The sequence below is a fragment of the Coregonus lavaretus genome (genome assembly GCF_964263955.1).
Source record: "Coregonus lavaretus genome assembly, chromosome: 9".
NCBI classification, from domain to species: domain Eukaryota; kingdom Metazoa; phylum Chordata; class Actinopteri; order Salmoniformes; family Salmonidae; genus Coregonus; species Coregonus lavaretus.
Genome location: NC_139996.1, coordinates 37,736,870 through 37,856,765, shown reverse-complemented (window position 1 = coordinate 37,856,765; position 119,896 = coordinate 37,736,870). Strand labels below are relative to the sequence as shown.

The following is a 119,896-nucleotide window of genomic DNA, read 5'->3' as shown; positions in this document are numbered from 1 at the left end:
ATATGGAGTTGGTCCCCCATTTGCTGCTATAACAGCCTCCACTCTTCTGGGAAGGCTTTCCACTACATGTTGGAACATTGCTGCGGGGACTTGCTTCCATTCAGCCATAAGAGCATTAGTGAGGTCGGGCACTGATGTTGGGCGATTAGGCCTGGTTCGCAGTCTGCATTCCAATTCATCCCAAAGGTGATGGGGTTGAGGTCAGGGCTCTGTGCAGGCCAGTCAAGTTCTTCCACACTGATTTCGACAAACCATTTCTGTATGGACCTCGCTTTCCCCAAACTGTTGCCACAAAGTTGGAAGCACAGAATTGTCTAGTATGTCATTGTATGCTGTAGCGTTAATATTTCCATTCCCTGGAACTAAGGGGCCTAGCCCGAACCATGAAAAACAGCCCCAGACCATTATTTCTCCTCCACCAAACTTTACAGTTGGCAATATGCATTGGGACAGGTAGTGTGGTCCTGGCATCCGCCAAACCCAGATTAGTCCGTAGGATTGCCAGAGGGTGAAGCGTGATTCACCACTGCTCCAGAGTCCAATGGCGGCGAGCTTTACACCACTCCAGGAAATGCTTAGCATTGCGCATGGTGATCTTAGGCTTGTGTGCGGCTGCTCGGCCATGGAAAACCATTTCATGAAGCTCCCAACAAATAGTTATTGTGCTGATATCGCTTTCAGAGGCAGTGTGGAACTCGGTAGTGAGTCTTGCAACCGAGGACAGACGATTTTTACGCGTTACGCGTTTCAGCACTCAGCGGTCACGTTCTGTGAGCTTGTGTGGCCTACCACTTCGCGGCTGAGCCGTTGTTGCTCCTAGACGTTTCCACTTCACAATAACAGCACTTACAGTTTGCCCGGGACAGCTCTAGAAGGGCAGAAATTTTACGAACTGACTTGTTGGAAAGGTGGTATCCTATGACGGTGCCACGTTGAAAGTCACTGAGCTCTTCAGTAAGGCCATTCTACTGCCAATGTTTGTCTATGGAGATTGCATGGCGGTGTGCTCGCTTTTATACACCTGTCAGCAACGGTTGAGGCTGAAATAGCCGAATCCACTAATTTGAAGGGGTGTCCACATACTTTTGTATATATAGTGTATATTATTGCAAACATATTTCTAATGTGTGCAATGCATTCATATATTGTTAAAAGATGCACTTGTTTGACATTTGAGTATTCTCTAATGGAATGTCTTTCCTTGACCACATAGCAGATTGACATTTATTGTCATGAGTCCTGTCCTGAAGGCAGGACTGGCCCACTGGGCAAAAACTTATTGAATCGACATTGTTTCCACGTCATTTTAACCCAAAATCAATGTGATGATGTTGAATCAACTGGAAAACTCATTGGATTTACAACCCGTCATCATCGTAAGGGCATTTAGTCTTTTTTTCATCTAACTTTTAACCTAAATCCAATGACATGGTGAAATTTTTTGTTGATTTCACGTTGAATTCACAATTATTGAAAACAACGCAATGTAAATCAAAACTAGAAGTTGAACAGTTGACAGTACAGGTGCATCAAAGATGGGACCGAGAGACTGAAAAACAGCTTCTATCTAAATAGTCACCACTAGCCGGCCTCCGCCCAGTACCCTGCCCTGAACTTTAGTCATGGTTACTAGCCGGCTACCACCCGGTACTCAACCCTGCACCTTAGAAACTGCTACCCTATTTACATAGTCATTGAACACTGGTCACTGTTTTACCCACTTCATATGTATATACTGTATCCTAGTGAAGACTCATCCTATATAACTACTGCTGTACAAATGTTTTCTATTCATATACTATCCATAATGTCTATACACACCATTATATACATATACAATGCAATCAGAAAGTATTCAGAGTTTACGGTCTAACCAGACACCTAGGTATTTGTAGTTGTCCACATATTCTAAGTCAGACCCGCCGAGAGTAGTGATTCTAGTCGGGCGGGCGGGTGCAAGCAGCGTTCGATTGAAGAGCATGCATTTAGTTTTACTAGCGTTTAAGAGCAGTTGGAGGCCACGGAAGGAGTGTTGTATGGCATTGAAGCTCGTTTGGAGGTTTGTAAACACAGTGTCCAATGAAGGGCCAGATGTATACAAAATGGTGTCGTCTGCGTAGAGGTGGATCTGAGAGTCACCAGCAGCAAGAGCGACATCATTGATATACACAGAGAATAGAGTCGGCCCGAGAATTGAACCCTGTGGCACCCCCATAGAGACTGCCAGAGGTCCAGACAACAGGCCCTCTGATTTGACACATTGAACTCTATCTGAGAAGTAGTTGGTGAACCAGGCGAGGCAGTCATTTGAGAAACCAAGGCTATTTAGTCTGCCAATAAGAATGCGGTGATTGACAGAGTCAAATGCCTTGGCCAGGTCGATGAAGACGGCTGCACAGTACTGTCTTTTATCGATCGCGGTTATTATATCGTTTAGGACCTTGAGCGTGGCTGAGGTGCACCCATGACCAGCTCGGAAACCAGATTGCATAGCGGAGAAGGTACGGTGGGATTCGAAATGGTCGGTGATCTTTTTGTTAACTTGGCTTTCAAATACTTTCGAAAGGCAGGGCAGGATGGATAAAGGTCTGTAACAGTTTGGATCTAGAGTGTCACCCCCTTTGAAGAGGGGGATGACCGCGGCAGCTTTCCAATCTCTGGGGATCTCAGACGATACGAAAGAGAGGTTGAACAGGCTAGTAATAGGGGTTGCGACAATTCTGCCAGCTAATTTTAGAAAGAAAGAGTCCAGATTGTCTAGCCCAGCTGATTTGTAGGTGTCCAGATTTAGCAGCTCTTTCAGGACATCAGCTATCTGAATTTGGATGAAGGAGAAGCGGGAGGGGCATGGGCAAGTTGCAGCGGAGGGTGCAGAGCTGGTGGCCGGGGTAGGGGTAGCCAGGTGGAAAGCATGGCCAGCCGTAGCAAAATGCTTATTGAAATTCTCGATTATCGTAGATTTATCGGTGGTGACAGTGTTTCCTAGCCTCAGTGCAGTGGGTAGCTGGGAGGAGGTGCTCTTATTCTCCATGGACTTTACAGTGTCCCAAACCTTTTTGGAGTTAGTGCTACAGGATGCACATTTCTGTTTGAAAAAGCTAGCCTTTGCTTTCCTAACTGCTTGTGTATATTGGTTCCTGACTTCCCTGAAAAGTTGCATATCGCGGGGGCTGTTCGATGCTAATGCAGTACGCCACAGGATGTTTTTGTGCTGGTCAAGGGAAGTCAAGTCTGGGGTAAACCAGGGGCTATATCTGTTCTTAGTTCTGTTCTTAGTTGATGGAGAGGAAAGCACTTTTGAAGAACATCCAGGCATCCTCTACTGATGGAATGAGGTCAATATCCATCCAGGATACCCGGGCCAGGTCAATTAGAAAGGCCTGCTCACTGAAGTGTTTTAGGGAGCGTTTGACAGTGATGAGGGGTGGTCGTTTGACCGCGGACCCATTACGGACGCAGGCAATGAGGCAGTGATCGCTGAGATCCTGGTTGAAGACAGCGAAGGTGTATTTAGAGGGTAAATTAGTCAGGATGATATCTATGAGGGTGCCCATGTTTACGGATTCAGGGTTGTACCTGGTAGGTTCCTTGATGATTTGTGTGAGATTGAGGGCATCTAGTTTAGATTGTAGGACGGCCGGGGTGTTAAGCATATCCCAGTTTAGGTCACCAAGCAGTACGAACTCTGAGGATAGATGGGGGGCAAGCAATTCACATATGGTGTCCAGGGCACAACTGGGGGCTGAGGGGAGTCTGTAGCAAGCGGCAACAGTGAGAGACTTATTTCTGGAAAGGTGGATTTTTAGAAGTAGAAGCTCAAACTGTTTGGGCACAGACCTGGATAGTATGATAGAGCTCTGCAGGCTATCTCTACAGTAGATTGCAACTCCGCCTCCTTTGGCAGTTCTATCTAGACGGAAAATGTTGTAGTTCGGAATGGACATTTCTGAATTTTTGGTGGCCTTCCTAAGCCAAGATTCAGACACTACTAGAACATCAGGGTTGGCAGAGTGCGCTAACGTAGTGAATAACTCAAACTTAGGGAGTAGACTTCTGATGTTAACATGCAAGAAACCAAGGCTTTTAAGGTTACAGAAGTCAACAAATGATAGCGCCTGGGGGGTAGGAGTGATACTGGGGGCTACAGGGCCTGGGTTAACCTCTACATCACCAGAGGAACAGAGTAGGAATGGAATAAGGATATACCTAAAGGCTTTAAGAACTGGTCTTCTAGTGCGTTGGGTACAGAGAAGAGGGGCAGATTTCCGGGCATTGTAGAATTGATTCAGGGCATTATGTACAGACAAGGATATGGAAGGATATGAGTACAGTGGAGGTACACCTAAGCATTGGGTAACTATGAAAGAGATAGCATCACTGGAGGTACCGATTGAGCCGGTCTCCGCGTGTATGGGGGTGGGACAAAGGTGCTCTCTGAGGGTGGTTGAGCTGAACTTGGAGCTCTACAGTGAAATTGTATAATAAGAACTAACCCAAACAGCAAATGGCTAGGCATATTGACATGGGAAAGAGGCATAACGCAATTATTCGAGAGGGCTAAGACAACAACTGGTAATGGCGATGAAAGTTTGGGCTGAGGCTAAACAGATAAACAGGATGAGGTACAGTGTAAAGTAACAGTCCAACAGGCATTAGCTGTGTAGCTGAGTGATCATAAGGTCCAGTGAACAGCACTAAGTAAGTCCGGGAGCAGATTGTAGGCTGCTAAAGCACAGGCGAGCAGGAGGCACGGCTGTTGATTGCGCGTGCTAGCGGGCCGGGGCTAGCAGATGGATCTTCGTGGTCGCCGCAACGGGAAGCCTGTTGAAACCACATCAGACGATTACGTCGGCAGACCAGTCGTGATGGATCGGTGAGGCTCTGTGTCAACACCAGGAGGTCTCGTCCGGTTGACAGAGAGGTAGATAGCCGGGAGATGGGCCTGGCTCGAGGCTAGCTCAAGGCTAACTGGGGCTAGCTTCGGACAGTGGTGATTAGCCAACAACAACAACAGCCATTCGGGTGCAGCTAGATAGTTGCGATGATCCGGTGTTAAGGTCCAGTGATTCAGGCAGAAAATCCGATATGCTCTGGCTCGATAGCGCGATGTGCAGACTGGCCGATAATTGCCCAGGCTAGAGCTGGCTGGTAGGTAGTGCAGGCCACAGACAATGGTGAAGCCCACTAACGGTGGCTAATAGCAAGTAGCTAGTTAGCTGGCTAGCTGGCTAGTTTCAGCCAGAGGTTCTGGATAAAAATAAATAATATAATCTGTTCCACATTGGGTGAGGCGGGTTGAAGGAAAGTATATTTAGTTAACAGATGGAAAGTGAGATTGAGAAATATATTGTGTGTAGATTGATGAGGAAAAACATTTATTTAATCAATTTTAGAATAAGGCTGTAAAATAACAAAATGTGGAAAAGAGGAAGGGGTCTGAATACTTTCCAAATGCACTGTATTTATATTCAGGACTCTGACATTGCTCGCTTTAATATTTCTATATTTCTTAATTCCTTAGCCTACTTTTTATTTTTTGGATTTGCGTGTATTGTTATTACTGCACTGTTGGAGCTAGGAACATAAGCATTTCGCTACAACCGCGATAACATCTGAAAAATATGTGTATGGGACCAATCAAATTTGATTTGATTTAAACTTACGTCTGTGCCCAGTGGGGAGTGATTTCCTCTTAGTTAGGTAAGCTGCAAAGTCTAAATTGGCTATATTGTAAAAATGCATTAAAACAAACATTAATTTAAGGTTGGGATTAGGCATTAGGTTTAGCAGTGTGGTTAAGGTTAAGGTTAGGGTTAACAGTGTGGTTAGGGTTAAATTTAATGGTTAAGGTTAGGGTTAGATTTAAAAATGTTATGACTTTGTGGCTGTGCCAGCTAGTGACCACTCTGCAGAGCTGCCTCCAGAACAAGATTCACAACTAAAAACCCTAAGCTGCTACCTCATACAGGCTGTAATCATAAACATTAAGGGCTATTTGCATATGGTAATCTTGAATTTCACCTAATGAGAATTTGAAGTTTTCTGAGCTTGTCATAAGGCCTTTTCCCCTCTTATACATGACCATGCACTTTCCATAAACGACCAGTAGATGTCACCATTAGTTAATGCTTTGTTGCACTGTAGTCCAAAAGCCTGATTGGTCAGCACACACACACACACACACACTCTGGTTAATAAAAAAGTATTCCCAAATATTGCGTTTTCAAAATGATGAGCACATCACACAAGGCTTTTCCAACTCCATTATACTCCTAACTCCAAATGTTATAATATGAAAGCACTACATATTATTAAAGTTAATAGACTGAATAAAACTATGGAAGTAAATGCAAAAAAGGCCTCCAAAAGTACAAGGTCTGCATAACTGTTATGATATGATATGATATGTGGGAAGTGTAAATTGTGACTGTGTATTAACAATACCAGAGGTCACATATCAGTGCACTCTAATGACCAGTAGATAGAGCAGCACAACCCATCTCCCCTGATCGATCATGCTGATTCTGTTCTGCTGCCAACCCTCTAGTATCCGAATTCCAACACACATTCACTTAGATCAGACACATTCACAAATATACATTTATTTGTTTGGTTACAACTAAGATGTGCACTTGATGATCCTTTTAAACAGATGGCAGGTCAAGAGAGTAGGTTTCTGTTTAATGCTGGTCTATATCTCCTTGCTGTTATTTCACTTGACAACAACACAGGAAAACCCTTCTTTGCTGTTGAATGTTTTTGTAAAGCTCCACAGATACGTTTCAGAGAGGATCCATTATATAATGTTTGGTGATGATGATGATGATGATGAGTATGAATCAGCGTGGCCTGTTTTCCCTAACATGGATGGTGACTGTCATTCTGTCATTGAGAGTAGCTATCAGCTGTGTGGCCACCCGGGGATCCCCTTGGGGATTAATAAAGTTGTATTGTATTGTATGCTTTTGACAAATTGCTCAAATTCCTTCACAGCCCCATGGCAGGCACACACACACATTTGGCATCTGTTAACCCGATTTGGCGTACTGCACAACAGAAAGTACTTGACAATAACTTTGAGTGCTGGATTGTAACTTGAGTGTATTTGTGTTTCAGGGCTCCAAGGACAAAGGTGTTGGGACATAAGGATTCCAATGGGCCCTAGAAGCCATTGTGAGATGATATCTGCCCTTATCCTAACCCTAAACTTAACCTTTACCCTAACCCTAACCTTAATCCTTACCCTTATTCTAAACCAAACCCTAACCGTAACCTTAGCAAGCAGTTGCTTATCAACAGATAGTTTGTTGATAGTATGACCATCTGCAGAGCATCTACAGATGGACTTTCTGGACTATCCAAATACAGTGTGATCGAGTCACCCAATGAAAAGGAGAAGCGGAGATAGAAGGTGAGATAGAGAGTTCACAATTGATTTGATGAGGCCTACAGTACAGAAACACTCTTATTCCAAGGAGGCACCAATCGTGACTCAAACACTCCCTACACTGCCTATCTCTGCCACGATCCCCCCCTCCTCTCCCCCCTCCCTCTCTAATGCTAATCAGTTGACAGTAGGCTGAACCAAAGGAGCTACATCAGCTAAACCAGCAAAAGGAAAAGCAGTTGTGTAATCAATATTGACAACCCTGCCATAACACTGTCCTGGCTCCAGAGGATAGACTACAGCAGTTCTTCTGAACCAGGGGTAGTGCACTCCTGGGGGTACTTGGGCTATTCACAGGGGGTACTTGAAAAAATGCATGTCACCAAAGGCCAGGGATGGGCAACTCTCGGATCAATAAAAAAAAAGAAGAAGAAGAAGAAGAAGAAGAAGAAGAAGAAGAAGAAATAAATACGTACAGTCGTGGTCAAAAGTTTTGAGAATGACACAAGTATTGGTCTTCACAAAGTTTGCTGCTTCAGTGTTTTTAGATATTTTTGTCAGATGTTACTATGGTATACTGAAGTATAATTACAAGCATTCCATAAGTGTCAATTACATTAAGTTTATGCAAAGAGTCAATATTTGCAGTGTTAACCCTTCTTTTTCAAGACCTCTGCAATCCGCCCTGGCATGCTGTCAATTAACTTTTGGGCCACATCCTGACTGATGGCAGCCCATTCTTGCATAATCAATGCTTGGAGTTTGTCAGAATTTGTGGGTTTTTGTTTGTCCACCCGCCTCTTGAGGATTGACCACAAGTTCTCAAACGGATTAAGTTCTGGGGAGTTTCCTGGCCATGGACCCAAAATGTCGATGTTTTGTTCCCCGAGCCACTTAGTTATCACTTTTGCCTTATGGCAAGGTGCTCCATCATGCTGGAAAAGGCATTGTTCGTCAGCAAACTGTTCTTGGATGGTTGGGAGAAGTTGCTCTCGGAGGATGTGTAGGTACCATTCTTAATTCATGGCTGTGTTCTTAGGCAAAATTGTGAGTGAGCCCACTCCCTTGGCTTTACTGTTGGCATGACACAGGACTGGTGGTAGCGCTCACCTTGTCTTCTCCGGACAAGCTTTTTTCCGGATGCCCCAAACAATCAGAAAGGGGATTCATCAGAGAGAATGACTTTACACCAGTCCTCAGCAGTCCAATCCCTGTACATTTTGCAGAATATCAGTCTGTCCCTGATGTTTTTCCTGGAGAGAAGTGGCTTCCTCGCTGCCCTTCTTGACACCAGGCCATCCTCCAAAGGTCTTCGCCTCACTGTGCGTGCAGATGCACTCACACCTGCCTGCTGACATTCCTGAGCAAGCTCTGCACTGGTGGTACCCCGATCCCGCAGCTGAATCAACTTTAGGAGACGGTCTTGGCGCTTGCTGGACTTTCTTGGGCGCCCTGAAGCCTTCTTCACAACAATTGAACCTCTCTCCTTGAAGTTCTTGATGATCCGATAAATGGTTGATTTAGGTGCAATCTTACTAGCAGAAATATCCTTGCCTGTGAAGCCCTTTTTGTGCAAAGCAATGATGACGGCACGTGTTTCCTTGCATGTAACCATGGTTAACAGAGGAAGAACAATGATTTCAAGCACCACCCTCCTTTTAAAGCATCCAGTCTGTTATTCTAATTCAATCAGCATGACAGAGTGATCTCCAGCCTTGTCCTCGTCAACACTCTCACCTGTGTTAACGAGAGAATCACTGACATGATGTCAGCTGGTCCTTTTGTGGCAGGGCTGAAATGCAGTGGAAATGTTTTTTGGGGATTAAGTTCATTTTCATGGCAAAGAGGGACTTTGCAATTAATTGCAATTCATCTGATCACTCTTCATAACATTCTGGAGTAAATGCAAATTGCCATCATAAAAACTGAGGCAGCAGACTTTGTGAAAAAAATATTTGTGTCATTCTCAAAACTTTTGACCACGACTGTATATACAGTTGAAGTCGGAGTTTACATACACCTTAGCCAAATACATTTAAACTCAGTTTTTCACAATTCCTGACATTTAATCCTAGTAAGAATTCCCTGTTTTAGGTCAGTTAGGGTCACCACTTTATTTTAAGAATGTGAAATGTCAGAATAATAGTAGAGAGAATGATTTCTTTCATCTTTTATTTCTTTCATCACATTCCCAGTGGGTCAGAAGTTTACATAAACTCAATTAGTATTTGGTAGCATTGCCTTTAAATTGTTTAACTTGGGTCAAACGTTTCGGGTAGCCTTTCACAAGCTTCCCACATTAAGTTGGGTGAAATCTGGCCCATTCCTCCTGACAGAGCTGGTGTAACTGAGTCAGGTTTGTAGGCCTCCTTGCTCGCACACGCTGTTTCAGTTCTGCCCACACATTTTCTATAGGATTGAGATCAGGGCTTTGTGATGGCCACTCTAATACCTTGACTTTGTTGTCCTTAAGCCATTTTGCCACAACTTTGAAAGTATGCTTGGGGTCATTGTCCATTTGGAAGACCCATTTTCTACTCTCGGCGGGTCTGACTTAGAATATGTGGACAACTACACATACCTAGGTGTCTGGTTAGACCGTAAACTCTCCTTCCAGACTCACATTAAGCATCTCCAATCCAAAGTTAAATCTAGAATCGGCTTCCTATTACGCAACAAAGCCTCCTTCACTCATGCTGCTAAACATGCCCTTGTAAAACTGACTATCCTAACAATCCTTGACTTCGGCGATGTCATTTACAAAATAGCTTCCAACACTCTACTCAGCAAATTAGATGTAGTCTATCACAGTGCCATCCGTTTTGTCACCAAAGCCTCATATACTACCAACCATTGTGACCAGTACGCTCTCGTTGGCTGGCCCTCACTATATATTCATCGCCAAACACACTGGCTCCAGGTCAACTATAAATCACTTCTAGGCAAATCCCCGCCTTATCTTAAATCATTGGTCACCATAGCAACACCCACCCGTAGTATGTGTTCCAGCAGGTACAGTGGGGAGAACAAGGTTTTCCTACTTACAAAGCATGTAGAGGTCTGTCATTTTTATCATAGGTACACTTCAACTGTGAGAGACGGAATCTAAAACGAAAATCCAGAAAATCACATTGTATGATTTTTAAGTAATTAATTTGCATTTTATTGCATGACATAAGTATTTGATCACCTACCAACCAGTAAGAATTCCGGCTCTCACAGACCTGTTAGTTTTTCTTTAAGAAGCCCTCCTGTTCTCCACTCATTACCTGTATTAACTGCATCTGTTTGAACTCGTTACCTGTATAAAAGACACCTGTCCACACACTCAATCAAACAGACTCCAACCTCTCCACAATGGCCAAGACCAGAGAGCTGTGTAAGGACATCAGGGATACAATTGTAGACCTGCACAAGGCTGGGATGGGCTACAGGACAATAGGCAAGCAGCTTGGTGAGAAGGCAACAACTGTTGGCGCAATTATTAGAAAATGGAAGAAATTCAAGATGACGGTCAATCACCCTCGGTCTGGGGCTCCATGCAAGATCTCACCTCGTGGGGAATCAATGATCATGAGGAAGGTGAGGGATCAGCCCAGAACTACACGGCAGGACCTGGTCAATGACCTGAAGATAGCTGGGACCAGAGTCTCAAAGAACACCATTAGTAACACACTACACCGTCATGGATTAAAATCCTGCAGCGCACGCAAGGTCCCCCTGCTCAAGCCAGCGCATGTCCAGGCCCGTCTGAAGTTTGCCAATGACCATCTGGATGATCCAGAGGAGGAATGGGAGAAGGTCATGTGGTCTGATGAGACAAAAATAGAGCTTTTTGGTCTAAACTCCTCTCGCCGTGTTTGGAGGAAGAAGAAGGATGAGTACAACACCAAGAACACCATCCCAACCGTGAAGCATGGAGGTGGAAACATCATTCTTTGGGGATGCTTTTCTGCAAAGGGGACAGGACGACTGCACCGTATTGAGGGGAGGATGGATGGGGCCATGTATCGCAAGATCTTGACCAACAACCTCCTTCTCTCAGTAAGAGCATTGAAGATGGGTCGTGGCTGGGTCTTCCAGCATGACAACGACCCAAAACACACAGCCAGGGCAACTAAGGAGTGGCTCCGTAAGAAGCATCTCAAGGTCCTGGAGTGGCCTAGCCAGTCTCCAGACCTGAACCCAATAGAAAATCTTTGGAGGGAGCTGAAAGTCCGTATTGCCCAGCGACAGCCCCGAAACCTGAAGGATCTGGAGAAGGTCTGTGTGGAGGAGTGGGCCAAAATCCCTGCTGCAGTGTGTGCAAACCTGGTCAAGACCTACAGGAAACGTATGATCTCTGTAATTGCAAACAAAGGTTTCTGTACCAAATATTAAGTTCTGCTTTTCTGATGTATCAAATACTTATGTCATGCAATAAAATGCAAATTAATTACTTAAAAATCATACAATGTGATTTTCTGGATTTTTGTTTTAGATTCCATCTCTCACGGTTGAAGTGTACCTATGATAAAAATTACAGACCTCTACATGCTTTGTAAGTAGGAAAACCTGCAAAATCGGCAGTGTATCAAATACTTGTTCTCCCCACTGTATACAGTGGGGGAAAAAAGTATTTAGTCAGCCACCAATTGTGCAAGTTCTCCCACTTAAAAAGATGAGAGAGTCCTGTAATTTTCATCATAGGTACACGTCAACTATGACAGACAAATTGAGATTTTTTTCCCCCAGAAAATCACATTGTAGGATTTTTAATGAATTTATTTGCAAATTATGGTGGAAAATAAGTATTTGGTCACCTACAAACAAGCAAGATTTCTGGCTCTCACAGACCTGTAACTTCTTCTTTAAGAGGCTCCTCTGTCCTCCACTCGTTACCTGTATTAATGGCACCTGTTTGAACTTGTTATCAGTATAAAAGACACCTGTCCACAACCTCAAACAGTCACACTCCAAACTTCACTATGGCCAAGACCAAAGAGCTGTCAAAGGACACCAGAAACAAAATTGTAGACCTGCACCAGGCTGGGAAGACTGAATCTGCAATAGGTAAGCAGCTTGGTTTGAAGAAATCAACTGTGGGAGCAATTATTAGGAAATGGAAGACATACAAGACCACTGATAATCTCCCTCGATCTGGGGCTCCACGCAAGATCTCACCCCGTGGGGTCAAAATGATCACAAGAACGGTGAGCAAAAATCCCAGAACCACACGGGGGGACCTAGTGAATGACCTGCAGAGAGCTGGGACCAAAGTAACAAAGCCTACCATCAGTAACACACTACGCCGCCAGGGACTCAAATCCTGCAGTGCCAGACGTGTCCCCCTGCTTAAGCCAGTACATGTCCAGGCCCGTCTGAAGTTTGCTAGAGTGCCCATTGGATGATCCAGAAGAGGATTGGGAGAATGTCATATGGTCAGATGAAACCAAAATAGAACTTTTTGGTAAAAACTCAACTCGTCGTGTTTGGAGGACAAAGAATGCTGAGTTGCATCCAAAGAACACCATACCTACTGTGAAGCATGGGGGTGGAAACATCATGCTTTGGGGCTGTTTTTCTGCAAAGGGACCAGGACGACTGATCCGTGTAAAGGAAAGAATGAATGGGGCCATGTATCGTGAGATTTTGAGTGAAAACCTCCTTCCATCAGCAAGATGGAGCATTGAAGATGAAATGTGGCTGGGTCTTTCAGCATGACAATGATCCCAAACACACCGCCCGGGCAACGAAGGAGTGGCTTCGTAAGAAGCATTTCAATGTCCTGGAGTGGCCTAGCCAGTCTCCAGATCTCAACCCCATAGAAAATCTTTGGAGGGAGTTGAAAGTCCGTGTTGCCCAGCGACAGGCCCAAAACATCACTGCTCTAGAGGAGATCTGCATGGAGGAATGGGCCAAAATACCGGCAACAGTGTGTGAAAACCTTGTGAAGACTTACAGAAAACGTTTGACCTGTGTCATTGCCAACAAAGGGTATATAACGAAGTATTGAGAAACTTTTGTTATTGACCAAATACTTATTTTCCCTTTGTTGGCAATGACACAGGTCAAACGTTTTCATCTTTTTAAGTGGGAGAACTTGCACAATTGGTGGCTGACTAAATACTTTTTTCCTCCACTGTATATATATACACATACATACATATCCTTTAAAAATATATATATTTCCCTTTATTACTTTCCAACCCCACCATCCCCTCCCTAATTGGAGTAAACTAGTGAACAACAATGCTTAGGCCTCTACTTCATGCTTATACATACTATATACATTTTATGGACACAGTCACTAATTATATTTGGTTTGTTTTTACTCCTGAACATCCTCCGATCATTTTCATGATGTCCATCTGGTATGCTTCTATATGCCATATCGTTCTAACTGTGCTCTTTCACAAAAGCTCACAATATATAACCTATATACCCGGAGCTCTACGGACAATTCCTTCGACCTCTTGGCTTGGATTTTGCTCTGACATGCACTGTCAACTGTGGGACCTTATACAGACAGGTGTGTGCCTTTCCAAATCCTGTCCAATCAATTGAATTTACCACAGGTGGACTCCAATCAAGTTGTAGAAACATCTCAAGGATGATCAATGGAAACAGGATTCACCTGAGCTCAATTTCGAGTCTCATAGCAACGGGTCTGAATACTTATGTAAATAAGGGATTTCTGTTTTTTATTTTGTAGAAATTAGCAACATTTTCAAAAATACTGTTTTCACTATGTCATTATGGGGTATTGTGTGTAGATTGCTGAGCACATTTTTTTTATTTAATCCATTTTAGAATAAGGCTGTAACGTAACAAAATGTGGAAAACGTAAAGGGGTCTGAATACTTTCCGAAGGCTCTGTATATATTTATTTTTTAACTCAGTCGGGGTCTCAACTTACGGTTGCAAGTTGGAATAGTACACACTTAGAAAAAAAGGTGCTATCTCAAACCTAAAAGGGTTATTTGGCTGTCCCCATAGGAGAATCCTTTGAAGAACCCTTTTTGGTTCCAGGTAGAATCCATTAGGTTCCAGGTAGAACCCTTTTGGGTTCCATGTAGAACCCTTTCCAAAAAGGGTTCTACCTGGAACCAAAAAGGGTTATCCTATGGGGACAGCAGAACAACCCTTTTGGAACCCTTTTTTCTAAGAGTGTAGAATACACAAGGTGCAATTTCAATTAGCCCATGTCAGCTATTTTTTTTAGATTGGCAAGTTAGTCTAGCGGCCAGCTATCTAAATTTAGTAATCATGGTTGAATTACTGGCCAGGGGGCACCCGTTGATTTTGTTAGTCAGTCTCACTCAGACGTCACATTATAAACTGCAAATATTTCACTGCACCCTATGGCAAAATGTGTAGAAATGCGGGAAACTTCCTGTAAAACAGCTAATTTTCCTCTCCGCTCCATGGCAAAATGAGTAGAAATGCATGAAATTTGTAAAATAGCTAAATCTTCTCTCATATGCAAAATGTGTAGAATTGCTGCAAACTTGCTTTAAAACTGCAACATTTTCTCTACGCCCCATGGCAAAATGTGTAGAATTGCACGAAATGAACTCTAAAACGTATTTTTGTAAATCTCTGCTGTCAAGAGGGGGGCTGCTAAAATGTCCTCTGTCTATTTATACCCAGCTCAGCTCAGTCTGATCTCATCCCAGGTAATTGACTGGATAAACACATCGCCAACATGCCAGCTGAGTGTGTGATAGGAAGAGATATGGCGATTGGATAAGCGGGAGGGCGGAGTCTGCGAAACACTGGGCGCAACTGAAGAGAGACTAAAGGAGGACAATGTGTAAGGCATTTCACCTTCACCTTGTCACAACACAGAGATGTTTAACTTAGCATCCTGTCTATCTGTATCTTTCAATAAAGTCCCAACTTCAAAATGTAAATCATGTCCTGACATTAAACATATTTAAGTATCTTATGTCAATGTTATTAATCTGATGTCATGTCAAATCAATGTGCATATATTATTATTATTATTATTATTATTATTATTATTATTATTACAGTATTATGTGTGTTTACTGAAGATTTTTTATTTTTTTATTTTATTTGTCACATGCTTCGTAAACAACAGGTGTAGACTAAGAGTAAAATGCTTACTTACGGATCCATCCCAACAATGCAGACAGAAAAATATAAAAATAATAGAAAGATAATAACACAATTAATAAATACACAATGAGTAACGATAACTTGGCTATATACACGTGGTACCAGTACTGAGTCGATGTGCAGGAGTATGAGGTAATTGAGGTAGATACAGTACATATAGGTAGCGGTAAAGTGACTAGGCAACAAGATAGGTAATAAGCAGCAGCATACACTACCAGTCAAAAGTTTGGACACACCTACCAAGGGTTTTTCTTTATTTTTACTATTTTTTACATTGTAGAATAATAGTGAAGACATCAAAACTATGAAATAATACATATGGAATCATGTTGTAACCAAAAAAGTGTTAAACAAATCAAAATATATGTTATATTCTTCAAATAGCCACCCTTTGCCTTGATGACAGCTTTGCACACTATTGGCATTCTCTCAACCAGCTTCATGAGGTAGTCACCTGGAACGCATTTCAATTAACAGGTGTGCCTTCTTATAAGTTAATTTGTAGAATTTATTTCCTTCTTAATGCATTTGAGCCAATCAGTTGTGTTGTGAACATGGCCCTATTTGGTAAAATACCAAGTCCATATTATGGCAAGAACAGCTCAAATAAGCAAAGAGAAACGACAGTCCATCATTACTTTAAGACATGAAGGTTGGTCAATACGGAAAAAATCAAGTGCAGTCACAAAAACCATCAAGCGCTATGATGAAACTGGCACTCATGAGGACTGCCACAGGAATGGAAGACCCAGAGTTACATCTGCTGCAGAGGATACGTTCATTAGAGTTACCAGCCTCAGAAATTGCAGCCCAAATAAATGCTTCACAGAGTTCAAGTCACAGACACATCTCAACATCAACTGTTCAGAGGGGACTGTGTGAATCAGGCCTTCGTGGTCGAATTGCTGCAAAGAAACCACTACTAAAGGACACAAATAAGAAGAAGATACCTGATGGCGCCCAACCCAATTGAGATGGTTTGGGATGAGTCGGATGGCAGAGTGAAGGAAAAGCAGCCAACAAGTGCTAAGCATATGTGGGAACTATAAAATATATTTTGATTTGTTTAACACTTTTTTGGTTACTACATGATTCCATATGTGTTATTTCATAGTTTTGATGTCTTCACTATTATTCTACAATGTAGAAAATTTTAAAAATAACGGAAAAACCCTTGAATTAGTAGGTGTCCAAACTTTTGACTGGTACTGTATGTGATGAGTCAAAGGAGTAAGGGTCAATGCATATAGTCCGGGTAGCTATTTGGGTAGCCCTTTCCGGCAGTCAAATGACCAAATCACCCTCATGTGGCCTAATGGGTGGAATGTTATTAATATGTTTCATGTGTTTAATAAACATTATTGAAAAAAACAGCCCAAAATCCGGTGTTTCTATGTCAAACGGTTTTGTTATATTTCAGTATTTTGTGATGTACACTATATATACAAAAGTATGTGGACACCCCTTCAAATTAGTGGATTTGGCTATTTCAGCCACACATATTGCTGACAGGTGTATAAAATTGAGTACACCGCCATGCAATCTCCATAGACAAACATTGGCAGTAGAATGGCCCGTACTGAAGAGCTCAGTGACTTCTATTTTGGGAATGAATTAGAACGCCAACTGCGAGCCAGGCCTAATCGCCCAACATCAGTGTCCGACCTCACTAATGCTCTTGTGGCTGAATGGAAGCAAGTCCCTGCAGCCATGTACCAACATCTAGTGGAAAGCCTTCCCAGAAGAGTGGAGGCTGTTATAGCAGCAAAAGGGGGACCAACTCCATATTAATGTCCATGATTTTGGAATGAGATGTTTGACGAGCAGGTGTCCACATAGTTTTGGTCATGCAGTGTATATAAAGTGTAATATTGCGGTGCAAACTCAAACATGTATACATTTCTTGTAAGCCCATAACCATGTGTGTGAGGTGTATACTTTTGTTTCAAAGTAGATTTGTTTAAGACTACCAAGAAACATTCTGTGTGACCCTGATTTAGCCCACTGCAGTAAAAGGTTAACTATTTAGCAGTATTATGGTTTGAGGATAGAAGCTGTTCAGGGTCCTGTTGGCTCCAGACTTGGTGCATCGGTACCGCTTGCCGTGCGGTAGCAGAGAGAGCAGTCAACGACTTGGGTGGCTGGAGTCTTTGACAATTTTTAGGGCCTTCCTCTGACACCGTCTGGTATAGAGGTCCTGGATGGCAGGCAACACGGCCCCAGTGATGTACTGGGCCGTACGCATACCGTCTGTAGCGCCTTGATGTCGGATGCCAAGCAGTTGCCATACCAAACGGCTATGCAACCAGTCAAGATGCTTTCAATGGTGCAGCTGTATAACTTTTTGAGGATCTATGAGCCCATGTCAAAACTTTTCAGCCTCATGGGGGAAGAGCTGCTGTTGTCGTGCCTTCTTCACGACTGTGTTGGTGTGTGTCGACCAGTGGAGGCTCCTCAGAGGAGGAAGGGGAGGACCATCCTCCTCAGTGAATTTCATTTTTTTTAAATAGTGAAACATTAAAAAGTTATCCTTTTTAGATAAAACTATACTAAATATATTCACATCACCAAATAATTGATAAAAACACACTGTTTTGCAATGAAAGTCTACAGTAGCCTCAACAGCACTCTGTAGGGTAGCACCATGGTATAGCCGGAGGACAGCTAGTTTCCGTCCTGCTCTGGGTATATTGACTTCAACACAAAACCTAGGAGGCTCGTGGTTCTCATCCCCTTCCATTGACTTACATAGTAATTAAGACAACTTCTGGAGGACGTCCTCCAACCTATCAGATCTCTTGCAGCATGAACTGACATGTTGTCCACCCAATCAAAGGATCAGAGAATGAATTTAGTACTGAAAGCACAAGCTACAGCTAGCTAGCACTGCAGTGCATAAAATGTAGTGAGTAGTTGACTCAAAGAGAGAGAAGACAATAGTTGAACAGTTTTAACAAATTAAAGCAAGAGAGAGAGATAGCTATATACTGTATATATAATTGTTTTGCACTTTCACTTACTTAGCTAGCAAATGCAGCTAGCTAGTTTAGCCTACTCAAACACCCGGCTCAAACACAGAGGGATGCTATGTTAGCTAGCTGGCTATGGCTATCCAACACTGGAACTCTTCCAAGTCAAGGTAAGCTTTTGGTTTTCTTAATTTATTTCCACCGGGGCCCGTCGGTGTAACTTCTAAACTGCTTGCTGCTGTCTGTACAGCTTGATTGTAGGGGGTTTACTAATGCGTTAGTTCTAGTAGCTATGTTGACTATGGTGACAACAATGTAGGCTGTGTGTAGCAGTTAGCGGTTATGATATGAAGGTTTGGCTTGGAAAGGTTTTTTCGCCTGATCATAGAAAGCTGATGTGTGGTGCACTGAAGTCCACCAGTGAAGGGAAAAGGTGAGAGGAGGAGAGCGCGTAGATGCGAGAAGGAATACAAATATCAAAGGGATCATGCTGTTATGTGGCTGCTATGAAAGTGAACTGTGTTTGCATGTGATCAGGGGTGTATTCATTCAACCGATTCTGTAGAAAAATGTTTCTTAAACGGAAGTAAACGGAACGAAATGGTGATAAACATACCTGAATTTGTCCAATAGAAACTCTCGTTTGCAACTGTAGAACTAATGATTACACCCTAGATCAGCTAAATGCAGGTAAGAGTGTGCAAGGCGGTATTGAATGTGTCAATGTCTGTCACAATGATTATTCAAATGTCTCTCGACATGTGCTCTAACTTTAATTCATAGGCTAGGTTGTAGCAACCTCATGATGGGTATAGGGAAAATTAGTGTATCATGTAGTAGCCTAAACCTATCGATGTTATGTTGAGCTGGGTGAATGGAATATGAATGATAGTCCCGCCACTGTTGTGGACCATGTTAATTTCTTAGTGATGTGGACACAGAGGAACTTGAAGATCTGGACCCTCTCCACTACAGCCCCTTCGATGTGGATGGGGGCGTGCTCGGCTGTCCATTTCCTGTAGTCCACGAATCTCATGATGAAACAGAATTGTGGTGAATACTATCTTACCACAAATACAAATGCTATCTTATAAGCTATCATATAAACAGATTTAACCATCTCTATCTATTACCATATAATTTGCTTAATCATGTTGATTTATCATGTTTTTATGCACAGACCAGAGATAGAGAGGTTAAAATGGCTAAAGGCTTAAGAAAGCATAGCATGCAAATAAAAAAGCCATCTCTGCTCTTCAGGGCAGCAAAAGAGAGAGAAGAGAGGCTTGGATTTTATCCTGCCTATGTCTCTTTAAAAACAGGAGCATGCAATCTCTGCTCTTCAGGGCAGCAAAAGAGAGAGGAGAAAGGCTTGGATTTTATGCTGCCTCTGTCTCTTTAAAAACAGGAGCACGCATGTGAGGGGGAGGGGGTGTTGGCTGGTTGGAACAGTCCTCCTCTAATGAGGAGATTTGAGAGACACCGGAGAGAGAGAGAGAGAGAGAGAGAGAGAGAAAGAGAGAGAGAGAGAGAGAGAGAGAGAGAGAGAGAGACCGAGACCCAACCATAAGGAGAAAAGGGAGAAATGAGATGACAACAGAAAATGCACGCAGTGATACATAAAAGAGCATGATGTGTTGAAGCAGAGGAAAAGGAGAGATACATCTGGATTTCTCACCGGCAAGGGAACAAGAGTAAAAGCATCAGTATCGCTAAACCACTTAAGGACGTGGATTAAAAAAAGAGAGAGGGAAAGGGAAAAGAGAGGAGGAAAATAATCTGATCACTTGTTTATTTTCATGGTCTGTGTGCGCATATGGGAAGAGACTGCATTGCTGTTCACTAGCAGAGGCGTCAGGAGAGAACCAAGCTTAATTCCTCTTTTTTCTTTCTCTCTCTGTTTCTGTGTTGCACTGTGTGGCAGGAGCATGTTAGGTGGGTTGGGGGACAAACGACAAGCTGAGCCAGCCAAAAGAGATGGATCCGTAAAGCTGTAAATGGTGTTGGATCTGGCCAGTGGCTGACTGTTAGCTGTTTGGGATCCCAGGTTTCTAGGTGGAGCCTGGTGGTCCTCGGCTGCTAGGGAGAGCTAAAGCAAAAAGCCCCGGAGAGGAGGAGGCACAAGCAGCTGGGAGCGTGCCAGCGGTGGGGCCCTGCGTGGAGGGAGGGGGCCAGAACCCAAACCCCAAAGAAAAGGAGTTTGCTGCGTTTGTGTTGGCAGGTAAAACACATGGCTGTTGTGGGCCTTCTCCCGTCTGTGAGCTGCAGCTGTAGGAGATTGGACCTGGAGTGACAGTGAACCAAAGCTCCAGGATAATGGTTTGAAGAGGTTCCCACTGCTCCTCCCTGGCCTCACAGGAGGGACCCTACACACTGGGGGGCTATTTTGCTTTTTCCTCTTTTTATTTTTCTCTTTAAGTCAACCCGGGGGATTTGTTTGGGTGTCTTCCTCCCCCCCACACCTCATCATTATCACTAACCCCGCCCCCAACTCAGTTTTTAATTTGTTTTCTTTTTTTGAGATTTGGGGGATTTGCCAAAACCTATTTCATGCATGTCCACTGGGGGCAGGTTCAACTTTGATGATGGGGGGTCATACTGTGGGGGGTGGGAGGAAGGCAAAGCCCACGGCCATGGCATCTGTACTGGGCCGAAGGGCCAAGGCGAGTACTCAGGGTCCTGGAGCCATGGCTTTGAGGTGGTGGGGGTGTACACATGGCCCAGTGGGAACACCTACCAGGGCACCTGGGCGCAGGGCAAGCGCCATGGGATTGGAGTGGAGAACAAGGGCAAGTGGGTGTATAAGGGGGAGTGGACAAGTGGATTTAAAGGACGCTACGGCCTCAGGGAGAGCACCGGCACCAGCGGGAAGTACGAGGGGACCTGGAACAACGGTCTTCAGGACGGATACGGCACTGAGACCTACTCTGATGGAGGTAAGACCCAGACCCACACTGAGCCATGTTTAATGGATGAGTACCCTCTGTGTAAAGCATCAACAAATGGATATTGAGATACAGACCAGCAGGCCCATTCTTCATAGTGAGTTGACAGTAATCAGGGAAACCTAGGTGCTAGGTGTTCCATGAGGTCATCCCACTCCATTACTATGGTTCACCCCCCCCCCCACCACCACACACACAATCTAACTGTCTCCTGCTTCATTAGTCTCCTATCTCTCAGACACTCTCTAATCTATCTTTCTCCGTCCATCTGTCAATTGGGTAAGCAGTTCCCTCTCCCCTGCTCGTGCTGCAGTGGGAGATACATTTGGAGGCCCAAGTTAAGGCCATCCGGACTCCCCATGCAGCCTGAGAGAGAGAGATTCCAGGTCAACTGCAAAGTTAGGGTGCAGTTCCCATAACCAGACAGACTCATGGTAAACCTGGCTGGGAGAGACCCAGTTCTAAGGCCATAAATACGCACCTTGAAGATGACAGTGATGAGAGTCTGGAAGTCCTTACTCTACCCCAAATTCACACACACACACACACACTCTTTCTCTCTCTCTACTAATGTGGATTTCAGATCCATTCAGATATATTTATCAAAACACTTCATTTATCAAGGCAAAGGTGCTTAACAATCACACAGTCAAAGTGCATGACGGTCTGTAGAATATTTTGATTTCTTCTGGTGAAACCTCCTGGTGCAACATCATACTCTTAGAACAAAAGGTGTTATCTATAACCTAAAAGGGTTCTCCTATGGGGACAGCCCATAGAACCCTTTGAAGAACCCTTTTGGGTTCCATGTAGAAGCCAAAAAGGTTCTACATCAGTGGAGGCTGCTGAGGGGAGGACGGCTCATAATGATGGCTGGAACGGAGTGAATGGAATGGCATCAAACACATAGAAAGTGTTTGATACCATTCCACTAATTCTGCTCCAGCCATTACCACGAGCCCGTCCTCCCCAATTAAGGTGCAACCAACCTCCTGTGTTTTACATGGAAGGTTTTTTTTCTTCTCTAATTTGCTTTTGAATTCTCTTTTATTTTATATTTATAAATTGTACAATGTGTGAAATTGTAAAATGCAGGGCTCCCTTAAGAAACAGACCTGGGTCTCAATGGGTATCCTTGTTGAAAAAAATAGAACCATTTCCACAGAGGGTTCTAAAAAAGTGTTCTACCTGGAACCAAAAAGGGTTCTACCTGGAACCAAAAAGTGTTATTCTATGGAGAAGGCCGAGGTACCCTTTTGGAACCCTTTTTTCTAAGAGTGCATTGTTAAACTTATATAACTCTCTAGCACCAGAACCTTACACAACTATGCACCCAACCACCAGCCCAATGAACACTGGCTGAGTCAGGAAAGGAGGTTAATGAGGACAGAGTATGCAGAACAGATATGACACAGATGATATCCATAATGATAACAGTTACAGTATCCACTCTGAAATGAGCACCAGGCCTGCAAGGCTTTGTTATAATGAAATGAATATGAGGCATAAGATAAAGAAAGGGATTTGGAGAAGATTGGTAAATGAAGATGGAAAAGAATGAGGTATAGTAAAGAATAGTGTACTATTTTCATATGAGAGACACTCCAGAGAAACTTCAAATCTACAGTATTCATTATGTAACACTTCAATGTGTCCGTAAATCAGTCAGTGTCTTTAAAATACTCCAGTATACTCTTCCTGTCTGAAGGCTTCCGCATTTTATGCCCAACAACAATTGTTATCAGTTGATTACACCATCTAACATTGAGAATAAGAAATAGTATTGCATTCTACCTCCGACCTTTGCTCACACTCTGCACAACCTGCTTATCAAACCACAACTCAGTGGAGGAGAAAGATCTATGCTCTGAGCAATTGTTTTTCTCTATCTTTCTGTCTACCTCGTTCCACTGCATTACAGCAGTGGTGCCTCTGTCTCTGTACAGCAAGTTGCTGTGGAAACGCACACAGACATGCAGCAGGGCTGCGTGTCACAGGGGACTCAGTGTTGCTCACTCTGATTGGCTGGCTGACTCTGCTAATGTTGTTTACTTACTTGAGCAGTGAGCGCTTATCTGGCTGCTACACAATCACAGTAGACAGTGACAGAGGGGGGAGACAAAGATACAGAGGTTACAGTAGCATTGTCTTTCCATTAGCTTTCCTCTCAGATAGAGTTAGAAATACTATACTGTCAATGGCCATGGAATGAGGAACCCATCCAAGGAGCTGTCTAAGGAGAACACTTGAACAGTGTGTGTAAAAGATAAGTTAATAATTGTCACGTACTAAGGAGAACACTTGAACAGTGTGTGTAAAAGAGAAGTTAATAATTGTCACGTAGTGTTTCTGATGGTTGTTGACGCTCCACCTTGATTGCTGATTATCACATCTGTGATTGGGAGTAAAGCAAACTCACTGTACTGGGAGCTACAGGAAACTGTCCTGACAGTTGTTTCTGGATATGAGTCAATATTACAGTGCCTGTATGATTTGACCCCTGACCTACATACTGTACCAACATGGTTGTTTAGAAATGGTTTGTACCATGTAGAGATGTGGAGGGGCCTACTTTTGTAGATGCCCAGGCAATTTAGGTAATTGTATCCTTGTGCAAGGTGTGTTATATCAGTTATTGAGGTTATCTTTTTGCTGTTGAAAAAAGATTATGTTAATGAGACTGAAGAGATAGCAAGCGCAGTTACTCCAAATTATGAGCACGATGTGAACAAATGTTGTGATGTCCAGGGCAATTTTGGGGGAATTAACGTTCAAATGATAATTCAATTTTCATGATGTTTCTATGAGTTAAATAATCCTTAAATGGAAAATCTAAGACTGGGGCACATCATCGCCAAAAATCTAAAACCAAATCCCTTAACCGGATAACATCCGTAGTCGATTTAAGCTTACTGAGAGATTTAGCTTTTAACTGCAGCTCACTTTGAATGTTGCCGTTTCTGCAACAGCTTCGCTAGCAGTAGTCTCTCCTGGATTGCAGTCTGTCTGTGTCTGTTCTAGCGAGCTCTTCTATGGTTGGCTTGCAGGCAGAGTGGCATCAAACATTCACATAGCCACATGATGTGCCTATTTCACAAGAAGACACACACACACATTAGGAAAGCAGCACCTGCTTACAGTACAGACCTATCTTACAACACTGTTGTAGCATGTCTCTTGTTCTTTTCCATGCATATTACTCTCCCTGTCTGTCTCTGTCTCTCTCACACACACTCACACACAAACACACACAACTCTGAAGTGCAAGTGCTGACTTGGTGAAATATAAAAATATTAATAATTCATGAAAGAGTCAATCCAAACACACTTTCTACCATCCTTACTCCAGTCTCAATTTTCTCTGTTAGGAATTGAACTCACTATGCGGTCAAGGGCTTTGTGTTGCATATTGGGGAGGTCCAGGTCAATAGGTTCCAGGGTCAACACCCTGGGGGTCCAGGGGCAGACTTTGAGGTAGCCTACGGTTTGCTCTGTTTGGTGGGTGTGGCAGGGTGTGACTTGAAGCCATGAGTGATGTATTTGAAGGGCAGCGGTGCATTTGGAACCCACACCACAACCCCTCCCCGGTTTTTCAACTGGTTGTTCAGAACAGCACTGTTTCCGTTTAATTGAACGTTGCATTAAAACAATTTGTACTGGACACAGCTCTGGTGACTTTTCTACTCTAAAATTAAGGAAAATAAAATGATGTTGAGGCCATAAAAATATAATTTTCCCCTCCAAAAATGAGCCTAACAACATATTGGTCTATATTATCAGGCTGGTGTGTTATTTAACAATAAGCATGATCACCTGTAGCCCAACTGATGCAACATAGTGGCTATAAATAAATAGGCTGTGCTAACCTTTAGCTAGATCAGTGCTTCCCAAACTTTTTCTGTCATGGCCCCCTTTCATCATGGGGGGAACATCATATGCCTCCCCCCATGCCCTCAAACCTACCCATAAAAATATGGTATACATTTTACTCAAGAAACAGTACATACAAACACCAGTACCTGGTTTCCCTTCCATATTGAAATCAAGAAGAAAAAAATGATAGGAGAAATAAACCAGGTAACTGCTGTGCAATGTCACATGTATCCATATCAATGAAGACTACTAAGGGCCAATTTATTTTGTAGTTGAAATCAGGGGCGCAACTTTCACTGGGGACAGGGGGGACATATCCCCCCCACATTCTGAAATTGCATTCCAATAGAACCGTTACCAATTATCACTCATTTTGAGAAATACCGCTCATAACGTAGAGAGAGGAGAGCTTCTTTGGTTTATAATTAATCCATGAGGTGCTCTTTGATCATTGGATGAAATACTATAGAACAAAAATAAGTTGCTGCTGGATAGTAAACAATGCCGGAACAGCCTTTGTGCAAACAAACTTCTAGAAGTAATCAAGGCACTCTTATTTAAAAGCCTTTAATTTATTAAGGCTTATGCATGGCAAGAATAAGAAACCACCGATGCGTTGCGGCTAGAGCATGGCGCTTGTATCGATCCCCGGGACCACCCATACGTAAAAATGTATGCACACATGACTGTAAGTCGCTTTGGATAAAAGCGTCTGCTAAATGGCATATTAATATTAATTAATTAATATTAATTCATTAATTCATATTAATAATCAGGTTGAGAAACGTTCTCCATTTGAAGAATATCCTTTTCTATATCATTATTATTGGTGCTTATGAATTTACCATGTTAAATATGACTGTACTACTTTATTTGTTACAAGTTAGCTCACAGAATTAAGGGTTTGTTCTCCTGACATTTTCGGCTGTGTTTCTTTCAAAATCTTAGCTGTTTTCATGGCTGTGGGGAAATTAAATAATATGCTCACTGATTATTAACTCGACCGAGAGATGCCTCCACAATGCAGAATTTTCTACTACGCCCGAGTTAACTGATGAAACTACTGTAGCTTCAGTCTGAATTGAAATTGGCTTTCTGACTTCCTGATCAAGCTGTAAGGGCAAATACCCCGTGGGAAACTTTTCAGGCAAACCATGGATGAACGTGCATCCATCCACCCGACCCCACAGAGAGAACGTTTCAGCACCATGGAGTCTATAACGGCTACTTAAGGATGACACGATTCAAGTAGGCCTGCCTATAACATGTTTTGCTTGATGTGGAATGATTCATGGCATGTGTAATAACATGCTTTTTATGTCAATGTCAAATTTGAGCCAGAAGGAAAATGTCACTGACATTTCAGGGGCCCTTGATACTTTTAATTCTATTAACACACATTTGTTAAAAGTTTATACAGATACTGCATTTTTCTCTGCTAGTTGTGACATTGGATTTAATTTATGTCTATAATTCATGTTCATGTGTGTTGCACCAGGCATTATAGCCTAGCCTAGCTATGCTTGACTAATGACTAATGACTAATGAGATACATGTCCTAATGGGGAGATCATATTCCCATGGCCGTCAATGGATCCCCAAAGAATCAGAGTTTACACACGCTGCTCTCTCCTGAGAGAGAGAGAGACATCCCTTCCCTACTGTCTTTATGCTTGATTGACATCCTTCATTGAGAAATGTTCTGCTGTTGCAGGTCCGGGACACACCAGTCTTTCATTGCGGCCTGATTCTAGTTAATGTGTCTGCAAACTATAACAACATTATAATATGCTGTATGATGGACCTGATCAAACTTTCAAGAGAGGAGAAGTCACTTCTCTGTGTATGTGGACTTTTTCAGCTGTGACAGCAAAAGCTGTAGAAATACTCCATTTTCAGAGAAACACGGGAGAAGCTCTCATACTCACACACAGACACTCACACATTCTCAATCCCCCCCTCTATCTTTCTCACTCTCTCTCTCTGTATGTCTTTCTCTACCTCTGGAGTGTCTGTGCTGGAATTAGAGACAGTGGGTGAAGGTGAGGAGCAGAGAGCTGTAGAACAGGAAGTGATCCTGGATAGAAATACGAGATGTGCCAAAGGAGAGCTGGAAGGCTCTGGCTAATTTCACTCTGTCTGTCTCACTGTCACTGTCTTTCTGTCTGTGGGAACATCAGTTTAATCTTATCAGTTGAGGCCTGTGTTTGATCCATCATATGTCACACAGCTGTTGACTGATCAGGCGAGTGTGGCCAGATGTCGGCCAGCTGTCTGTGACACAGCAGAAGGCTAGACGTGTGTGTGGAGAGGGGAACGGGGGCGGGGGTCATAACAGATAGGACAAAAAACAAATACGTTTGTGACACCTCCAACATGAGAGTTAATGTTAGAACTTGGTCTCATTTTAGCTTGCTCTTTCCCTCTTTCTCTCTTCTCTTCTTTCTCTCTTCTCCTCTTTCTCTTTTCTCTCTTCTCTTCTTCCTCTCTTCTCCTCTTTCTCTTTTCTCTCTCCTCTTCCCCCCAACCCCCCCCCCCCCCCCCCCCCCCCCCACACACACACACACACACAAACACACATACATTTACAAAATACACAAAAAACACACACAGCCCAGAGAAGATAGAGCAGATGCCCACCCAGCTTCAGTCAGACTGCCAGGCCTGTTCTGAAGAGTAGGAGGTTTCAATAGGTTTCCATCCTAACTGTGGTGGCAGCAGTAGCAGAAGCACCTCTGCTGTTGCCTCATTGAGCCATCCAACCCTATGCATTTCACTGACATTCCAGCCCGCAGTAGCAGAAGCACCTCTAGCAGCAGTAGTAGAAGCACATCTAGCAGCAGTAGGATAATCACCTTTAGCAGCACCTCTAGCAGCAGTAGCAGAAGCATCTCTAGCAGCAGTAGCAGCAGCACCTCTAGCAGCAGTAGAAGCAGCACCTCTAGCAGCAGTAGAAGCAGCACCTCTAGCAGCAGTAGAAGCAGCACCTCTAGCAGCAGTAGAAGCAGCACCTCTAGCAGCAGTAGAGCAGTAGTAGCAGCAGCACCTCTAGCAGCAGTAGCAGTAGTAGCAGCAGCACCTCTAGCAGCAGTAGAAGTAGTAGCAGCAGCAGTGTGTTGCTGTGGGGGTGGGGATATCCAACACTTTCTCTGCTGTTGCCTCATTGAGCCATCCAACCCTATGCATTTCACTGACATACCAGCCCACAGAGATCAATAAAGGCAGAGAGGACAGGGGAGTGTGCGTGCGTGCGTGTGTGTGTTTTGTCTTTGCATGTGTGTGCGTGCGTGGGGTTAGGGGGGGTTGGAAAAGGAGCGATACAAACAGAGATACTGAGATTGGTTGGGATCCTTATATGGGCCTATATGTGCTGATTCCACACATAAGCAGCATATTATAGAACGCTTGGCACGATGAATCACAGAGCAGAGGGGCTGTTACATCAGAGGGTTTGCTCAGTCATTGGCAGCATGGACAGGCCAGAAAATAGATTAGATAGGCTGATACTGTACATAGATGGATCCCATAGATCTGTCAATCAGGAAATGTGTGTGTATGTGTGCGTGTAAGAGAGAAAGAGACAGAGAGACAGAGCGAGAGACAGAGAGCGAGACAGAGAGAGACAGAGAGCGAGACAGAGAGAAACAGAGAGAGAGACAGAGAGAGAGCAAGAGAGACAGAGAGAGAGAGAGAGAGAGAGAGAGAGAGAGAGAGAGAGAGAGAGAGAGAGAGAGAGAGAGAGAGAGAGACGGAGAGAGAGAGCGATGCAGTGAATTGTCCTAGATTTCAGCACCACGCAGTTGGACCTAAACTGTAATGGGAAATAAAGTAAATGAGAGTTAAAAAAAATCTAAAATACCAACTACTAAGCCAGTGTACAGAGGAAAAGTACTGGATTGTGCTTATTCACAGACAAAATAGACTCAGAGTGTAGTTCACATTATGAAACCTATCTCCAAAGAAAGGCCTGCAATGATAAAAAAATGTCAAAAAATCATGTAATGTATCGCATCATGCTGAAAATCTGTCACCTAAACTCTGACATAATAGTATAGCACTGAACTGATTTATGGAAGAGAGGGTCAATCTCAGAGTGAAGCATTATTGTTTTGGGATGACAAGTGGAACCCTAGCCAGTCAGGGTCAGTTTGCTACCTCTATATAGGACTATTCTGAGACGTGATCTATCAGAGGTGTTGGCAGACAACATGATAAACAGCTGCAATACTGGACATCTCAGGGAAAATAACATTTCCATTATTTTGTTGGCAAAATGACCCATAAATAACGGTGCTGACAGGTAATGGGATGGACATGGTGATAGATAACAGGATGGACATGGTTATTGATAACAGGATGGACATAGTGATAGATAACAGGATGGACATGGTGATAGATAACAGGATGGACATGGTGATAGATAACAGGATGGACATGGTTATTGATAACAGGATGGACATGGTGATAGATAACAGGATGGACATGGTGATAGATAACAGGATGGACATTGTGATAGATAACAGGATGGACATGGTGATAGATAACAGGATGGACATGGTGATAGATAACAGGATGGACATGGTTATTGATAACAGGATGGACATGGTGATAGATAACAGGATGGACATGGTGATAGATAACAGGATGGACATGGTGATAGATAACAGGATGGACATGGTGATAGATGTTATGAGTGCTCTTCACTTACTTGGTACCTCTCCACAGTTTCACTCATACATACACTGAGTGTATAAAACATTAAGAATACCTTCTCTTTCAATGACATACACTGACCAGGAGAATCCAGGTCAAAGCTATGATCCCTTATTGATGTCACTTGTTAAATCCACTTCAATTAGTGTAGATGAAGGGGAGGAGACAGGTTAAAGAAGGATTTTAAAGCCTTGAAACAATTGAGACATGGATTGTGTATGTGTGCCATTCAGAGGGTGAATGGGCAAGACAAAATATTTAAGTGCCTTTGAACAGGGTATGGTAGTAGGTGCAAGGCACACTGGTTTGTGCCAAGAACTGCAACGCTGCTGGGTTTTTCATGTTTCCCATGTGTATCAAGAATGGTCCACCACCCAAAGGACATCCAGCCAACTTGACACAACTGTGGGAAGCATTGGAGTCAACATGGGCCAGCATCCCTCTGGAATGCTTTCGACACCTTGTAGAGTCCATGCCCCGACGAATTGAGGCTGTTCTGAGGGCAAAAGGAGAACTCAATATTAGGAAGGTGTTCTTAATGTTTTGTACACTCAGTGTATATTGATAACTGGGATACAGTCTGGGATGTAGTATTATTACTCTATCTTTAGTATAGTAGTGTTGGTACTGGTAGTAGTAGCACATTTGGTTGTTGTTAATATGGTAATACTGAATGGTTTAATCCCTAATTGAAGCACTCATTGTCTCAGGTAAAATGCAGACAATACAGGAGGGGAAGAGTGTGTGTTCGAGCAGCGAGTATTACTGTAGTAGACTGTAGTTCCATCAGCTAAGTCCCGACACAGAGGGATTTACACATGGTAGACTCTTTGTTGAAATATGAAATGACTCCTCCCTCCCCAGTTCTCTCTCTCTCTCTCGCTCTCTCTCTCGCTCTCCCCCTCTCTCTCCCTCTCAATGGATGGAGTACATTAAAAGCGTGTCATCACATTTTACCCCAAATATGACATACAAGAAAGTGTGGGGGAAAATATTGAATGGTGTTGCATTAATGTAAGTGAACTATAAGTGAATTTGTCCCAATACCTTTGGTCCCCTAAAATGGGGGTGGGACTATGTACAGAAAGTACTGTCATTTCTAAACGGTTCACCTGATATGGATGAAAATACCCTCAAATTAAAGCTGACAGTCAGCACTTTAACATCATAGTCATTGTATCATTACAAATCCAAAGTGCTGGAGTACAGAGCCAAAACAACAACACATATTGTCACTGTCCCAATACTTTTGGAGCTCACTGTATGTGCTGTGTTCAGAGAAAGTGAAGGAAGAGCTTATTTGAAGTGGGTGCTAAAAAGATTGGAGGAGAAAAGGATTGATTGGTTTGTTCTATAAACAGGGAATGAAAGGGAGAGCAGACGTAGAGGGAGCTTTGGTATTGTTCTATAAAGCATTAAGTGAGTGGATGTAGTGTCTCCCAAGTGGCGCAGTGGTCTAAGGCACTGTATTGCAGTGCTAGCTGTGCCACTAGAGATCCTGGTTCGAATCCCACGGGGCCAGTAAAAAAAAGATATATATATACAAAAAGAATGATGTATGCACTCACTAACTGTAAGTCGCTCTGGATAAGAGTGTCTGCTAAAATGTAGTGTATTTTGTTGTCTGCTAGCAATGATACCATTCCCTTTTCAAGAACCTAAAGAGTGGGTATGAGTCTGAGGGGATAATAGCATTGCTCTCTGCCCAGGAGTTCAGCCCTACAGCTGAGCTGTTACTGGTGGTCTGGTGTCTCAAAGCTAACAATGTGATACAGGTCTGGCTGTGAGGGTGAAAAAACATAACATCTCGCAGGGACTCTGTGCAGTATGTTCATGACCCCCAGACACCTTAGGCCCATATCTCCCTCACTAGTGTTGTGGTTGTCCCTGAAATATATGAAAATGAATTATTTATTGATATGCTGTTATATCATATTGACATGCATTGTGACATTTGTCTCTGTGTCTTTCTGCAGGTACGTATCAAGGCCAGTGGGTGGGGGGGATGCGGCATGGATACGGCATGCGGCAGAGTGTGCCATACGGCATGGCAGCCATCATCCGCTCTCCGCTGCGTACCTCCATAAACTCCTTGCGCTCGGAGCACAGTAACGGGACGGCTCTGCTCGCGGACCGGGCCGGCGTGGGGAGTGGGGGCGGGACGGGCTCCACCGGCAGCCCGGCCGTGTCGCGGGGGGGTTTCGTGCTCACGGCACACAGCGAGGCAGAGCTGCTGAAGGGCAAGAAAAAGGGTCTGTTCCGAGGTCGCTCCATCCTCAGCGGACTCAAACTGAGGAAGTCTGAGTCCAAGAGCTCCCTGGCCAGCCAGCGCTCCAAGCAGAGCTCGTTCCGCAGCGAGGCAGGCATGAGCACAGTCAGCTCGGTCAACTCTGACATCAACTCCACTATCAGCCTGGGAGAGGGCGAAGCTGAGCTGGCCATCGCCGAGGATGACGTGGACGCCACAGCAACAGAGACCTACTGCGGAGATTGGAAGAACGACAAGCGCACGGGCTGTGGGGTGAGCCGGCGCTCGGACGGCCTGCACTATGAGGGGGAGTGGGTGGGAAACAAGCGGCACGGGTACGGCTGCACCACCTTCCCTGACGGGACCAAGGAGGAGGGCAAGTACAAGCAGAACGTCCTGGTGAGCGGCAAAAGGAAGAACCTGATCCCCCTCCGAGCCAGTAAGATCAGAGAGAAGGTGGACCGGTCTGTGGACGCGGCCAAAAAGGCTGCGGACATCGCCAAGCAGAAGGCTGAGATCGCCATGTCTAGGTAAGATTCAGTAGCAGTGCCATGTATAGGCCTTAAGCCTAATTTACACATTCCGCTTCCGCGCCGTCCACTAGGTCCACTCGAATGAAATGATCCAATTCGTACGTCCGGTCACGAAATCTCTGCGTCCACAGAACACTTCAAGGGACTTGCCCTGATGAGGATGTGGAAAACTGTGTGGAAAGGGGCGGACTTAAGTGGAAGGTGTAAATTAGACCTTACTAGTAGGCCTTACTAGCAGCACGTCCATGTGTAGGCCTTATTACAGTAGTCTGCGTTCAAGTTTCAAGTTTTATTTGACACATGCACAAGTACAGTGAAATGCTTAACTTGCAAGCCCTTCCCAACAGTGCAGTATTCAATATCAAGATAGTATAACTAAAAAAAACATGAGAAATAGGAAATAAGAGTGGAAGAACCACATTTACAATGTGCAGGGATACTGGAATAGTTGAGGTAGATACATGTAACTGCCAAAATAATGGAAATACTTGGGTAAATGAGGGATAAAAAGTATATTGAAAGCAGGTGCTTCCACACAGGTGTGGTTCCTGAGTAAATTAAGCAATAAACATCCCATCATGCTTAGTTTCATGTATAAAAATGCTGGGCAGGACATTATTTTGGCCATTATTCTGGCTACCATGGCTATGCCCCCATAGGATGACAATGCCCCCAATTACAAGGTGGTCACTGAATGTTTTGATGAGCATGAAAATTATTTAAACCATATGCCAGGGCAGTTTAAGTCACCAGATCTCAACTCAATTGAACACTTATGGGAGATTCTGAAGCGGCGCCTGAGACAGCATTTTGCACCACCATCAACAAAACACAAAATGATGGAATTTCTCGTGAAAGAATGGTTTCGCATCCCTCCGATAGAGTTCCAGACACACTGTTCTGGCTCATGGTGGCCCAACGCCCTATTAAGACACTTTACGTTGTTTCCTTTCATTGGGCAGTTACCTGTATGTACATGTAGACAGGGATTAGGAGAAAGTGACTGGTAGCAGGATAAATAATAATTATAGTAAACAATATGGCAGGAGGATAAGCGGTGGGTGGGTGTGTGCATGGTGGTATGTGTGTGGGTGTTAGTGTGAGTATATGAGTGTGCAAGAGTGTCAGTGTAGGCGTGTGTGAGGGTAGCTAGTGGGTAAGAGCGTTGTGCCAGTAACCGAAAGGTCGCTGGTTCTAATCCCCGAGCCGACTAGGTGAAAAATCTTTCGATGTGCCCTTAAGCAAGGCACTTAACCCTAATTGCTCCTGTAAGTCGCTCTGGATAAGAGCGTCTGCTAAATGACTAAAATGTAAATGTAAAATGTAAAAGTCTCATTGCTTGGGGTTGGAAGCTGTCTCGGAGCCTGTTGGTCCAAGACCTGATACTCTGGTACCGCCTGCCGGACGGAAGCAGAGAGAACAGTCTATGGCAGGGGTGGCTGGAGTCTTTGGCAATTTTTCGGGCCTTCCTCAGACACTGCTTGGTGTGTATGTCCTGAATGGCTGGGATCTCGCCCCCAGTGATGTGCTGAGCCGTCTGCACCACCATCTGTAGGGCATTGCGGACGAGGGCGTTGCAGTTGCCATACCAGGCAGTGATGTAGCCAGTCAAGATGCTCTCAATGGTGCATCTGTAGAAGTTCTTAAGGGTTTAAGGGGCCATGCCAAATCTCTTCAGCCTCCTGAGGGTGAAGAGGCGCTGTCCATGTTAAGTTATCAGTGATGAGGACGGCAAGAAACTTAAAGCTCTTGACCCTCTCCACTGTGGCCCCGTCAATGTGGATGGGGGTGTGCATCCCCCCCGCCCCCTTTTTCCTGTAGTCCACGATCAGTTCCTTGGTCTTGCTGACGTCGAGGTGGAGATTGTAGTCCTGGCACCACACTGCCAGGTCTCTAAATTTGGTTAGCATTTCTATGTCTCGTCGCCGTGATCAGTCCTACTACCGTTGTGTCGTCATCAAACGTGATGATGGAGTTTGAGCCGTGCGTGACCATACGGTCGTGGGTGAACAGGGAGTACAGGACAGGACTAAGTACACACCCCTGGGGGGCCCCGTGTTGAGGGTCAGCGTGGCAGCGGTGTTGTTGCCTACCCTCACCACCTGGGGGCAGCCCATCAAGAAGTCCAGGATCCATTGCAGAGGGAGGTGTTCAGTCCCAGGATCCCAAGCTTGGTGACGAGCTTGGAGGGGACTATGGTGCGTGTTGAACGCTGAGCTGTAGTCAATTAACAGCATTCTCACATACACAGTATACACACAGCATTCTCAGGAGGCTGGTAGAGGGTCAGCTTTGGGTTAAGCTGGATGAATGGAGAGCTTATAGTATCTCCAAACAGCATTTACTAGGGCTTAGTTTGTGGATGCATCCCCTACTGGATGAAGACTGGCTTTCACTTTCTGATTAGACTGAGGAACTACACTGAACAAAAATATAAACGCAACATGTAAAGTGTTTCCATGTTGCATGAGCTGAAATAAAAGATCCCAAAAATGTTCCATACGCACAAAAATCTTATTTCTCTCAAATTTTGTGCACAAATTTGTTTACATCCCTGTTGGTGAGCATTTCTCCTTTGCCAAGATAATCCATCCACCTGACAGGTGTGGTATATCCAGAAGCTGAATAAAGAGCATGATCATTACACAGGTGCACCTTGTTTTGACGGAGTGTGCAAATGGCATGATGACTGCAGGAATGTCCACCAGAGCTGTTGCCAGAGAATTAAATGTTAATTTCTCTACCATAAGCCACCTCCAACGTCATTTTAGAAAATTTGGCAGTGCGTCCAAACGGCCTCACAACCGCAGATCATGTGTATGGTGTTGTGTGGTCGAGCGGTTTGCTGATGTCAGCACTGTGAACAGAGTGCCCCATGGTGGCGGTGGGGTTATGGTATGGGCAGGCATAAGCTACGGACAACGAACACAATTGCATTTTATCGATGGCAATTTGAATGCACAGAGTTACTGTGACGAGATCCTGAGGCCCATTGTTGTGCCATTCAATCGCCGCCATCACCTCATGTTTCAGCATGATAATGCAGGCCCCTTGTTGAAAGGATCTATACACAATTCCTGGAAGCTGAAAATGTCCCAGTTCTTCCATGGACTGCATACTCACCAGACATGTCACCCATTGAGCATGTTTGTGAAACTCTGGATCGACATGTACGACAACGTGTTCCAGTTCCCGCCAATATTCAGCAACTAGCACAACATTGAAGAGGAGTGGGACAACATTCCACAGGCCACAATCAACAGCCTGATCAACTCTAAGCGATGGAGATGTGCCACGCTGCATGAGGCAAATGGCGGTCACACTAGATACAGACTGGTTTTCTGATCCACGCCCCTATCTTTTTTTAAAAAGGTATCTGTGACCAACAGATGCATATCTGTATTCCCAGTCATGTGAAATCCATAGATTAGGGCCTAATTAACTTATTTAAATTGACTGGTTTCCTTATATGAACCATTACTCAGTAAAATCTTAGAAATTGTTGCATGTTGCGTTTATATTTTTGTTCAGAATAGAAGACTATGGTAACATTGTGCTATATATCACATTGGGTTTCTTTGAACTAAATATCCTCAGGGAGTATTTATTTAGTGATAAACAAGGGTTGGACTACATAGAGGGCTGCTCTTGGATATCACACATGGATGTGGAAATCTGAATGGTGTCATGGCTATATAAACTATCACATCCCTCTTTCAAACCGCATGTGCATTTGTTTGTATGTGCGTGTGTATGTCAAATCAAATCAAATTCTATTTGTCACATGCTTCGTAAACAACAGTGAGATACTTACATACAGGTCCTTCCTAACAATGCAGAGAGATAGATAAATAATGTGTGTGTGTGTGTGTGTGTGTGTGTGTGTGTAGGTGTGTGCTTGCCTGTGTGTTTGTCAGTGTTTGTGTGTGGTTGACAGAGAGGGATAAATAAAAAGTGTAATTAGGCCATAAGCTTTCATAACAGAATATTTGTGTGTGATCTGCCTGTTTATTCACTTAGTTCACTCCTGTGTTGGGCCATGGAGGCCTGGTCTACTCCTGGAGGGATGTGGGAGAAAGGCATTATGAGAAAAAGAGAGGGAGAGAAAGCAAGAGAGAGAGAGAGAGAGAAGAGGGAGGAAGCGATTTCCGCATTATGCCAACAGTGTTGGCAGACAGCCGGAAAGAGACCAGGAAGGCTGAACTGGAGGCTGGCCCACGCACGCACACACACAATTTGCTCATGCACAGGCAAACAAATGTTCAAACACCCATGCTTACAACATTCATACCCAGCACACTCCTCCAAGAACTCCAAAGTCTTAAAGGGCAATTCCACCACTTTTGTGTTTTTGTGTCTGTATACACACGTACAATGCCTTCCACATTTTGTTGTGTTACAGCGTGAATTTAAAATGTATTACATTTAGATTGTGTCACTACACACAATACCCCATAATGTCAAAGTGGAATTATGTTTTCAGAAATCTTTGCTAATAAATAAAAAATGAAATGCTGAAACATCTTGTGTTATGTTCCCTAGCAAGAAGCAAAAACGTGTCACTCAAACAGAAGGGGGAACTAACAGAGTCACTGACAACAATCAAAATGAAACAGGTGGGGTTTTAGGAGGGGTTCTGAAAGACACTCATGGGGGTGTCCACTGAAAGTTAACTAGCAACAACAACTGGAACCTAAAAGACACCAACCATAAGCGCCCACTAAATTTGCCCACTAAGAGGCAAACAAAAGAAAAACCCACACCAAACTTAATGACAGGAATCAAACCAAAAACGGTGGAGTAAAACAAAAACAGGGAAGATCCGATAAAGGATTGTCTTTCTAGAAATGTAATAAGGAGCGCCAACTAAAAGAGATAACCCTCCACATCTCGCACGACAACTGGAGAACTGGGCCATCCAATCTTAGATATCACCTGGGCCAGCACAGGTCAAACACCTTCCCACAAACGAGATGACAAACCAGCACAGGGGTAACACATACTGACTAACGAGGTGACACCAATCGGTGCGCCCCATGTGCTAATGACAACCTCGAAATATAAATGGAAAAACCAAAGCCTGAAACACTTGAGTAGTAGTCAATAAGTAGTCAACCCCTTTGTTATGGAAAGTCTAAATAAGTTCAGGAGTAAAAATGTGCCTAATAAGTTGCATGGAATCCATCTATGTGCAATAATAGTGTTTAACGTGATTTCTGAATGACTACCTCATCTCTCTACTCCACACACACAATTATCTGTAAGGTCCCTCAGTTGAGCAGAGAATTTCTGTCATACGTATTGTACCACAACCAGAAAGACCATGGAGGTTTTCCAATGCCTCGCAAAGAAGGGCACCTATTGGTAGATGTGTAAAAAAAAAAAATGCTGAAATTAAATATCCCTTTGAGCATGGTGAATTTATTAATTAACCTTTGGATGGTGTATCAATACACTCAGTCACTACAAAGATACAGGCGTCCTTCCTAACTCAGTTGCTGGAGAGGAAGGAAACCTCTCAGGGATTTCACCATGAGACCAATGGTGACTTTAAAACAGTTACAGAGTTTAATGGCTGTGATAGGGGAAAACTGTTTGCAGTAAGGCAATAAAGTAAAACTGCAAAATATGTGGCAAAGAAATTAACTTTATGTCCTGAATACAAAGTGTTATGTTTTGGTCAAATCCAACACAACACATCGCTGAGTACCACTCTTCATATTCTCAAGCATGGTGGTTGCATCATTTTATGGGTATGCTTGTCATCGGCAAGGACTAAGGAGTTTTTTAGGATACAAAATAAACGGAATAGACTTAAGCACAGGCCAAAAAATATCAATTTTATCAATTTTGAGGCTATAACACAACAAAATGTGGAATAAGTCAAGGGGTATGAATATTTTTCGAAGGCACTGCACATGCAAGGGTATGTACAGTGGGGGAAAAAAGTATTTAGTCAGCCACCAATTGTGCAAGTTCTCCCACTTAAAAAGATGAGAGAGGCCTGTAATTTTCATCATAGGTACACGTCAACTATGACAGACAAAATGAGAAAGAAAATCCAGAAAATCACATTGTAGGATTTTTAATGAATTTATTTGCAAATTATGGTGGAAAATAAGTATTTGGTCAATAACAAAAGTTTCTCAATACTTTGTTATATACCCTTTGTTGGCAATGACACAGGTCAAACGTTTTCTGTAAGTCTTCACAAGGTTTTCACACACTGTTGCTGGTATTTTGGCCCATTCCTCCATGCAGATCTCCTCTAGAGCAGTGATGTTTTGGGGCTGTCGCTGGGCAACACGGACTTTCAACTCCCTCCAAAGATTTTCTATGGGGTTGAGATCTGGAGACTGGCTAGGCCACTCCAGGACCTTGAAATGCTTCTTACGAAGCCACTCCTTCGTTGCCCGGGCGGTGTGTTTGGGATCATTGTCATGCTGAAAGACCCAGCCACGTTTCATCTTCAATGCCCTTGCTGATGGAAGGAGGTTTTCACTCAAAATCTCACGATACATGGCCCCATTCATTCTTTCCTTTACACGGATCAGTCGTCCTGGTCCCTTTGCAGAAAAACAGCCCAAAAGCATGATGTTTCCACCCCCATGCTTCACAGTAGGTATGGTGTTCTTTGGATGCAACTCAGCATTCTTTGTCCTCCAAACACGACAAGTTGAGTTTTTACCAAAAAGTTATATTTTGGTTTCATCTGACCATATGACATTCTCCCAATCCTCTTCTGTATCATCCAATGGGCACTCTAGCAAACTTCAGACGGCCTGGACATGTACTGGCTTAAGCAGGGGGACACGTCTGGCACTGCAGGATTTGAGTCCCTGGCGGCGTAGTGTGTTACTGATGGTAGGCTTTGTTACTTTGCTCACCGTTCTTGTGATCATTTTGACCCCACGGGGTGAGATCTTGCGTGGAGCCCCAGATCGAGGGAGATTATCAGTGGTCTTGTATGTCTTCCATTTCCTAATAATTGCTCCCACAGTTGATTTCTTCAAACCAAGCTGCTTACCTATTGCAGATTCAGTCTTCCCAGCCTGGTGCAGGTCTACAATTTTGTTTCTGGTGTCCTTTGACAGCTCTTTGGTCTTGGCCATAGTGGAGTTTGGAGTGTGACTGTTTGAGGTTGTTGACAGGTGTCTTTTATACTGATAACAAGTTCAAACAGGTGCCATTAATACAGGTAACGAGTGGAGGACAGAGGAGCCTCTTAAAGAAGAAGTTACAGGTCTGTGAGAGCCAGAAATCTTGCTTGTTTGTAGGTGACCAAATACTTATTTTGCACCATAATTTGCAAATAAATTCATTAAAAATCCTACAATGTGATTTTCTGGAAAGAAAAATTCTCAATTTGTCTGTCATAGTTGACGTGTACCTATGATGAAAATTACAGGCCTCTCTCATCTTTTTAAGTGGGAGAACTTGCACAATTGGTGGCTGACTAAATACTTTTTTCCCCCACTGTATTTGCTATATTTGGTCCCTCTCTAAAACTCAAATCCTATGTAAGCTCATCAAACTCTTCCAGACACACTCGCCACAGCTAAGTATCTACAGTGGCTTGCGAAAGTATTCACCCCCCTTGACATTTTTCCTATTTTGTTGCCTTACAACCTGGAATTAGAATGGATTTTGTGGGGGTTTGTATCATTTGATTTACACAACATGCCTACAACATTGAAGATGCAAAATATTTTTATTGTGAAACAAGCAAAAAAAAAAAAAAAAAATTGAGCGTGCATAACTATTCACCCCCCTCAAAGTCAATACTTTGTAGAGCCACCTTTTGCAACAATTACAGCTGCAAGTCTCTTGGGGTATGTCTCTATAAGCTAGGCACATCTAGCCACTGGGATTTTTGCCCATTCTTCAAGGCAAAACTGCTCCAGCTCCTTCAAGTTGGATGGGTTCCGCTGGTGTACAGCAATCTTTAAGTCATACCACAAATTCTCAATTGGATTGAGGTCGGTGCTTTGACTAGGCCATTCCAAGACATTTAAATGTTTCCCCTTAAACCACTCGAGTGTTGCTTTAGCAGTATGCTTAGGGTCATTGTCCTGCTGGAAGGTGAACCTCCATCCCAGTCTCAAATCTCTGGAAGACTGAAACAGGTTTCCCTCAAGAATTTCCCTGTATTTAGCGCCATCCATCAGTCCTTCAATTCTGACCAGTTTCCCAGTCCCTGCCGATGAAAAACATCCCCACAGCATGATGCTGCCACCACCATGCTTCACTGTGGGAATGGTGTTCTCAGGGTGATGAGAGGTGTTGGGTTTGCGCCAGACATAGCGTTTTCCTTGATGGCCAAAAAGCTCAATTTTAGTCTCATCTGACCAGAGTACCTTCTTCCATATGTTTGGGGAGTCTCCCACATGGCTTTTGGCGAACACCAAACTTGTTTGCTTATTTATTTTTTTAAGCAATGGCTTTTTTCTGGCCACTCTTCCATAAAGTCCAGCTCTGTGGAGTGTACGGCTTAAAGTGGTCCTATGGACAGATACTCCAATCTCCGCTGTGGAGCTTTACAGCTCCTTCAGGGTTATCTTTGGTCTCTTTGTTGCCTCTGATTAATGCCCTCCTTGTCTGATCCGTGAGTTTTGGTGGGCGGCCCTCTCTTGGCAGGTTTGTTGTGGTGCCATATTCTTTCAATTTTTTAATAATGGATTTAATGGTGCTCCGTGGGATGTTCAAAGTTTCTGATATTTTTTTATAACCGAACCCTGATCTGTACTTCTCCACAACTTTGTTCCTGACCTGTTTGGAGAGCTCCTTGGTCTTCATGGTATCGCTTGCTTGGTGGTGCCCCTTGCTTAGTGGTGTTGCAGACTCTGGGGCCATTCAGAACAGGTGTATATATACTGAGATCATGTGACAGATCATGTGACACTTAGATTGTACACAGGTGGACTTTATTTAACTAATTATGTGACTTCTGAAGGTAATTGCTTGCACCAGATCTTATTTAGGGGCTTCATAGCAACGGGTTGTGAATACATATGCACGCACCACTTTTCCGTTATTTATTTTTTAGAATTTTTTTAAACAAGTTATTTTTTTAATTTCACTTCACCAATTTGGACTATTTTGTGCATGTCATTACATGAAATCCAAATAAAAATCCATTTAAATCACAGGTTGTAATGCAACAAAATAGGAAAAATGTAATGGGGGATGAATACTTTTGCAAGGCACTGTACGCAAGGCACACTGGCTACAGCTAAGTATCTACACAGGGCACACACTAAGTACGTATCTACACCTCGCTACAGCAGGAGATGGCAACCCATGTCAGCTGACTCAGTGTGGCACTGTTGTAGAATGGAGGGAGAGGAGAGGAGAAGAACTGGGGTAAGATAATGAGGTCAGAGCTGTACGAAGGTTCAGTAGGAACCCCAAATAAGACACATATAGCCCAGCATTTACTGCAGTTGTCTGGGGGAAGGACAGAGATTTTTTTATTTTATATACAGGAACAATAGCAGTCACTGCTTTACTTTGCAGCTGTGCTAAAATACAGTGAGGAGAACATGGGTAGCATATGTCTGTCTGTCTGTGAGGAGCAGAGAGGACAGGGGAGCACATTTCGAGGAACACTGTGTGAGAAGAGAGATTGACCTCAACCATTCTGTGCTAGAAATTGGAATTGCCTCTAGAGCAGTTATCTGGTGCATACAGTACTCAGGTTAACCCATATATTATGAGAGGGAAGGTTTTTTCCTTGTAGAACACAAAGACAAAAGTTACTGTAAGAGGTAAGATACCAAGCACTAATGCATAGTCAAAGAATAATATAGACAACATATATTTTGGACAACAAACACTCTCTCACACATGCACACACTCACAAACAGGGGCAAAGGGAGACCAAAGTAACAGTAGACAGAAAGAGATGTTTGTGAGATGTCCTAAATAGGGTAAATAAGCTTTCAGAGTCCCTGTGTCATGTAGGTCATGTTTAAAACAGAATAATGTCCTCCACACATGTGCTGCTGATGAGGCACTGATACCGGAAACAAGCATGAATCATCTCCGGCTCCGCTCAACTCCATCTTGATGTAACTTATTAAAAAGAGGCAGCTTACATGTGTCATCCTGAGGATTAGTGAGACACCTTGTGTCCCAAATGGCACCCTATTCCCCATAGGGCTCTGGTGAAAACTAGTGCACTATATAGGGAATAGGGTGCCATTTGGGACTGAGCCTCTCTCTCATGCCTTGCCATGTCTTCGCTATGCCTTAGTCAGGCCATTCTAGGTTATTTAAGGTTGTAAGCATGGCCCCTTTTACAGTAACATAAGGTTAGCAGCTTTTCTCAAGACAAATACACTGAGTGTACAAAACATTATGAACACCTGCTCTTTCCATGACATCGACTGACCAAGTGAATCCAAGTAAAGGCTATGATCCCATATTGATGTCAATATCCACTTCAATCAGTGTAGATTAAGGGGAGGAGATAGGTTAAAGAAGGCCTTGAGACAATTGAGACAGGGATTGTATGTGTGTGCCATTCAGAGGGTGAATGGGCAAGACAAAAGTTTTAAATGCCCTTGAACGGGGTATGGTAATAGGTGCCAGGCGTTGGGCTTTTATGGTGACCATATTACCGCCACACCGGCAGTCTTGAGTCATGACGGCAGTCAAATTCCACGTGACCGTTTAGTCAAGGTAATTAGGCTTTTCCAAGCTCTGATGCTGCAAACTTGCTAACTGCCTAGTACTCAGCACTCTATTGTCCCTCTAATCACTCTGACATCAATGCAAATGTTATCCAAAATATAATCAAACACTTCATGAGTGCCCATGAGCTCATGTTGCGCAACATTTCTATAGGCTATGCAATTGCGTGAGAAAACAGAGTGATGGCCTCTATTAAAAAGAGAAGGATCCTATCAGCTAGGCCTACTATATTTATTTCTCAACTTTCCTAATATTAAGCACTGCTTCTCTTTACAACAGGTGTATAGCCTACCTGGCTGGCATGAAAATGAACCACGTGAAAAGCGTCCTCCATTCGCTATTTAAACGCATAGATGACGTATTTTTTTCCGCTGCCCCTGTTTCAAGGGCAGGTGCATGATAATGGTCAATTTTAAATCAAAACAAATTTCACACATAAATTATTTAGTATATGTAAAGACAAGATTAAATCAAGAATAGTGTGATGGGTGACAATATTAGCCTATCACTTGTGGATTATATATTATCACTTGTGAATGATGCCCAGCTTAAGGCAAACAGCGCATTAATTTTTTGGCGACTTCTTCAAATCATAGTCGCACACCTCATGTAGCCTAGCCCATAGGCCTATATTTTTTTATAAGGTTTGTATCACAACTAAAGTGGCCAATAACTTCTTAAAATAAAGCACATTAATCTGCTTTACAACTGGTATACATATGCAGCGCGTGAGTTTCAAGTTTGGGGAAGATAATTTTCACCATAAAAATGCACCTTTATAATAAAAGCAATACATGCATAATCGCATTTGTGGTCACGTTTGAGAATGGTGTTTTCCTGCTAATGGAACATTCGCGCTTATAGCCTACTGCCGTGTGTGCATTGCTGCGCTTATAACGTGAAGAAATAGCCTAATAGTTTAGCAACATTTTAAGCTAAACGTTCTCATATGTTGCGTCAGGCTCATTGCTTAAAACAGGGTTTTTTTATGCAAGTGGTTGTATTAATTTGGGATCTATCGCACCCCACAACTGTCCTAGACTATGATTGGAATATTTATTTCTCGCACAAAATAGAATAGGTCAACTTTCCTACTATGGGGGATAGTAGATGGACATAGGCTAGTGCTTTTGCTGTACGGCAGGCCTACTCATCTTGTTGGCTGACGAAAAGTAAATGTGGATAGTTCTTCCAATATCTTCAATATGCGCCTCGGAATTGGATAAGGACGTGTGCAGTTCCGTCCCCGATGTGTCTGTCTTCACTTGTAGCCTGTGAGAAAGACCAAATCACATGACAGAGAGCCATGTGAGTGAGAGGTGCTTCGGCATGCAGCCGGGAGAAGGGAATTATAATTATTATATTCAGCCCAAGGGCACAACGGCCACTGGCCATAAAAGGCATGGATTTTTTTAGGGGGCATTACGGCCACACAAAGGGGATGCAGCCGGGAAATTCGAGGTATTATCAAGTGCTTGTCAAATTGTGAACGAGAGACTGATGAAGTGTGAACAGCCTGCGCAAAAAAACAAAGCAGAGCGCATGCTTTTCATATGACTTTTTTCAAATCATCATTAGAGTCGCATCATGCAGCCTTAGAATGTATTAAAAAATCAAAAAATATAGCCCAACGTTTGTATCACAACTCAATTTACATAAATAACTGTAAATTAAGCATATAGGAGTATCTGTTTCTTTGTTATCCGCACATCACAGAATAGCTGCATGTGCGCATTGTTTGGAAAAAATATCCTTTCTATTTTATTCAGCTATCTTCAATTGTATTCTTCATACTATTAAATAATGCCACGGAATTCTAAGCAAATCTTGTCTGCTGAATGAACTAGTGTAGCCCACAGCCATATGGCATAGACAGATCTATCACGTTTCAGGAGAAGATTCAGATGCAGACAGTGTCGAAGTAACAAAAGTTTATTACAAAAACAGGGGGCAGGCAAATGACAGGTCAAGGGCAGGCAGAGGTCAGTAATCCAGATCAGAGTCCAAAAGGTACAGAACGGCAGGCAGGCTCAGGGTCAAGGCAGAATGGTCAAAACTAGAAAACAGGAACTTGAAAAAGACAGGAGCAAGGGGAAAAACACTGGTCGGCTTAACGAAACTAAACGAACTGGCAACAGACAAACAGAGAACACAGGTATAAATACACTGGGGATAATGGGGAAGATGGGCGACACTTGTAGGGGGGTGGAGACAATCACAAAGACAGGTGAAACGGATCAGGGTGTGACAGTACCCCCCCACTAGGGGCGCCACCTGGCGTCCTACCTGGGCGCATACCTGGTTGACCGGGGTGCCGGCGTTGAAAGTCAGCGATGAGGCCTGGGTCCAGGATGTCCCTAGCGGGGACCCAGCGCCTCTCCTCCGGGCCATAACCCTCCCAGTCAACCAGGTACTGGAATCCCCTGCCTCGAGGTCGAACCTTCAGGAGACGCCTCACCACGTACGCCGGTTGGCCGTCGATGACACGGGGGAGAGGGGTGGGCCTGGAAACAGGAGACAAAGGGCTGTGAGACATGGGTTTGATCCTAGACACATGAAAAGTGGGATGTATACGTACGGGGCAACAGAAGACGAACAGCAGAGGGGCTAATGATCTTGAAGATTGGGAAAGAGCCGATAAACTGGGGGGAAAGTTTGCGGGACTCCACCCGGAGGGGCAGATCTTGGGTGGACAGCCATACCTTCTGCCCGAGACGATACCGGGGAGCCGGGGTCCGGTGTCTTGTTGTCGATACCTGGAAGGTGGTCTTGAGAGAAGAGCCGACCGGGCTCTCCTCCAGGTACGACGACAGCGGCGGACAAACATCTGGGCCGAGGGTATGCCAACCTCTTCCTCTTGCTTTGGGAAGAGCGGGGGCTGATAACCCAGGGAACACTCAAAGGGTGAAAGACGTGTGGCAGAGCAGGGAAGGGTGTTGCCGGGCGTACTCGACCCACACTAGTTGCTGGCTCCAGGTGGTGGGGTTGGCGGAGACCAGGCAGCGCAGAGTCGTTTCCAGGTCTTGGTTAGCTCGCTCCGACTGGCGGTTGGACTGAGGGTGGAAACCGGAGGACAGGCTGGCCGACAACCCGATGAGTGTGCAGAACGCCTTCCATAACCAGGACGAGAACTGAGGACCCCGGTCGGAGACCATGTCCACTGGGAGTGCATGGATCCGGAAGACATGCTGCAGCATGAGCTGGGCCGTGTCTTTGGCAGAGGGTAGCGTAGGGAGAGGAATTAAGTGGGCGGCTTTGGAAAACCGGTACACAACTGTCAGGATGGCAGTGTTGCCATCAGATGGGGGAAGACCCGTGACAAAGTCCAGGGTTACGTGAGACCAGGGACGGTGAGGAACAGGCAGAGGTTGGAGGAGACCAGCCTAAGCTTGCCGATGAGTCTTGTTCTGTGCACAGATCGTGCAGGCGGCGACGAACGTGGAGACGTCAGGAACCATGGTAGGCCACCAAATGCGTTGTCGCACAAAGGCCAGGGTCCAATGGGACCCCGGATGGCAGGCAAGCCTGGAGGAGTGGGCCCTCTCCAGGACCGATGAGCGGACAGCGTCAGGAACAACGCTGGGACAGGACTGCCCCCACTCCGACATCCGAAGTGTCAGCCTCCACCACGAACTGGCGGGATGGGTCAGGATGAACCAAGATGGGAACAGTGTTGAAACGGTGTTTGAGGTCCCGGAACGCTGGGTCAGCAGCTGGGGACCATGTGAACGGAACCTTGGGAGAGGTGAGTGCAGACAGGGGGAAGCCACGGTGCTAGAACCCCGGATAAAGCAGCGTTAAAAGTTGGCAAACCCCAGGAAACGTTCCAGCTGCACTCTGGACGTTGGCTGGGGCCAATCCACCACCACTCTCACCTTCCCGGGATACATCTGTACACTCCCTGCAGCGATGATGTAGCCCAGGAAGGGGATGGTGGAGCGATGGAATTCGCATTTCTCCGCTTTCACAAAAAGCTGGTTCTCCAGGAGGCGTTGGAGTACCTGTTCGACGTGGAGCACTTGTTCTTGTGCAGAGCGGGAGAAGACGAGGATGTCGTCGAGGTAGACGAAGACGAACCGGTTCAACATGTCACGGATAACATCATTAACCAGGGCCTGGACCACAGCTGGAGCACTGTTAAGGCCAAATGGCGTGACCAGATACTCTTAGTGACCGCTGGCCGTGTTGAAGGCAGTCTTGCACTCGTCCCCCTCCCGTATCTGCACCAGGTGGAGGCGTTCTGTAGGTCCAGCTTGGAGAACACGTTGGTCCCCTGGAGTGCCTCGAATGCCGAAGAGATGGGTGGTAGGGGGTAGCGGTTCTTCACCGTGATGTCGTTGAGGCCCCGGTAGTCGATGCACGGGCGCAGGATTTTGTCCTTCTTCTCCATAAAGAAGAACTCTGCACCGGCGGGGGAGGCAGAAGGACGGGTGAACCCGGCAGCTAGGGAGTCCTCAATGTAGGTCTCAATAGCCTTGGTCTCCGGACCCGACAACGAGTACAGTCGTCCCCGGGGCGAAGTGGTGCCTTGGAGAAGGTCGATTCCGCAGTCGTAGGGTCGGTGCGGCAGAAGCGAAGTGGCCCGGGCCTTACTGAACACCTCCCGGATGTCCTGGTACTCCGCGGGAATGGTGGAGAGGTCCGAGGCAACTTCCAAGCCCCCAGGAAGACGTCCCGGGGCAGGCTGAGCTGACTTCAGGCAATGAACATGGCAGAACGGGCTCCAGCCCATGATGGCACCAGTAGACCAGTCAATAAAGGGGTTGTGTCGCTGGTGCCAAGAGAAACCCAATACCACGGGAACCTGAGGAGACTTAATTAGCAGGAATTGGATCGTCTCGCTGTGGTTCCCTGACACTCGTAGATTGATGGGGGTGGTATTGTGGTTGACCCGGCCTATAGAGCGACCGTCCAGCACTCTAACGTCCATAGGAAAGGAGAGGGGCTGAGTGGGGATAACCAGATCGGACACCAGGGTAGCGTCCATACAGCTCTCATCGGCCCCAGAGTCGATGAGTACCCAAAGAGATTTCGACTGGTTCCCCCACATCAAGATGGCATGAAAGGGGGTGCGAGTAAGGGGAAAGAAAAAGTTATCTGTATGGTCCACCAGAGTACTCGCTCCTACCGGTGAGCCTGGTCTTTTAGTGGACAGGTGGACACAAAATGACCAGTAGTCCCACAATACAGGCAACTCTTCGTGTGAAGCCTGTATTGCCGTTCGGCTGGAGACAGCCAAGCTCTGCCTAGTTGCATCGGCTCGGGAAGAGGTGAATCGGCAGACTTCGTAGACTCTTGGGGGAACTCGGTAGCCTCAGAGGCGAGGTGGAATCCTTCCTCTCAATCCTGTAGTCGCCCATCAATCCGAATGGTCAAGGCGATGAGCGAGTCGAGATCCGATGGTAGTTCCCGGGCTGCAAGCTCGTCCTTTACTTCCTCCGATACTCCGTGCTGGAACGTGTCGAACAGCGCCTCCGGGGGGCAGGCAAACGACAGGTCAAGGGCAGGCAGAGGTCAGTAATCCAGATCAGAGTCCAAAAGGTACAAAACGGCAGGCAGTCTCAGGGTCATGGCAGGGGCCAATAATCCAGGGTGGTGTGACAAGGTACAGAACGGCAGGCAGGCTCAGGGTCAGGGCAGGCAGAATGGTCAAAACCGGGAAAACTAGAAAACAGGAACTTGAAAAAGACAGGAGCAAGGGGAAAACCGCTGGTAGGCTTAACGAAACAAAACGAACTGGCAACAGACAAACAGAGAACACAGGTATAAATACACTGGAGATAATGGGGAAGATGAGCGACACCAGGAGGGGGGTGGAGACAATCACAAAGACAGGTGAAACAGATCAGGGTGTGACAAGATCAGGGCCTAACATAAGGACAACTCAGAGTATGCTATTCTGTTTACATTTTACATTCTGTTCTTCTGAAATAGATTACATTTACATCATATCATGTTTCTTTAGACCTGTCTAAAATAAATAATGGATTTATTGTGAAGGTGTAGGCTATATATCATGGATTTATTATACTTTTTTAAATGTAGATGTTCCGAAGGTCTGCATCAGTAGATTGTAGGCTATGTGTGGAAGTCAGGAGATGCTAAATGTGTTTATGTTAGTTAACAGTCAATTACCATGAGACCGGCAGTTATTTGCTTGACAATCACCGGCTGACAAAATGTCATGACCGCCACAGCCCTAGCCAGGCGCACCGGTTTGTGTCAAGAACTGCAACGCTGCTGGGTTTTTCATGCTCAACAGTTTCCCATGTGTATCAAGAATGGTCCACCACCCAAAGGAACTGTGGGAACCATTGGAGTCAACATGGGGAAGGTGTTCTTAATGTTTTGTACACTCAGTGTAAATTCAGTGTGAATAAATGTGTTGGATAGATAAAGGTGTGAGAGGAAGTTAGCTCCTGAATGTGTGCTAGAGAGGAAGTGGGTTACAAGGCGTTACAAGGTGAGTGCAGTTTGTGTGAGAAAACGTGTCTGTGTTTGCATTAGAAAGAGGGTTCAACAAGTATAGAGACAGTGTGCACGAGTTAGTGTGAGAGTCAGAGAGTGGTGAAATAACTTATTTGAATGTGTGTGTGCGTGTGCATGTGTGCGTGTAAGATGTTGTATTAAGAGGGAGGAGGGGTGCCGGCAGGAAGGCCTTTGTGTGTCTGATGTCATGGAATGATTAGTGTCTCTGTGAAATCAGAAGTGGTGTTCTTACTGCTGCGGCTCGGTGGGATATACAGTGCATTCGGAAAGTATTCAGACCCCTTGACTTTTCCCACATTTTGTTACGTTTCAGCCTTATTCTAAAATTGATTAAATAAAATAATTTCCTCATCAATCTACACACAATACCCCATAAAGCATGGTGGTGGCAGCATCATGTAGTGGGGATGTTTTTCAGCAGCAGGGACTGGGAGACTAGTCAGGATTGAGGGAAAGATGAATGGAGAAAAGTACAGAAAGATCCTTGATGAAAACCTGCTCCAGAGCTCTCAGGACCTCAAGACTGGGGCGAAGGTTCATCTTCAAACAGGACAATGACCCTAAGCACACAGCCAAGACAACGCAGGAGTGGCTTTATGGACAAGTCTCTGAAAGTCCTTGAGTGGCCCAGCCAGAGCCCGGACTTGAACCCGATCTAACGTCTCTGGAGAGAACTGAAAATAGCTGTGCAGCGACACTCCCCATACAACCTGACAGAGCTTGAGAGGATCTGCAGAGAAGAATGGGAGAAACTCCGCAAATACAGCTGTGCCAAGCTTGTAGCATCATACAAAAGAAGACTTGAGGCTATAATCGTTGCCAAAGGTGCTTCAACAAAGTACTGAGTAAAGGGTCTGAATACTTATGTAAATGTGATATTTCAGTTTTTTATTTTTAATACATGTGCAAACAAAGTCAAGGGGTCTGAATACTTTCCAAATGCACTGTAAATAGACAGAAAATCAGTACACCTCAACCCAGGACCACAGTACATATAGATCAGATCCATATTTGTCTTACACGCCAACCCTACTGTGCTACTGTGTGTGTGTGAGAGAGAGAGAGAGAGAGAGAGAGAGAGAGAGTATACTATACTGCTTTGGCAATATCTACAAATTGTAATTCATGCCAATAAAGCCATTTGAATTTGAGAGAGAGAGATGATCACTGCATTCGTTCTAAATTATGAAGCTCTAAATGAACTCATGCAGTGCTCTGGGTAACAGTAACACTGAATGGAAGAATCTTCCTATCCTCCCTCACGCTGCCTCGCTTCCCTTTCTCTCTCATTCTCTCTCTCTCTCCCTTTCCCCCTCTCTCTCTGTTTCTCAATCCTTCGTTCCTGCAGTTGCTAGGACAACGGTCCAGGAGAGGGCTAGTTCCCAGTGTAGAGCAGGATATGGAGCGCTATCTCCAACCCACCCCATCTCACCTCACCTGCCTCCTCACCCCCACCCTGACCACACCCCTCTCCAACACCCACTAATGTGTCCTACCAAACACACCAGGCCAGCCAACACTGTCGACACATGGCTAACTAAACCTAACAAACAGAAAAAACGTACAGACTATTACTCACACCATAACTCATACAATATCTCTCTTGCTCACACACATACACACAGACACAGTGCTGTGAGTTCTCTGACATGTCCGGCATGGCTCTAATGCCAGTGCGAAAAGAGCCAGAAGCAAAAAGAAACAGAGAGAGACAAAAACAAATCAATAACCATCGACATGCAATACTGCACCAAGACAGTTCCTGCACAAACAAGGAAGAGAGAGAGAGAGAGAGAGAGAGAGAGAGAGAGAGAGAGAGAGAGAGAGAGAGAGAGACTAGGAAGAATGGTAAAGGCAAAACGGCTTTATGTCGGCATTATGTCATGCGAGCTTAAACAGAAGTATCCATTGTCATCAGGCCTCTATTATTTTATGAGACCACAGTAGCATGACAGAGAAAGATGAAAGCATGGGGCTGTCTGTCTGTCGTCATATGTACTGTACAGTCAGTAGGCTACCTCACCAGACTGCAGAGAGGAATCTGAGTCTAACCTAGGATCGAAGATAGGTAAAGCATATGGCAGAGATCAATGAGAGAGCAGCCAGATGAAAACAGAGAGAGGAGACAGTGATTATGGCTGGGATACAGGGTGGGCTCATTGTTTCTGCAGGTGCATTATTTATTAGGCTATCCCAGCTTGCCAGACTCTTACTACTTAGAGGACCTGACCTCAAACAGAGTGGGTCTTAGGAAAAGGGAAATTGGCCATCTATTATATTTTAAGCACAACAAAAAAGCTCTACATTCCAATGCACGTACAGTACACTCACAAAGTCAGTCACATCAACTTCCGCCCTGCAGTTGCTTTCAGGAATTTATTTAGTTTTTTTATTATTATTATTATTATTATTATTATTATCTCCCCCCTACAGGACGGCCCATGCGCGGGGGAAGGCGGAGGCGGCCGTGGGAGCTGGCCAGAAGGCCCAGGAGGAGTGTCGCCTCGCCAGGGTCACCGCCAAAGGGTTCTCCCCCTCCTTCCAGCACCGTGAAAACGGTGAGTGTGCCACCACTTGCTGCCATGATCACCATCCCCATGGCAACCATCAATACAATACACCAGAAGCACCAGTTTTGAAGACACACAGTAGTCTTTTGATAACCACAAATGCCAATACACTAATGCTATTAGTCTATTTGACACTTACAGTGTGTCACTTTATGTAATCAACGTGAAATGCTGAGAGAAAATATTGTATCAAAGTGAGGCAACCACCCCATTGTCCCATACAGTGCCTTGCAAAAGTATTCATCCCCCTTGGCGTTTTTCGTATTTTGTTGCATTACAACCTTTAATTTAAATGGATTTTTATTTGGATTTCATGTAATGGACATAAACAAAATAGTCCAAATTGGTGAAATGAAATGAAAATTCACCCCCTTTGCTATGAAGCCCCTAAATAAGATCTGGTGCAACCAATTACCTTTAGAAGTCACATAATTAGTTAAATAAAGTCCACCTGTGTGCAATCTAAGTGTCACATGATCGGTCAAATGATCTCAGTATATATACACCTGTTCTGAAAGGACCCAGAGTCTGCAACACCACTAAGCAAGGGGCACCACCAAGCAAGCGGAACCATGAAGACCAAGGAGCTCTCCAAACAGGTCAGGGACAAAGTTGTGGAGAAGTACAGATCAGGGTTGGGTTATAAAAAAATATCTGAAACTTTGAACATCCCACGGAGCACCATTAAATCCATTATTAAAAAATTTAAAGAATATGGCACCACAACAAACCTGCCAAGAGAGGGCCACCCACCAAAACTCATGGACCAGGCAAGAAGGGCATTAATCAGAGAGGCAACAAAGAGACCAAAGATAACCCTGAAGGAGCTGCAAAGTTCCACAGCAGAGATTGGATTATCTGTCCATAGGACCACTTTAAGCCGTACACTCCACAGAGCTGGGCTTTACGGAAGAGTGGCCAGAAAAAAGCAATTGCTTAAAGAAAAAAATAAGCAAACACGTTTGGTGTTCGCCAAAAGCCATGTGGGAGACTCCCCAAACATATGGAAGAAGGTGCTCTGGTTAGATAATACTAAAATTGAGCTTTTTGGCCATCAAGGAAAACGCTATGTCTGGCGCAAACCCAACACCTCTCATCACCCTCAGAACACCACCCCCACAGTGAAGCATGGTGGTGGCATCATCATGCTGTGGGGATGTTTTTCATCGGCAGGGACTGGGAAACTGGTCAGAATTGAAGGAATGATGGATGGCGCTAAATACAGGGAAATTCTTGAGGGAAACCTGTTTCAGTCTTCCAGAGATTTGAGACTGGGACGGAGGTTCACCTTCCAGCAGGACAATGACCCTAAGCATACTGTTAAAGCAACACTCAAGTGGTTTAAGGGGAAACATTTAAATGTCTTGGAATGGCCTAGTCAAAGGCCAGACCTCAATCCAACTGAGAATCTGTGGTATGACTTAAAGATTGCTGTACACCAGCGGAACCCATCCAACTTGAAGGAGCTGGAGCAGTTTTGCCTTGAAGAATGGGCAAAAATCCCAGTGGCTAGATGTGCCAAGCTTATACAGACATACCCCAAGATACTTGCAGCTGTAATTGCTGCAAAAGGTGGCTCTACAAAGTATTGACTTTTGGGGGGTGAATAGTTATGCACGCTCAAGTTTTCTGTTTTTTGTCTTATTTCTAGTTTGTTTCACAACAACAACAAAAACGATTCTGCATCTTCAAAGTGGTAGGCATGTTGTGTAAATAAAATGATACAAACCCCCCAAAAATCAATTTTTAATTCCAGGTTGTGAGGCAACAAAATAGGAAAAATGCCAAGGGGGGTGAATACATTCGCAAGCCACTGTATGTCTCCTGAACATGTAACTAATGGAGAGAGATAGGAGAGAATGACAAAGTAAATCGGGTGTCAGTGTCAGGCGTGTGGTTTCTGTACAGTATGTGCTCGGGCCCCATGGGACCAGTTACCCACAGTGCAGTGCAAGCCATGAGTGATGGAGGCAGTAACAGGAAGCTGGAGGGAGGTCAACAATGACCTTTCCAACCAGCCCACGCAAGGCAGGCTGACTGACACACACACACAAACACATACACAAACACTTCCTGACATATACTGTCCCTAACTTGTTTTTTTTGTCCACGTACCTGACGATACCTTGATAGCTGGTTTTAATGTCATGACATTATAAAGAATCACAGTAACAGATTCCCTAGAAGGCTGGGTTTATCCTCAGAGCCATGGCAACAGAGTGTCCTAACCGCTCTTTAAAAAAGGGTTCATTTCAACAAGCTGCTATGGGCAGATAAAACATAAGGTTTCTGTACTTGCGTAACCCCGGTTCTCTGATATTATGAGTGAGATATCTCACATGATTCACCAGAATCTCAGAAGCTCAAAGAACCAATCACACACGTCTGTCGGAGACAGACAGGTCGAGTGGCAAAAGAGTTGAGTCCCTTCCCTGATCATAAAGTGACAGTAGGTGTGCTCTGCTCCACAGAATAATCCTGACGGATAGTCTGTGTAAGAGAGGGGACCAAATGCCACCCTGGCGGTTGATATAAGCTACCACAGTCGTATTGTCCGTTCTGATCAAGACGTGAAAATTCCGAAGGGAGGGTCAAAAGTGTCTCAGAGAGAGAAACACTGTCAGCAATTCAAGGTAATTTATGTGAGTAATGCAGAGTTGTGGGTTCCACACTCCATTTATTGCCTTCCCCTCATGACCTGCGCCCCAGCCTGTGAGTGACGAGTGTGTCGTCATCACTTTCCTCGTTGCCACTACCCCTAGGGGAGTGCCAGGAACGAAGATTGAGGGGCTCTTCCAGTGACGGAGAGCCAAGAGACATGTGGAGGTCACCTTTATCTGAAGACTGAGGTGACGCCGTGTACACGGAAGTCTCTCATCCTCAGTAGGCCAAGAGGTACCACTGAGATGGTGAACGCCATTAACCCAGTGTTCAGTTCGTCAACAATAACTATGATTAAAAATACTCGTCAACTATCTATTTTTCCTGAGGAAAACGAATTATGATAACAAGACCAGATGCACTGAGAAATACGATAACTATTACCAATTACTTTTCATTTTTGTTGACGAAAATGTAACGAGACTAGAATTCCACGTGAGACTAATGGATGTTCAATTTGACATGAAGCTCCTTTTCATCTGTTTTGTTCAATCATAAGCATGCATCTCTTTGCAGAATATATAATGCATTCCTCTCATTGGCCGATAATGTGTATCTGTTGCGCAGGCTGATTGAGTTGATCTGGATCGTGGGCTAGTAGCCTAGCTAGTTAGCACAATGTTAGCCAAAGAAAGCTAGCGCTTTGTTGGTCTTGCATCGAAGAAAACTGTGGCTCTCAACCGATAAGCAGTGAAACTAGGACAGTCGGTCTAGTCAACGTGGCACTGTAGTGGTTTGAGCTAAATGAGAGAGCGAGCTAGTAATTCTACCCTTCCAGGTAGAAAATCTAGTCGGCAGGATAGTTAGCCTTGCGGCAAGCTAGCCAGGTTAGCTAAGCCTTGCAGCTAAGCTAGCCAAGTCTCAGTAGCTAGCAATGTGATGCTAGCTACCACAGGAGACAAAAGGAAGAAAAAGCAGAAAGGCTAATTCTTTCCTGAAACGAAAACTCGTTTTGGTAAAGTCACCCAACACAGAAGACAGGAGCTGAAAAACCTGCGTTCGGCGGCGTAACCTCACGGCACACCTGCGAACAGTTGAACAGGAAAACAGGTCAAGTCGTGCCGAGGAAAGCTTAAAGTAGGACTCTTCTGTGAGGAAGAGATGTGAGAATGATCAGAGGGCGGGTGAGTGGCTCTTGATGATGAGGGGAGGGGCTAACCTCATTTGCCACTCAAACCTTTTGCATACATTATCTGTGCATTTGTACATGATAAATTAGCCCATTGAGCACTATGGAACCCTGGAGATCCTCAAGGAACCCTGGAGTTCTTCAAGTAACCATTGCAGTCAATGGGTTCATATTTGCACCTTTGGTTAGTTGAGGGGTTCTTGGAGGAACTTTAATGTTTCAATGTAGCACAGGGTTCCTATAGGAACTATTTTGCTGGCACATGCAGAGCACTTTGAATGTATTTATCTGTTGGATTTTGTTGTGCTGCCAGACTCAGAAGGTTTTCGGCGATGGCTTTATGGGATAGCTAGAAACTTGTAAACAATTACCCATTCCTTTATGAGTACTATTTCAATAGCAATGTTAAATAATACAACATTGGCTGTCAAGCCAATGATATTATATGACTGCTAATTCCAAAAAGTGATGGTAATGACGTTTGTTTATGAAGATTGATGATTGATGATTTGATTGGGTGTTGACTTAGGTCACTAGCTAGCTACAGTATCTTCAGCCTAGCTTTTAGCTAGCTGCTCTGTGTAAGAGTAACAGCAATAATATTGTAGCGGTGGCAGCCTATCAGAAGATTGGAGGCTTGGCTTATTGGAGGCATGGCTTTCAGATAGTTATTTTTGTCCACCCGTGATAGTAAATGTCATGCCTGTTCTGTTGTACTGTTATTAAAGGCCAAGCTTGTACACTATCAGTTCCAAAGCCTTGTAAAGGCTTACATAAGTGCATGTGATACTAAGAGACAAATAGTTGTATTGTCATTATAGGTTAAGGTTGTACACTGACAGTTCTGAAGTCTTGTTAAAATAGCAATCAATTTTTCAGATAGCCACCATTTTGTTACAATAGTGTCAGAAGAGGCATAACAGCGCACCCAAGCCTTGGTGACGAAATGGTGACTATCTGAACAATGGATTGCTATTTTAACAAGACTTCAGAACTGTCAGTGTACAACCTTAACCTATAATGACAATACAACAGAACACATGAACAGGTATGACATTTACTCTCACAGGTGGCCAAAAACAACTATTTGAACGCCACGCCAATACACCACGCCTCCCATCTTCTGATCACAAAAAGGTTAATGTTTGAAACTTTTCAGAGGGGTTCCTCGAGGAACCTTTTTCAAAGGGGTTCCTCTAAGAACCTTTTCAGAGAGGTTCCTCAAGGAACCTTTTTGAATTTAAAAGGTTCCCCCACAGTGGCAATCGTTTTGAACCCCAAAGGTTCTTCAAGGGTCCTTTTCTTCTATGAGTGTGCTGTGCTGTGTTGCACAGGATAAAGATTGTGTGAGTGCTGTGACTGTCTGGGTGCAGATGTCTAGGAGACAGCGAGGTAAGGTAGGCAATGCAGAGAAAGAGAGGGGTGATTAGCGTAACTGAGTAGAATGCTTAACCAGCTCCCGATCTCTCACAGGTTCTGCTGACTTTGTAAAACCTGAAAAAAGGCAGAGTCTAGTCTACAGACAGGACAAGGGTGGTCACGAATAGTCTGTCTACTTTAAAGAGGTATTCTGTGCTGTATGCATGATTGCATAATAGAATGGGGACGTCAACTACACGCATCTCAGGAAAGGAAATTAGGTCATTTAAAGTCAATGTGTGGGGTTATGGTTCCTTCCAGATGCACATCCCTTTGATTTCCTTAACATTATACTGACATCATCTGGTTGACGTTAGCAGTACAGTTGTTCATGTCATCATGGGGTCAGTTGGTTTCGCCCATAAAACAGAGGTTGGACTACATGCATACAAAACAGAGAGAATAGCTAAATCATTCTAAATCATTCACTTTGAAATGGAACTATGCCAATGTTTTGAAATGTGACTATCCCAAAGTTGTGTGTCATGCTGTCCTGACTCTTTATCTCTCTCCCTGTGTCTCAATCTCTGTGTCTCTCTCCCTGTGTCTCTCTCTCTCTGTGTCTCTCTCCCTGTGTCTCTCTCTCTCTGTGTCTCTCTCTCTCTGTGTCTCTCTCCCTGTGTCTCTCTCTATGTGTCTCTCTCCCTGTGTCTCTCTCTCTCTCTCTCTCTCTCTCTCTCTCTCTCTCTCTCTCTCTCTCTCTCTCTCTCTCTCTCTCTCTCTCTCTCTCTCTCTCTCTCTCTCTCTGTGTGTCTCTCTCTGTGTCTCTCTCTCTGTGTCTCTCTCTCTGTGTCTCTCTCCCTGTGTCTCTTTGCTGTTGGTCAGGAGTAGAGGTCCGAAGGCCAAAGCATCAGAACTCCAGTGAGAACGACATCGAGGTGATCTCCAGTGGCACGGGGCCAGACAGTCCTGAACTCTACATAAAGGGCACCACGCCCCCCAACCTGACCCCTGACCTTAGCCCTGAGGCCAGCCACCCATCCTCACCCCCCTGCAGCCCCACCACTGCCAAGCCACACCGCACCAAGAACGCACGCTTCCTGCGGCAGAGTGCTGTGGACGACACTGTGGGTGGCGGTGGGGGCAGTGGCGGTGGGGGAGGGGGCAGTGGCAGTGGAGGAGGGGGCAGTGGTGGCCAGGAGATCCAGGTGCTGATGGAGGGCCGTGGAGGGGGGGAGTACCTAAGGGCCAACAGCTGGAGCGAGGACAAGCGCTCTTCTAAAGGGGGCAGCAGGGGGGGCAGCAGGGGCAGCAGGGGCAGCAGTCGCTCCACCACCCCCTCTGTCCAGGACGAGGCCAGGGGCCGCACCAATGGCCACGGCCATAAGCACGCCTCCTCCAATCACAAGTCTCGAGAGCATGGCTCGTCCAATCACAAGGCCTCCAGGGACCGATGGTCGGACTGCCCGTCGGCATCGTGGAGGTCCCAGCAGACGCACAGCGGTGACACGCGGCTGCTGGAGCAGGATGAGGAGAAGCTGAGCAACTACGAGATGGAGATGAGGCCGCTGCAGCCCATGGACTCCAACTCCCAGAAGCCCTATGGGTTGGGAGAGGAGAGCCATGGTCACAGTTGTGAGGCCCGCTCCCACACGCTGCAGAGACAGCGGCCTTCTAAGAGCCGGGAGGCCAGGGAGGGCCGGGAAAGGGAGGCGGCACGGCCGTCAGGAGAGTGGGAGGGCATAGAGGGAAAGGATGGTCCGGCCCCAGACTCAATGCAAAAGCTGGACAGTCTGAGCAAGGGGGACAAGTTGGAGGCTCGGCCTCTGCGCAGGGACCTCACCCTCTCCCCCCCACAGAAATCCTCACCCATTGCACTAGAACACGACGATGACAAGAAACTAACCCAGCTCAAAGCAAACTCGGTAAGGACGCCTCCTCTCACCCACACACTCATAGTCACACTTAGTCATATAATTTGCTTGTTGTGTGCACACATGCTGAAAATCACACATGCGTGAGAAATCACTTGCATGCACATGTCAACTGCATTTACACAGCATTCAAACACAATTTTACTGTAATCAATGATAGAAGTACTATAAATGTATAATTACTGTGCTGTATACAGACATAATAACAGAATGAACTCATACTGTAGCTATGTACAGTAGTAAGTGGGAGCATCCCGGGCCCTGATGTAGTCTCCTGATAGGCAAGTGCTCTACACAACACAGACACTGTGGTCAGGCTCTCTAACCTCCCACAGTCCCCTCCACCGCACCACACAGCCTCAGCTAGCTATCTCCCACTGTACTCCCAGCACCTTAGTAACAGCAGATTGGCAAAGTATCTCCTTCCACAAAGCATCCCTGCATTGGCTGCCCCACGCTCTGTTGCTAGGAAACAGCTTATGCCTTGCTTCAGCAGGAGCCAATCAGTGGGTGTGTGTTGGTGTCTGGGGGGGGGTTTGCAGCCGCAGAGAGGCGATTAATGCAGCTGACTTGTGTAAGACAGGTTCACATGAAACATAGATACATTCACGCATAAGCAGACACAGATTCTGCAAGTGATCACATTGTAAAACACCTTTACACAAAGCTCTCCCTATAGTCTATTCTAGCAGCACAGTTAAACATACAGATATCCACGAGGATACTCCAACAGGACACATGGAGCTAATGTCCACGTATCACACAGACAAATGGGATCAGTGAACTGAGCCATCTACACAACCTGTTTGGCATGGAGAGTGCACCACCATAACGACAGGGTCACTGGCATATGAAGTGCATCAATTATACACAATATCCATATCCTTCGGATGAATCATTCAGTAGCATGGTGTAGGGTAAACATAGCTGTTGTTAGAGGATACCAATGATCATGTGAATTACAGTTGAAAGAATTATCTTTATTCAAAATATTTTAGATGTCATGCTATGGACTCAACTTAAGTAACTGCTTTAATAATTTCATAGGTCATTTGTAATGCTCTTTCCCTTTTATGAGTGCTCCAGCCCTATACATTTTCCATGACAGAGTTACAAAAGCTCATCAGTTAGGTGTCCCTAATAGTCTGCGGTTTTAACATGCTGGCTCTCAATAACACTGAGAGACTAATTTACAGTACATGAAAATACAGTATCTCTCAAATGAACCTAATTATACAGAGTAAATACCAACATTAAAGAAAGTACACATTAGCTGTGTCTTTGCTTGTGTGTGTGTACAGTTAGAGCTGTGTGTGTGTGTGTGTGTGTGTGTGTGTGTGTGTGTGTGTTAGTGGGGGAAGTCTGAATTAACACATTCTATTCTCTCCCTCCCTCCTCCACAGGGCTCCAGCTCAATTCTGGTCGTCATGGTGATTTTGCTCAACATTGGAGTCGCAATTTTGTTTATTCACTTTTTTATTTAAAAATGGATTGCCTAATGATTCCTATTATTATCTATGCTATTATTATAACATATTATGAGTATCATCATGACAATACAGCCCTTGGCCATTTTACACTATGTAAAGAGTACAGTAAGAGTATTAACAATATGGGGATAAAGATGGTTCCCAATGCCCAGATTTCAGATAAGCAGTGATCTGCTTTCTCTCCCTGACATTACCTGTTTTTCATCTGAAATTGTTGTTTAAAAAAGGTTTGTAACTTATAATTTAACTTATTAATTTGCTCACGTATGATATGTTATTTTAAATCATTTTTTATTCCTTGCTTGCCTTTTCTCTGTTAATATTGCTGATGTGTGTTTGGGATGGTAGACTCAGATGAGCACTTCTTGTATGATGGTGTAGCGGGTCGAATGAGACAGGATATAATGTATCTTGTCTGGTTGTGGCTGTGTCCACCTGACCTTGGTTCAAATTCTATTTCACATCATTTAAAATACTTTAGCTGTGCTTGATTGAGCTTGACTGTTGCAATGGAAACAATAGAAAAGTCTCAAAAGTGCAAAACCCTGCCTACCTGGTAGTCGAGGCAGGCTAAAGCAAATGCTGAAAGTATTTTAAAGATTCCAAGTAGTATTTGAACCTAGGTGTGTTGTCCACCCAGGTAATACAAGGTTCAAAGGGAGGGAAACGGACCCCGGTCCTACCCACTGCCCTCCAAACCCTCCCCCCTCCCTCCTGCACATTTATACCCTTCTGACACGCTGTTACCCTTCCCAATTATTAGTTCAGCCTCTCACCCCCCCCCCCCCCCCCTTCCCCCTCTTCCCGGTAGTCCCCTCAGGACCTCACACCATATCATGTTACCCTCTTTTCCTTGTTTCATGTAACTCTCCTTTTATTTTATACCCCAACATGCTCCCCTATTCCTACAACAAACCATCTTAACCAAGACTTCCCCAAATAGACCACAGAATGTCATGGCAAGCAGGTGTTTCATGAAAAAGGAAACAACATATAGATATATAGATATAGATATGATTAAATAAAATAGGGCTAAAAAAAACACTTTTGCAACTAGAGATCCTGGTTAGCAACAGGACATGTTTACAATCTGAAAAAGCAGGATGACCAACACAAAATTGCCTCTAACAACTATAGCACCATAAAACCTATCTATGTTAGTAAACCTGTTGCAAATTTAGCAACTTGGGTTAGCAAGATTGAGCCATGTGCAAAGAACTACTGTATATCAACTCTAATCTGTCTGCAACCGGAGTAGGAATAGTTTTGTCTGAAAGGGCTTCTAATATGAAAGATTCTCTTTATAGTCAACATACAACAAAATGAAAATATTATCTAAAGGAAAGAACTCTCAAACACATACACATACACACTGTACAATACCATGTACACAACAGGTACAATACTCACACACATACAGTGGTATGTGAATGATGATAAGCTATATTCATATAAAATATTGACATTCCAAACAACTTTCTCAATGTCTCTCTGGCCTTTAACGCACAGGTTGAACTTTATATGAGGACTAGCGCATGACATTCTGTCAGTTCTCATCCATCTGCTCCTCTGTCCCCTACAGAGCCATTCTCTCTCTCTCTCTCTTTCTCTCTCACTCTCTTTCTCTCTATCTTTTTTTCCTTCTCTCACTCTCTTTCTCTCTCTACAGTATCATGTCTAAAGGTTTCTACCCAAACCTCAACCCACACACCTGGTCTGGTCTGGAGGCACTGGCTGGCTGGACAGTAAGAGGCCCTAGTGCAAGTTCAGAGACTGTTATGTTTCAAACTGCTGCTTTCAAAACAAATGATTTACCAAGACAGAAAAAAAAAAAAAAATATTGAGCTATTTGCAAGACTTCTTAAAAAAAACGCCTACTGCCTTGTTTTATAAAGTTGAAAAAATATATATAAAATGCATGCTCATGTATGTTTTAGTTTTGTATAGATCAACTTTTTGGGGGAAAAATATAAAAGTCTCCTCTAGCCCTCTACTGCTAATATTCCATCCTATTTTTTGGAAGATTTAGGCTTTTCTCCCCCTCCACACAGATTTTATTTGTTGCTAAAACACCAAGGAAAATATGATATTTTTAGAACATTTATTAAGAGGAACATAGTAGAAACAAGCATTCTTTTCATAAGCATAAACTAGTATTTCACTGCCTCTCAAACCTGATTCTTCCTCGCTGTCACTGTCCTCAAGCTCACTGTTCTCACTATCAGAGGGTATGATCCTAACTGCTCCATTAGGCTCCTTTCACCCATAGAATGTCGCTGTGTCCATTGCCTGTGAATGTCAGTGGATATATTGGCAAAAACATTGACCAAGGCCATCCTTTTACATCAAATTACATGTATTTCATTGAGCATGATATTGCCCTGAAAAGTAGCCAAACTGCACAACGTTGCCTGACTGCACAAAGTTGCCCTGAGGCAACAAAAATAAAGCTAAATGTATTTATATATACAGTACCAGTCAAAAGATTGGACACACCTACTCATTCAAGGGTTTTTCTTTATTTTTACTATTTTCTACATTGTAGAATAATAGTGAAGACATCAAAACTATGAAATAACACATATGGAATCATGTAGTAACCAAACAAGTGTTAAACAAATAAAAATATATTTTATATTTGAGATTCTTCAAAGTAGCCACCCTTTGCCTTGATGACAGATTTGCACACTCTTGGCATTCTCTCAACCAGCTTCATGAGGTAGTCACCTGGAATGCATTTCAATTAACAGGTGTGCATTCTTAAAAGTTAATTTGTGGAATTTATTTCCTTCTTAATGTGTTTGAGCCAATCAGTTGTGTTGTGACAAGGTAGGGGGGTATACAGAAGATAACCCTATTTGGTAAAGACCAAGTCCATATTATGGCAAGAACAGCTCAAATAAGCAAAGAGAAATGACAGTCCATCATTACTTTAAGACATGAAGGTCAGTCAATATGGAACATTTCAAGGACTTTGAAAGTTTCTTCAAGTGCAGTCGCAAAAACCATCAAGCGCTATGATGAAACTGGCTCTCATGAGGACCGCCACAGGAGAGGAAGACCCAGAGTTACCTCTGCTGCAGTGGATAAGTTAATTAGAGTTACCAGCCTCAGAAATTGCAGCCCAAATAAATGCTTCACAGAGTTCAAGTAACAGACACATCTCAACATCAACTGTTCAGAGGAGACTGCGTGAATCAGGCCTTTGTGGTCGAATTGCTGCAAAGAAAACACTACTAAAGGACACCAATAGTAAGAAGAGACTTGCTTGGGCCAAGAAACACGAGCAATGGATATTAGACCAGTGGAAATCTGTCCTTTGGTCTGAAGAGTCCAAATTTGAGATTTTTGGTTCCAACCGCTGTGTCTTTGTGAGACGCAGAGAAGGTGAACGGATGATCTCCGCATGTGAGGTTCCCACTGTGAAGCATGGAGGAGGAGGTGTGATGTCTGGGGGTGCTTTGCTGGTGACACAGTCAGTGATTTATTTAGAATTCAAGGCACACTTAACCAGCATGGCTACCACAGCATTCTGCAGCGATACACCATCCCATCTGGTTTGGGCTTAGTGGGACAATCATTTTGTTTTTCAACAGGACAATGACCCAACACACCTCCAGGCTGTGTAAGGGCCATTGGACCAAGAAGGAGAGTGATGGAGTGCTGCATCAGATGACCTGGCCAAAATCACCCAACCTCAACCCAATTATGATGTTTTGGGATGAGTTGGACCACAGAGTGAAGGAAAAGCAGCCAACAAGTGCTCAGCATATGTGGGAACTCCTTCAAGACTGTTGGAAAAGCATTCCAGGTGAAGCTGGTTGAGAGAATGCCAAGAGTGTGCAAAGCTGCCATCAAGGCAAAGGGTGGCTATTTGAAGCATCTCAAATAAAAATGTGTTTAACACTTTTTTGGTTACTACATGATTCCATATGTGTTATTTCATAGTTTTGATCTCTTCATACATTTTTCTACAATGTACAAAATAGTAAAAATAAAGAAAAACCCTTGCATGAGTAGGTGTTCTAAAACTTTTGACCGGTAGTGTATATATACAGTGAGGGAAAAAAGTATTTGATCCCCTGCTGATTTTGTACGTTTGCCCACTGGCAAAGACATGATCAGTCTATCATTTTAATGGTAGGTTTATTTGAACAGTGAGAGACAGAATAACAACAAAAAAATCCAGAAAAACGCATGTGAAAAATGTTATAAATTGATTTGCATTTTGATGAGGGAAATAAGTATTTGACCCCTCTGCAAAACATGACTTAGTACTTGATGGCAAAACCCTTGTTGGCAATCACAGAGGTCAGACGTTTCTTGTAGTTGGCCACCAGGTTTGCACACATCTCAGGAGGGATTTTGTCCCACTCCTCTTTGCAGATCTTCTCCAAGTCATTAAGGTTTCGAGGCTGACGTTTGGCAACTCGAACGTTCAGCTCCCTCCACAGATTTTCTATGGGATTAAGGTCTGGAGACTGGCTAGGCCACTCCAGGACCTTAATGTGCTTCTTCTTGAGCCACTCCTTTGTTGCCTTGGCCGTGTGTTTTGGGTCATTGTCATGCTGGAATACCCATCCACAACCCATTTTCAATGCCCTGGCTGAGGGAAGGAGGTTCTCACCCAAGATTTGACGGTACATGGCCCCATCCATCGTCCCTTTGATGCGGTGAAGTTGTCCTATCCCCTTAGCAGAAAAACACCCCCAAAGCATGTGTCCACCTCCATGTTTGACGGTGGGCATGGTGTTCTTGGGGTCATAGGCAGCATTCCTCCTCCTCCAAACACAGCGAGTTGAGTTGATGCCAAAGAGCTTGATTTTGGTCTCATCTGACCACAACACTTCCACCCAGTTCTCCTCTGAATCATTCAGATGTTCATTGGCAAACTTCAGACAGCCCTGTATATGTGCTTTCTTGAGCAGGGGGACCTTGCGGGCGCTGCAGGATTTCAGTCCTTCACGGCATAGTGTGCTACCAATTGTTTTCTTGGTGACTATGGTCCCAGCTGCCTTGAGATCATTGACAAGATCCTCCCGTGTAGTTCTGGGCTGATTCCTCACCGTTCTCATGATCATTGCAACTTCACGAGGTGAGATCTTGCATGGAGCCCCAGGCCGAGGGAGATTGACAGTTATTTTGTGTTTCTTCCATTTGCGAATAATCGCACCAACTGTTGTCACCTTCTCACCAAGCTGCTTGGCGATGGTGTTGTAGCCCATTCCAGCCTTGCGTAGGTCTATAATCTTGTCCCTGACATCCTTGGAGAGCTCTTTGGTCTTGGCCATGGTGGAGAGTTTGGAATCTGATTGATTGATTGATTGCTTCTGTGGACAGGTGTCTTTTATACAGGTAACAAACTGAGATTATGAGCACTCCCTTTAAGAGTGTGCTCCCAATCTCAGTTCGTTACCTGTATAAAAGACACCTGGGAGCCAGAAATCTTTCTGATTGAGAGGGGGTCAAATACTTATTTCCCTCATTCAAATGCAAATCAATTTATAACATTTTTGACATGCTTTTTTCTGGATTTTTTTGTTTTTATTCTGTCTCTCACTGTTCAAATAAACCGACCATTAAAATTATAGACTGATCATTTCTTTGTCAGTGGGCAAACGTACAAAATCAGCAGGGGATCAAATACTTTTTTACCTGTTCAAAATCTATCAAATATGCTTCTTTACAGGTTCCTACACAAGTAGATATTTATTGTCAAGTTCTCTCTATTTAAACATGCAAAATAATGAAATGTATTGTACACTTCAGTCACACCATGTGCTCAGGTTGCTCTGCTTCCTGAATGAAGGTCCCTCCCCCAATTGATACATCATACCAACTTCTGCACCTCATTGGATTGTTTACAGGCATGTCATCATATATTATCATAATATGGGGAGGGTGAGGGGCAAAAATATTTTCTGTTGCCTAAGGGCAACTATGTGCAGTAGAGGGCTAGTTTTGGAAGCAGTTAAGGAGGGGGGTGGTGGTGTTGCAAATAAAGTTGTATTTTACAGGCTTTGCCAAGTTGCTCTTAGTCCTGAGCAAGCAGAACTTTTCCAGGTGTTGTCCAGTACTGTTCTGTGAAGCAGACTCTTCCATAGGGTAGCCTGGGCTTGCGCTACAGTACAGTACATTACAGGAGACAGACACAGGCTATTAATCTACTGCATCCCACTGCTTCTCCAAGACAAAACCCAAATATTAGACGTAACTAAAATGAGAGAGGAAAAACAGACAAACTAAGAGAGAAGTGTTTTGCTTTTTCTTTTTTTTAGCTGGCTAACTAACTCAAAGACTCTGAGATGTTTTTATAGCATGTCTGTAAGGGGCTTGTACTCCGCCCTGATTCTCCTGGTCCTCCTGTAAGTGATCATCCACAGTCTGTGTGTGCTCCTTCTTCACTTCCTCCTATACCTCTCCAGCAAAGTTAAACAGAGCTGCCGATGTGAAGGAATGAAAGCTGGGGCCAAACGTGTGGAGTTTTATTTTTCAACAACGTTTTCTCCCCCAGTCTTGACTACCTGAGGTAGTAGGTACTGTTGGAAACTGGACTGATACTGTTAGATGGTTAAGGCATATTATGGGAAAAGGTTTACAGACTCAAAGAATAACTATGAAAAGTGTCCCAGTGGGTGTTGATGATACTGAGAGGTGCAGAGGTGATGACTGGCTGATCTACCTGCTCCTGTGGTTTTTCTACCATTCCGACTGGAAGTACCCATCACCCTGGGAGCCCATCGCATGCCCAAGCATGCCCAGTTCTTTTTTTCTCCTCCTCTCTTTTATTTCTATACTTTTTGGGGGTCTGTTCGTTTTTGAGTTATGTGGAGAAAATAATCAAAGTGTTTGAAAGAAAACTCCTGGTTTGTGGTTATTTAATCTTTGTCCTCTCCCTCTTTCTTCAAGTCTTATTTTACTCAGGTCTTCTTTTCATAATGAAAAAGAGTATTGAAGATGTCAGAGATAAAATGCATTGAGTGTGTGTGTGTATGCAGGTGTACACTGCATATAGTTAAATGTTTTAAGGTGAACAACATGTTAGATACCAAAGTACGATAAAGACACAGAGGGAGTAAACCAAGCTGCTACTTTAAACTGCAAAATTGTAGGGTGGGTCACCATGGCAACCCTGACTTAGTATTTCCCTCCAGCACGTGAGGGGCGTGGTCAGACAGATGAGGGCGGGGTTTGTCTCCCGGGACCTATTTTCACAATAAAAGGGAGGAAAGAGAAAGAGAAGAGAAAAGGCAGAGGAAAATGCTGTATCAAGCTCGACACGCCTTCATTTCCCTCCAATCAGTCCTCCCTCTCTATGCCATTTCAGTCTATATACTGTATGTGAACCCTTCCTCTATCCCTTTCTATCCTCCTTTATTTCCCATGCTCTTGCATTACCATAACCCAGAGATGAAAAGCTGATGAAGCAAAGAAAAAAAGTATTCCCTTGAATAGATTTAAAAATGGTACATTCCAAATACACAACTGCTGCTTAGTTTGTAGGCTTCCTGTCAACAACATTAGTTTGTGTGTGTGGCCTATATGTTGCTACATCCGACAGCAAGACCACACAACAAAATCAGCAGGATGCAACATACATACAAACTATATTCTTTAGCTTAGCTGGTATATAATGGCACAAGTACATAAGAACATAGCCTAATTATATTGCAAGTATTGACGTACCCCTGTCAACCCTAGTAACCTGTCTCTCAGACTCTGGAACCACTGTCCTTTTCTCAGTGCAGTTCTCTGTCGGTCTTGTTGTGTCTCTGACTGCCTCCCTGTCTACTTGTTGTCTGAAGGGAAGTTAAGCCAATTTCACCAGATTACTGTAATGAAATCACTGTGTGGAGTTTAGCCGTGTCCCACCACTGGAAGAGGACGCTGGGTCATTTCTCTAAATCTATTGGAGGAGTTAGAGAAAGAGGTAACAGTCTGTCATGGACTCACCAAACAACTGGGTGTATGATCACAACTACTCACATAAAACACACAAACAAATGGCTATAAATGTAATTATTTGACTTCATATATTGGAAACTGTATTAACATGTTATCATGAGTCAGAATACTGGGCCGGAACAGCTTCAGTGCAACAACATTGAAAAGGGTTGATAATGAATGGTGATTATTGCATCTAGTCAGTCTAAAAACACCTAATATGGTATTATCAAAGAGGAGAATACCAAAAAGATCAAGAAAACAGGGTATGAAATTATACAACTAACATACAACTAATTGACGTAGCCATACGCTCTGAGTGAGTCTCACTCTCACACACGGGACCACTGACGAGTCTGTGACGATCACACTTCATGTGCCCCGACACGTCAGCAGCACTGCGCCCACAAAAAAGTATATTTTTAGTTATTTATATCAGTCTTTTTTTACAGGATTTAAAATAAAAAAGGGGGTCGAAGGCGAATGAAGAAGGGAGTGAGTGAAAGAGTTGGAGACAGTCTGCAGCATCCCAGTAACCTCATCCATCTCTCTGCTCTCCATCTATTATTCATCACTCCACTCTTCATCCCTCATTCTTCTCAGGGCTGAGAAAATAGGTCACTCTGGGATAGCTAGCTATCTAGGCTGCGTTTCATTTGGAGGCACTGATTGCCTCCCTGGCTCATAATCTAGCCCTGCTTTCCTCACCCCTTGTCTCTTATCTTGTAGAACGATCTGGCCTTAATGGCTATGTACTCCTATAATCTCCACCCTGAACAGCCAGAAGAGGACTGGCCACCCCTCAGAGCCTGGTTCCTCTCTAGGTTTCTTCCTAGGTTCTTGCCTTTCTAGGGAGTTTTTCCTAGCCACCATGCTTTTACATCTGCATTGCTTGCTGTTTGGGGTTTTAGGCTGGGTTCTGTATAAGCACTTTGTGACATTTGCTGATGTAAAAAAGGGCTTTATAAATACATTTGATTGATTGATACCTGACTATTTTTCTAAAGTATTTTCATTGTCCTTTTCAATCACTCACTCGCTGAATCGTCCTCCTCCTGCGATATAGCTTCCTATCTCCATCTTAAGATAAGAAGATGAGTCTGGAGTCGAACTAAAAACAAAGTAACTGTTCTACCTTTAGCATACAGCAGGGGGAGTTTGACTACGTGTGACTGCTGCATACTATAAGGTAAACAGTAGGGGGAGACAATGTACTACAGTAGATGTTCAGGCAAAGCTTTGGTACAAGTCAGCAGGGTAGTGGTTCAAACGTCAAGAGTTGAGTCAACAATCTATTTTAAAGGCAAAAACGTAATCTTCTTATCTTCAATACAACACAAACCCTGGGAAAGACCAACCAGTACTTATCAAGTTGAGCCATGTCAACACTAAACACATAGGACATCACCCTTAAAAAGACTACAGAGACTACAGAAGTATTGTGGTATTATTTAATGACAAATTGGTTTAGAAAACAATAATCAAAGGGGGTGAGCAATGACAAGGATTTTCTTACCATCTTCATGAAGATATGAAACTAGAAACTAATTCCAGATACAATACAGCATACATACTGCAGTGTAGTCCAACTGCCAAAACAACAGCATCTTTTCTTGCACGGTTAGGCCTACTGTACAAAGGCATGAAATGAGGGCAGGAAATGTTTACAAAGCAGAGAGATGATTTCATTGGACTCTTCAGTTTAAAGCAGTGTTTTCCAACTCTAGTAGTGTGTCATAGGGAAGGATGAGGGTACTCATCAGTGGTTCCCAACTCCAGTCCTCGAGTACCCCCAACAGCACACATTTTTGTTGTAGCCCCAGACAAACTCACCTGATTCACCTCATTGAAGGCTTGATGATTAGTTGACAAGTTGAATCAGGTGTCCTTGTCTGGGGCTACAATACAAATGTGTACTGTTGGGGGGTACTTGAGGACTGGAGTTGGGAAACAATAGTTTAGAGTACCCTCATCCATCCCTATAACACATCTACTACTCTCCATCTGGATCCATTCACACACACACACACACAAAGAAGGCGGATACACATGCACACACACCCTGGCTCACTGCTTGTCTTCATAGAACACCTTGGCCATGGCTATGCCCACTTTCTGCACCTTCGTGTCCTTAGCCTCTGGGCCCATGTTGGCCCGGGCCAGGCCTACCCAGTATTGCTCTGTACGACTCTGGAAGTCTTCCAGCGCCTCACCTGGCTGCACTGGGGGGTGATCCTCCTCATCTGTAAACACACACACACACACACACACCACACCATCATTAAGTTTGCCGATGACACAACAGTGGTAGGCCTGATCACCGACAACGATGAGACAGCCTATAGGGAGGAGGTCAGAGACCTGGCCGTGTGGTGCCTCTGTAGCTCAGCTGGTAGAGCACGGCGCTTGTAACGCCAAGGTAGTGGGTTCGATCCCCGGGACCACCCATACACAAAAAATGTATGCATGCATGACTGTAAGTCGCTTTGGATAAAAGCATCTGCTAAATGGCATATTATTATTATATTATTATAACAACCTCTTCCTTAACGTGATCAAGACAAAGGAAATTATTGTGGACTACCGGTAAAGGAGGACCGAGCACGCCCCCATTCTCATCGACGGGGCTGTCGTGGAGCAGGTTGAGAGCTTCAAGTTCCTTGGTGTCCACATCACCAACAAATCATCATGGTCCAAATACACCAAGACAGTCGTAAAGAGGGCACGACAAAGCCTATTCCTCCTCAGGAGACTGAAAATATTTGGCATGGGTCCTCAGATCCTCAAAAAGTTATACAGCTGCACCATCGAGAGCATACTGACTGGTTGCATCACCGCCTGGTATGGCAACTGCTCGGCCTCCGACCACAAGGCACTACAGAGGGTAGTGTGTACGGCCCAGTACATAATTGGGGCCAAGCTTCCTGCCATCCAGGACTTCTATACCAGGCGGTGTCAGAGGAAGGCCCTAAAAATTGCCAAAGACTCCAGCCACCCTAGTCATAGACTGTTCTCTCTTCTACCGCACGGCAAGCAGAGCGCCAAGTCTAGGTCCAAAAGGCTTCTTAACAGCTTCAACCCCCAAGCCATAAGACTCCTGAACAGCTAATGAAATGGCTACTCGGACTACTTGCATTGTCACCCCCCCCCCCCCAGCTTCATGAGGTAGTCACCTGGAAATCATTTCAATTAACAGGTGTGCCTTCTTAAAAGTTAATTTGTGGAATTTCTTTCCTTCTTAATGCGTTTGAGCCAATCAGTTGTGACAAGGTAGGGGGGGTATACAGAAGATAGCCCTATTTGGTAAAAGACCAAGTCCATATTATGGCAAGAACAGCTCAAATAAGCAAAGAGAAACGACTAAGACATGAAGGTCAGTCAATACGGAAAATGTGAAGAACTTTGAAAGTTTCTTCATGTGCAGTTGCAAAAACCATCAAGCGCAACGATGAAACTGGCTCTCATGAGGACCGCCACAGCAATGGAAGACCCAGAGTTACCTCTGCTGCAGAGGATAAGTTCATTAGAGTTACCAGCCTCAGAAATTGCAGCCCAAATAAATGCTTCACAGAGTTCAAGTAACAGACACATCTCAGCATCAACTGTTCAGAGGAGACTGTGTGAACCAGGCCTTCATGGTCAAATTGCTGCAAAGAAACCACTACTAAAGAGACTTGCTTGGGCCAAGAAACAAGAGCAATGGACATTAGACCGGTGGAAGTGTGTCCTTTGATCTGGAGTCCAAATTTGAGATTTTTGGTTCCAACCGCCGTGGCTTTGTGAGACGCGGTGTGGGTGAACGGATTATCTCTGCATGTGTATTTCCCACCGTAAAGCATGGAGGAGGTGTTATGGTGTGGGGGTGTATTGCTGGTGACACTGTCAGTGATTTATTTAGAATTCAAGGCACACTTAACCATCCCATCTGGTTTGGGCTTAGTGGGACTATCATTGGTTTTCAACAGGACAATGACCCAACACACCTCCAGGCTGTGTAAGGGCTATTTTACCAAGAAGGAGAGTGATGGAGTGCTGCATCAGATGACCTGGCCTCCACAATCCCCCGACCTCAACCAAATTGAGATGGTTTGGGATGAGTCGGACCGCAGAGTGAAGGAAAAGCAGCCAACAAGTGCTCAGCATATGTGGGAACTCCTTCAAGACTGTTGGAAAAGCATTCCAGGTGAAGCTGGTTGAGAGAATGCCAAGAGTGTGCAAAGCTGTCATCAAGGCAAAGGGTGGTTATTTGAAGAATCTCAAATATAAAATATATTTTGATTTGTTTAACACTTTTTTGGTTACTACATGATTCTAAATGTGTTATTTCATAGTTTTGATGTCTTCACTCTTATTCTACAATGTAGAAAATAGTAAAAAATAAAGAAAAACCCTTGAATGAGTAGGTGTGTCCAAACTTTTGACTGGTACTGTACATATTACCTCAATTACTTCGACTAACCTGTGCCGCCGCACATTGACTCTGTACCGGTACTCCCTACTGTTATTTTACTGCTGCTCTTTAATTTGTCTATTTTTAGTCTTTATTTTTTACTTATATATTTTTTACTAAACACTTGTTTTTCTTAAAACGGCATTGTTGGTTAAGGGCTTGTAAGAAATCATTTCACTGTAAGGTCTACACCTGTGGTATTCGGCGCATATGACAAATAAAATGTGATTTGATTTGATTTGAAGAGAGTGTTACTGCTGGTGTCAACACTACTGCGACTGACATTGTGTTTAGACAGCACTGTCCCTTGAGGCTTTCTATAAGAGGCTTTTGGCTTCGGCTTTGATGCAACCTGTTCACTGCTCTAGTGGAGAGGTACATTTAAGCAATAAGGCCCGAGGGGGTTTGGTACCGTATATGGCCAATATACCACAGCTAATGGCTGTTCTTAAGCACGACGCAACGCGGAGTGCCTGGATACAGCCCTTAGCTGAGGTATATTGGCCATATACCATAAACCCCGAGGTGCCTTATTGCTTTAATAAACTGGTTACAAATGTAATTAGAAAAGTAAAAGTAAATGTTTTGTCATACCCATGGTATACGGTCTGATATACCACGGCTTTCAGCCAATCAGCATTCAGGGCTCGAACCACCCAGTTTATATTGTCTGATATACCACGGCTTTCAGCCAATCATAACCATTGAACACATGAAGAGCAGAATAAAGTAGGGTTAGAAACAAACACTGAAAAGAATAGAGGGATTTTTTGTCATTTACCTTGTTCGTCACCTTCTTCTTCAGATTCCTCCTCTTCGTCATCACCTCCTTTAGCTTCCTCCTCATCCCCCTCCTCATCCCCCTCTGAGTCAGACCAGTCGTCCAGCCACTCTTGGGTCTCTGCAGAGAGAAGGGGTCACTGTGATCAGGAACACAACCTCCATCCCACAGAAACACACAGACAGAAAAGCCCAGTTTCCCTCTTACTTACTGGGGTCCATCTCGACCAGCACCTCCCACTGGTCCATCTTGTGGAGGTCTAGACAGTACAGGTCGTTGAGGGTGAACTGGCGGTCGCCCACCTCAAACATGCCCCCGTATAAATACAGCTTCCCATATTTCACTGTTGCCATGGCGCTGGAGCGAGCACAGGGCTCCACCAGGATGGCCGAGGCACCTTCCTCATCTTCCTCCTCCTCTTCTTCGCTCTCTTCCTCCACCTGTGTCCCGGGGATTATTTCCTTGATGGTCATGACCGTTCCATCTTCAGTGACGATCTCCTTGATGACCTCCACAGGTCCCTGTGCTGCTGCCCCTTCCTCCGCCTGACCCTCCTCTGACCTCTCCCCTTGCTCCCCTCCCTTCTTCCCCCGTCGACGCTTCTTCTTCTCCGACTTACAGCCCTGGACGAGGGGAGGGAAAAACAGGGCAACAACAATAATATTAACACAGTTGCTTACAATTGTCCAAGTAAACATACTATTTACTGTATGTGCCAAAAGGGAGGTTTCCAGCAGTTACCTTGAGCTGAGCAGGGAACCAGCGGTGCTTGTTGATGTCATACAGGTAAAGGTCGTTGTAGAAGTCCCCCTCCAGAGTCTCATCTTCCTCCTCGTCACACACCCCTCCGAAGAGCAGCGCCCGACCCGTGGGCCCCACAGCCAGGGAGAAGCCCGACCGGGCGGGTGGCTTGGAGCCGGAGGGACTCACCCGGGACCACAACCACTTCTCTGACAGGGAGAAAATCAAAATGAGGAACAATGTTCTGTGAATAGAAATCACATTGCTTCTCTGTCCTGCGTTTTATATGTCCAGGCTAGTCTGTAGCCAATAGTAAGTATAAGCCTGAGCATCACTGTACCTTGTTCTTCTTTGCCATCTCTCTTGAGCAGAAACATGTCAGAGTGGATGGTTCCCTTTTCCACATCTTTCTTAGCTTTCTAAAAGGGAACAATAAAATACAACTTTGATTAAAATGTAATGGAGTCATTCAAAGACTTGCTGCATATCTCTCAATATCATATCAAATTAACAAGAACCTGTTGAGTGCACGCACACACACACAAATGCACAAACACACACACCACTTTGGAGTATCCTCCATAGATGATGACCCCGGAGCTATCGGGGGTAGAGGTCATCTGGCAGGCAGAGCGAGGGGAGGGGCCGGTGCCGGAGGGGGAGAGGCGACTCCAGGTGAAGGAGTCCAGACTGAAGGCGTGCACATCGTTGTAGTAGATAAAATCCCTGTAAGAGAAGAAGTACACTATCAACAAGCAGAAGACTAATCTAGTTTATTTTGCATATTTCACGCAGTGGCTACATCTAATATTGTGATATTTTGGCCACAGCCATAAAGCAAGCCACAAGGTTATCACTCTTTTCTTTCCTCTTATTTCCTACAATTACAAATACTCCACCTATCACCTCTCCTTAACTGACACAATAGCGCCTCCTATCATCTCTCCTTACCTAGCACTTTCGTGGAAGCCTCCGAACAACAGCAACTGCCTCTTACTCAGGACCATACGATGTCCACTCCTACCAGAGGGGGCACCTGGAACCCTGGGTTACAGACACAACACTTATACTCACAAACACTGACACAACCAGGTTCATCTAGTAGCATCTCAAACATACTTTACACCCACTATTACTACAATAGCAATATGGCTCCCTCACTTGATCTGCTCCCAGGTGTTTGTGGAGAGGTGAAGAACCCAGAGGTCTTTATAGTGGTAGAACTGCTCCCCGTCAGGAGACGCAAACTCCCCCCCAAACACCCACAGCTGCCCCCCTGCCTGTGGAACTACCACCGCCTGCAGAGAGAGAGAAGAGAGAGAGACAGAGAAAGGAGAGAGAGCGAGAGAGCGAGATGGAGAGAGAGAGATGGAGAAAGTTAGAGGGAGAGAGAGTTATCAGATAGATACCATCTACCTTGGCAATCTCTCAAATCTCTTCATAGTTGTATCAAAGTCTGTCCCCTGGTGTCCAAAAGGGAGAATGACAGAACGATGGCCAGGCTGCAAGTTGAGTTCCGCAGTGAGAGGAATCACTGCACCACTAATCCACAACAGAGAAAAATAATAAAAATACAATAATTGTCAGTAAAGGTGTGACATACTTTTGAGTTCCCTAAAAGTAGAACAAAGGTGTGAAAAAGTTCCCCATTCTGAGCTGTCTAAGTGACGATAAAGAGTAAAGGTAGACTCCTGGCAGAAGGAAGGGGGGATCTGGTGAGCTCTGTAAAGTACAGGGATGCAAACTGGTGAGGGCCCAAAAAGTTGACCTTTTTGTTATAGCACGGAAACACACGAGAAATCGATGGAGATTTTCTGATTGGGGTTGTCTCTCTGCATTTAGATATATTCATACTGATACTGTATATTTTTACATCCACTGTATATCAACCATATATAGCTCTATGCTCACTCTACCTAGTTGTATATAATGTATGTAAACTTTGTTTAAACTCTGCTGTCTGTATTCTGTCTCTAAATGTTGTCTATCACTAGCAGCACCATACCACTAAGTAAAATCTGATTATGTCTAAATGTACTTGGCGAATAAAGGGGATTCTGATTTTACTAACGATGTGATACCAGGCCAACAATCACAATACAGAGTAGTATCGTGACACCACAGGGTTTCCCCCACCCCTTCAGATATAGCTTTGAAGTACAAACCAAAAACTCGCTGCCCGCGAGTAGTTTAAAACAGCCCGCGACATGGTTTATAAAATTATATAAATGGCCTGCTTGTTCTTACAGGCGAAATGAAAAGATACGTATCCACTTCGCTCACCCTGGGAGCTGCTCCAATAATTAAACATATGTAACAACAGAAACCCCATCACTGTCTGCACACCCCAGCTCGCCATCACAGCAAAATAAGATTTAAATACTGATGGAGATGCGCATAAAGAACGGACTGAAAGAAGCAGCTGAGTAGGCTAATGGCTGGTTAGGGGATGCAGCTGGCTGCTCACATCGGTCACACGTGATATTGGATGAATCACTCATTCTGACATGACATATCTGACATCACGCTCTGAACTCCGTATGATATTCAATTTGTAGGACGAGTAGGGTAGGGATGCATTCTGTACTCAGTCATTAATTTAGAGAGAGAAGGTAGTCATCGCAAAGGGATAAGATCTGTTTGCGCTCTCTTTTATTGCTTAATGGGTGATACACTCTGCGTCTGCGCACTTTCGTCATACCTGCCCCACACGTTCCTTTACGGATCTACACGTTTCATCTGGATGACCTATTTTGAGATCAAAACTGAGAATATCGCCGAAAAGTGACATGTTTGCATCCCTGAAAGTGGATGTGGGTAGAGATGGTGGTTGGAGGTTGACAGGAGGTACATAGTTACCTGGTGAGCACAGCGTCGTGGAGGAGGGTTGGGGATGTCTGACTTCACCCAGGTGTTCTTCTTTATGTTATAGAAGAACAGGTCGTTGTAGAGGTACGTCTGAAAAGAAGAAAATAAACCCACTGTCAATCAAAAACCCTATTCATCCAAAGCCGATAAGGATTAGTAAAATACAAAAAAATAATATAAAGGTGTTCAAGGTACACTCTATATACAAAGGTATGTGGACACCCCTTCAAATTAGTGGATTCGGGTTTGGTGGATGCCAGGAGAACGCTACCTGCCCCAATGAAGTGCCAACTGTAAAGTTTGGTGGAGGAGTAATAATGGTGTAATAATGGCTGTTTTTCATGGTTCAGGCCCCTTAGTTCCAGTGAAGGGAAATCTTAATGCTACAGCATACAATTACATTCTAGACGATTCTGTGCTTCCAATTTTGTGGCAACAGTTTAGGGAAGGCCCTTTCCTGTTTCAGCATGACAATGCCCCCGTGCACAAAGCGAGGTCCATACAGAAATAGTTTTTCAAGATCGGTGTGGAAGAACTTGACTGGCCTGCACAGAGCCCTGACCTCAACCCCATCGAACACCTTTGGGATGAATTGGAACGCCGACTGCGAGCCAGGCCTAATCGGCCAACATCAGACCTCACTAATGCTCTTGTGGCTGAATGGAAGCACGTCCCTGCAGCAATGTTCCAACATGTAGTGGAAAGCCTTCCCAGAAGAGTGGAGGCTGTTATAGTAGCAAAGGGGGGACTAACTCCATATTAATGCCCATGATTTTGGAATGAGATGTTCGACGAGCAGGTGTCCACATACTTTTGGTCATGTAGGGTATATGAATTGTACCTTTTTGCCGTTGAAGAACTCGCCTCCAAACAAGATCAGCTCATCCTTGTCGGGGTGTGCTGACAGAGAGGCGTTCAACCTGAGGAGTGATGAGACAAACAGGATACCACTTCTATCAAATCAAATCACATTTTCTTGGTCGCATACACATATTTAGCAGATGTTACAAAAATGCTTGTGACACCTGGCTCTGACGTGAGCTGTTCAGTAGGCACGAAACAGTAAGGGTTTTGAAATGGAACAAATCTAAATGAGACAATTCTTATTGGACAAGATCAGCCATAGTAACTCCCTGGTTTCAACACATTTTCTCCCGTTTTGTGCCCATTGAACACAAGCTAGGTCAACACCTATCAACATCTAGGACAGAGTAGTGGGTCACCTGGGTGAGGGGGGTGGGCAGGCGGTCTCCACAACTGTTGTCTTCTTGGCATCCAGGGACTGAAACTCAGCTATCAGTGCCGCCAGGTCCTCCTGTACCAATGCCAAATGAAAACAACACCTAAATGAACAACAGCTGAAACTATTCACTCTGTACAATGTCTGTCAGACAATGACATTAACTTTATGTGATTGAGTAGGAATTTTTTACACTCGCACGCACGCGCGCGCGCGCACACACACACACACACACACACACACACACACACACACACACACACACACACACACGATGACGAGTTTATGCCATAAGATGTTATGCTATAAAGACATAGCTATGTCTCTTGTCTTAAACTGTAATTAGAGCTAGCTAGCTAGTAGCTGACAGTTGAAAGGGGAGACAGACATGCCTAACGTTACCTCTTCTCGTTTAGACCGCTTTGAAATCTTTTTATCCATTTTGGCTGCTGTTTTCTCTGCTCCTTTCACTTTCTTTTGGTCTTTTTTACCCTTTTTGCCCATTTTTACAGTACAGTACTAGCTACAGATTAGCTTTGAAACAGTTGTTGAATCAGAACCACATGGAAATTGTCTAGCTAAATAAACGCCACACTTCCACAGACAAGCGCGGTTCACTTCCGGCAACAACAGAGAAGTGACATAAAAACATGTCTATTGTCTATACAATATAAAACAGCGTCACCTGCTGGACTGGTTGAATGAAGAAATAAGAAGCAGGTTTAGACTCCAGAAATAAATAGTTAGTTCGTGATAAACTGTCAATCTAAAGGAATATCAACTTGGAAAGTGTAGGCTAGTTCTGTGGACCAGTGGTCAGGGAAGCATTGCGGATGTTATTTTACACAATGAGTCCAGTAGATTATGCTACATTTAAAGGAATTATGTTTGAACTCATAGTTGTATCATGTAAGACATAATGCCTGGTATTGTAAAGAAGTATGTTAAAGGGCACTAAAGAGGAGGAAGTTCATGTTCATAGAGAGCACAAGCCTGTTGCGTGTTGTAACATAATTAATTGAGCTGGTCAGGAGAGTTCCAATCACTCATGTAGACCACATATTCCTCCTGGTGGTGAAGAATGTAACATCGCTGCAAATTGATTAAACAAGCATCAGTTTACTGTTGAATCCCTGTGACAGGCATAGACCATGTGCACCTGGCAGGCTTCATGTATGGCTCTCACACAAAGCATCTAATTGGGGAGCTAATCTTGATGCTGTTTTTGGCCACTGCCTTCATTGGTTTCCCTTTGAGTCCTGCCCTGATCTACAGCTGTAGCATTAAGGTATAACAGATTTATTCTTGGAACATCACCTTAAGGAACATGGTCAGTATGTCAGCATGCATGTGGAAGATAGCTGATGGGATGGTTGGTCAGATAAGGTTAGTCACATTAGTATTGGTCACATTCACATAACTCAAGGTTTCTTTCATAACCCCTGTTCTCTGATAATATGAGTGAGATGTCTCACAATGGGATTCGCTGGAGGCAGATCACTACTATGAAGAACCAATCACACAATGTTTGTCAAAGGTGAGCCCCTCCCTCTTTATAAGGCGGCACTAACCCGTCCTCTGTGCGGACAGCCCAGTACATCACTGGGGCCGAGCTCCCTGCCATCCAGGACCTCTATATCAGGCGGTGTGAAAAAAAGGCCCTGAAAATCGTCAAAGACCCCAACCACCCAAGCCATAGTCTATTTTCTCTGCTGCCGCAAGGCAAGAGGTACCAGTGCATCAAGTCTGACACCAACAGGCTCTTGAATGGCTTCTATCCCCAAGCAAAACTAGTGATAAATAGCTAACAAAATAGCTACACGGACTGGGTTTACCTTGTATCTTTATTGACTTTTTATTTCAATATTTGCTCTCTCTATGCAAATTCACAGGGCCCTACACACTCACACACACTGTCACTTCAACACACACACAAACACTCACTCCTAGTAAAATCTTGGATACAGAGCATTGATAAGGAATTGTCTTTTTTAGGTCACACCACTTCTCAAAAACACAGCACTTGTTTTTCCATACAGTGAGCATGTAGAAGGGGCTCAGGCATTGGATACTAAATGGCCTTGAGTGGCAAGCCTGTCACATTCAGATTCATCTTCTCACAGGCCAGGGCCAGAGGGCCATGGTTTCTTGGTGAGGGTGGCAAATCTCCTCGTTCACTTGGGTCAAAAGATCCCTGCATAACGATAGCTGCCTGGGCTGGTTGTAAAGCAGGAGAGCGATCTCTGCCAACCAGAGCTTCCCTGGTCATCGAGGGGCTCGAAGATGAGGGATAAGCCCTGTTCCCGCACTCTGGTTATTGGAGTGGGGACTATGAGGCATAGAGTAGGAAAAAGTGTAAGGCATCATCCTTGCCAGGGGTGTGCTAGCACTTTAACCCCTAGTGGTGCGTTATCACCACTTGGGGATGGAGTCTCCAAAAACCCTTACAGTGTTGTCGCCTCTAACAGTCTGGGAGTCAGTCTGGATAGATGCGAGAAGTGGGCTCTCTAGAGGCTGGAATACGCTTGTGCCCATGTGTCATGCACACCTGAGGGTGCAATAAAGCTGCAGAGGGGGCAGAGAGTCTGTCCCAGTAACTGGGGTACTTCAAAATGTGTGAAAAACATGCTCAATCCTCTTGGACTGCGCCCTTGTGAGTGGCGACATGTATGGCCATACCGTGTCACCGAGCGGGGCTATGTGCAAGAGAGAAGTCGACGGAATGACGTAAGACATCAGACGGTGTAGCTAAAAGACAGAAGGAAACATACTGGTTACCTGGACATCCTAATCCTGTGCAATAGAGCAGCTACAGTATGTGTTTGGTCCGTCTTGGCTCTAAAATATCCCATCGCTTACTCCCGTAAAATGGAGGTAGAGTGTGCCCCGACTGCATGTACCAAGCACAGGTGTAGAAACAGGACGAGGAAGTATCCGATTGCTGTCTGGGGCTCTGACGCCTTCTCTTCATCTTTAACCAGAAAGTATAAGTAACTGTACTGACTGTTCTTTAGCTCGATAGATAGGGTTCTCCATCAATAGAGCTGAGTAGCCATTGGCTTGCCGAAAAATCCCCAAAACAAAGTGGGCTTTAGATGTAGGTGTGATGCGTGATTTGAAGGAGTCAGGCTCAGGAGGGTAAATCACAGTATACAGAGTTTATTCTGTAATCCAGCGTAACCAGTCCAGTGCGCAAAACAGGTGCACTGGAACAAACATGCACACAGGGAAAATACCCTGGCTATACAAAATACTGAGCTTAACCAAGCTACTAATCCTCACAATGAACAATCACCCACAAGGAGAAGTGGGCAGAGGGAACACTTAAACACGTACTAATGAGGGGAATATGAACCAGGTGTGTGTAATTGACAAGACAAGACAAATGGAATGATGAGATATGGAGCGGCAGTGGCTAGAAGGCCGGTGACGACGAACGCCGAAGCCTACCCCAACAAAGAGGGGAGGCAGCTTCGGAGGAAGTCGTGACAGTACCCCCCCCCCCCCCCCCCCCCCCTTGACGAGCAGCTCCAGCAGCGCGCCGACCCCGGCCACTGGAACAACCAGGAGGACGCGGAGCAGGGCGAGCCGGATGGAGACGGTGGAAATCCCGCAACAGGGAGGGATCGAGGATATCCCTCACCGGGACCCAGCACCGTTCCTCCGGAATGTACCCCTCCCACTCCACGAGGTACTGAAGGCCCCCCACCCGAGGCCTCGAATCCAGGATGGAACGGACGGAGTACGCCGGGGCCCCCTCGATGTCCAGAGGAGGCGGAGGGACCTCCCACACCTCAGACTCCTAGAGTGGACCAGCCACCACCGGCCTGAGGAGAGACACATGAAACGAGGGGTTAATACGGTAATCAAGGGGGAGTAATAATCTATAGGTAACCTCGTTGATTCTCCTCAGGACTTTTAACAGCCCCACAAACCGCGGGCTCAGCTTCCGGCAGGGCTGGCGGAGGGGCAGATTCCAGGTTGAGAGCCAGACCCGATCACCCGGTACGAAGACTGGGGCCTCACTGCGGTGGCGGTCAGCGTTGGCCTTCTGACAACGCACGGCGCGTTGGAGGTGGACGTGGGCAACGTCCCATGTCTCCTCCACGCGCTGAAACCAGTCATCCACCGCAGGAGCGTCGGTCTGGCTCTGGTGCCACGGTGCCAGAACCGGTTGGTAACCTAAAACACATTGGAATGGCGTTAGGTTAGTGGAGGAGTGACAGAGAGAGTTCTGGGCATATTCGGCCCATGGCAAGAACACTGACCACTCCCCCGGCCGGTCCTGGCAGTAGGACCGCAGGAACCTACCCTCATCCTGATTTACCCGTTCCACCTGCCCATTAGACTCGGGGTGGAAACCAGAGGTCAGGCTGACCGAGACCCCCAGACGTTCCATGAATGCCTTCCAGACCTTGGATGTGAACTGGGGACCCCGGTCAGACACAATATCCTCTGGTACCACGTAGTGCCAGAAGACGTGTAAACAGGGCCTCCGCAGTTTACAGGGCTGTGGGGAGACCGTGCAGAGGAAGGAGGCGGCAGGCATTGGAAAAACGGTCCACAACGACCAGGATGGTGGTGTTACCTTGGGAGAGGGTAAGATCGGTAAGGAAATCAACACTCAGGTGAGACCATGGTCGTTGTGGAACTGGTAAAGGTTGTAATTTACCCACTGGGAGGTGCCTAGGTGCCTTATTTTGGGCGCACACCGAGCAGGAGGAGACATACACCCTCACGTCCTTAGCCAAGGTAGGCCACCAGTACTTTCCGGTCAGGCAGCGCACTGTATGACCGATACCTGGGTGACCAGAGGAGGTTGATGTGTGTGCCCAGTAGATCAGACGGTCACGGATAAGAGCAGGCACGTACTGCAGCCCAGCTGGACACTGAGTGGAGATGGCTCTGTGCGTCACGCCTGCTCTATATCCGCGTCCATCGCCCATACAACCGGCGCCACAATGCAGGAGGACTGGAGTATGGGGGTGTTGTCTCTGGGCCTCTCCTATGTGTCATACAGCTGTGACAATGCGTCTGCCTTCACGTTCTTCGTACCCGGGATGTATGATTGTGTGAAATCAAACCGGGTGAAGAATAGGGCCCACCTGGCCTGGCAAGGATTCAGCCTCCTCGCTGCCCGGATGTATTCCAGGTTACGGTGGTCCATCCAGATGAGGAAAGGCTGTTTCGCACCTTCGAGCCAATGCCTCCACACGGTCAGGGCTCGGACAACAGCCAACAGCTCCCGATCACCAACGTCGTAGTTCTGCTCTGCCGGGCTGAGCATCTTAGAGAAGAAGGCACAGGGGCGTGGTAGCGTGCCCGAGCATTGAGATAGGACAGCACCTATCCCTACCTCGGACGCATCCACCTCCACTACGAACGGTAGTGATGGATCGGGGTGGGCCAGTACCGGGGCTGAGGTGAACAGACCCCTCAGGTTACTGAAGGTCCTGTCAGCTTCAGCAGACCAGCGGAGCCGGGATGGCCCACCCTTCAACAGAAATGTAATGGGAGCTGCGACCTTGCCAAAGCCCCGGATAAACCTCCGATAGTAGTTGGCGAAGCCAATAAAGCACTGCACCTCCTTAACCGTGGTTGGAGTCGGCCAATTACGCACAGCTGAAATGCGATCTCTCTCCATCTCCACACCTGAGGTGGTAATGCGGTATCCAAGGAAGGAGACGGACTGCTGGAAAAACAGACACTTTTCTGCCTTGGCATAAAGGTCATTTTCCAACAGTCGGGCCAGCACTTTGCGAACCAGGGACACATGCTCGGCGCGCATAGTGGAATACACCAGAAAGTCACCGATGTAGACCACTACACCGCGACCAAGCATGTCCCGAAACACCTCGTTCACAAAGGACTGGAAGACGGATGGAGCATTCATCAAACCGTAGGGCATCACCAGGTATTCATAATGCCCCGTGGTTGTGCTGAATGCTGTCTTCCACTCATCCCCCTCTCGGACACGCACCAGGTTGTACGCACTCCGGAGATCTAATTTGGTGAAGAAGCGCGCCGCATGCATTGACTTGATCACTGAAGGAATGAGGGGGAGAGGATAACTAAATCGTATTGTCTCCTTGTTCAGTGATCGATAATCAATGCAAGGGCACAGACCGCCGTCTTTCTTCTTCACAAAAAAGAAACTCGAGGAGGCGGGTGAAGTGGAGGGACGTATAAACCCCTGGCACAGGGACTCGGTGACGTATGTTTCCATAGCCTCCCTTTCAGCCTGTGACAGGGGATACACATGACTCCTGGGAGGCACAGCGTCTACCCAGAGGTTTATCGCGCAATCCCCCACCCGATGAGGTGGTAACTTGGACACCTGCATTTTGGAAAACGCGTGCGCAAAATCTAGGTATTCGGGGGGAATGCGCACGTTGGAGGTAGTGTCTGGACTTTCCACCGTGGTTGCACCAACGGAAACACCGAGACACCTACCCTGACACTCTCGCGACCACCCCGTGAGAACCCTCTGCGGCCATGAGAATGTGGGGTTGTGGAGTGCCAACCAAGGGATACCTAGTACCACAGGGAAAGCAGGAGTCTCAATGATAAAAACGTGACTTGCTCGCAATGAGTCTCGTGGGTAACCATGGTGATTGGTGCTGTAACTTCCCTAACAAACCCAGACCCTAATGGTCGACTGTCAAGTGCTCTGATGGGGAGTGGAATGGATAGGGGAACCAATGAAATGCCTAGACTGTGTGAGAATGCCCTGTCCATAAAGTTCCCTGCTGCGCCTGAATTGACTAGCGCCTTACACTGGGGAACTACAATGTGATCAGGAAAGTGGATGGGTAGGGTACAGTGCGCAGCAGAGGGCTCTGAACAAGTGTGGGTGTTCGATACCTGGGGGTGATGCAAGAGTGCCCTGCCTGCCGCCTCCAGACCCAAAAAAATGCTGACGACATCGCTCGCCTCTTCGTGCCACCAGAGTGACACTGGCGCTGCCGTCCTCCGCTCTCTCGGATCGCGGCTCCACCCAGCTCCATCAGCTCGTGATCCGAGTCGGCCGGGGTTGGAACGGGCAGATCCCCTCCAGGATGTCTTCTGGCCGCCAGCAGGTTGTCCAAACGGATGGCCATGTCCACCAGTTGCGTGAAGGACAACATGGTGTCCCGGCAGGCTAGCTCCCTTCGGACATCCTCCCGCAGATGGCACCGGAAGTGGTCGATAAGGGCCCACTCGTTCCACCAGGACCCAGCTGCTAAAGTCCGAAACTCCAAGGCAAAGTCCTGCGCAGTCCTCATCCCCTGCCTCAGGTGGACCAGCCGCTCGCCCGCCTCTCGCCCTTCGGGCGGGTGATCGAAGCCAGCCCGAAAGAGGCGAGCGAACTCCCCGTAGTGTCCAATGCGGCTCCTCTTTCGTTCCAGACCATTTTGGCCCACTCCAGGGCTTTCCCTGAGAGGCAGGAGACGAGGGCGGACACCTTCTCCTGCTCCGATGGGGCCGGCCTGATGCTGGAGAGGTAGAGCTCCAGTTGGATGAGGAATCCCTGGCAGAGAGCAGCTGTCCCGTCGAACTCCCGTGGTCAAGATATATGGATCCCTCTGGGTGCTGGGTGGCTGGATCCGGTTGCCCAGCTGGTCTCGACAGATCGGGTCCTCTCCTCTCCAGGTGTTGGACGACCTGGAGAACCCGATCCATCGCTTCTCCCAAGCTGGCTAGCATTGTTGAATGCTCCTGGACCTGTGCCACGACTCCAGGCATGCACTCCTCTCCTGCTGACTCGATGTTGGTGGGTGATTCTGTGATGCGTGATTTGAAGGAGTCAGGCGCAGGAGGGTAAATCACAGTATACAGAGTTTATTCCGTAATCCAGCGTAACCAGTCCAGTGCGCAAAACAGACGCACTGGAACAAACATGCACACGGGAAAAATACCCTGGCAATACAAAATACTGAGCTCAATCGAGCTACTAATCCTCACAATGAACAATCACCCACAAGGACAAGGGGGCAGAGGGAACACTTAAACACGTACTAATGAGGGGAATATGAACCAGGTGTGTGTAATTGACCAGACAAGACAAATGGAATGATGAGATATGGAGCAGCAGTGGCTAGAAGCCCGGTGACGACGAACACCGAAGCCTGCCCGAACAAGGAGGGGAGGCAGCTTCGGAGGAAGTCGTGACAGTAGGATCATAATTTGAGCCAGTTTGCTACAGCAGGAAAGTTCTCCTGCAAGTGTGATCAAATTTAGATCCTACATCTGTAAGGGAGTTTTGTAGTGAGCCAAAAAAGCCTGTTCCCGTGTTAAATAAATGAGAATTGAGCTTATGAGTGATAGGAATCCACCGAGAGAATGGGGAAGTGTTAATCAGGTTTTACTCCCTGCCTTGTTCACCTAGAGTGATGGCAGCCACTGGTGGCGTTCCGAGGAGGTGCACTTGTGAAACTGTTTTACTATGTTTGCTTGCATGGGAAGAGGACTATGATAGATGGCAAATGGCAATCTGTCATCCTGCTCTGCTTGTCAGATAAGACCGGAGGAAGAGCGGACATGCTGACTTTTGCCCTAAGGCTAGAACCTGAAAAGGCGCAGAGGGTAGTGTCTAAAGGGCTCTACACAGTCTAAGCAAAAGGAGCCGACGGAGGTCTGTTTGCATTGCGTTCCAAAATTTCAGCCGCACAAATGTATGTAGAAATATGTAAAGAGCAATGCAAACGGACCTCCATCTGCTCTGTTTTTGTAGACTGTGAAAATCCCTTAAGGGATCTACCCTTGACGCCTGTGCAGCAGCTCATTTTCGTGGCCTTGCTCACATGGGAAAATGGAGGAGCTGCGCTTTACCCCCAAGTGCCATCATCCCAAAGCCAGCTTGTTGTTCCCTCCCAGCTTTGAGGCTGGGATGAGTTGAATGAACCGACGGGCTTCGCCTTCTTTCTTACTTACAGTGCATTCGGAAAGTATTAAGACCCCTTCACTTTTTCCACATTTTGTTATGTTACAGCCTTATTCTAAAATTGATTAAATTGTTTTGTTTTTACCTAATCTATCTCCACACAATATCCCATAATGACAAAGAAAAAATTGTTTTTTTAGATTTTTTTTGCAAATTTATAAAAAATAAAAAAATGGAAATATAACATTTACATAAGTATTCAGACCCTTTACTCAGTACGTTGTGGAAGCACCTTTGGCAGCGATTACAGCCTTGAGTCTTCTTGGGTATGACTCTATAAGCTTGGCGCACCTGTATTTGGGGAGTTTCTCCCATTCTTCTCTGCAGATCCTCTCAAGCTCTGTCAGGTTGGATGGGGAGCGTCGCTGCACAGCTATTTTCAGGTCTCTCCAGAGATGTTCAATCGGGTTAAAGTGCGGGCTCTGGCTGGGCCACTCAAGGACATTCAGAGCCACTCCTGCGTTGTGTTGGCTGTGTGCTTAGGGTAGTTGTCCTGTTGGAAGGTGAACCTTCGCCCCAGTCTGAGGTCCTGAGCGCTCTGCAGCAAGTTATCATCAAGGATCTCTCTGTACTTTGCTCCGTTAATCTTTCCCTTGATCCTGACTATTCTCCCAGTTCCTGCCACTGAAAAACATCCCCACAGCATGATGCTGCCACCACCATGCTTCACCGTAGGGATGGTGCCAGGTTTCCTCCAGGCGTGACGCTTGGCATTCAGGCCAAAGAGTTCAACCTTGGTTTCATCAGACCAGATAATCTTGTTTCTCATGGTCTGAACGTCTTTAGGTGCCTTTTGGCAAACTCCAAGCGGGCTGTCATGTGCCTTTTTCTGAGAAGTGACTTCCGTCTGGCCACTCTACCATAAAGGCCTGATTGGTGGAGTGCTGCAGAGATGGTTGTCCTTCTGGAAGGTTCTCCCATCTCCACAGAGGAACTCTAGAGCTCTGTCAGAGTGACCATCGGCTTCTTGGTCTCCTCCCTGACCAATGCCATTCTCCCCGGATTGCTCAGTTTGGCCGGGCAGCCAGCTCTAGGAAGAGTCTTGGTGGTTCCAAACTTCTTCCATTTAAGAATGATGGAGGCCACTTTGATCTTGGGGACCTTCAATGCTGCAGAAATGTTTTGGTACCCTTCCCCAGATCTGTGCCTCGACACAAACCTGTCTCGGAGCTCTACGGACAATTCGTTCCAACTCATAGCTTGGTTTTTGCTCTGATATGCATTGTCAACTATGGGACCTTATATAGACAGGTGTGTACCTTTCCAAATCATGTCCAATCAATTGAATTTACCACAGGTGGACTCCAATCAAGTTGTAGAAACATCTCAAGGATGATCAATAGAAACAGGATGCACCCGAGTCTCATAGCAAAGGGTCTGAATACTTATGTAAATAAGGTATTTCTGCTTTTTATTTTAAGAAATCTGTTTTCACTTTATCATTATGGGGTATTGTGTGTAGATTGATATATTTTAACAATTTTAGAATAAGGCTGTAACGTAACAAAATGTGGAAAAAGTCAAGGGGTCTGAACACTTTCCGAATGCACTGTATGTCACACTTCTGCCACATTGTGGTGACAGCGGGCCCGAACAACTCCCTGGGTATCAACTGGGCATCCAGGAGGTCCACTTTTTCTTTGTCTGTCATCCTGGACAAGCTTCACCAAAGTGCCCGCTCTCCCACCACAGCCAGGCTCATGGTACGACCACAGCCTTGGATGGCATTACAAGAGGTGCTGAGGTTTAGGTCTGTAATTATACAGATCTCATCCCAAGCATCTGGATTCAGGGTGTCTGAATCCAGTTGATTCCCGACCTCCTCCAGTAACTCGGCCTGATAAGCCATCAATAAAGAAGTCACGTTGAATGCTCTGATTGACTCGGCCGAGGCTTTGTACGTCTTCTGAAAAATGGAGGCAGAAAAGTATTTCCAGGGAGGGAGGTACTGGCAGTGTTAGTAACACGGTGCATGGGGTGGAGGTGGTCAGCCAGTGATGGCTCCACCGTGGGGGGGTTTCAAAATCCGGATTCTTCCCTATTTTGCATGTCCAGGCTAGGGGAGCCCCTAGCAAGGATCTTGCTAGTAAGGGGCTTTTCCAACGAGCCCTGAGGCAAGCTGGGACAGTGGGAAGCAGTTGTTTAACAGTAACCATACGGGATGGGAGTATTTTCCCATCGTACAGGTCCCTTACGAAATCTTGACGCCCACCCAGGGAGCCGGCCACACAATGCAGAGTTTGGCCGAGGCTCGCTTTCAAACATTGAAAAGCCCAAACTTCAAGCTGGGGAGAGCAGCTCCCCTGTCCTGGGGGAAGGGAGACATAGGGACATCAGAGGGAGGAAGAAAGGAGTCTTCACCCTCCATTTCAGTCAAGAAGTTGAGAAGAGCCACAAGATTAACCCCATCGTCATCCCCTAGCTTGCCTTCCCCTGACACCAAGTCGTCATACAGTGAGGGGTGGGAATCGAGGCTATCCATAACCTCGCCCCCAGCTGGGCTCAGTGCCCAACCTCACTAATGCTCTTGTGGCTGAATGGAAGTCCACACAGTAATGTTCCAACATCTAGTGGAAAGCTTTCCCAGAGGAGTGGAGGCTGTTATAGCAGCAAAGGGGGGACCAACTCCATATTAATGCCCATGATTTTGGAATGAGATGTTCAACGAGCAGGTGTCCACATAGGGTTGAGCCCCAGGCATATGTCCTGAATGAGCTAGCCCCCAGGAGTTATTCCTGATCCAGTGAACCCCTGCTGGTCAGGTCACATGGTCAGGAAAAACGATTGGCCTTATTCATTACATAGGCCGGGTCAGGGGGTTCAGAAAAACTCCTGGTCTGCTCAGGTGGTCAGGAAAAACTCCTGGTGAGGTCACATGGTCAAGACTAACTCCTGGCCCTAAGCATGTGTGCCTATACATATAAATATAATCACCCTGCATGATACTTGGAGAGCCCAGTGATATGGGACGTCAGCACATCTAGCACCACAGTAACCCCTATCAAGTTTATCACCAGTGGAGGAGAGCAGGCGACAAGGTCAAGGTTATGGCCACAGCCGGTCAGCCGCACTTGTGATGTACCTGTCACTCTTCTGTCACCGTTCTGAACAACACACAGAGAGATACACTCAAAAATACTGTAGATCCAATGTCTGTGTGGAGGATATAAAGCTGTCTTCCAGGGCCCAGCGGAAATAAAACGATCACAATCTACTTGGAATTTCTTCTGTGGCAGTCTGAATGATCTGAATGCAGGAGATGTGTCCTTATTAGACCCCTACAATCAGGGGTTGGAACCTATTTTTGTGTGGGCTACCTGCCCTTCCCCCTCCGAAGCATAGGCTACTGCCTACTGACGTTACAAGCGTGATTCAGAAATTAGGGTGAGAGATGTTTTATTAGAGAAGAATGGATTCACTTTTTCAATGCTAGTTAAGGATACTATAGTTATCACATTTCACATTAGATGTATTACTACAAAAAGGTAAGACCTGTTTTTATTTTAAACACACAAGCTTGGTCTAACGTTAAGCCAACTCTCGGAAGTTCAAAGACATTCAAAGTTCCTTTATAGAAGCTGCTCCTCCGTAGGTATAATTCTGTGGGCCTAATTCAGGTAATGCATGTCATAACAAAATGCCCAGCGCTTCAAGCCAAGCCTCCTCCTCCACCCTCTCTCGGCTTTCAGTCGCATTTCGTGCCCTACACTTCTCTGTCCATTGCATGTGTAAACAACTATAGCTAGCTTGCCCGCTCCATAGCAAGCTGCTTTATCCGCACTGATTGGTGAAGTAATTCAATGTCGAGCTAAATGTCGATTTCAGAGGTTTAAAAAGGAACAGAAAGGAACAATATAAACCATTACTATTTTTGGTTTTGAACCGGTTCAGAACATTATTTTGCTGGTCGGAACAGTGGAACGGAACGAAAAACATATAATGGTTCTGTTCAGAAAGAAATGATTGGAAACTTATTTCAGTTCCAACCCCTGCCTACAATACAGTACCTTCCATCAACTGCCAATGTGTCTACATGCATGTGTCTGTGTCTGTGTCTGTATCTCTCTGTTATGTGATAAGGAAGTGGTGATATCTGTATGATAACGTTATGTGATAACATAACATGTTATGTAATAACATCACCACACTACCTGTGTTGGCCTGTCATATATGATGCAATACACTAAACTGGCACAGTGTGGCAGCACAAATAATGAAACTATGAATGGTAGGAGAATGAGAAACTGCCTGCAATGATAGCTGGGGCTAGGTAGGTAGAGCTCTTTTGCACAATAATTGTTCGAAATCATTCAATAAATTGATTTAAAAACATGCTGGAAATCATGATTTATGGAGGAAAAAATGTACACACATTCACACTTTTCCTTTATTGCATTTCCAAGAACTTTTAAACCCCTTTTTCAAGGGTAGGCATATTGTAATATTACAAAAGGGAAAGTTAATGTTCTTTCCCCTTTCCTGCTCTCTGCCTTCTACCTCTGCCTCCTGACCGACTACTAACCTTTTTCTGTGAAGGCAGCATTGTGAGATTTGTGTGAGAGCTTGTTTGATCTCAAGCCTGATGTTGGTGGCTCAGAGGGTTTTTTCTAAGTGTGTGTGGGATGGATGTGCATATTTGTATGTGGAAAAGTTCCTGCCTGGGGGACTATTGTAGTCACAGATTTGATCACAAGCTCCACTCATGCTGCCCTGTAGGTGCCCTTGGGGGTGACACTCTCCTCCATGCTTCCCCTGTCCCCTCTAATGAAGATAGGCAGAAATCTGCTTTGCAAACCATTAGTGCTTCCTTTAACTTATTGTTAGAAATTTAGAGCTTGTTTCCTCTCTTTGTTTGTTTGTTTGCGAGGAGCGAAAGTGGCGATGGTTGAGAATAATTTAAACGCACATGTGAGTCAGCACAACCTGTGTCAATAGTAGTGGGGCCAATAGCCTAGCGGTTAGAGCATTGGGCCGGTAATTGGAAGGATGCTAGTTTGAATCCCCGAGCCGACAATGTGAAAAATATGTTAATAGTGTTATTTGACATGATAAGTGTTTCATTTCTTAAATATGAATGTTACCGCATATAGACCCATATATACAGGATAAATAACCTGCTATTTCCTTGTTGCCCAGAGACAAGGCAAGCAGTGGTCACGCTCAATTACTCATCTAAACACTATCACCTTCTCTCTCTCTCACAAATCTAATGGTGGACATTAATTGCATCCAGATTGCCCTGTCCTTGTATGATGAGTAAGACAGTTTAAATATGGGAGAGTAGACGGTCGGATATTAAGGGATGGCATCTCCATGGTGATGAAACCAGAGTGTAGCTTCTGCCCACTGGGTGTTCCTCAGATATTGCTGCACTGTCGGAACTAGAAGCACAAGCATTTTGCTACACTCGAAATAACATCTGCTAACCATGTGTATGTGACCAATACATTTCATTTGAGAGTCACATGTTGGGAAATGTTGTACTGGAGTTAACATATCAATCCAATCAATGTTTATTGGTCGCGTACACAGATTTGCCGGTGTTATAACCCCCTAGAGTGGATAGAATCACCGGTGCGTCAATCTAAGTAACAAAAAAAAAATCCCCATCAACATCCGTCAGTTTAAGATATTTATTTGCATTGGATGCGTCTCAATCCACCTCATCCACCGATGTCGCACTTCCGCATCTGCGGGAAAAGGTGGCAGAGCTAGACCTGCGTTTGTCAGACCATGAGACATCCCGAAAATCGGTCTTCTCACAGAAACATCTATAGCATCCGAACGGTTTGACCTACAAACAATTATGACCACTCTATTGAAAGGGGAGACTCTCACGAACACGATGGTGGTCTCAGTGCCTACCCAAAGAAGGGGTTCAATATGTGTAAAAAAAAATATATATATATACAGTGAGGGAAAAAAGTATTTGATCCCCTGCTGATTTTGTATGTTAGCCCACTGACAAAGAAATGATCAGTCTATAATTTTAATGGTAGGTTTATTTGAACAGTGAGAGACAGAATAACAACAAAATAATCCAGAAAAACGCATGTCAAAAATGTTATAAATTGATTTGCATTTTAATGAGGGAAATAAGTATTTGACCCCCTCTCAATCAGAAAGATTTCTGGCTCCCGGGTGTCTTTTATACAGGTAACGAGCTGAGATTAGGAGCACACTCTTAAAGGGAGTGCTCCTAATCTCAGTTTGTTACCTGTATAAAAGACACCTGTCCACAGAAGTGATCAATCAATCAATCAGATTCCAAACTCTCCACCATGGCCAAGACCAAAGAGCTCTCCAAGGATGTCAGGGACAAGATTGTTGACCTACACAAGGCTGGAATGGGCTACAAGACCATCGCCAAGCAGCTTGGTGAGAAGGTGACAACAGTTGGTGCGATTATTCGCAAATGGAAGAAACACAAAATAACTGTCAATCTCCCTCGGCCTGGGGCTCCATGCTAGATCTCACCTCGTGGAGTTGCAATGATCATGAGAACGGTGAGGAATTAGCACAGAACTACACGGGAGGATCTTGTCAATGATCTCAAGGCAGCTGGGACCATAGTCACCAAGAAAACAATTGGTAACACACTACGCCGTGAAGGACTGAAATCCTGCAGCGCCTGCAAGGTCCCCCTGCTCAAGAAAGCACATATACATGCCCGTCTGAAGTTTGCCAATGAACATATGAATGATTCAGAGGAGAACTGGGTGAAAGTGTTGTGGTCAGATGAGACCCAAATAGAGCTCTTTGGCATCAACTCAACTCGCCGTGTTTGGAGGAGGAGGAATGCTGCCTATGACCCCAAGAACACCATCCCCACCGTCAAACATGGAGGTGGAAACATTATGCTTTGGGGGTATTTTTCTGCTAAGGGGACAGGACAACTTCACCTTGGGTCGAAAATGGGTCGTGGGTGGGTATTCCAGCATGACAATGACCCAAAACACACGGCCAAGGCAACAAAGGAGTGGCTCAAGAAGAAGCACATTAAGGTCCTGGAGTGGCCTAGCCAGTCTCCAGACCTTAATCCCATAGAAAATCTGTGGAGGGAGCTGAACGTTCGAGTTGCCAAACGTCAGCCTTGAAACCTTAATGACTTGGAGAAGATCTGCAAAGAGGAGTGGGACAAAATCCCTCCTGAGATGTGTGCAAACCTGGTGGCCAACTACAAGAAACGTCTGACCTCTGTGATTGCCAACAATGGTTTTGCAACCAAGTACTAAGTCATGTTTTGCAGAGGGGTCAAATACTTATTACCCTCATTAAAATGCAAATCAATTTATAACATTTTTGACATGCGTTTTTCTGGATTTTTTTGTTGTTATTCTGTCTCTCACTGTTCAAATAAACCTACCATTAATGTTATAGACTGATCATTTCTTTGTCAGTGGGCAAACGTACAAAATCAGCAGGGGATCAAATACTTTTTTCCCTCACTGTATATATTTCCTGAGCTTTCTTATAACTCCTAGATATAGGACAAACACTTCAAAACCTTGTTTCCTATTATGTATTTTTTACCCCCCCCCCCACAATTTTTTTTATTTTTATAATAACAATAATATGCCATTTAGCAGACGCTTTTATCCAAAGCGACTTACAGTCAGGTGTGCATACATTTTTACGTATGGGTGGTCCCGGGGATCGAACCCACTACCCTGGCGTTACAAGCGCCATGCTCTACCAATTGAGCTACAGAGGACCACACTACCTAAAGGGGTCCTAAAAGTAGTAGGTATATTAGAATGAGCTATGTCGAGAATACAGTATATTCATACACAGTGAGTAAAGAACAGTATATAAACATACAGGACAGGAGGAGAGAAAGTTACACAACAAGAAATCCCTCAGTCTCAGTCAGTTCCAGTTCCACCCCAGACTTCAGGAAGCCTCCCGGTGCACTGTGACTGGCCTCCTCCTCTATCTCCCATTCAAACCAGCTCAACAACAGACCTTAACAACAGACTGTAACAAGCACAGTAAACAGACAGTGTTTGATCCCCGGAGCACGCCTCCGTTTGTGTTGACACAGGGAAGTGAAAATCAGGGTGACGCTGTCTTCCCTCACACCTGTGACAATCCCCTTCCTGCAGAATCAATATTGGGTGCCTGTTGTTGAGGCCTATCTCATGTCCCCCTCACATACAGCAGGCAACCTTTCACCAGCAGGCTCACAGTGTGGGAAGCATCATGTTCATTGTCACTTCAATGGGTGACAATGATGGGAAACGTGAGGTGTCTTCAGGAGACTCAGAGACCATTGGTCAGTTAGGGCAGAGAGACAGCCCTTGGTCAGTTAGGGCCTGCATGTGAAATGTGGCAGCAAACCCCAATGCCATGCTACAGATTCCCAAGTAGTTTCATGCACCACACTACACTCAACTTCAAGTGTACGTTTGGGAGTACATGGACCGACTTGATGCCTACTTAACTCCACCATCCCATTTCCAACAAGCCCAGTTCACCGTGTGAACATTATCAGCTTACCATAAATGAAGAATTCTCTTTCCTAAAGGAAGTGTGTTAAAGGCCAATGTGGCCATCCTCTGAACATTCACACCAACATCCATCAATGCCATGTCATATAACACATCCAGTCCATTGTAAAGACTGAAGCATCAAACACAACGACAGTATACACCAACCATGTTTAATCATGTTTAATGATTTAGAACATAGAATTCACTCCTCTCAATTTCCAACGATTCCAGAGCACTAAACTACTTTTTTAATGCATAAAGCATTTACAACACAACACCCACTATAAGTCTTGTAAGAGAAATACACAATGGTTAATCATCTTTATTTGGGTCTTCCAAATAGGAACAGGTAAATGCATGTGACAAATACTTACTAACTTGTGAGTCTATGTTGCTTGCTGATATTGTCACCCAAACAAAGAGACTACACTACAGGTCACAAGTTTCAGAACACCTACTCATTCAAGGGTTTTTCTTTATTTTTACTATTTTCTACATTGTAGAATAATAGTGAAGACATCAAAACTATGAAAAAGTGTTCAACAAATCAAAATATATTTGAGATTTGAGATTCTTCAAATAGTCACCCTTTGCCTTGATGACAGCTTTGCACACTCTTGGCATTCTCTCAACCAGCTTCACCTGGAATGCTTTTCCAACAGTCTTGAAGGAGTTCCCACATATGCTGAGAACTTGTTGGCTGCTTTTCCTTCACTCTGCCGTCCGACTCATCCCAAACCATCTCAATTTGGTTGAGGTCGGGTGATTGTGGTGGCCAGGTCATCTGATACAGCAATCCATCACTCTCCTTTTCGGTAAAAAGTGTGTTGGGTCATTGTCCCGTTGAAAAACCAATGATAGTCCCACTAAGCCCAAATAGGGCTATCTTCTGTATACACCCGCTACCTTGTCACAACACAACTGATTGGCTCAAACGCATTAAGAAGGAAAGAAATTCCATAAATTCACTTTTAAGAAGTCACACCTGTTAATTGAAAAGCATTCCAGGTGACTACCTAATGAAACTGGTTGAGATAATGCCAAGAGTGTGCAAAGCTGTCATCAAGGCAAAGGGTGGCTATTTGAAGAATCTCAAATATATTTTATATTTTGATTTTTTTAACACTTTTTTTGGTTACTACATTATTCCATATGTGTTATTTCATAGTTTTGATGTCTTCATTATTATTCTACACTGTAGAAAATAGTAAAATACAGAAAAACCCTTGAATGAGTAGGTGTTCTAAACTTTTGACCGGTAGTGTACACACAGTAGTAAGCTCTGTAATGCAGAGTACTTTACTTTACTCTCAGAGAGAGCTCAGTACTGAATACAGTCCAGAGTACAGACAAAGGTAGAAAGCACAAGAGCTTTACAGAGACTTAAACTCTAAGAGTAATAAAGAAAACTTACAACAAAGAGCTTTTCGCAAAGCATTATGACAGGAGAGAGGGAGGGAAACAGAAGAACATAGGCTATAGTGGGAGGAAGAAAACAGTCCTGGGCCGGTTTCCCAAAAGCATCTTGAGGCTAAGTTCATCGTTATAACCTTAGTAGGACCATCGTTAAATCTCTGAGCTGTTTCCCAAAACCATCAGAGTGTTTAATTCTGAGATTCAGTGTTTAATAGTCACATGTACATGGGTTGCAGGTGTGATTGCAGGGAACAGTGAAAATCTTAGGCTCCGAGCTCCAACATGCAGGACTAAGTGAAATAAAAGAATGAAAATGGTAATAAAAAAACTACAATACAAATAGAAATAGCACTCTATACATGATAACAACTGTAGCAGTGATGAATAAATAAATATCAAATCAAATTTGATTGGTCACATACACATATTTAGCAGATATTATTGTGCGTGTAGCGTAATGCTTGATTTGATTTGAAATAAATTTGAATTTGAAATAAATAATGTCCATTGGGGTGGAGGCAGAGTAAAGGTAAGTGACTGTTGGGTGGTTGATATTCAGCAGCCTGAAGGTCTGAGGGTAGAAACTATTGGCCAGTCTTCCCATTTTTGCCATGATGCTCCTGTACTGCCTGTGTCTGACTGATTGAAGCGGGGAGAACCGGGCATGGCTTGGGTGGCTGAGGTCCCTGGTGATCTTCTTGGCCTTCTTTCTTTTTGTAATCCATGATCGTTAGGAGCCCCTGCCACATACGTCTTGTGTCCGACCTGCTGAATTGTTCCTCCACTTTGTCCCTATACTTGTGTTTCGCCATCTTGATTTGATCTGCGTAGGTCGTATTTGTGCTGTTTAACCAAAATATTGTCCATGGTCACCTTGCCCTGTTAATAAGCAGCATCTCTCTCTTTCAGTTTTCCTACAAGGCTGCTATCAATCCACGGTTCTTGATTGGGGAACGTTTTGAAAGACACTATCGGTATCACGTCATCTATGCATTTTTTAATGTATCGGCGTGTTCATTGATGTTATCTCTAGAGGCGACCCGGAACAGACCAGTACAGACTTGACCACCGGAACTTCCCTCTTGAGTTTTTGTTTGTAGGCGGGGAGAAGCAAGATGGAGTCATGGTCGGATTTGCCGAAAGGATGACGGGAGAGGGCCTTATAACCGTGTCGAAAAGGCGTGTAGCAGTGGTCAAGGATATAATTTCCGCGAGTTAGACAGTTGATGTGTTGGTAATAATTTGGGAGCATGGTTCTCAAATTACTTTAGTTAAAGTCCCCCGCAACAATGAACGCTGCCTCCGGGAATGCGGTCTCCAGTTTGTTCAGGGTCCAATAAAGATCTTTGAGAGCCTTTTTTAAGTGTCGGCTTGGGGCGGGAAGTACACAGCCATGGCGATAACCCCTGAGAACTCTCTTGGAAGCTAAAAAGGGCGACATTTGATGGCCAATTATTGCAAGTCGGGGGAGCAGAAGCTAGCAAGTTCCTGTACATATCCTTCTTCGCACCATGTGTTGTTGGTCATAAAGTAGAGCCCACCACCTTTGCTCTTGCCAGAGAGTGCCCGCTTCCTATCCGCTCGAAAAACTAAAACCTGCTGGTTGTATATAATCCGTTTGGATGTCGGAGGAAAATCAAGTCTCAGAAAAACAGAGTATGTTGCAGGATCTGATGTCCCGCTGGAAGGAGATCCTCACTCTGAGTTCGTCAAGTTTGTTCGTTAATGATTGAACATTGGCGAGTAGTATGCTCGGTAATGGAGGATGAATCGCCCGGCGTCTTAATCTCACTAAGACCCCGCCACGTCTGCCTCTCCGTCAGCATCTTCGCTTCCTACCCTCAGGTAGGACACCCAAGCAGCTTGGCACTTCGCCGAAAAAAGCTAGTCTATCTTTACGCCGTCTCAGGTAATTCGGGGAGGTCGGGTGGACTGTGAGTACCCAGCGATTCGTATTCCAATAGTTATACCCAGGTGTATGTAGTAATGCATGAAACAATCTGATTAAGAAAATTAGACAAAAACACTAGAAAACACTAAAGGTTGCACTTGAAAATTATTGTAATCTAACGCCTGCCTCAGACCACTCCTAGAACAGCTAATTGCGTCATTAGATGATTTTTTGCCCTGCTGCATCACTTTATACACAGAAGATCTTCGCTAAACATAGAATCACATGGATTATCCATCTCTCTGTGACCTCCCATAACTTCAGAACAAAGTTGACTACAGATACAAAGTTGCCAATGTCTTTGATACAAACAAGGGCCATATAACAATATCCTTCAAATGAAACCCGAGATGACTGCATAAAAATATAAACAGTAGGCTATACAGTATGCCTATTTCAATCATATTGAAATACATTTTATGTTCAATCAATTGCGTTCTATTTTGCTACTTGTAGGCTACTGTGTGTAATTTGTCTCAATATATTTAATGATGTGTAGCCTAACACATGTGCAATGATGTGCTGAATCGGTGATTTAGTGCATTTTTATTGGGAAAGCATTACATTAGAATAAGCCGCCTCAAAATGTGCAGCCGTGGGTGGCAACTGATCCATCGCCACTATTGTGAAATAATTATAAAGTAAGATTTGAATGGAGAAAGCTGATCCGAAAGCAGCGCTCCCTTTCTTTTGATACTATCATGCCACGTAAAAAAAAAAACTGGAAACTGGGAAATCTCCAACTTCAAACTTGAGTGCGTGCAAAATAACTGGGAACTCCGGAAAAAACGAGCTCCGACTAGGAAAAATAGTTTTAAACGGTCATCCAACTCAGAATTCCAACTCGGGAACTCGGGCCTCTTTCTAGAGCTCCGACTTTCCGACCTGAAGATCACTGACGTTCTCAGTTGTTTTGAACGCGGAATCAGTATCAACACATGCTCCAACGCGTCCGTTCTCTCTACGTCATGTTTTGGAAAACGCATGTTAGATCTTTGGCCATTGTAGGAAAGATGCATCATTAAAACACTCGTAAACACGTTTTTATTTCAATTATTTATTTACCTACATCATGTTATTTCAAGTTATCCATTTGGAGCGCAACACGTTGTTAGAAAAATGTCTAAATTGGGCATGCTTATAAATTGGGAAAATTAAGGCATCTAGGGCATATGTTAACTTTGATTGTGTTCAATGAAAATTATTGACCTTTCAAACGTTGTATGCAACATCATTGGCAAGTGACTTGATGCCTATACTGTGCCAAAGCGATAGAGTTGTTTCTTAGTCAAGCGGAGTGCCTGGATACAGCCCTTAGCCGTGGTATATTGGCCATGTACCACAACCCCCTGAGGTGCCTTATTGCTATTATAAACTTGTTACCAATGTAATTAGAGCAGTAAAATAAATGTTTTGTCATACCCGGTGGTATACCACGGCTGTCAGCCAATCAGCATTCAGGGCTCGAACCACCCAGTTTATAATTGTCACGTCTACCCCCGCTCCCCCCGCTCCAGCGCTAGACCCAGTCCTGGCAACCCATCATTACCCAGTCCTGGCAACCCATCATTACGCACACCTGGCAACCATCATTACGCACACTTGCGCCCCATCATGAGGCACACCTGGACTTCATCACTCCCTGATTACTTCCCCTTTATCTAACACTCCGTTGTATCACCCATTAGGTAGTATTGTTTAATGTTGAGATGCTACGCCTGTTTTTGTATTCACGCTATGTTTGTTCCTATTAAACTCACCAACTGCACCTGCTTCCTGACTCTCCATTACAGTTATTTGCAATAATGTCAATGAGTGTCGTCACTATCTTTTCTTTGCGGTACCTCAAGCTGTCGTGATTACCAGCTAAGAAATTTTATTAATTGATTTTACTCCTGGCTCAGTTTGTCTGGGCAATGTCTTAACATCATCCTAAAACCTACTCTGAGCTGGGAGTTTTTTTTGTCTTCATTAAAACTGGTTTTAACCTCTACGGGATTGGTGTCCCGTATACGGGACGGTTGAGCTAATGTTATTAGCATGACTGTTGTAAGTAACAGCAAACTTTCCAGGACTTAGACATGTCTTATATGGGCTGAAAGCTTAAATTATTGTTAATCTAACTGCACTGTCCAATTTACAGTAGCTATTAGTGAAAAAATGCCATGCTATTGTTTGAGAGTGAACAACAACAAACTTATCACGGCAACTGGCTTGATACATTCACCTCTGAAGGTAATGTACTTACATTCAGTAGTCTTGCTCTAATTTGCCATCCTAAGGGTCCCAGAGATAAAATGTAGCATGGTTTTGTTGGATAAAATCCATTTTTATATTCCAATGTAGGAACTGGGTTCTACAGTTTAAACCCCTGATGTCTCTGGCTCCACACCCACCCCGCCCGGCCATCTAGATGAGTGAAAGTTAGTGTATAAGCTAATGATCCATCATGTATGACATTCCTGGGAGTGTGTAAACTTACATTTTGTATTCCCATATTGTTTTTTTGTATGTTCTCTATAGTGATGTACTTCAATGTATCAATTGACCAATTCGGCACATTTGGGCAGACTTGATACAAAATAGTCCAGTATTGCAATGCTTCACTGAAACTTTGCACACACTGCTGCCATATAGTGGGCAAAATCTAAATTGCGCCTAAACTGCATTTCAAAGATCATGAAAAAAAAGAAAACGCATGTTTTTTTGTTTGATATTTTACCAGATCTAATGTTATATTCTCTACATTAATTTCACATTTCCACAAACTTCAAAGTGTTTCCTTTCAAATGGTATCAATAATATGTATATCCTTGCTTCAGGTCCTGAGCTACAGGCAGTAAGATTTGGGTGTGTCATTTTAGGCAAAAATTGAAAAAAAGGGTCCGATCCTTAAGAGGTTAACAGGAACTTTTCTGTCTGCCCTTGGGCATGATCATGTGTCAGTGTGTGTGAAGCATGTGTATGGAATATAGTGTAGTACAGACAGATTTACCAGTTTGTCAGGACACACTTTGCCCTCAAGGCAGAACCAGGAAACCGGTTACCCTCTGAGTAGCAGGATTGTAATTACACATACAGGCTTGAGCAACATAATAATGATTAGCACAAACCACTTTATCATATAGGGGTGGTTTCCCAGACATTGATCAATCTTAGTCCTGGACTAAAAGGCTTTCAATGAAGATTCTCCATTGACCATGCTTCTTAGTCCAATACTATGCTTAATCTATGTCGGTAATGTATCCTGGGAGGTCAAGGATCAAAGTCAAATGGATGGACCAAGTCATTGGTGTAGGCTACTTATAGTCTTCTGCTTAATCCCTTTAGCAAATCACCTGGTAGAGAGACTGATATAGCATATGGGCTATATACAATCAACATAACAAATCTGTTACAGAGAGGATTGCATTGAAACATTTTATTTTATTCACATGAGAACACAGAAAAAGGAAACAAAAAAATTGACAATACATGTATGGAAAAAAACGTACGATTTATTCATAAAGCACTTTCACAAATGCCCTGTAAAAAATTAGAGGACAAAAAATGTAAGGGCGAACAGTTCCTACAATAACTAAACAAACCTTCTACAGTACTATTTAAATTACTTCTGATGGCTGGAGCGTTAGCTTGCTATACTGCGGTTCTACATACAATGACACATCCTCCGAGAAACTGATGGGAGACCAGACTCATGAGCTATACGGTTACCACCGCGACCACGTGGTCTATAGCACAACACATCATACACTTTACCACGGTAACGATACAACGGGTCTGGACAAGCTTCAGGATGACGAGTTCAGTTAATACAGTACACTAGTTTCTTTCAGCAAAAATAAGAATAACAATGAATTAATAATCTTGTCAACCTTCCCAACCCCCTTTCCACCTCCTGTCCTGTCTCCACTGTCCCACCCTCTGAGGCATCTGTATCCAAAGACTATGTGGTTTTAACCTCTGCCTCCCCCCTTTTGACTGGGCAACCACCGATCTCCCACTACCATGGTCCATACCTCATCAAACATTTACCACCCAAATCTCATTATCACCCTAAAATAATGAAATCCTTCTATGAAGTTGGTGGCTGACAGTAGTGACAACATACAGTAGACCTTTTCTAATGTAGGATACCAAGACACACATAAACACATAAACACTAAAACAATGAAATAATCTTTACAGCTATGACCCTATTCTTAGACACATACACACTCACACACAGGCACAATGGCCCATTCTAACCCAATATCTAAGGTTATTAGCCAGCCTTGTCGTCGTAGGTAAAAATAGTCACTGTGACGTCAGTGCTCCTATTGGGGGCCTTTGTTACGACCTGCTCTGTTATAAAAACCCTTTAACGTAACAGTAGTATTATAGCAACAATACCTATGTGCATCTGATACCCACAATCTCACTGTGATCTAAGAACAAATCAAGTCCTCAAGCAGGCAACTATTATGTTCACAAGCTTGTGTTTACGCCAGTATTAAAAAACCATGATGTTGTATGTGTAAGGTTTGCAACCAGCTATATTATATTAATGTGATACTGTGGGTCCACTGAAGTGATACATAGTACAGTAAGAAGGCTACTGGTGATTGAGTAATAGACCTTCACAGGACACAAGCAACTTGTATACGATAAATAGTTGTAATAATAACTATAATTAAAATGTCCCCGGCATGGTATAATTGTGAACCAGAAATCTCATAGGAATCTACGAATTCCTTGGATTTACAAAATAGTTAATTGACAGCATTAAAAAAAAGCTCCACTGCATCTACCTATAAAAATAAACTAATTCAAGTAGAAATTCATATCTACAAAGAATGTCAAAAATAACTGCCAAAGCAGGGATTTCCAACATGTACAGTCTACAGGCACAGTGAACCAGTCTGGTCTGCCATAGATGCCGAGGGGAGGGTAAGTTCTATCACGTAAGAAGTATACCACGGACGCTCCAATCACTGTTACACGTGCATTTACCTGTCTACTTCGGTCTTCAGCTTCTCTGGGGTTAGATGAGTTCTGTGTCTGTAGTTGGGGAACTGAATAGCCTTGGCTTCATCAGAGGCACTAGTATAAGCAAAGGTTATTTGTGGGTCCTTCATGTTTGGCTATTCTTTACAAATACATTAATACTCCCCCCCTGTAAGGTGCTGAAATAGAAGCCATGGTAACAGACAGAGATGATGCCCTACTGGGAAGCAGTTGACTCCCTGACTGGGTAATGGCAGAATTACTGAGAAACAGTGAGTCTACCATGAAAATCTGAACAAAAGTTCTAGCTTTGGCCTACAAGGAATTGGCAAAAAGCCAGGTCACAAATGTCCATCACAACTGCATGAAAGCACAGATTGCAACAACATGAACACACGGATGCCAAACCCTCAGTGAAATAATAGTTTAAACCAGAGGACATTTCTCTGCAACTCAAATATGAAAAATAAAAGTAACATCATCCTTATAAAAACAACATTTGTGGGTCATGGTTGGATAAGAGTACAAAGATATTCAAAAATACAAATCAACAAAATCTTTACAGGTCCAATGCAGCCGTTTTTATATTATATTTCTGGGTAACAATTAAGTTTACTGTGATTGTTTTCAATCAAAATTGGAAAAAAGAAACAAAAATGGCTTCTTAGCAAAATACAATTTCTCAAACAAGAATTTTTCTAGGACTGACTGGGAGTGGTCTGAGTGGGGAGGGGAATACTGAAAACTAGCTGTTATTGGCAGAGAGGTTTGGAACTCTCTTATTGGACTAGTAACTAATTTACCAGGCAGGCCAAAGCTCCATCCCACCAAAACAGGCAGACATTTCAGGTAGTCTTTTCAAATAGCTCTTACACGAAATGGGCATTATGATCATTTTCACAATTTCACAGTATTATTCCAACCTCGTAGTATGGAAATCTAAAACACAGGAAAACCATGTTTTTGACTGCACTGGCCCTTTAAAACTGATACTTTACAGTGAAAACCTGTCTGAAGATATCCCAGCACTTCAAACAGCCTATGGGCAGGGTGGAGTTGGCCGTGGTCCCTGCCTGGTACGGAGGAATGAAAGAGGGGCTCTGACGGGTACACCAGTCTGCAGCATGTCTCTCCTTCACTACAACACTAGGAGATCAGGGGGAATGATTGGAGAGTGCTTGAAGAACACATTAATAGGGGATGAGTTAAGGGGTACACTGGGTTCAGGGGTAGGGGTGCAGGGTAGATGAGCGATCACTGGGTTCAGGGGTAGGGGTGCAGGGTAGATGAGCGATCACTGGGTTCAGGGGTAGGGGTGCAGGGTAGATGAGCGATCACTGGGTTCAGGGGTAGGGGTGCAGGGTAGATGAGCGATCACTGGGTTTTCCGTGTCGAGGGGCTTCGTCGCTTTATCTCCTCTTTAGGACTCCTGTGGTACCACCTCCATCATCTTCTGGCACAGCGCCGTGGAAGAGACTGGAGAGAGAGACAGAAATACACACCGTCAGTTATAAATCACTGTATAATCAGAAACAGACTACATCATGAAGATAGATCAATAGAGTACAGTGAAGCAATTCATAAGTAAAACTTACAGATTAATTGAAGGAGCCATTTGGGCTTGTTTTGCCACCAAACACCAATGAAGTAGACTGGGATTCCCGTGGCAATGATGCCAAAGCCGATGGCACACTCCACAGGGGTTTTCCAGATGGACACCACAATAAGGAACATACAAGCCAGGACGAAGCTGATCGGCAGAAGGATATTCACCTGGGGGAAACGTTTCAATGGGATACTGAATAAATAAACCAGGACAGACAACCACATTGAAACTCCCGCTAACAAAATACACAGAGAATGACTGGATTCAAACTAAACCCATAGAGGAAATTGAAATAGTAAAATAATGTGAAATTGTATGACAGTAATTGGCAAAGCATCTTTATATACTAAATATAATATTTAAAATCCAATATTTAAAAAATAGAGAATGCTTTCATCAGCAAATACTGCTTTTCATCAGGTTTACTGGAGGTAAATGCCTAAGGTTAAAGTTCTGACAAGGGTTAGAGGTGAAATGCTGACTAACCAAATGGCGTTCATCCAGAGGACTAGAGAGAGAGGGAGAGTGTTTGTGCTCTTGGTCACACTGTGATCAGAACACTGACTCACATCCAGCTGCATGTGGAGCATCAGACCAGTAATCAATTGCCATCTTTTCAGAGGCTGCCAAAGGCTGTGTGATGTTGAGCCACACAAACTTAATGAGTACCAGCGAGTGTGTATATGAGTGAGAGATATTCAAAGACTGAGAATTGAATTAACAGTGTTAAAAAAAACTCCACCCCCTCCTCTATGGTGGCACAGAGCAGGCCACTATAGGGTCCTCTGTCCCAGACCCAGTCCCAAACACACATGACAGATTTATGTGGTAAATAGATAGATAGATCCATCTGACCACCAGCACTGTGCAGCGATGGCCTCTTTCACTTCACTGCCTCTCTCGGCCACTCCCCTCATTAACACATCGCTATGTCAACCAGGCAGATTGTTTCAGGCCATTAGGGGTCCATTTTGGGGGCAGGCAGAGGACCTACAGTTGCACAAAGGGGCTCTGTGTGCCCAACAGTCCCAGGGCGACTGTATCAGTGCACATGCTACTCTACCTTCACTAGCCAGCAGCTCATGCCCATGGCAGGTCACACTGCAGCCTACGCCTCCAAGTAACCAGTTCCAGCTCCTTTTTCCATTCTCTCTTTCTCCCTCTCCCTTCTCTCTCTCTGGTGCCTGATCAGTTGATAACAGGTTAGAGACATTACACATATTCTCACCTTGATTGGTCGTTCCAGCTCAGGTTTCTTGTAGCGCAGCCACATCATGCCGATGATCGCCATGGCAATACAGAGCCAGTTGAAGAAACTGAAGAAGTTGATGACGGAGAAGATGTCGTTGGAGAAGGCGTACAGCAGCGTCATCAGGCACTGTGAAGGAGAAAGGGAAGTGTGAGAGGTTTGTGAATGTAGCACACAGCAGTGACTATCAACGACAGCCATGGAAAATAGCAAATATGACAATAATACTGAGCCTCAAACCTCAGGATCAATGTTTGACTTCCAATATGTTTTACTTGTTGAATGATGAGAGCCCTTGGTGGTGGGGTGGTTTTGAGAAGCCCCTGGTTAGAGGTAGGTTTGTGTACGTACTGTGAAGATGAGTGAGGGCAGAGGGGTCAGCAAGTTGGGGTGGATCATGGACAGCAGACTGGGTAGGTGGCCTTCTCTTGAGCCCACAAAGAACAACCTGACAGAGAGGACAGGGGTTATAGTAATTCTACATACACACAAACCAAAGTGGAGCATACTCATAGTTGGTGTGTGTGAATGAAACAGTGTGTGTGACCTGGATGATGTAAAGAGAGAGCCATTGACGGAGCCGAAACAGGACAGTCCCACAAACACAGGGATGATCCAAGCCATGGGGCCCAGGTGGTAGTTTCCAAAGTCCTGAAGGACAGACACAGAAACAGACAAATAATATCAGCAAACTGTCTATCTATCAGTCACTGGGCTGTGTGTACAGAGACACACAGCGATGGATTTCTAGCCGGAGATTGAGTATGCTTAAGGGAACATAGAGGGTACGGTATGTGCACACTGCATGTTGTGGTCTGGGGGAGAACTCACCACAGCCACAGCCTCAGAGCTGAGCATCTCATCTGGGCTCAGAGTAGTGAAGTAGGCCAGGTTAGTTAGTACGTAGACAACAGTGACGATGGGAAGGGATATGATGATTGCACGAGGCAGGTTCCTGTGGGAGAGGGGGCAGTGAGGGTTACGCACAGTTAAACTCTTCAGCTCTGACATTATACCTCCTTTGTATACCTACGTCGGAAGAAAATCTCATGTAATTCTAACTTTAATACGGACTGACAAAGGAATCGTGCTAACATAAAACATGCATGTACCAGTAATTATTTTTAATTCATAGGGAGTCATTCTTGACCTATAGCATGTTACAGGGAACATAGAATAGAGTTGACACTCACTTGTAAGGTTCAATCATTTCTTCTGTAACAAAGTTCAAGTAATTCCTGCAAGATAAGGATGACATGGTTTAGGTTTCCATCCAATTGGCGACAGATTTTCATGCAAATATTATAGAATCTGCATAAAGACAATATGCGAATTTTTCCACCATTGGTGTGTTTCCATCGCATTTTAAACTCTACCGATAGTTTTGTCACAAAAACTGTTGAATTAAATAGCAAACGGGCCTACTCTGGTCTTGGCATGTGCACTCTAACCAACAGCTCACAGATACAGGTAGGTTAGTCTACATGATGAGATTATTATGGATAAGAGCGAGAATATTTTTATTTGTCAAAGACGGCAGTCAAGCATCGATCATCATGACACCAGACTAAGACTCTTGATATTTATTGGAAAGGAGCATCAAGATCCTGTGAAGTTCATCATACAGTTGAAGTCGGAAGTTTACATACACTTAGGTTGGAGTCATTAAAACTCGTTTTTCAACCACTCCACAAATTTCTTGTTAACAAACTATAGTTTTGGCAAGTCGGTTAGGACATCTACTTTGTGCATGACACAAGTCATTTTTCCAACAATTGTTTACAGACAGATTATTTCACTTATAATTCACTGTATCACAATTCCAGTGGGTCAGAAGTTTATATACACTAAGTTGACTGTGCCTTTAAACAGCTTGGAAAATTCCAGAAAATGATGTCATGGCTTTAGAAGCTTCTGATAGGCTAATTGACATCATTTGAGTCAATTGGAGGTGTACCTATGGATGTATTTCAAGGCCTACCTTCAAACTCAGTGCCTCTTTGCTTGACATCATGGGAAAATCAAAAGAAATCAGCCAAGACCTGGTTCATCCTTGGGAGCAATTTCCAAACGCCTGAAGGTACCGCGTTCATCTGTACAAACAATAGTACGCAAGTATAAACACCATGGGGCCACGCAGCCGTCATACCGCTCAGGAAGGAGACGCGTTCTGTCTCCTAGAGATGAACGTACTTTGGTGCGAAAAGTGCAAATCAATCCCAGAACAACAGCAAAGGACCTTGTGAAGATGCTGGAGGAAACAGGTACAAAAGTATCTATATCCACAGTAAAACGAGTCCTATATAATAATATAATAATAATAGTAATATGCCATTTAGCAGACGCTTTTATCCAAAGCGACTTACAGTCATGCGTGCATACATTTTTGTGTATGGGTGGTCCCGGGGATCCAACCCACTACCTTGGCGTTACAAGCGCCGTGCTCTACCAGCTGAGCTACAGAGGACCACATATCAACATAACCTGAAAGGCCGCTCAGCAAGGAAGAAGCCACTGCTCCAAAACCGCCATAAAAAAGCCAGACTACGGTTTGCAACTGCACATGGGGACAAAGATCGTACTTTTTGGAAAAATGTCCTCTGGTCTGATGAAACAAAAATAGAACTGTTTGGCCATAATGACCATCGTTAGGAAAAAGGGGGACGCTTGCAAGCCGAAGAACACCATCCCAACCGTGAAGCACGGGGGTGGCAGCATCATGCTGTGGGGGTGCTTTGCTGCAGGAAGGACTGGTGCACTTCACAAAATAGATGGCATCATGAGGAAGGAAAATGATGTGGATATATTGAAGCAACATCAAGACATCAGTCAGGAAGTTAAAGCTTGGTCGCAAATGGGTCTTCCAAATGGACAATGACCCCAAGCATACTTCCAAAGTTGTGGCAAAATGGCTTAAGGACAACAAAGTCAATGTATTGGAGTGGCCATCACAAAGCCCTGACCTCAATCCTATAGAAAATGTGTGGGCAGAACTGAAAAAGCGTGTGCGAGCAAGGAGGCCTACAAACCTGACTCAGTTACACCAGCTCTGTCAGGAGGAACGGGCCAAAATTCACCCAACTTATTGTGGGAAGCTTGTGGAAGGCTACCTGAAACGTTTGATCCAAGTTAAACCATTTAAAGGCAATGCTACCAAATACTAATTGAGTGTATGTAAACTTCTGACCCACTGGGAATGTGATGAAAGAAATAAAAGCTGAAATAAATCACTCTACTATTATTCTGATATTTCACATTCTTAAAATAAAGTGGTGATCCTAACTGACCTAAGAAAGGGAATTTTTTACTAGGATTAAATGTCAGGAATTGTGAAAAACTGAGTTTAAATGTATTTGGCTAAGGTGTATGTAAACTTCCGACTTCAACTGTAACTTATTTCATCTGTAGCCTAATAAACTGCATGGTTTCCCGAGTCGTAGTGGGAGGACCACACACCATATCATCGCGTTTACTTTGATACAATGGTTATGAAATGGCGTTTCCATTTCTCGCATAATACATTTTACAGACACAAAAAGATCCCACCATGTCGAATAAACAAATTATTTGTCGGCATTTATAAAATGATACCGAAACTTCCTGTTTCCATCACAGCTGTCGTGATTCTTTTTTTTATACGGGATGACTTTACTGCCATAAAAACTGTGGATGGAAACGTGGTTACAGACAGAACAGAACACTGTGTGTACATCTATTGTAGACAGGCTGTGATTTCATTAAGGGAGAATGAGGATAAAGTATTCAATCATACAGTCATTTTCATGTCCCATAGAGCAACAAAACATCTAATACACAGTGCTAAAAAGACCAGGGAGGAGAGGGAAGAGGGAGAGAAACGGGGAAAGAGGGAGTGTTAGAAGTAGAAAACTGAGCACCATGCTCACTTAGTAGAGTTCTTAATTGGTCAGCCCTCCTAAGAGGGGGTTTACAATGGGATTACGTGGAGGACAAAATGCTGGCCTAGTGTTCAATAGTCCTGGATGTGTCAGTCAAGTTCTCTGTACTTACCACCCTCCATAGGCAAACAGACCACTGTACAGGGCTAGACCAATATTCCCAAAGTCGTAATTTGAATTCTTGAAAGAATTTTCTGGTAGGAGGTTGACTGTGTCACCTGGAAGAAGGAAAGAAAGAATTGGAAAGGTAAGTCCAAAGTTGACACTGAATTATTGACCAAAAAGTGGACAGAATCAGCAGCCCTGTGAATTGTGTCAGAGCAGGGCCCTGTAATGATGAAACACAAGATAACATAATTGAACCATGAAAACTAAGATTAACATGAGAAAGTTAAAATAGCGGAAGACTAGACAAATATACCCTGTCAAAATACCACCGTAATATAATTCAGAGCTAGATCAAAAGTCTGTGAGCATGTGGTGCATGTCAGTAAATCCACAACTCAGGGGGGTAGAATGGCAGTTTTATTAAATGGAAAACAAGACAAATATGTGGAGCGTGTGCCTGAGGGGGGGCACAAGGGATGGACATTCCAGGAGTACCAGCCGGCCCAAAGAGCCAGACATCCTCTGAACAAACAACTCCCAGTGTGTTGTTTCAGACAGAGGCCCATGGTTAACCAGGACCAGCACTGGGCCGTGAGAAACCACCTGTCCCTCTTCATGTAGGACCATGACCTTCCACCTTTATTGTCCCCCAACTCCAACCCTAAAGCCTGCTAAAGCCTGCATGACACCCCAACATGGAAAGGATCTTTCCAGGGTTGTGCAATGTCAACTAGTACACTGAAACTCTATGAGACAAATTCATAGGTAACCAGAGTCCTATATACACGGAGTGTACAAAACATTAGGAACTCCTTCCTAATATTGAGTTGCACCCCCTTTTGCCCTCAGAACAGCCTCAATTCGTCGGGCATGGACTCTACAAAGTGTTGAATGCATTCCACAGGGATGCTGGGCCATGTTGACTCCAATGCTTCCCACAGTTGTGTCAAGTTGGCTGGCTGTCTTTTGGGTGGTGGACCATTCTTGATACACACGGGAAACTGTTGAGCGTGAAAAACCCAGCAGCGTTGTAGTTCTTGAAACAAACCGGTGTGCCTAGCACCTACTACCATATCCCGTTCAAAGGCACTTAAATATTTTGTCTTGCCCATTCACCCTGTGAATGGCACACATACACAATCCATGTCTCAATTGTCTCAAGGTTTAAAAATATTTCTTTAACCTGTCTCCTCCCCTTCATCTACACTGATTGAAGTGGATTTAACAAGTGACATCAATAGGGGATCATAGCCTTCACCTGGATTCACCTGGACAGTCTATGTCATGGAAAGAGCAGGTGTTCCTAATGTTTTGTACACTCAGTATAGATCTATCTGTGGCTCTGCTAGGAATTGCTTTGTCAAGCATCCAACATCCCAACAGCGTATTGGCTGCTCTCCACACACAACATATACACACAGGTTTCTGAATGCCTTGAGATTGATGGTGATGGAAAGGTGAGAGGCTGTGTGTGTGAGTGTGTGTCTGGGTAGATGACTGACTGAAAAGAGTCATGAGAGGCCAAGTCTTGGCCTCAGCTCATGTGACCCACCGACCGCCCCAGTCAAGCCTCAGGAGCCTGCCATCAGTTATTCACATGACTGCAGTACCAGGCAGAGGGAGGGATGCAGTGGCCTTAGGGTCAGGCAGGGAGACCGGCAGACAATGGGTCAGGCGGGCCCCAGAGGCCAAATAGCCCTGTATAAACGGAGTATTACCAGCAGACATAACTCTGCAGAGAGCAGATGAGCCCTGAGGCAGTTTGTCTGAATGGGAGCTACCACTGTGAACACACCACATCTTTCAGACACACAGTGTATGTATGGGTGAGCTGTATGTTTCAAGTTGTATTAGTCATATGTAGAATATACACATGGTATACACCGTCCAATTAAATGCTTACTTGCAGGTTCCTTCTCGATAATGCAATAACAATAAGAAATAATAAAAGATAAGAATACGAACCAAGTAAATAGCTCAGTAGAATAAACATTTTAGCATAAGTATAATTTATAGTCCAATATTTACACGTGTTTTGAGGAAGGGGGGATTGGGGGCAAATGTTTAAATTGTGCAGTATTTAGCAATAATAATAATAAGAGTCTGGTAGCATCAGTTGTGATGTATGTGTAGCATGAATGTATGTTTGTCTATCTATCTATCTATCTATCTATCTATATATATATATATATATATATATATATATATATATATATATATATATATATATATATACATATATATATATATATATATACATATATATATATATATACATATATATATATATATATATATATATACATATATACACACACACACACACACATATATATATATATATATATATACACAATCTGTGTAGGTGTGTGTGAGTAAGTGCATGTGTGCTAAAGTGCGGAGAGTCAGTGCAGGTGGTCAGTTCAGTTCAAGTGTTCAGCAGTCTGATGGCTTGTAGATAGAAATGGTCTCTGAGCATGTTGGTATCAGACCTCATGCTCCGATACCGTCTGCTAGATGGTAAGGGACAGAACAACTCATAGCTGGGGTGTTCGGGGTCCTTGATACTGCGGGCCTTTCACAGGCACCGTTTCGAGTAGATGTCCTGGATGGGTGGGAGCATGTTCCCAGTGATGTACTGGGTCGTCTTCACCACCCGCTGGAGGGCCTTGCGGTCGTGGACGGAGCATTTCCCGTACCAGGCCGTGATGCCACCAGTCAGGACGCTCTCGATGGTGCAGCGGTACTATTTGTAGAGGACTCAGGGTGACATGCCGAATTTCTTCAGCCGCCTTAGGAAGTAGAGACGCTGTTGCGCCCTCTTGACAAGAGTGGTGGTGTTGTTGGTCCATGTCAAGTCCTCTGTGATATGTGCGTGTATCTCAAGTTTCTCAAGCAATTTCAGGTGTACACATCACGGAGTGTATCCCTGTTTGATGAATAAAGGTTAATTAATTCAAACCAGTGAAACATTAGATTACCCTAAAAGAGCTGTCCTCTTGTAAACTTTTACCTGCACCTTTCTGACAGAGATTAGATCTCTGACTCACTCCATTAGAGTGTTCTCTATAGCTGTGGGATAGTTAACAGACACAAAGACAGCTAGTACTTTCACACACATGCTGCCAAAGAGGCGCGGTGATGAGTTGACATAATAAAATGGGGTCATACCTGGTATACTGCCTGTATTCCTGAGTTTATACAAGGGAATATATAAAAAAGATGGCTGCCACATCCCATCAGATCAGAAATTGATTAGATCATCATGTCCAGGGCGGTAGGCATAGAAGATGCATGCCCCCAAACCACAATCCTAATATTTTCAGGAACTCCTACTGAGTAGTAGATGACTGTGGAATAGTACCAGTAAGAGGACACAAGGGCTGAGTTTGATTGGTCAAAAGATAATGAATGAAAATAATATCAGAATTGGGCTGCCTGTGTAAACGCAACCACTGATGGCCAGCACAGTGTACATATAGTGCTTTTAGAAAGTATTCATACCCCTTGATTTATTTCACAATTTGTTGTGTTACAGCCTGAATTCAAAATTGATTAAATATATGATTTTCTCACCCATCTACACACAATACCCCATAATGACAAGGTGAAAACATTTTTGCAAATGTATTGAAAATTAAATACAGAAGTATCTCATTTACACACAGTACCAGTCAAAAGTTTGGACACACCTACTCATTCAAGGGTTTTTCTTTATTTTTACTATTTCTTACATTGTAGAATAATAGTGAAGACATCAGAATTATGAAATAACACATTTGGAATCATGTAGTAACCAAAAAAGTGTTAAACAAATCAAAATATATTTTATATTCTAGATTCTTCAAATAGCCACCCTTGATGACAGCTTTGGACACTCTTGGCATTCTCTCAATCAGCTTCACCTGGAATGCTTTTCCAACAGTCTTGAAGGAGTTCCCACATATGCTGAGCACTTGTTGGCTGCTTTTCCTTCACTCTGCGGTCCGACTCATCCCAAACCATCTCAATTGGGTTGAGGTCGGGGGATTGTGGAGGCCAGGTAATCTGATGCAGCACTCCATCACTCTCCTTCTTGGTCAAATAGCCCTTACACAGCCACTAAACCCAAACCAGATGGGATGGTGTATCACTGCAGAATGCTGTGGTAGCCATGCAGGTTAAGTGTGCCTTGAATTCTAAATAGATCACAGACAGTGTCACCAGCAAAGCACCCCCACACCATAACACCTCCTCCTCCATGTTTTATGGTGGGAACTACACATGCTGAGATCATACGTTCATGCAAAGACACGGCGGTTGGAACCAAAAATCTCAAATTTGGACTCCAGACCAAAAGGACACATTTCCACTGGTCCAAGCAAGTCTCTTCTTCTTATTGGTGACCTTTAGTAGTGGTTTCTTTGCAGCAATTCAACCATGAAGGCCTGATTCACACAGTCTCCTCTGAACAGTTGATGTTGAGATGTGTCTGTTACTTGAACTCTGTGAAGCATTTATTTGGCCTGCAATTTCTGAGGCTGGTAACTCTAATGAACTTATCGTCTGCAGCAAAGGTAACTCTGGGTCTTCCAATCCTGTGGTTGTCCTCGTGAGAGCCAGTTTCATCATAGTGCTTGATGGTTTTTGCGACTGCACTTGAAGAAACTTTCAAAGTTCTTGAAACTTTCCATATTGACTGACCTTCATGTCTTAAAGTAATGATGGACTGTCGTTTCTCTTTGCTTATTTGAGCTGTTCTTGCCATAATATGGACTTGGTCTTTTACAAAATAGGGCTATCTTCTGTATACCCCCCCCCCCCCACCTACCTTGTCACAACACAACTGATTGGCTCAAACGCATTAAGAAGGAAAGAAATTCCACATATTAACTTTTAAGAACACCTGTTAATTGAAATCCATTCCAGGTGACTACCTCATGAAGCTGGTTGAGAGAATGCTAAGAGTGTGCAAAGCTGTCATCAAGGCAAAGGGTGGCTATTTGAAGAATCTCAAATATAACATATATTTTGATTTGTTTAACACTTTTTTGGTTACTACATGATTCCACATGTGTTATTTCATAGTTTTGATGTCTTCACTATTATTCTACAACGTGAAAAATAAAGAAAAACCCTTGAATGAGTAGGTGTGTCCAAACTTTTGACTGGTAGTGTAAGTATTCACACCCCTGAGTCAAAACTTTGTAGAAGCACCTTTGGCAGCAATTACAGCTGTGAGTCTTTCTGGGTAAGTCTCTAAGAGCTTTGCACACCTGGATTGTACAATATTTGCACATTATTCTTTTAAAAATTCTTCAAGCTCTGTCAAGTTGGTTGTTGATCATTGCTAGACACCCATTTTCAAGTCTTGCCATAGATTTTCAAGCCGGTTTAAGACAAAACTGTAACTAGGCCACTCAGGAACATTAACGGTCTTCTTGGTAAACAACTTCAGTGTAGATTTGGCCATGTGTTTTAGGTTATTGTCCTGCTGAAAGGTGAAATCATCAGACTGAACCGGGTTTCAAGCAGACTGAACAAGGTTTTCCTCTAGGATTTTGCCTGTGCTTAGCTCCCTTTCGTTTCTTTTTTATCCTGAAAAACGAACCAGTCCTTAACGATTACAAGCACACCCATAACATGATGCAGCCACCACTATGCTTGAAAATATGGAGAGTGTTACTCAGTAATGTGTTGTATTGGATTTGCCCCAAACATAACACTTTGTATTCAGGACAAAAAGTTAATTGCTTAGCCACATTTCTTGCAGTATTACTTCAGTGCCTTGTTACAAACAGTATGCATGTTTTGGAATATTTATATTCTGTACAGGCTCCCTTCTTTTCACTCTGTCAATTAGGTTAGTATTGTGGAGTAACTACAATGTTATTGATCCATCCTCTGTTCTCCTATCACAGCCATTAAATTCGAACTGTTTTAAAGTCACCATTGGCCTCATGGTGAAATCCCTGAGCGGTTTCCTTCCTCTCCGGCAACTGAGTTAGGAAGGATGACTGTATCTTTGTAGTGACTGGGTGTATTGATACACCATCCACAGTGTAATTAATAACTTCACCATGCTCAAAGGGATATTCAATTGTTTTATTTTTACCCATCTACCAATAGGTGCTCTTCTTTGCGAGGCATTGAAAAACCTCCCTGGTCTTTGTGTTTGAATCTGTGTTTGAAATTCACTGCTCGACTGAGGGACCTTACAGATAATTGTATGTGTGGGGTAGAGATGAGATAGTCATTCAAAAATCATGTTAAACACTATTATTGCACACAGAATGAGTCCATGCAACTTATTATATGACTTGTTAAGCACATTTTCACTCCTGAACTTATTTAGGCTTGCCATAACAAAGGGATTGAATACTTATTGACTCAAGGGGTATTTTACTTTGTAAACATTTCTAAAAACATAATTCCACTTTGACATTATGGGGTGTTGTGTGTAGACTAGTGACACAAAATCACAATTTAATCCATTTTAAATTCAGGCTGTAACACAACAAAATGTGGAAAAAGTCAAGGGGTGTGAATACTTTCTGAAGGCACTGAATATTCTGTCACACCAGCCAAGGGGAGACACAGGGTTGTTCTGATATAGTGAAGGTTGGTTGTAGCTGCTGCCTAACCTGTATTTCTGAGTTATACGGTGGAACAAAAACAAACAGGACTGCCACGTCGTCCTATCAGATTACATAGTTTAAATCACGCCCTGGTCAGTGAGCGATGGCCCTCGTGGCTCTGTGCTCCGCTAATCTGTCTGGAATAGAAACAGCTATCTGTCAATCCTCATTTGACACTTCAGTTTAATTCTGATTTGCATTAAGAAACAGGTACAGAAGTTGTCTATTTGACATGAGGGCTGTATGGGAAGAAGCATTGACATTTAGGCTTAAGTAAGACCCCAGGAGTGTCTTTACTATTTACCCCCATCTTTATCACTAGTTAATTTACATTAACAACCGCCCCTCAGGTAAGGCTAAGCTCTGAATCCACCTCTTCCCATTTCTTTGTCAAGAGAGATAATGGCTTGGCCTACAAGCAAGCAATCTCCAGCTCCAGGTTCTCCTAGTTTGGACCAACTTCATTATTTGGTCAAGATAACAAAACAATGGCCTAGTAGTTTAAAACGTCTTAATACAATATCAGTGTATAAACAGCAACTGGTGGACTGCATAGCACATATCTGGCCTAACCTTTTAATCAGGTGCTTGACAGGTAGAAACAGGTAAGCCTTATATGATTGGCCATGGTAGACCAGGTGGGAGGTGGGCATCTGTGTTGTGTTTGGGGAGGGGTTAAAGTCGGTCACAGCAGCATGGTCAGGTTGTAAATAAAGCATTGAGAGATCCTGCTACACTACTGACTACCGTACCTTCAACTGAACCAGCAGAAAACATGTGATGGCAAAACCAAGGCTGGGCTGCCTCTTTCATTAGAAGCCAAGGGGAGAATCTTGTTTTCAAACGGAGACATAGAGATGCCATAGAGACACGCAGACAAGGAATGTCCCTACAGAGGACTAAGGACTGGCTCCCAAAGACAAACAAAAATGTTTTGGATTGAAAAGGAACTTGATCATTGGAGTAGCCTAATCAGATTATTTTTGTAACAATCCTGTTAGCATTAACCTGGTAGAGCCTATTACCAAATGAAGGAAAGACCCAGAATCGTACACTTCATCCGTTAACCCTAGGCGACGGTCTGGTGTAGACAACAGGCATTTTAAAATGCACTGAAGTGAGGATGTCTCTCAGTTAAGAACAGAAGACAAAGACAAGTGGAGCGTTAATTTGATCTCTGTGGTTAGATTTATCTCTCCCACCCAGTGGAGTCCCACCCAGACCAGACCAGACCAGAGCAGACCAGCTCAGGAAGAGCCTCCTCCATACAACAGCCCTGAGCTGGCAGGAGGACCCTAATAACTCAATATAGTGATATTTCACAACACTGAGTCAGTCACAGGGCAATAAAACTAGTATCACCGACAGACAGATATAGACAGACAGACACACTTAAATAATTTAGCAGATGTTCTTACAGTTAGTGCATTCAACTAAAGACAACCACTACCATGATCATCGCAAATAAAACCTCTATAAACAAATTGC

General features: G+C 44.3%; 3 protein-coding genes across 3 annotated transcripts in view; 1 reads left to right on the top strand and 2 right to left on the bottom strand.

The window, feature by feature from the left end:
• Positions 1 to 21,034: 21,034 nt before the first annotated feature.
• Positions 21,035 to 61,113, top strand: jph3b (junctophilin 3b; the record flags this gene model as incomplete). The annotated part of the gene is made up of 5 exons (XM_084168672.1): positions 21,035 to 21,416; positions 31,988 to 32,789; positions 52,410 to 52,534; positions 58,581 to 59,620; positions 61,033 to 61,113. The coding sequence occupies 5 exons, from the start codon at positions 21,035 to 21,037 to the stop codon at positions 61,111 to 61,113; spliced, it is 2,430 nt and encodes an 809-aa protein (XP_084024798.1).
• A 9,387-nt stretch (positions 61,114 to 70,500) lies between these two features.
• klhdc4 (kelch domain containing 4) lies at positions 70,501 to 79,768 on the bottom strand. Its single transcript, XM_084168499.1, has 12 exons — positions 79,546 to 79,768; positions 79,127 to 79,218; positions 78,745 to 78,823; positions 77,895 to 77,993; positions 76,197 to 76,333; positions 75,987 to 76,079; positions 75,599 to 75,761; positions 75,376 to 75,454; positions 75,036 to 75,244; positions 74,506 to 74,917; positions 74,295 to 74,414; positions 70,501 to 71,306 (listed from the first exon to the last, which is right to left on the bottom strand). Exons 1-12 carry the CDS (start codon positions 79,645 to 79,647, stop codon positions 71,131 to 71,133), a joined length of 1,761 nt encoding a protein of 586 aa, XP_084024625.1. The 5' UTR covers positions 79,648 to 79,768; the 3' UTR covers positions 70,501 to 71,130.
• A 25,478-nt stretch (positions 79,769 to 105,246) lies between these two features.
• LOC311134437 (large neutral amino acids transporter small subunit 1-like) overlaps positions 105,247 to 119,896 on the bottom strand; it is a 24,588-nt gene continuing 9,938 nt past the window's right edge. The window contains exons 3-10 of the mRNA XM_084168118.1: positions 111,796 to 111,901; positions 108,960 to 109,004; positions 108,598 to 108,721; positions 108,314 to 108,417; positions 108,118 to 108,214; positions 107,746 to 107,895; positions 106,507 to 106,684; positions 105,247 to 106,387 (exon numbers count right to left, since the gene is read on the bottom strand). Of these exons, the coding sequence (XP_084024244.1) occupies positions 106,332 to 106,387; positions 106,507 to 106,684; positions 107,746 to 107,895; positions 108,118 to 108,214; positions 108,314 to 108,417; positions 108,598 to 108,721; positions 108,960 to 109,004; positions 111,796 to 111,901 (860 nt within the window). The 3' untranslated portion in view covers positions 105,247 to 106,331. The remainder of the gene's footprint in view (positions 106,388 to 106,506; positions 106,685 to 107,745; positions 107,896 to 108,117; positions 108,215 to 108,313; positions 108,418 to 108,597; positions 108,722 to 108,959; positions 109,005 to 111,795; positions 111,902 to 119,896) is intronic.

Bases quoted from the DNA above. Each gene is read 5' to 3' on its own strand.
- klhdc4 (XM_084168499.1), bottom strand. From the start codon at position 79,647: ATGGGCAAAAAGGGTAAAAAAGACCAAAAGAAAGTGAAAGGAGCAGAG. The intron at 78,824-79,126 runs GTGACCCACTAC...ATCACTCCTCAG, and splicing joins TGCCCACCCCCCTCACCCAG to GTTGAACGCCTCTCTGTCAG. The intron at 75,455-75,598 runs GTGTGTGTGTTT...GTTCCCTTTTAG, and splicing joins ATGGAGGATACTCCAAAGTG to AAAGCTAAGAAAGATGTGGA.